This window comes from Salvelinus alpinus, chromosome 29, assembly GCF_045679555.1.
Source record: "Salvelinus alpinus chromosome 29, SLU_Salpinus.1, whole genome shotgun sequence".
Taxonomy (NCBI): Eukaryota; Metazoa; Chordata; class Actinopteri; order Salmoniformes; family Salmonidae; genus Salvelinus; species Salvelinus alpinus.
Window position 1 is genome coordinate 30,248,883 of NC_092114.1, and position 144,179 is coordinate 30,393,061.

At 43.9% G+C, this 144,179-nt stretch overlaps 2 protein-coding genes across 2 annotated transcripts in view; both read left to right on the plus strand.

Moving 5' to 3' along the window:
* Nucleotides 1-187, plus strand: part of LOC139558414 (nuclear inhibitor of protein phosphatase 1-like) — a 4,405-nt gene extending 4,218 nt beyond the window's left edge. The window contains exon 7 of the mRNA XM_071373526.1: nucleotides 1-187. This exon is cut by the window's left edge and continues 909 nt beyond it. The gene's annotated coding sequence lies outside the window, so the exon portion shown is untranslated.
* Nucleotides 188-13,194: 13,007 nt separating this feature from the next.
* On the plus strand, nucleotides 13,195-95,094 carry LOC139558415 (forkhead box protein O3-like). The gene is made up of 2 exons (XM_071373527.1): nucleotides 13,195-13,946; nucleotides 91,161-95,094. The coding sequence occupies exons 1-2, from the start codon at nucleotides 13,428-13,430 to the stop codon at nucleotides 93,009-93,011; spliced, it is 2,370 nt and encodes a 789-aa protein (XP_071229628.1). The 5' UTR covers nucleotides 13,195-13,427; the 3' UTR covers nucleotides 93,012-95,094.
* The last annotated feature ends 49,085 nt before the right edge of the window (nucleotides 95,095-144,179 follow it).

Genomic DNA, 144,179 nt, shown 5'->3' on the forward strand with positions numbered 1-144,179 from the left:
TGCTATTCACTCTGAATTTGTGGATATTTTAAGTGCCGTTGGTTTCACTGAAAACCATGTTACTGTCAAGACAGAGGGTAACGTTAACCAGACAAAGACCGCTAGACATTTTAGTAAACCACTCCGACAAGGCTATGAACTGAGGGTCCAAATTGGCTTTAAAGAAATTAGGAAGAAACAAACCAGTTTGTGTGTGAGACAGTCGTTATGTTTTTGCTATTTTTATACAATTATTCGGCAGTTGGTAGAAAAGGAACCCATTATTGGCAGATGTGTATGAAATTCAGTTAAGAAGAATGCATTAAAAAAAAAATTAAACAGTGACATGATGGTAATTACAATTAATATCTTTGTTTGATATTTGTATAATAAACAGTAATAATCCATACTCCTCTCTTTGCTGTGTGAGATGAGATGATGGTGGGAAAGGAGGATTAGTTTAGTCCCTAGAGAAATCTCCCGCTGGGTCTCTGCTGTGTTGCTTTCATGTCCCCAGTTTTACCTTTTTACTTTACACGACGCCATCTACTGAGAAAGCTCCTGGGATGGCTAATTAAGGGATTTTTCTGCTAATTCATGGATTTTTTAGCTAACTGAATGTGATTGTCTGTTCTGGGAACACGTAAAATGTGTCAGTTACTCTCCCAAGGTGATGACTTTTACTCATGTCTCTTTTTGTTTCTGATTATTACTTGTGGGTTTGTTAAATCAAAAACAATTTGAAAAAGCAATCTGTCCTCAAAACCGATCTGTAGTTTTATGGGAGTAAGAAGTAGCAATCACTGCTACTTCATACATGATAAAGGGTGTTTGTCCTTCACAATATCCATTTGATGCGCAAACTGTCGACAGTGTCGAATTCTATCTACAATGTGGCTCATTTTTATTACTTGTATTTCCATGGTCAATGCAGTGTTGGATTCTACTAGATTCTGTCAACATGTCGCTCATTTTGAATGTTGTGTTCTTATAATTGTTGATCTCTTTTCCACCAGAGGGCAACATGTGTACTGTGATCTGCTCTCTTTTGTTGAATCTAGAAACAACCCGATGTCATCCTACCTCAATGGATTACTATCAACTCATGCCAGTTGTTTCACAAATGTTCTCCATCTAGGAAGGAAAATTAAACCATTATTAGGTAGATGCATCCATTTAGGAAATATATATTTGTTAGTGTTCTGTACCAATGAATAGATGGTAGCAGACATTGGGTTCATAATATAGTCAAAGATTCATATTGTGAATTGAACTGATCATTGTTGATTTTAAAAGGACAGTGATGAAGGCCAATCAAAGACCCACATCCTGTGCCTTTGTTTCCAATTTTGAGGGTCAGTAGCAAAGCTATCAGTTTTTTGCCTTTTGGCTGGTATTATATATTTTAGTAACATCTTAATGCTTGTGATAGTCTGTTGTAAAGGAATGTTGGCAATACCATAGTCATGCTCTGCTCCATGAGGTGATCTTATTTAGAGAAACTCTGGAATGGGTTTAGTAAGAGAACTTGCAGCTACACCATCTCGCCTGTAGGGGTCTCTGGGGTTCTTCGCTGGCCCTGCTATGCTGCCTCTGGTTTTATGCCAAATGGCACTTTATTCCCTATATAGTGCACTTAATGTGAACAGGGCCCTGGTTAAAAGTAGTTCACTACATAGGCAATAGGCTGGCATTTGGAACGCCATCTCTGTCTCACCAGTGCAGATAAACAACCAGCAACTCCTTAATCAAATTTGCATGAGCGCGCTCAGGTTGCCATGGCAATAATTATCAGCACTGCCTAATTAACTTTCTCAATTGCTTAATGAGATACGACCCTCTGAACTCTATTTTTTTCTTTCTAATCCAAGTATTATTTTTGTTATTCTCTCTATCTTCCATTCTCACTCTCCTCTGTGTTAACCTGTGACCACTGAGATAATAGAAATTACAGAGAAAATAAATCCTGCCTCACATGATTTAACACAGGAATGTATAGGCTGAGACAAGTATATTTCCTGGTAGTTTCACACATGAAATGCAAAATGGAGACTAAAAGATACTACCTGTAATACTTGTATATAATACATCAGTATCTATTAGTATATTGAGTATGCAACTCACATGTTGTGATGTAGCGGACCCTGAAGGCTTCAGGGGCCACAGGTGACCTGCTGAGACAGCTGAGTGAAGGAGGGGTGGCGAGACCGCACCGGCCCTGATCACCTCAATCGCCTGTCGCATGCAGTGAAGCGGGACTCTCAAGAATTTTTAGAGATAGGGGAGACAGGGAGGAAAGCACCCGGTGATGTCCCTCACAAAGCCGCCTACCCCTCTCCCACCTTGTCACACCCAATGTTCTATACCTCTACATCCCTACCAGGCCCCTCAGTCGTTCTGATCCAATTCTCTTCTCGCCTGGAGTGTGCATTTGATCACTTCCCCTCATTGAATTGGTATAGGCATGTGCTAGAGGTAGAATCCAACATATTTCCACCAGTCCATTTGTGAGATCACATTGAGGGGTAGTGAACGAGTGCTCTCTTCTGCAGACTGTAGGCAGCCTCTCTCTCATGAGTAGTTGTGCCTTGAACCCTGGGAATGACTTCATTATGCAGTAACTGAAACTGTTTTCTACTCCACCCTGTGGACTGAGCTGTGGTGGTCAGTCAGCCAGCTCAAGGACTTTCCTCCAGTGTACAGTAAACTAGGCAGGCCAGCCAGGTCCATTATGGGATCACTGCTAGGGCAGCAGACCACAGTGGTCAGACCACTTCATGGGAACTCCTGCTACATTTTTCAAAGGAGGGATATTTAAATGTATACAGCCGGGTTGGAGACAGTTCAGTTTCATGAACGTAAATGATTCATTAATAAATTGCTGTTTAATATGAGGAATTGTTTTGATTCATGAATTGACTGAATTGGACCCCTGGTCCACAGGACTGGGTCATTTCAATTACACATTTACTATGTATTTATATTACACATAATAGTTGCTTTGCCTGTTTTTATCTCGTGGTTGCATCCAGTTATGTATTTGTATTTATTATGGATCAAAACAGAACGTTGTCTTAATGCAATATCTCATTCTTGAACTCTAACTTGTTGCTTATATTTTGTTCATTTTTATGTGAATTAGTTTACCTGCAATCATACTGGGAAAGATTCTTAAATTATACTTTTCTTAAAATGTTATTTGCACGATTAAACTGTGCTCTAAGGTTAGCAATAGTGTTGTATAGGCTCACTTTAAAAAAATAAGATTTGTATAATCTTAAGTATTCCAAGTATCAAATGTTTTATTTTTAAGAACTAACTTGATGGTTTATTGAATTGGTGGTTGGTGCCCTTTGAAATCCTGGAATGTCCAAGTAATTTTTGTTGAAATGTGCTTTGCCAAGGCAGCAGCTACTCTTCCTGGGGTCCAGCAAAATTAAGGCGGTTATACATTTTAAAAGCATTACAATACATTCATAAGAGATTTCACAACGTATTGTGTGTGCCCTCAGGCCCCGACTCTACTACCACATATCTATAACGCGTGTGTATATAGTGCGTATGTTATCGTGAGTTTGTATACATGTCTGTTTGTGTTTCTTAACAGTCCCCGCTGTTCCAGAAGGTGTATTTTAATCTGTTTTTTAAATCAAATTTTACATCAGTTACCTGATGTGGAGAAGAGTTCCATGTAACCATGGCTCTATTTAGTACTGTGCACCTCCATAGTCTGTTCTGGACTTGGGGCCTGTGAAGAAACCTCTGGTGGCATGTCTTGTGGGGTATGCATGGGTGTCTGAGCTGTATGCCAGTGGTTCAAACAGACAGCATGGTGCATTCAACATGTCAATACCGCTCACAAATACAAGTAGGGATGAAGTCAATATCTCCTCCACTTTGAGCCAGGAAAGATTGACATGCATATTATTATTGTTAGCTTTCTGTGTACATCCACGCGCCAGCCGTGCTGCCCTGTTCTGAGCCAGTTGAAAACTGACAACACAACTGAACAGTAGTCTAGGTGTGACAAAACTAGGGCCTGTAGAACCTGCCTTGTTGATAGTGCTCTCCCCATCGTAGCTACTGTTCTATCAATATGTTTTGACCATGATAGTTTACAATCCAGGGTTACTCCAAGCAGTTTAGTCTCAACTTGGTCAATTTTGACATTATTCATTACAAGATTTAGTTGAGGTTTAGGGTTTAGTGAATGATTTGTCCCAAATACAATGCTTTTAGTTTTTGAAATATTTAGGACTAACTTATTCCTTGCCACCCAATCTGAAACTAACTGCAGCTCTTTGTTGCTGTCATTTCAGTCGATGTAGTAGCTGACGTGTATAGTGTTAAGTCATCCGCATACATAGACACACTGGCTTTACTCAAAGCCATGTCGTTAGTAAAGATTGTAAAAAGCAAGGGACGTAGACAGCTGCCCTGGGGAATTTCTGATTCTACCTGGATTTTGTTGGAGAGGCTTGCATTAAAGAACACCCTCTGTGTTCTGTTAGACAGGTAACTCTTTATGCACAATATAGCAGGGGGTGTAAAGCCATAACACATACGTGTTTCCAGCAACAGACTATGATTGATAATGTCAAAAGCCGCACTGAAGTTTAACAAAACAGTCCCCACAATATTTGTTATCATCAATTTCTCTCAGCCAATCATCAATCATTTGTGTAAGTGCTGTGCTTGTTGAATGTCCTTCACTATAAATGTGCTGAAAGTCTGTTGTAAATTTGTTTACTGTAAAATAGCATTGTATCTGGTCAAACAATTTTTCCCCAGAAGTATAGCAAGGGTTGGTAACAGGCTCATTAGTCGGATATTTGAGCCAGTTAAGGGGGCTTTACTATTCTTAGGTAGAGGAATAACGTTTGCTTCCCTCCAGGCCTGAGGGTACACACTTTCTAGTAGGCTTAAATTGAAGATATGGCAAATAGAAGTGCCATTTATCGTCCGCTATTATCCTCAGTAATTTTCCATCCAAGCTGTCAGATCCCGGTGACTTGTCATTGTTGATAGACAATCATTTTTTCACCTCTTCCATACTTAATTTACAGAATTCAAAATTACAATGCTTGTTTTTCATAATTTGGTCAGATATACTTGAATGTGTAGTGTCAGCATTTGTTGCTGGCATGTCATGCCTAAGTTTACTAATCTTGCCAATGAAAAGATCCTTAAACTAATTGGCAATATCAGTGGTTTTTGTGATGAATGAGCCATCTGATTCAATGAATGGTGGAGCGGAGTTTGCCTTTTTGCCCAAAATTTCATTTAAGCGGCTACAAAGCGTTTTACTATCATTCTTTGTCATATATCTTTGTTTCATAGTGTAGTTTCTTCTTTTTAATCAGTTTAGTCACATGATTTCTCAATTTGCAGTACGTTTGCCAATCGGTTGTACAGCCAGACCTATTTCTCATTTATTTTCTCTCATCCCTCTCAACCATACAATATGGCTCTGGTTGCATCCATCTGACTGCTGTAATTCTTTAGTTGTGAAATTTCCTTTCTGTTTCCTTAAAACCAGAGGACGAAAGTGACGGGGAAGATTATCTTTGTAACACCTCTGCCTGCGCTGCATCACTGTGTATTTTCTCTCCCTGTGTGAGTGGATTTCATGGATGGTGGGTGCAATCTGAAAGAGGATTAGCGCTAGGTGTCGGATAGCGTTAGCTAAATCTCTCTTAGGCAGGTGTGGCAGAGGGAAGACTGTCTGTCTGCCACACACACACAGGGCTCACTGATCACGGAACACTGTGTGCTGAAGGGGAATTCTTAAAGTGGGAATCAGCAGTTGAAACAACAACAAAGCGTACTCCCACCCCTGTTTTGGTAAAAAGCTGAGGGATGGGCCTGGAGAAATGTAACCACTCTCAAATTCATAGACACAACTATGGCTGCAAGGACTGACCATCCTTGATATCAAAATGATTGTTTTAACCATGTTTGAGGCTATATAGTGTTTGTCTACATTTACTTTGTTTACAAACATTGGAGTAAAACAACCTTATACAGTAGGAAGTAGGAAGTTTACATACACCTTAGCCAAATACATTTAAACTCAGTTTTTCATAATTCCTGACATTTAATCCCAGTAAAGATTCCCTGTTTTAGGTCAGTTAGGATCACCACTTTATTTTAAGAATGTGAAATGTCAGAATAATAGTAGAGAAAATGATTTATTTAATCTTTTATTTCTTTCATCACATTCCCAGTCGGTCAGAAGTTTACATACACTCAATTAGTATTTGGTAGCATTGCCTTTAAATTGTTTATCTTGGGTCAAATGTTTTGAGTAGCCTTCCACAAGCTTCACACAAGAAGTTGGGTGAATTTTGGCCCATTCCTCCTGACAGACCTGGTGTAACTACATTTACATTTACATTTAAGTCATTTAGCAGACGCTCTTATCCAGAGCGACTTACAAATTGGTGCATTCACCTTATGATATCCAGTGGAACAACCACTTTACAATAGTGCATCTAACTCTTTTAAGGGGGGGGGGGGGGTTAGAAGGATTACTTTATCCTATCCTAGGTATTCCTTAAAGAGGTGGGGTTTCAGGTGTCTCCGGAAGGTGGTGATTGACTCCGCTGACCTGGCGTCGTGAGGGAGTTTGTTCCACCATTGGGGTGCCAGAGCAGCGAACAGTTTTGACTGGGCTGAGCGGGAACTGTACTTCCTCAGAGGTAGGGAGGCGAGCAGGCCAGAGGTGGATGAACGCAGTGCCCTTGTTTGGGTGTAGGGCCTGATCAGAGCCTGAAGGTACGGAGGTGCCGTTCCCCTCACAGCTCCGTAGGCAAGCACCATGGTCTTGTAGCGGATGCGAGCTTCAACTGGAAGCCAGTGGAGAGAGCGGGGTGACGTGAGAGAACTTGGGAAAGTTGAACACCAGACGGGCTGCGGCGTTCTGGATGAGTTGTAGGGGTTTAATGGCACAGGCAGGGAGCCCAGCCAACAGCGAGTTGCAGTAATCCAGACGGGAGATGACAAGTGCCTGGATTAGGACCTGCGCCGCTTCCTGCGTGAGGCAGGGTCGTACTCTGCGAATGTTGTAGAGCATGAACCTACAGGAACGGGTCACCGCCTTGATGTTAGTTGAGAACGACAGGGTGTTGTCCAGGATCACGCCAAGGTTCTTAGCACTCTGGGAGGAGGACACAATGGAGTTGTCAACCGTGATGGCGAGATCATGGAACGGGCAGTCCTTCCCCGGGAGGAAGAGCAGCTCCGTCTTGCCGAGGTTCAGCTTGAGGTGGTGATCCGTCATCCACACTGATATGTCTGCCAGACATGCAGAGATGCGATTCACCACCTGGTTATCAGAGGGGGGAAAGGAGAAGATTAATTGTGTGTCGTCTGCATAGCAATGATAGGAGAGACCATGTGAGGATATGACAGAGCCAAGTGACTTGGTGTATAGCGAGAATAGGAGAGGGCCTAGAACAGAGCCCTGGGGGACACCAGTGGTGAGAGCACGTGGTGCGGAGACAGATTCTCGCCACGCCACCTGGTAGGAGCGACCTGTCAGGTAGGACGCAATCCAAGCGTGGGCCGCGCCGGAGATGCCCAGCTCGGAGAGGGTGGAGAGGAGGATCTGATGGTTCACAGTATCAAAGGCAGCCGATAGGTCTAGAAGGATGAGAGCAGAGGAGAGAGAGTTAGCTTTAGCAGTGCGGAGCGCCTCCGTGACACAGAGAAGAGCAGTCTCAGTTGAATGACTAGTCTTGAAACCTGACTAACTGAGTCAGGGTTGTAGGTCTCCTTGCTCGCACACGCTTTTTCAGTTCTGCCCATAAATTTTCTATGGGATTGAGGTCAGGGCTTTGTGATGGCCACTCCAATACATTGACTTTGTTGGCCTTAAGCCATTTTGCCACAACTTTGTAAGTATGCTTGGGGTCATTGTCCATTTGGAAGACCCATTTGCGACCAAGCTTTAACTTCCTGACTGATGTCTTGAGAGGTTGCTTCAATATATCCACATAATTTTCCTACCTCATGATGCCATCTATTTTGTGAAGTGCACCAGTCCCTCCTGCAGCAAAGCACTCCCACAACATGATGCTGCCACCCTCGTGCTTCACGAAGGTGTTCTTCGGCTTGCAAGCCTCCCCCTATTTCCTCCAAACATAATGACAGTTCTATTTTTGTTTCATCAGACCAGTGGACATTTTTCCAAAAAGTACAATCTTTGTCCCCATGTGCAGTTGCAAACTAGTCTGGCTTTTTTATGGCAGTTTTGGAGCAGTGGCTTCTTCCTTGCTGAGCGGCCTTTCAGGTTATGTCGATTATAGGACTCGATTTACTGTGGATATCGACACTTTTGTACCTGTTTCCTCCAGCATCTTCACAAGGTCCTTTGCTGCTGTTCTGGGATTGATTTGCACTTTCGCACCAAAGTACGTTCATCTCTAGGAGACAGAGCGCGTCTCCTTACTGAGCTGTATGATGGCTGCGTGGTCCCATGGTATTTATAGTTGCGTACTATTGTTTGTACAGATGAAAGTGGTACCTTCAGGCATTTGGAATTGCTCCCAAGGATGATCCAGACTTGTGGAGATCTACAATTAGTTTTCTGAGGTCTTGGCTGATTTCTTTTGATTTTCCCATGATGTCAAGCAAAGAGGCACTGAGTTTGAAATTATGTCAATTAGCCTATCAGAAGCTTCTAAAGTCATGACATAATTTTCTAGAATTTTCCAAGCTGTTTAAAGGCACAGTCAACTTAGTGTATGTAAACTTCTGACCCACTGGAATTGTGATACATTGAATTATAAGTGAAATAATCTGTCTGTAAACAATTGTTGTGAAAATGACTTGTGTCATGCACAAAGTAGATGTCCTAACCGACTTGCCAAAACTGTAGTTTGTTAACAAGAAATTTGTGGAGTGGTTGAAAAACGAGTTTTAATGACTCCAACCTAAGTGTATGTAAACTCCTGACTTCAACTGTATTTTGGGTTCTGATGGGGTACGACAGTTGAACTAAGCTCATGAGGCATTTTTAAGTTGGATTCTTCAAGAATCAATGGGTACACATAAGTCCAAAAATTAATGTAGATGCAGATTGCTCCTTTAAAATATTACTAATACCACATCGGTAATACCACACCTTCATCAAAGGGCCAATTTTGCATTGTGGTTTGCTTTCCACCTAATAAAAGGTAGGAATTGCTAGTCAAACCAACACACTACCGCCAGTGGCAATACTTGGGAGTAAAATAAAACACTGCCTTTTTGTCTTTGGGAAAGTACTAAAAAGTGAGAGAAGTAGAGTTGAGTAGCCTGGTCCCAGATCTATTCATGCAAACCAACTGCTATGGTCATTGTCACATCAAATGACACAAACAGACGTGGGACCAGGCTAGGAGCTGAGGAGAGTGGAGTGTTTCTCCATGGTTCTGTCACATTGAGAAGCCACATGGTTGGCTGCAGCCCAGGCCTCCAGGCAGCCCAGGCCCAAGGAGGAGACATATTCCTGGGATGACCATGGGCTGTGTACTGGCTGCAGACAACCAGACTTCCTTTCCCGCTGTTTCCACACACACACACACGCGCGCACGCACACCACACACACACCACACATACACCACACACACAACCCCCAAGTCGCACCACAAAACAACACCCACAGCTCTCCTTATGTAACAGCAGTGGGTTGTAGAGGAAGGAGGGCTAGAGGGAGGGAACATCATTGATGAGCAGAAAGATTGAGAGGGAGGGAGATGAAGTAATGTTAAAGGGTCTTAGAGCTAAGATTGGGCTCACAGTTGAGTACCTGAACAGTACAGCGCAAGAATGCAGTCTGGCTCTCAAAGTCAAGTTCAGAAGGGTTTTTAAAAGGATACATTTTGTTCAGTGGACATGCCTCACATGTTGTACATGTGAGAGTCTACTCTTCTGACATGCCTAACTGGAGCTATAGTCAGTCAGTCCGTCGTTGTTTCTCAACACAAGGGTGGGAGTGACATCATCATCCCATCGAAGTGAACACATCAGTAGTAATCCTGGTATGGTACACTGTAAAAAACATGTTTTTATGGTACTGGCAGGCCAGTTACCTGTACGTTACTGTAAAAAAGATTTAGTATGTTACCTTAAATTCCTATTTTAAATATTTTTATAGTAATTTACACGTAACTAGCTGCCAGTAAGTTACCATTAAAACAACAGTATATATTTTTTTTTACAGTGTAGTTAGCTAGAGGTTGATTGGTTTAAAGATCTTCCCTCACTGATTTTTCTCCTGTTGTTGTTGCTGTTGTTTGAGTTTGGAGCATCCATGGTTGTTTGTCAGTGCCAATGCCCAAAAGCTTAGCTTGCTACGGGCTATAATAGATCACTACACACATCCGCTCAGCTCCACTCAACTCAGCTGGCAGTGGTTCAGTGTTTGCATTCCATAGAATAGGAGTCACACCGCATTCCAGTTACAACTTCACTGTGGTGCATAAAAATCTCCTCTCCAGACCGCAGGGCAGGGGCCATGTGTTTTGAATTACCCCTCGGTTTCTCATTTATGGCATCTCTCCCTCATTTTCCCTCTCTCTCACCCTCTACTCCTCCCCTCCTGTTTTTGTTCCCCCCTCTCCTTCACTCTTTCACACTCTACTCTTCCTTCTCTTCTCACCCTCCCCTTCTCTCACACACATCATCTCCCAACCCTCCCCCTCTCCCCCTCCTTGTATTGCCCCCCCCCACTCTCTCTCTCTTTCCCTCTTTCCCTGTCACTCTCACCCTCTCCTTCCCTCCTCTTGTCCCCCACTCTTTCTCTTTCACATCTCATGTTGTGATAGACCTGTTTAGTCACCATGAAAGCATTCCACTTTACCAGCATTTGAGGATATGGTTGCCCCTGACAACCAAGCTGTCAATAGTGCAGGGGATTTTCCATTGAAAACAGGATAATGGGGTTATAGAATAGAATATATTATAGAATATACACTGTTTACAAAACATTAAGAACACCTGCTCTTTCCATGACCATGACCAGGTGAATCCAGGTGAAAGCTATGATCCCTTATTGATGTCACCTGTTAAATCTACTTCAATCAATGTAGATGAAGGGGAGGAGATTGGTTAATTAATGATTTTAAAGCCTTGAGACAATTGAGACATGGATTGTGTATGTGTGCCATTCAGAGGATGAATGGGCAAGACAAAAGATTTAAGTGCCTTTGAACGGGGTATGGTAGTATGGGCTAGGGGCAACAATTTGTGTCAAGAACTGCAACGCTGCTGGGTTTTTCACGCTCAACAGTTTCCCATGTGTATCAAGAATGGTCCACCACCCAAAGGACCTCCAGCCAACTTGACACAACTGTGGGAAGCATTGGAGTCAGCATGGGTCAGCATCCCTCTGGAAGGCTTGACACCTTGTAGAGTCCATGCCCCGATGAAATTAGGCTGTTCCGAGGGCAAAAGGGGGTGCAACTCAATATTAGGGAAGTGTTCATAATGTTTTGTACCCTTAGTGTATTATAGAATATAGTAGAATATAATTAAATGAAGTAGAATAGAATATAGTCGAATATAATAACTTTATATCAAACTAAATGTGCATAACAGACAAAACCCCCTTCATTTTATAGAATAACAGCCAATGCATAAAGTGATAAGTAGAGAGACACTTGAGTTGGAATGAGTTCAGTATGGATACCCCACAACTTGAACCCAATGAGGGGTCATGCAAGGCAGTGCTACTGGATCGCTGCGCAGGCAGAATCCCCCCTATAGACGTGGGCATGGTTGCAGTCCGCGGGCGCCAATTGAGTGTGACATTCACAACTCGCTCCCGTCCCCCTCTCTCTCTGCTGGGAGAAAACACCCGTGCAGAGAAAGCATGGTATGAAATGAAACCGCGAGCCAATTATTATTTCACAGGATATGTAATTTCGGCTTTACTGATTTTCTTGTCTCAGACATAGGGAATATGCATAGGGAATCTGGCAGACGCTCATGCTTAAATGAAGAAATATTTATTTGGTAGCATTAATGAACGCGGTCATAATTTTATATTAAATATTTGTTCAATAATAAATATATATTATAATTATTCAATACAGTGTTGGCAGTTGATGTAACTGACCTGGCGTGCACAATAAGACATTCTAGGTTTATAGATGCCGCACTCTTGAGGTGAACATTTCATGCTCATCCCAGTCCCTCTCAGCAACAGGTATACATTTGATTGACGATCATATGCAGGACATGGAAGATCATCACAATTTCGATAGCTAAAGCACAATATTTCGTTCCCCATCAATTGGTATTTATTTAGGCCTTGTTATTTATTCCCAAATCAATAAACATAAAACAATAAAATCGAATTTCCCAAGGGATTTTAAGAATTGTGAATAAAAACGTGGAATAGCAATGTGAAACGATGCTGTATACAGAATAGTATAGATATTTCCTTTCACTTAACCTGTTATACAGGGAGTGCCTTGTTCCAAGCCTTGTCTAAGTATGTGTAAGCGGCACTTATTCAACGCTACAATTTAGTCGCTGGATGCTCAAGCCTCACTGACTGATACACACCGGTGTACCAATGTGGAAGGAATAGGGTATGGTAATAATCCAAAAATCTTACGAAATAAGGGAGGTTATTAAAGACATGTAATGCATTTACGACAGGGCGTCTTCGTGGCGTGAGAGAAGGAAGACACTAACAGAGCATGCTCCACGAGCCGCCTGCGAGGCTTTTTCCGTCTGGAATTCTACGGGTTTATAAATGATTCATAGAGTGATCCTATTTTTAAGCGGAGTAATTGCGCGCAGTTCGCAGTCAGCCAGTGTGTTACTACCAGCTATGAGTGCGTGTTCTGTTTTCGCGTGAGCGCTTGCGTGTGAGTGAAAGCCGGTCACTAATCTGCAGAGGAGACGGAGAGGAGATTCCAGACGACAGAAACAGTGAGCGTGTGGAAACTTCGTGAGAGACAGTCACATTTTATTGGCTTTAATTCTGGGGTTTGATCGAATATATCGTCCAAGCCTGCCAGCCAGTATAGCCGTTGGACAAGGGAATCAACTGTTGCTGCAGCAGACCGTTTTTAAAGGGACATTAGGCTAGTCACAATTCATCAAGTCTGTGTTGCTGAATCTATACATGAGTTTGAGAATGGAGTTTTAACCATCACCGGGACCTGGTTAATTTATTGTGCTGCGCGCTGGATGCATGTTGTTTATGGTCTGTTCTGTACTGTTCTGATACTGCATAGAGAATACATGCTCTTCCAGAATGATCCCACTCCACGCCTCTCCTGGCTTTTTGATATTGTTTTATCATATTTTTGTATCAGACAGTAGCAGTTGCTTGTAGGCAAGAAGGCACATTTGGGCTATTTGAACCATTCCAAAGGCATTTGGAGGATTATAGTGGATTGTTTCTGTCTTTGTGACCTTGCCTCTCCGGCGTTAATCCAGACGGATAGATGCTGATGATGGAGAAGAACGGCATGGACGCGCATCAGGTTGGAATCAATCTGGAATACGAGCTGGAGGGCCGGCCTCGGTCATGCACCTGGCCGCTGCCGCCGTGTCCTGAGGATTTCCCACGGGGAGTGGATGAAGCAAATCGAGGTCTGCCCCTGGCATCTATCAAACTGGAGCAGCTTCAGTACAACGTGCCGGCATGCCGCGGCGGAGCAGCGGAGGGAAGAGGTGGCGCACCCGTAGAGCTCAAACATCCAGCCGGCGCCCCGGTCCCTATCGCACCCGGCGCTCCTACATGCATGTCCGGGGCTTCCCTCGACGTGACCGGCCAGCTGCGCAAAGCCAAGTCGTCCCGGAGGAACGCGTGGGGAAACCAGTCGTACGCGGACCTCATCACGCGTGCCATTGAGAGTGTCCCGGAGAAGAGACTCACTCTGTCGCAGGTTTACGATTGGATGGTGCGCTTTGTCCCTTATTTCAAGGATAAAGGCGACAGCAATAGTTCCGCTGGATGGAAGGTACAGTAACATAGCCTATTGAAATGCATAGTAATTAGCCTCTATGTTGATGGTGTGTTGATAGGGGGTAACCTATAGGCCTATGCCACTGTCTTTCCATAAGCTGTTCAGTCTCCAGCCATAATAATTGATGGCTCTCAACTGATGGTTAAAGTAAATGATTGTTTCTAACGAGTTCAGGCTTTCGCATTTCCCCACATTTACCACTGTAATCTCCACGGTGCAGTCAGTCATGACCACGTTTACATGCACACAGAATTCCGGATAGTTGCTCATATCCGGCTTAATGGTCTTATTCGGGATAAACTGGTTACATGCACCTTTGATATCCCGCTCACAAGGTTCTATTTATCCAGTTCATATGGGTTAAATGGAATAGTAACTGAAATATAGACACTAACTGTAGGCCTTTAACCTCTCACATGTATAGCATCAACTCCTGCAGAATTATGATTTTTTTTGCTGGAAAATTATAATACAAATGTACATTTTATCTTAGGAACAGGAGTGGAGAAATATGAGTTATTTATTTCAGCATATCTTAAGAAAATGCAAATGCGAATGTATTGTGTTATCTTTGACACTTAACTTTTTCTCAACTTTTCATTTCCATAAAACCTGTCAAACTGATCACATTTGGACATTTTGCACAATACCAATCTTTACATAGTTTTGGAGTTATTGCGTTTTCTCTCCGGTCCCTAAACGAAACAGACAATTTTACCGGTGTTAACGAGATTACTTATGCATTCTTTCTGTCGATTTAAGACATTCTGGTGAAATACTTTGTTTAGTCTTCTGTGTCAACAAGTTATGACAGAAGAGAAGCTGCATGTAGGCCTATCTAACTACAGTTGACAAACAAATGGCCTACCAAATGTCGGAAATTATAAGCAGAACGTTGTATATATTAGGGGTGAATGTAGCCAGTAGGCTATACGGTCCAGTACAGAGTATCAGCAAAATAAATTATTGTGGAATTTTGGTGAATCGAACTGTGCAAGTAGCCTGCTTCTTGAAGTGATTTGTTTGACAATCAGATGAAAACATCACATAACCCCCAAGGTAAAAATCTGTCATTCTGCCCCTGAGCAAGGCAGTTCACGTACTGTTCCCCGGGCGCCGAAGACGTGGATGTCGATTAAGGCAGCCCCCCGCACATCTCTGATTCAGAGGGGCTGGGTTAAATGTGGAAGACACATTTCAGCTGAACAACTGAATAGGTATCCCCCTTTCCCCTTTCGATGGTATGGGAAACTGAGCCTGCGCAGACCACGAAAAACAACAGTAAACAGGATAAGATGTTTACATGCCACATTATCCCATCTAACATCAGCATATCCCAGGCATTTTATCCGGATTTCTCGTAACCGGGATTCAAGCTTTTTCAGGTTATTGTAAACGGGATATGATGTTTATATGCGTCAATTCAAAACAGAATACTTGAGTATCCCGAATAATAACGGGATATTGGTGTGCATGTAAACGTGGTGTGTAGAAAGGGGCGGTGAGTTGAGACTGAAAGGGAGGCGGAGAGGGTTACTGGGTTCATCCTGTTTGGGTTTACAGCCTATAGGCTATATAGAGCAGAGCCAATCAGTACCAATATAAACGTCTTGTTTGTGCTATGGAGGAAAATAGTGTCTGCGAGCTGTGCTGTGATGCATCCGTGTCATGATTGTATTACAAGGAGAATATCTGATTGTAGAAGTGACTGAGTGACAACATGTGCAGTTCGAACTCAACCTTGTTTCATTACCCGCGTTGTATTCACGCACTGGCTACGTAATTTGATGCTTTTTTTAACAGTTAGAAAAAAGGCACAATAACGGGAGATGATGACATGAAGTCACTCCACGAAAATAGAAATGATCCTTTAAATTCAAATTCATATGGGTTTAATCTAATAGAGGAGTGTTTGTGTAATCTACTTTAGTTTTGTGTGAGGATTATATTGACACAGTTGTTGGGGAGAGGATTCTTTGTTCTATAGGGCCTATTTGTTCAAATCATATAGGCCTAGTCCTACCTCTCCAAGCCCTACTACCATCTAATGGTTGAAAGACAGATTTGAATATTTGATAATTTTTTCCAAAGGTTTAACAAGAGGATCAATTCTACACAGATTGCACTCACCTATGTTATCAGGGCCTTAGACCTTAGGTCGTATAGTTTAGCTCTGGTTTTCTTTAGGGCTTGTTTTGAGTCATACACAGAGGATGCATTGTTTAATACACCCTTCATCTTCCTGTCACTTTGTTACAGTTTTGTGGTAAACACACGCACGCACGCACACACACACACACACACACACACACACACACACACACACACACACACACACACACACACACACACACACACACACACACACACACACACACACACACACACACACACACACACACACACACACACACACACACACACACACTCTTAAATGTCCCTTATCTGGCATCTCGACACTCTCAAACAATATACAACAATCATAACATTCTGAGAAAGAAAGCAGTGTTAATAGAAATAATTAATCTCAATGAAATCAACATTTCATTTAGGTCTAAGTAAGTGCAGGGGACAGGAGTACTCCAATCTTTATGGTTAGGTTTTAAATTGGATTTAAGGGGCTTAGTTCTCCAGGCCCTGTGTGTGCGTGCGTGCTTCCCAGGGATGCCTAACTGTATGCCAGCTCAGATTCTGCCACGGATTTGTGTGTAACGAGGGCTTTGATTGGCTGGTTTGGCAGCGATCTGATAGGCTGAGAGGGTGAAAACAACTCGATTCAATCATAATCAATCATAATAACAGTGTTAAAAACAGGCACACATGCACGCACATATTGTGCTGCTGTAACAGTGGGCAATGGGTTTAATAACATTTTAAGCACAGAACAACACACACATGTACATCCCATTTCCCCTTACATGTGAATGGACACACACACACACACACACACACACACACACACACACACACACACACACACACACACACACACACACACACACACACACACACACACACACACACACACACACACATCAGTAAGTTGTTGATGAGATCAGTAGGAGAAGATACGTAGATGGATCAATAAGCGGGGGGATGATCAAATCAAATACAGTGTCAGCTGCCGGTTATTAAAAGCAGTCTTTAATAGCTGTTGTGAACTGGGTCGTTCCACCAATTCGGTGCCTTTTGAGAAGTGTAGCTTGGTCCAAAAAATGTTGGATTTCACCTAATTTTAACATTCTGTCATGAAGAGCACATGTTCACGTTTTCCCATCTCAAGAGGTTAAATAAAATAATTACTATAGTAAGTGCCTATTAAGTGCCAAATAAAGTAACAGGGTTGACGATTCCATCTTAAATCAGCCATAAAGACTCTTGTGACAGGGGGAATGGAATCTTGTTGTGTGCAACAAGGAGTGGCAATTGAATGTCAGCTTGTCAAATAAAAAATAAAAGCTTTTTCTAGCCTGTCAAGACATGTTACACTCGACCCTTGTAGTTTTCCACCACAAAACACTAGAAAATGACCAAAAGAGTAGAACTAGCTCACCTGCTTTTACACTAGCATTTGTCTTGGAGATGTTCAACGTTTCTTTTTTTTCTTTTTTATATTTAAAATGGAATAGTTTCAGGTGAGGTGTTATATAGCATACCCATACTGGCCTATGAGTGTGTGCTGTTCCCATAGAAGAACCCTTTTTGGTTCCATGCAGAACCTTTTTAGGTTTCATGTAGAACCTTTTGTGGAAAGGGTTGTACATGGAACCCAAAGCAGTTCTATCTGGAACCAAAAAGGGTTCTTCAAAGGGTTCTCATATGGGGACAGCCGAAGAACCCTTTTAGGTTCTAGATAGCACTGTTTTGTCTCGGAGTGTAGGAGGTTGAACCTTCTGGGTGGCTGTGTGTGGCGGTTTATCAGTCACTTTCCTGTGAGGGGGACCTGCTGGTGTACTGTATACTATATTGTTATGTACTTGACACTGGTTTCATACAGAAAGTGGGCCTGTGTGTGTGTGTGTGTGTGCAAGCCGACAATTGTCTGACGAGGCAGGCAACACAGACACTGCCAGCCAGGCAGAAATCTAATGTTCTCTTCTGAAGTGATGACTTAGTTACTTTTGACATGTTGAAAGGTACACAGAGCAGACACAGGGGCAAATGGCTCAGCTCTGCTGCCATTCTAAGCAGGAAACAGAGAGGGAGAGAGAGACACACACAGAGATGGAGAGAGCCAAAGAGGGAGAGACAGAGAGAAAAAGATGGAGAGAGAGATGAAGAGAGAAACAGAGAGAAGAATCTTCAGAGTGGAAGAGAAAGTGGTGGTGGCCCCAGTCCCAGCTGCTGAACACATTGATCGTTAGAAGACTTAACGCCTGACTGTGATGCTCTAGCCCCTAGCAGAACAGTATCGAGGAGAGGCAGACTATTTGTGGTTAGCTCGCTAGGGAGATGCTGAAACCTACGGTACAGGCTTAAGCCTGATTCACACTATAGGGGCTAACCGAGCCAAGTCAAACCAAGCTGTACTGGCCTGGTTACACATCCCCCATAGTGGCTGGAACCATGTTGTAAAAAGGACAATGTGAAAAAGAAAATATCACAGCCAGCACATTACAGTGTTGATCTAATGGGTTAGGCAGTGTGGATGAGGCATTCAAGAGGTTCCCTGTGCTGTGCCAGCCAGGCTGGTTGGCGTGGGCTCAACAGAAAGCCCTCTGCATGCCTACTCCGTTATTGTGATTATCACAAAGGCACAGCAAAGGGAGAGAGAGCTCTCGAGTTGGCGGGCTTGGCACAGAGTCCACGGCGGGGGATGGAGGGATGAATGGAGAGATAGATGGTGGGGGGTTGTTGTCTAAGAGCGGGACTCTAGAGGTCTATCCTACAGTAAAGCACCATTTCATCAGTCTTTTGAATGGAGGGAAATGGATGGAGGGAAAAAAGAGGTGTGTGTGGGCGTGTGTTTGTGTGTGTGCGTGCGTGTGTGTGGATTGCCACTAGTCGTAGACAGTACAGGATTTCATCCTGATGATCCCTTTGTCCCCTCAGTTGATTAAGAGTTGAACTAAAAGCTTCAGGACAGTTGGAGTTGAATAGAGGAAGAATAACAGTTGGGAGTTTAATCTGAACTCTCTGAGCCTTTAGAGATGGAATGATTGATTTCCAGAGACTATTGATTGATTGAGAACTCAATATTTTGATAACATATGGCAAATAAACCTGAAACCTGAAATTTGAACTTGGCTGTGATCCCTGCTGGAATTGAACCCACAACCTTGACATTGTTAGCACCACGCCCTTACCAACTGAGCCAGAAGGTATCAGTCTGGGGGTTAGTTCAGGTCAACAGTTCTCTACAGCATTGGTTCTCAACTGGTTTTGACTCAGCCACAACCCAATATTTGCATTTGTTTTGCCAAAATGCAAACTGTAAAACTATTTTTAATGCTATATTGATAGTAAAGATGACAAGTTATATGACAAGGGAACAACATTCCCACATTTTTCATTGTAAATAATTGCATTTTGCCCATATTCGTGATGAAGAATGATGATAAGCTTACTGGTTTGAGACCACAAAACCAACCAATATTTTGATACCCACATTGAAGAAAAATAGTTCAGAGATATAATTTATTGAATCACTTTCTACCTGGTTTTAGTAGTTTAACTTCAGGCTAAGAATCCCTGCTCAACAATGAGTCCTCTGTATAGAACTGGTTTGTGCTCTCGATGATCTCAGCGATCTCACTCCTCCCAGATTGAATAAGATGCTGGGTGCCACGAAGAGGATGTTCAGCAAGCCACAGAACCATGGAACGGAAACTCCACGCACGCACACACACAAACACGCAGTGTGTCGTAAAATGTGCTGGGTCCATGCAGCACACACACAGCCTGCCTCTACGTGATGTTCTCTCAGGGTACAGTTGTTTTTTCCTCAGAAATGATTGCTTATGGGTACCTTCATGTGTGTGTAAAATATTAATGTTATACATTTTTTTATTCATAGATTTTTTTGCAAAACGCTATACACTAAGTGTACAAAACATTACGAACACCTACCTAATATTGAGTTACACCCCTTTTGCCCTCAGAACAGCCTCAATTCGTGGGGGCATGGATTCTACAAGGTGTCGAAAGCGTTCCACAGGGATGCTGGCCCATGTTGACTCTTGCTTCCCACAGTTGTGTCAAGTCGTCAAGTAGGCTGGATGTCCTTTGGGTGGTGGACCATTCTTGATACACACGGGAAACTGTTGAGCGTGAAAAACCCAGCAGCGTTGCAGTTCTTGACACACTCAAACCGGTGTGCCTGGCACCTACTACTATACCCCACTAAAAGGCACTTCAATCTTTTCTCTAGCCCATTCACCTGTTGAATGGCACATATACACAATCCATGTCTCAATTGTCTCAAGGCTTAAAAATCATTCTTCAACCTGTCTCCTCCCCTTCATCTACACTGATTGAAGTAGATTTAACAGGTGACATCAATAAGGGATCATAGCTTTCACCTGGAATTCACCTGGTCAGTCTGTCATGGAGAGAGCAGGTGCTCCTAATGTTTTGTACACTCAGTGTATATCCATTGGTTAGCTGGAATGGAATTTTCGTATCCTGTATATTTGACTGTGATATGTGTTTGTCTCACCTAGCTATCTGAAAATGAATGCACTAATTGTATATGGCCCTGGATAAGAACATCTGTTAAATGCCTAAAAATGTCAAATGTTCATGTTTTACATACAGATCTCATATTACTATATTTTTTAAATTAATACATTTTTTATATATTGAGGTCACAAATGTATAATTTGTACGGTTCTTTAGTAAAAACGTGGTCATTTGTTACATTTGAGTGTGTAAAACCTAGCGGTCCTACTTATATATCTGAGTGTGGTGGATATATAGCATTTTTGCAAAACAAACTGGATTATTTGTCTCTCTGAAATGAAACCATCAAGTAATAGATTTTAAACAAATACATGTTTGTCATTAAACAACCCCATTCCATGATTAAATTATGAAAAAACACAAATTTCTTTGACAATTTCTTTAGACAATAAAAGCTAATTTACCAACATTCCGTTGTTCCAGTGCCTTGTATGGCTGATCTGGGTTGGTGAGAATGGTAGGCCAGTCAAACCTGCATCATGGACAACTAGAGAACTCCTTCATTCTGTTACTGTTTAGAAAAGAGTCTGTGTTTTGCTAATTGTTTTGCACTGCGGTGTGTTTCAAGGGTCTTTCAGGACTTGCTTATGTGTTTCTGTGAATGCATGTAAGTGTAAATCAACAACTTCCTCCATACATCTCAATCTATCTCTCTAAACCCTCCCCTCATCTCAGCAGAGCAGATTCAGGTATTTGAGAAGAGACTAATCTTAGTGTTAGCAGGTGAACAACCTATTCCCGGTGTGGGAGATGAAGTACCACTAGAAAGCCTGTGGGTATTAGAGCATATCGACTGCAAGGCTGAGGCATGTGCTTATAGGTACTTACATTGTTAATCAGATCTTCATGAGGACTTTCTCCCTTCGGAGTGCCTGGCTAACTAAGACTGATGGGAGGGAAGCAGTAGAGGACAGCAACACTGTGTGTGTCTGTGTGTGTCTGTGTGTGTGCACTTGTATTTGTATGATTAATGCTGTTAGCTAGAGGGAGGTTGGAGGGCTCAGCTCTCCTGGGTGTTGCAGCTGGACTGCACAGAGGCATTCTCTCTAGCTACTACAGTACCTTCTGGCTATTAAACCTCTGTCCTGGGGCCACCGTACCGTACTAACCACTTAACTGACCAAGGAGCGGTTTGACCTCTCTGACCCTATTCACATTAGGAGCCATTTCTTCCTGCTCTCTAACGACTCTTTACCTGCTCCCTACCAAGTCATATGATTTAGAACATCTGATGGGTTGTACATCTGGTTTGCCCTTAGTGTGAACAGGGTCGCTGTAAGCAGATACTGTGGTCAGAATAGAGGAATCACAACGCATTTTATTCAACGCTCTGTTGACTGTTTGTTGACATATTTCATAGCTAAGTGCTACCCAGATGACAAATACAATGTTGTGAGAGCAAAATAATGGTGGGATTGCCGAGAAGAAAAACGGACCTCATTATCAGAACACTCAACTCTTTTATGCCATTATCAGTCACTCATCATGCTAATTATTCTCAATGAAGTATCCTCATGTTCAAGTGATGTTCTGCATCAGTCAGGATACTCGCTGTTGTTGTCAGAGTCTACTGTTCATCCTCTCATTGACTCATTTCAGGGTTTTAATTCCACTTTGATTAACAGTGACGGGATAAAAAAACTCAATTGTTTAAATAAATGATGTGCTTGTGTTAAATAGAGAGAAATGAGTTTGAACCCAGCCGATGTCACCATGATTACATTTGTTGAATGTATTTGACAAAATAAAAATATATACATATATAGCCAAGAACAGGCAGTACTACATCCAAGTACATGCAGTACACACTTTAAAATGTAGTACCATGCTAACATGATGACAGGTGAGGACAGGACATAGCTCTCCACCTAGCTTAGCCTGAGCTACTGTATGCAGTTGGTACATCAGACTCCCTTTGCTGATCACTGCAGATCGGAATGAAAGACCCATGTTAGCATGTTGGCATACATACTTGTTGTGATGACTGCCAAATATCTAATAATACCTAGTCACGACTCACCAACCCTATTAAAACAAACCAACATACAGATAGATGGCTGTTACACAATTAAATAGACTATGTATAATATTAAGTACAGTATTTAACATATGAATATTCATAATTTACAGTTTGGATGATTGTTGAATCCACCACAAATTAATGCAAATTAAGTAATTCAAGGCGCTATCTCTCATTTATCATTTAATCGTTTTCGGTTTGGCTGAACAGATTAACATTAATAACAATTAATTAATTAATATCAACATGAATATATTAAAACACTGTATGTAGAGTTTTGAATGAGTGTGTTCTTTGTGAGGCTGAAAAGGCATGGGGCACAATGCAGACAGAGGTTATGAGCGCAAGACAGCAGCTCAAAGTGGATTTTTGTGTCAGTTTGAGTAAAATAGGTCAGGAATCTTAGCTCTCAGAGCGTTTATCATTCTGCACATGTGATGGCTGATGACCGGGGAAAGACGACTGATAGCCTTGAATGAACCCAGACTCTCTTGGTCTTTCTCCCTCTGTCTCCCTCTGTCTCTCTCTCTGTCTCTCTCTCTCTCTCTCTCTCTCTCTCTCTCTCTCTCTCTCTCTCTCTCTCTCTCTCTCTCTCTCTCTCTCTCTCTCTCTCTCTCTCTCTCTCTCTCTCTCTCTCTCTCTCTCTCTCTCTCTCTCTCTCTCTCTCTGTCTCTCCCTCTGTCTCTCCCTCTGTCTCTCCCTCTGTCTCTCTCTCTGTCTCTCTCTCTCTCTCTCTCTCTCTCTCTCTCTCTCTCTCTCTCTCTCCCTCTCTCTCTCTCTCTCTCTCTCTCTCTCTCTCTCTCTCTCTCTCTCTCTCTCTCTCTCTCTCTCTCTCTCTCTCTCTCTCTCTCTCTCTCTCTCTCTCTCTCTCTCTCTCTCTCTCTCTCTCTCTCTCTCTCTCTCTCTCAATTCAATTCAATTCAAGGGGCTTTATTGGCATGGGAAACATGTGTTAACATTGCCAAAGCAAGTGAGGTAGGTAATATACAAAAGTCAAATAAACAATAAAAATGAACAGTAAACATTACACATACAGAAGTTTCAAAACAATAAAGACATTACAAATGTCATATTATATATATGCAGTGTTGTAACAATGTACAAATGGTTAAAGCACACAAGTTAAAATAAATAAACATAAATATGGGTTGTATTTACAGTGGTGTTTGTTCTTCACTGGTTGCCCTTTTCTTGTGGCAACAGGTCACAAATCTTGCTGCTGTGATGGCACACTGTGGAATTTCACCCAGTAGATATGGGAGTTTATCAAAATTGGATTTGTTTTCGAATTCTTTGTGGATCTGTGTAATCTGAGGGAAATATGTCTCTCTAATATGGTCATACATTGGGCAGGAGGTTAGGAAGTGCAGCTCAGTTTCCACCTCATTTTGTGGGCAGTGTGCACATAGCCTGTCTTCTCTTGAGAGCCATGTCTGCCTACGGCGGCCTTTCTCAATAGCAAGGCTATGCTCACTGAGTCTGTACATAGTCAAAGCTTTCCTTAAGTTTGGGTCAGTCACAGTGGTCAGGTATTCTGCCACTGTGTACTCTCTGTTTAGGGCCAAATAGCATTCTAGTTTGCTCTGTTTTTTTGTTAATTCTTTCCAATGTGTCAAGTAATTATCTTTTTGTTTTCTCATGATTTGGTTGGGTCTAATTGTGCTGTTGTCCTGGGGCTCTGTGGGGTGTGTTTGTGTTTGTGAACAGAGCCCTAGGACCAGCTTGCTTAGGGGACTCTTCTCCAGGTTCATCTCTCTGTAGGTGATGGCTTTGTTATGGAAGGTTTGGGAATCGCTTCCTTTTAGGTGGTTGTAGAATTTAACGGCTCTTTTCTGGATTTTGATAATTAGTGGGTATCGGCCTAATTCTGCTCTGCATGCATTATTTGGTGTTCTACGTTGTACACGGAGGATATTTTTGCAGAATTCTGCATGCAGAGTCTCAATTTGGTGTTTGTCCCATTTTGTGAAATCTTGGTTGGTGAGCGGACCCCAGACCTCACAACCATAAAGGGCAATGGGCTCTATGACTGATTCAAGTATTTTTAGCCAGATCCTAATTGGTATGTTGAAATTTATGTTCCTTTTGATGGCATAGAAGGCCCTTCTTGCCTTGTCTCTCAGATCGTTCACAGCTTTGTGGAAGTTACCTGTGGTGCTGATGTTTAGGCCGAGGTATGTATAGTTTTTTGTGTGCTCTAGGGCAACGGTGTCTAGATGGAATTTGTGGTCCTGGTGACTGGACCTTTTTTGGAACACCATTATTTTGGTCTTACTGAGATTTACTGTCAGGGCCCAGGTCTGACAGAATCTGTGCAGAAGATCTAGGTGCTGCTGTAGGCCCTCCTTGGTTGGTGACAGAAGCACCAGATCATCAGCAAACAGTAGACATTTGACTTCGGATTCTAGTAGGGTGAGACCGGGTGCTGCAGACTGTTCTAGTGCCCGCGCCAATTCGTTGATATATATGTTGAAGAGGGTGGGGCTTAAGCTGCATCCCTGTCTCACCCCACGACCCTGTGTGAAGAAATGTGTGTGTTTTTTGCCAATTTTAACCGCACACTTGTTGTTTGTGTACATGGATTTTATAATGTCTCTCTCTCTCTCTGTCTGTCTCTCTCTCTCTCTGTCTCTCTCTCTCTCTCTCTGTCTCTCTCTCTGTCTCTCTCTCTCTCTCTGTCTCTCTCTCTCTCTCTCTCTCTCTGTCTCTCCCTCTGTATCTCCCTCTGTCTCTCTCTCTGTCTCTCTCTCTCTCTCTCTCTCTCTCTCTCTCTCTCTCTCTCTCTCTCTCTCTCTCTCTCTCTCTCTCTCTCTCTCTCTGTGTCTCTCTCTCTCTCTCTCTGTGTCTCTCTCTCTGTCTCTCTCTCTCTCTCTCTCTCTCTCTCTCTCTCTCTCTATCTCTCTCTCTCTCTCTCTCTCTCTCTCTCTCTCTCTCTCTCTCTCTCTCTCTCTCTCTCTCTCTCTCTCTCTCTCTCTCTCTCTCTCTCTCTCTCTCTCTCTCTCTCTCTCTCTCTCTCTCTCTGTCTCTCTCTCTCTCTCTCTCTCTCTGTCTCTCTGTCTCTCTCTCTCTCTCTCTCTCTCTCTCTCTCCTCTCTCTCTCTCTCTCTCCCCCCCCTCTCTCTCTCTCTCTCTCTCTCTCTCTCTCTCTTTTGCTCCCACTCTCTCTCACTCAATCTTTCCCCCTCTCTTTCCCCCCTCTCTCTCTCTCCTCTATCTGTCTTTCTCCCTCTGTCTCTCTCACTCGCTCTTTCCCTCTCTCTTTCTTTCTGGACTGCCCCTTCTCACTCTACTTCTGTAGCCGGAAGGCTCTGAAAATAAGTTAGAATGTCAGTTTTCCAGTTCCCTCACTAAATTGCTCATTAATACAAAGTGGAAATATGGTTATATAAACCTGTATGTCTGTGAAACAAGCCCATAAAGATGCATTCTAATCTACATATCTCCTCTATCTCCCTCCACTCATCTCTCTTCTCTATTTCTCTTCTCTGTCTTCTCCTTCTCTCCTCTCCACCTCTCCTCCAATGTGATAGTTTCTGACTGATTTATGAGCCCATCTTAAGTCTGACTTCATTAAATCCTTGATACCGTTAGTCTCTGATGACGGCCGTGGTGGTCGAACTGTGGATTTAATGGACGCATTCATCTCTCTCTTTAATGGTGTTGCTGAGTGGAAGGTGGCCACCATAAGACGACACACTAAAAGATGAGTTACAACAACAAAGGGATGGAATGAGAGAATGGCAAAATGTAAAGGAGGGAGCTAGGACGCCGAGGAGGAGAGTAACATTTAAAGAGGAAGGGGAGAAAGAGGAAAAGCCTATTCTAGTATGCTGGTGGCAAGATATGAAAAAGTAATTAAAAGCATTTTTCATATATATTTTAAGTTGTTAAGAGGAATGCATAGAGTATTTTATTTGTCAAATGCGTCGAATACAACATAGACCTTACGGTGAAATGCTTACTTACAAGCCCATAACCAACAATGCTTTAAGAAGTTAAGAAAAAAAATACAAATAAGTGTTTAGTAAAAAAACAGATAAGTAAAAAATAGAAAATAAAAGTAACAAGTAATTCAACAGTAGCAGTAAAATAACAAGCGAGGCTATATACAGGGGGTACTAGTACAGAGTCAATGTGCGGGGGCACCGGTTAGTTGAGGTAATTGAGGTAATATATACATGTACAGTTGAAGTCGGAAGTTTACATACACCTTAGCCAAATACATTTAAACTCAGTTTTTCACAATTCCTGAAATTTAATCCTAGTAAAAATTCCCTGTTTTAGGTCAGTTAGGATCTTTATTTTAAGAATGTGAAATGTCAGAATAATAGTAGAGAGAATGATTTATTTCAGCTTTTATTTCTTTCATCACATTCCCAGTCGGTCAGAAGTTTACATACACTCAATTAGTATTTGGTAGCATTGCCTTTAAATTGTTTAACTTGGGTCAAACGTTTCGGGTAGCCTTCCACAAGCTTCCCACAAGAAGTTGGGTGAATTTTGGCCAGTCCTCCTGACAGAGCTGGTGTAACAGAGTCAGGTTTGTAGGCCTCCTTGCTCGCACACGCTTTTCCAGTTCTGCACACAAATCTTCTATGTGATTGAGGTCAGGGCTTTGTGATGGCCACTCCAATACCTTGACTTTGTTGTCCTTAAGCCATTTTGCCACAACTTTGTAAGTATGCTTGGGGTCATTGTCCATTTGGAAGACCCATTTGCGACCAAGCTTTAACTTCCTGACTGATGTCTTGAGATGTTGCTTCAATATATCCACATAATTTTTCTACCTCATGATGCCATCTATTTTGTGAAGTGCACCAGTCCCTCCTGCAGCAAAGAACCCCACAACATGATGCTGCCACCTCTGTGCTTCACGGTTGGGATGCTGTTCTTCGGCTTGCAAGTCTCCCCCTTTTTCCTCCAAACATAACGATGATCATTATGGCCAAACAGTTCTATTTTTGTTTCATCAGACCAGAGGACATTTCTCCAAAAAGTACAATCTTTGTCCTCATGTGCAGTTGCAAACCGTAGTCTGGATTTTTTATGGCGGTTTTGGAGAAGTGGCTTCTTTCATGCTGAGCGGCCTTTCAGGTTATGTTGATAAAGGACTTGTTTTACTGTGGATATAGATACTTTTGTACCTGTTTCCTCCAGCATCTTCACAAGGTCCTTTGCTGTTGTTCTGGGATTGATTTGCACTTTTCGCACCAAAGTACGTTCATCTCCAGGAGACAGAACACTCTCCTTCCTTCCTTCTATGATGGCTGCGTGGTCCCATGGGGTTTATACTTGCACACTATTGTTTGTACAAATGAACGTGGTACCTTCAGGTGTTTGGAAATTTCTCCCAAGGATGAACCAGACCTGTGGAGGTCTTGGCTGAAATCTTGGCTGATTTCTTTTGATTTTCCCATGATGTCAAGCAAAGAGGCACTGAGTTTGAAGGTAGGCCTTGAAATACATCCACAGGTACACCTCCAATTGACTCAGATGATGTCAATTATCCTATCAGAAGCTTCTAAAGCCATGACATCATTTTCTGGAATTTTCCAAGCTGTTTAAAGGCACAGTCAACTTAGGGTATGTAAACTTCTGACCCACTGGAATTGTGATACAGTGAATTATAAGTGAAATAATCTGTCTGTAAACAATTGTTGGAAAAATGACTTGTGTCATGCACAAAGTAGATGTCCTAACCGACTTGCCAAAACTATAGATTGTTAACAAGACATTTATGGAGTGGTTGAAAAACGAGTTTTAATGACTCCAACCTAAGTGTATGTAAACTTCCGACTTCAACTGGTAGAGTTAAAGTGACTATGCATAGATTTCAAACAGAGAGTAACAGCAGTGTAAAAGAGGGGTCTGGGTTGCCCTTTGATTAGCTGTTCAGGAGTCTTATGGCTTGGGGGTAGAAGCTTCTAAGAAGACTTTTGGACCTCGACTTGGCGCTCCGGTACCGCTTGCCGTGCGGTAGCAGAAAGAACAGTCTATGACTTGGGTGGCTGGAGTCTTTGACAGTTTTTAGGGCCTTCCTCTGATACCACCTGTTAAAGAGGTCCTGGATGGCAGGAAACTTGGCCCCAGTGATGTACTTGGCCGTATGCACTACCCTCTGTAGTGCCTTGTGGTCAGAGGCCGAGCAGTTGCCATACCAGGCAGTGTTGCAACCAGTCAGGATGCTCTCGATGGTGCAGCTGGAGAACCTTTTGAGGATCTGAGGACCCATGCCAAATCTTTTCAGTCTCCTGAGGGGGAATAGGCTTTGTCGTGCCCTCTTCACAACTGTCTTAGTGTGTTTGTTGGTGATGTGGACACCAAGGAACTTGAAGCTCTCAACCTGCTCCTCTACAGCCCCGTCGATGAGAATGGGGACATGCTCGGTCCTCCTTTTCCTGTAGCCCACAATCATCTGCTTAGTCTTGGTTACGTTGAGGGATAGGTTGTTATTCTGGCACCACACGACCACGTCTCTGACCTCCTCCCCATTGGCTGTCTCATCGTTGTCGGTGATCAGGCCTACCTACCACTGTTGTGTCATCGGCAAACTTGATGATGGTGATGATGGAGTCATGCCTGACCATGCAGTCATGAGTGAAAATGTCAGTGAAGACACCTGGCATTTGGTCAGTGCATGCTTGGAGTACATGTCCTGGTAATCCGTCTGGCCCTGTGGCCTTGTGAATGTTGACCTGTTTAAAGATCTTACTCACGTCAGCTACAGAGAGCGTGATCACACAGTCGTCCGGAACAGCTGGTGCTCTCATGCATGTTTCAATGTTACTTGCCTCAAAGTGAGCATAGAAGTAATTTAGCTCGTCTGGTAGGTTTGTGTCAATGGGCAGCTCGTGGCTGTGCTTCCCTTTGTAGTCTATAATAGTTTGCAAGCCCTGCCACATCCAAGGAGCGTTGGAGCCGGTGTAGCACGATTCGATCTTAGTCCTGTATTGACACTTTGCCTGTTTGATGGTTTGTCGGAGGGCATAGCGGGATTTCTTATAAGCTTCCGGGTTAGAGTCCTGCTCCTTGAAAGCGGCAGCTCTAGCCTTTAGCTCAGTGCGGATGTTGCCTGTAATCCATGGCTTCTGGTTGGGACATGTACGTACAGTCACTGTGGGGACGATGTCATCGATGCACTTATTGATGAAGCCAGTGACTGATGTGGTGTACTCCTCAATGCCATCGGAAGAATCCCGGAACATATTCCAGTCTGTGCTAGCAAAACAGTCCTGTAGCCTAGCATCTGCTTCATCTGATCACTTACTTATTGACCGAGTCACTGGTGCTTCCTGCTTTAGTTTTTGCTTGTAAGCAGGAATTAGGTGGATAGAATTATGGTCAGATTTGCCAAATGGAGTGCGAGGGAGAGCTTTGTACGCGTCTCTGTGTGTGGAGTAAAGGTGGTCTAGAGTTTTTTTCCCTGGCTGCACATTTAACATGCTGATAGAAATGAGGTAAACCTGATTTGAGTTTCCCTGCATTAAAGTCCCCGCTCACTAGGAGCGCCGCCTCTGGATGAGCGTTTTCCTGTTTGCTTATGGCCGTATACAGCTCATTGAGTGCGGTTTTAGTGCCAGCATCGGTCTACGGTGATATATAGACAGCTATGAAAAATATGGATGTAAACTCTCTTGGTAAGTAGTGTGGTCTACAGCTTATCATGAGATACTCTACCTCAGGCGAGCAAAACCTCGAGACTTCCTTAGATTTTGTGCACCAGCTGTTGTTTACAAATATGCATAGGCCGCCTCCCCGTTTCTTACCAGAGGCCACTGTTCTATCCTGCAGAAAAAGCTTAAAACCCACCAGCTGTATGTTATTCATGTCATTGTTCATCCACGACTCGGTGAAACATAAGATATTACAGTTTTTAAATGTCCCGTTTGTAGGATGTACGTGCTCGTAGTTCGTCTATTTTATTATCGATTGATTGTACGTTGGCTAATAGGACTGATGGTAAAGGTAGATTACCCTCTCGGTGACGGATCCTTACAAGGCACCTGAACCGTCATCCACGATACCTCTGTCTTTTCCTCCTGCAAATGACGGGGATGAGGGCCTTGCCCGCTGTCTGGAGTAAAACCTTCCCGTCCGACTCGTTGAAGAAGAAGAATTCCTCCAGTACGGGGTGAGTAATCACTGCCCTGATATCAAGAGGCTCTTTGTGGTCATAAGACACGGTGGCAGAAACATTATGTGCAAACAGTTACAAATAACGTGAAAAATCAGGCACAATTGGTTACGGATATCTTGAAACTCTCCTTCGGTGCCATTATTATAGTATATAGTGAGATGGAGGACAGAACCATAGAGTATATAGTGAGATGGAGGACAGAACCATAGAGTATGTAGTGAGATGGAGGACAGAACCATAGAGTATATAGTGAGATGGAGGACAGAACCATAGAGTATGTAGTGAGATGGAGGACAGAACCATAGAGTATGTAGTGAGATGGAGGACAGAACCATAGAGTATATAGTGAGATGGAGGACAGAACCATAGAGTATGTAGTGAGATGGAGGACAGAACCATAGATTATATAGTGAGATGGAGGACAGAACCATAGAGTATATAGTGAGATGGAGGACAGAACCATAGAGTATGTAGTGAGATGGAGGACAGAACCATAGAGTATGTAGTGAGATGGAGGACAGAACCATAGAGTATGTAGTGAGATGGAGGACGGAACCATATAGTATATAGTGAGATGGAGGACAGAACCATAGAGTATGTAGTGAGATGGAGGACAGAACCATAGAGTATGTAGTGAGATGGAGGACAGAATCCTAGAGTATGTAGTGAGATGGAGGACAGAACCATAGAGTATGTAGTGAGATGGAGGACAGAACCATAGAGTATATAGTGAGATGGAGGACAGAACCATAGAGTATGTAGTGAGATGGAGGACAGAATCCTAGAGTATGTAGTGAGATGGAAGACAGAACCATAGAGTATATAGTGAGATGGAGGACAGAACCATAGAGTATATAGTGAGATGGAGGACAGAACCATAGAGTATATAGTGAGATGGAGGACAGAACCATAGAGTATGTAGTGAGATGGAGGACAGAACCATATAGTATATAGTGAGATGGAGGACAGAACCATAGAGTATATAGTGAGATGGAGGACAGAACCATAGAGTATGTAGTGAGATGGAGGACAGAACCATAGAGTATATAGTGAGATGGAGGACAGAACCATAGAGTATGTAGTGAGATGGAGGACAGAACCATAGAGTATGTAGTGAGATGGAGGACAGAACCATAGAGTATGTAGTGAGATGGAGGACAGAACCATAGAGTATGTAGTGAGATGGAGGACAGAACCATAGAGTATGTAGTGAGATGGAGGACAGAACCATAGAGTATATAGTGAGATGGAGGACAGAACCATAGAGTATGTAGTGAGATGGAGGACAGAACCATAGAGTATGTAGTGAGATGGAGGACAGAACCATAGAGTATGTAGTGAGATGGAGGACAGAACCATAGAGTATGTAGTGAGATGGAGGACAGAACCATAGAGTATATAGTGAGATGGAGGACAGAACCATAGAGTATATAGTGAGATGGAGGACAGAACCATAGAGTATATAGTGAGATGGAGGACAGAACCATAGAGTATGTAGTGAGATGGAGGACAGAACCATAGAGTATGTAATGAGATGGAGGACAGAACCATAGAGTATATAGTGAGATGGAGGACAGAACCATAGAGTATGTAGTGAGATGGAGGACAGAACCATAGAGTATGTAGTGAGATGGAGGACAGAACCATAGAGTATGTAATGAGATGGAGGACAGAACCATAGAGTATGTAGTGAGATGGAGGACAGAACCATAGAGTATGTAGTGAGATGGAGGACAGAACCATAGAGTATATAGTGAGATGGAGGACAGAACCATAGAGTATGTAGTGAGATGGAGGACAGAACCATAGAGTATGTAGTGAGATGGAGGACAGAACCATAGAGTATATAGTGAGATGGAGGACAGAACCATAGAGTATGTAGTGAGATGGAGGACAGAACCATAGAGTATGTAGTGAGATGGAGGACAGAACCATAGAGTATATAGTGAGATGGAGGACAGAACCATAGAGTATGTAGTGAGATGGAGGACAGAACCATAGAGTATATAGTGAGATGGAGGACAGAACCATAGAGTATATAGTGAGATGGAGGACAGAACCATAGAGTATGTAGTGAGATGGAGGACAGAACCATAGAGTATATAGTGAGATGGAGGACAGAACCATAGAGTATATAGTGAGATGGAGGACAGAACCATAGACTATATAGTGAGATGGAGGACAGAACCATAGAGTATATAGTGAGATGGAGGACAGAACCATAGAGTATGTAGTGAGATGGAGGACAGAACCATAGAGTATATAGTGAGATGGAGGACAGAACCATAGAGTATGTAGTGAGATGGAGGACAGAACCATAGAGTATATAGTGAGATGGAGGACAGAACCATAGAGTATATAGTGAGATGGAGGACAGAACCATAGAGTATGTAGTGAGATGGAGGACAGAACCATAGAGTATATAGTGAGATGGAGGACAGAACCATAGAGTATGTAGTGAGATGGAGGACAGAACCATAGAGTATGTAATGAGATGGAGGACAGAACCATAGAGTATATAGTGAGATGGAGGACAGAACCATAGAGTATATAGTGAGATGGAGGACAGAACCATAGAGTATATAGTGAGATGGAGGACAGAACCATATAGTATATAGTGAGATGGAGGACAGAACCATAGAGTATATAGTGAGATGGAGGACAGAACCATAGAGTATGTAGTGAGATGGAGGATAGAACCATAGAGTATGTAATGAGATGGAGGACAGAACCATAGAGTATATAGTGAGATGGAGGACAGAACCATAGAGTATATAGTGAGATGGAGGACAGAACCATAGAGTATGTAATGAGATGGAGGACAGAACCATAGAGTATATAGTGAGATGGAGGACAGAACCATAGAGTATGTAGTGAGATGGAGGACAGAACCATAGAGTATATAGTGAGATGGAGGACAGAACCATAGAGTATATAGTGAGATGGAGGACAGAACCATAGAGTATGTAGTGAGATGGATGACAGAACCATAGAGTATGTAGTGAGATGGAGGACAGAACCATAGAGTATATAGTGAGATGGAGGACAGAACCATAGCGTATATAGTGAGATGGAGGACAGAACCATAGAGTATGTAGTGAGATGGAGGACAGAACCATAGAGTATGTAGTGAGATGGAGGACAGAACCATAGAGTATGTAGTGAGATGGAGGACGGAACCATATAGTATATAGTGAGATGGAGGACAGAACCATAGAGTATGTAGTGAGATGGAGGACAGAACCATAGAGTATGTAGTGAGATGGAGGACAGAATCCTAGAGTATGTAGTGAGATGGAGGACAGAACCATAGAGTATGTAGTGAGATGGAGGACAGAACCATAGAGTATATAGTGAGATGGAGGACAGAACCATAGAGTATGTAGTGAGATGGAGGACAGAATCCTAGAGTATGTAGTGAGATGGAAGACAGAACCATAGAGTATATAGTGAGATGGAGGACAGAACCATAGAGTATATAGTGAGATGGAAGACAGAACCATAGAGTATGTAGTGAGATGGAGGACAGAACCATAGAGTATATAGTGAGATGGAGGACAGAACCATAGAGTATGTGGTGAGATGGAGGACAGAACCATAGAGTATATAGTGAGATGGAGGACAGAACCATAGAGTATATAGTGAGATGGAGGACAGAACCATAGAGTATGTAGTGAGATGGAGGACAGAACCATAGAGTATATAGTGAGATGGAGGACAGAACCATAGAGTATGTAGTGAGATGGAGGACAGAACCATAGAGTATGTAATGAGATGGAGGACAGAACCATAGAGTATATAGTGAGATGGAGGACAGAACCATAGAGTATATAGTGAGATGGAGGACAGAACCATAGAGTATATAGTGAGATGGAGGACAGAACCATATAGTATATAGTGAGATGGAGGACAGAACCATAGAGTATATAGTGAGATGGAGGACAGAACCATAGAGTATGTAGTGAGATGGAGGACAGAACCATAGAGTATATAGTGAGATGGAGGACAGAACCATAGAGTATATAGTGAGATGGATGACAGAACCATAGAGTATGTAGTGAGATGGAGGACAGAACCATAGAGTATATAGTGAGATGGAGGACAGAACCATAGAGTATATAGTGAGATGGAGGACAGAACCATAGAGTATGTAGTGAGATGGAGGACAGAACCATAGAGTATGTAGTGAGATGGAGGACAGAACCATAGAGTATGTAGTGAGATGGAGGACGGAACCATATAGTATATAGTGAGATGGAGGACAGAACCATAGAGTATGTAGTGAGATGGAGGACAGAACCATAGAGTATGTAGTGAGATGGAGGACAGAACCATAGAGTATGTAGTGAGATGGAGGACAGAACCATAGAGTATATAGTGAGATGGAGGACAGAACCATAGAGTATGTAGTGAGATGGAGGACAGAACCATAGAGTATGTAGTGAGATGGAGGACAGAACCATAGAGTATGTAGTGAGATGGAGGACAGAACCATAGAGTATGTAGTGAGATGGAGGACAGAACCATAGAGTATATAGTGAGATGGAGGACAGAACCATAGAGTATATAGTGAGATGGAGGACAGAACCATAGAGTATATAGTGAGATGGAGGACAGAACCATAGAGTATGTAGTGAGATGGAGGACAGAACCATAGAGTATGTAATGAGATGGAGGACAGAACCATAGAGTATATAGTGAGATGGAGGACAGAACCATAGAGTATGTAGTGAGATGGAGGACAGAACCATAGAGTATGTAGTGAGATGGAGGACAGAACCATAGAGTATGTAATGAGATGGAGGACAGAACCATAGAGTATGTAGTGAGATGGAGGACAGAACCATAGAGTATGTAGTGAGATGGAGGACAGAACCATAGAGTATATAGTGAGATGGAGGACAGAACCATAGAGTATGTAGTGAGATGGAGGACAGAACCATAGAGTATGTAGTGAGATGGAGGACAGAACCATAGAGTATATAGTGAGATGGAGGACAGAACCATAGAGTATGTAGTGAGATGGAGGACAGAACCATAGAGTATGTAGTGAGATGGAGGACAGAACCATAGAGTATATAGTGAGATGGAGGACAGAACCATAGAGTATGTAGTGAGATGGAGGACAGAACCATAGAGTATATAGTGAGATGGAGGACAGAACCATAGAGTATATAGTGAGATGGAGGACAGAACCATAGAGTATGTAGTGAGATGGAGGACAGAACCATAGAGTATATAGTGAGATGGAGGACAGAACCATAGAGTATATAGTGAGATGGAGGACAGAACCATAGACTATATAGTGAGATGGAGGACAGAACCATAGAGTATATAGTGAGATGGAGGACAGAACCATAGAGTATGTAGTGAGATGGAGGACAGAACCATAGAGTATATAGTGAGATGGAGGACAGAACCATAGAGTATGTAGTGAGATGGAGGACAGAACCATAGAGTATATAGTGAGATGGAGGACAGAACCATAGAGTATATAGTGAGATGGAGGACAGAACCATAGAGTATGTAGTGAGATGGAGGACAGAACCATAGAGTATATAGTGAGATGGAGGACAGACCCATAGAGTATGTAGTGAGATGGAGGACAGAACCATAGAGTATGTAATGAGATGGAGGACAGAACCATAGAGTATATAGTGAGATGGAGGACAGAACCATAGAGTATATAGTGAGATGGAGGACAGAACCATAGAGTATATAGTGAGATGGAGGACAGAACCATAGAGTATGTAGTGAGATGGAGGACAGAACCATAGAGTATATAGTGAGATGGAGGACAGAACCATAGAGTATGTAGTGAGATGGAGGACAGAACCATAGAGTATGTAGTGAGATGGAGGACAGAACCATAGAGTATATAGTGAGATGGAGGACAGAACCATAGAGTATGTAGTGAGATGGAGGACAGAACCATAGAGTATATAGTGAGATGGAGGACAGAACCATAGAGTATATAGTGAGATGGAGGACAGAACCATAGAGTATGTAGTGAGATGGAGGACAGAACCATAGAGTATATAGTGAGATGGAGGACAGAACCATAGAGTATATAGTGAGATGGAGGACAGAACCATAGACTATATAGTGAGATGGAGGACAGAACCATAGAGTATATAGTGAGATGGAGGACAGAACCATAGAGTATGTAGTGAGATGGAGGACAGAACCATAGAGTATATAGTGAGATGGAGGACAGAACCATAGAGTATGTAGTGAGATGGAGGACAGAACCATAGAGTATGTAGTGAGATGGAGGACAGAACCATAGACTATATAGTGAGATGGAGGACAGAACCATAGAGTATGTAGTGAGATGGAGGACAGAACCATAGAGTATATAGTGAGATGGAGGACAGAACCATAGAGTATGTAGTGAGATGGAGGACAGAACCATAGAGTATGTAATGAGATGGAGGACAGAACCATAGAGTATATAGTGAGATGGAGGACAGAACCATAGAGTATATAGTGAGATGGAGGACAGAACCATAGAGTATATAGTGAGATGGAGGACAGAACCATAGAGTATATAGTGAGATGGAGGACAGAACCATATAGTATATAGTGAGATGGAGGACAGAACCATAGAGTATATAGTGAGATGGAGGACAGAACCATAGAGTATGTAGTGAGATGGAGGACAGAACCATAGAGTATGTAATGAGATGGAGGACAGAACCATAGAGTATATAGTGAGATGGAGGACAGAACCATAGAGTATGTAGTGAGATGGAGGACAGAACCATAGAGTATGTAATGAGATGGAGGACAGAACCATAGAGTATATAGTGAGATGGAGGACAGAACCATAGAGTATGTAGTGAGATGGAGGACAGAACCATAGAGTATATAGTGAGATGGAGGACAGAACCATAGAGTATATAGTGAGATGGAGGACAGAACCATAGAGTATGTAGTGAGATGGATGACAGAACCATAGAGTATGTAGTGAGATGGAGGACAGAACCATAGAGTATATAGTGAGATGGAGGACAGAACCATAGAGTATATAGTGAGATGGAGGACAGAACCATAGAGTATGTAGTGAGATGGAGGACAGAACCATAGAGTATGTAGTGAGATGGAGGACAGAACCATAGAGTATGTAGTGAGATGGAGGACGGAACCATATAGTATATAGTGAGATGGAGGACAGAACCATAGAGTATGTAGTGAGATGGAGGACAGAACCATAGAGTATGTAGTGAGATGGAGGACAGAATCCTAGAGTATGTAGTGAGATGGAGGACAGAACCATAGAGTATGTAGTGAGATGGAGGACAGAACCATAGAGTATATAGTGAGATGGAGGACAGAACCATAGAGTATGTAGTGAGATGGAGGACAGAATCCTAGAGTATGTAGTGAGATGGAAGACAGAACCATAGAGTATATAGTGAGATGGAGGACAGAACCATAGAGTATATAGTGAGATGGAGGACAGAACCATAGAGTATATAGTGAGATGGAGGACAGAACCATAGAGTATGTAGTGAGATGGAGGACAGAACCATAGAGTATATAGTGAGATGGAGGACAGAACCATAGAGTATATAGTGAGATGGAGGACAGAACCATAGAGTATGTAGTGAGATGGAGGAAAGAACCATAGAGTATATAGTGAGATGGAGGACAGAACCATAGAGTATGTAGTGAGATGGAGGACAGAACCATAGAGTATGTAGTGAGATGGAGGACAGAACCATAGAGTATATAGTGAGATGGAGGACAGAACCATAGAGTATGTAGTGAGATGGAGGACAGAACCATAGAGTATGTAGTGAGATGGAGGACAGAACCATAGAGTATATAGTGAGATGGAGGACAGAACCATAGAGTATGTAGTGAGATGGAGGACAGAACCATAGAGTATGTAGTGAGATGGAGGACAGAACCATAGAGTATGTAGTGAGATGGAGGACAGAACCATAGAGTATATAGTGAGATGGAGGACAGAACCATAGAGTATATAGTGAGATGGAGGACAGAACCATAGAGTATATAGTGAGATGGAGGACAGAACCATAGAGTATGTAGTGAGATGGAGGACAGAACCATAGAGTATGTAATGAGATGGAGGACAGAACCATAGAGTATATAGTGAGATGGAGGACAGAACCATAGAGTATATAGTGAGATGGAGGACAGAACCATAGAATATGTAGTGAGATGGAGGACAGAACCATAGAGTATATAGTGAGATGGAGGACAGAACCATAGAGTATGTAGTGAGATGGAGGACAGAACCATAGAGTATGTAATGAGATGGAGGACAGAACCATAGAGTATATAGTGAGATGGAGGACAGAACCATAGAGTATATAGTGAGATGGAGGACAGAACCATAGAGTATATAGTGAGATGGAGGACAGAACCATAGAGTATGTAGTGAGATGGAGGACAGAACCATAGAGTATGTAGTGAGATGGAGGACAGAACCATAGAGTATGTAATGAGATGGAGGACAGAACCATAGAGTATGTAGTGAGATGGAGGACAGAGCCATAGAGTATGTAGTGAGATGGAGGACAGAACCATAGAGTATATAGTGAGATGGAGGACAGAACCATAGAGTATGTAGTGAGATGGAGGACAGAACCATAGAGTATGTAGTGAGATGTAGGACAGAACCATAGAGTATATAGTGAGATGGAGGACAGAACCATAGAGTATGTAGTGAGATGGAGGACAGAACCATAGAGTATATAGTGAGATGGAGGACAGAACCATAGAGTATGTAGTGAGATGGAGGACAGAACCATAGAGTATATAGTGAGATGGAGGACAGAACCATAGAGTATATAGTGAGATGGAGGACAGAACCATAGAATATGTAGTGAGATGGAGGACAGAACCATAGAGTATATAGTGAGATGGAGGACAGAACCATAGAGTATGTAGTGAGATGGAGGACAGAACCATAGAGTATGTAATGAGATGGAGGACAGAACCATAGAGTATATAGTGAGATGGAGGACAGAACCATAGAGTATATAGTGAGATGGAGGACAGAACCATAGAGTATATAGTGAGATGGAGGACAGAACCATAGAGTATGTAGTGAGATGGAGGACAGAACCATAGAGTATATAGTGAGATGGAGGACAGAACCATAGAGTATGTAGTGAGATGGAGGACAGAACCATAGAGTATGTAATGAGATGGAGGACAGAACCATAGAGTATGTAGTGAGATGGAGGACAGAACCATAGAGTATGTAGTGAGATGGAGGACAGAACCATAGAGTATGTAATGAGATGGAGGACAGAACCATAGAGTATGTAGTGAGATGGAGGACAGAACCATAGAGTATGTAGTGAGATGGAGGACAGAACCATAGAGTATATAGTGAGATGGAGGACAGAACCATATAGTATATAGTGAGATGGAGGACAGAACCATATAGTATATAGTGAGATGGAGGACAGAACCATAGAGTATATAGTGAGATGGAGGACAGAACCATATAGTATATAGTGAGATGGAGGACAGAACCATATAGTATATAGTGAGATGGAGGACAGAACCATAGAGTATATAGTGAGATGGAGGACAGAACCATAGAGTATGTAGTGAGATGGAGGACATAACCATAGAGTATGTAATGAGATGGAGGACAGAACCATAGAGTATATAGTGAGATGGAGGACAGAACCATAGAGTATGTAGTGAGATGGAGGACAGAACCATAGAGTATGTAATGAGATGGAGGACAGAACCATAGAGTATATAGTGAGATGGAGGACAGAACCATAGAGTATGTAGTGAGATGGAGGACAGAACCATAGAGTATATAGTGAGATGGAGGACAGAACCATAGAGTATATAGTGAGATGGAGGACAGAACCATAGAGTATGTAGTGAGATGGATGACAGAACCATAGAGTATGTAATGAGATGGAGGACAGAACCATAGAGTATGTAGTGAGATGGAGGACAGAACCATATAGTATATAGTGAGATGGAGGACAGAACCATAGAGTATATAGTGAGATGGAGGACAGAACCATAGAGTATATAGTGAGATGGAGGACAGAACCATAGAGTATATAGTGAGATGGAGGACAGAACCATATAGTATATAGTGAGATGGAGGACAGAACCATAGAGTATATAGTGAGATGGAGGACAGAAACATAGAGTATATAGTGAGATGGAGGACAGAACCATAGAGTATATAGTGAGATGGAGGACAGAACCATAGAGTATATAGTGAGATGGAGGACAGAACCATAGAGTATATAGTGAGATGGATGACAGAACCATAGAGTATATAGTGAGATGGAGGACAGAACCATAGAGTATATAGTGAGATGGAGGACAGAACCATAGAGTATATAGTGAGATGGAGGACAGAACCATAGAGTATGTAGTGAGATGGAGGACAGAACCATAGAGTATATAGTGAGATGGAGGACAAAAACATAGAGTATGTAGTGAGATGGAGGACAGAACCATAGAGTATATAGTGAGATGGAGGACAGAACCATAGAGTATATAGTGAGATGGAGGACAGAACCATAGAGTATGTAGTGAGATGGAGGACAGAACCATAGAGTATATAGTGAGATGGAGGACAAAAACATAGAGTATGTAGTGAGATGGAGGACAGAACCATAGAGTATGTAGTGAGATGGAGGACAGAACCATATAGTATGTAGTGAGATGGAGGACAGAACCATAGAGTATGTAATGAGATGGAGGACAGAACCATATAGTATATAATGAGATGGAGGACAGAACCATAGAGTATATAGTGAGATGGAGGACAAAAACATAGAGTATGTAGTGAGATGGAGGACAGAACCATAGAGTATGTAGTGAGATGGAGGACAGAACCATATAGTATGTAGTGAGATGGAGGACAGAACCATAGAGTATGTAATGAGATGGAGGACAGAACCATATAGTATATAATGAGATGGAGGACAGAACCATAGAGTATGTAGTGAGATGGAGGACAGAACCATAGAGTATGTAGTGAGATGGAGGACAGAACCATAGAGTATATAGTGAGATGGAGGACAGAACCATAGAGTATGTAGTGAGATGGAGGACAGAACCATAGAGTATGTAATGAGATGGAGGACAGAACCATAGAGTATGTAGTGAGATGGAGGACAGAACCATAGAGTATGTAGTGAGATGGAGGACAGAACCATAGAGTATGTAATGAGATGGAGGACAGAACCATAGAGTATGTAGTGAGATGGAGGACAGAACCATAGAGTATGTAGTGAGATGGAGGACAGAACCATAGAGTATATAGTGAGATGGAGGACAGAACCATATAGTATATAGTGAGATGGAGGACAGAACCATATAGTATATAGTGAGATGGAGGACAGAACCATAGAGTATATAGTGAGATGGAGGACAGAACCATATAGTATATAGTGAGATGGAGGACAGAACCATATAGTATATAGTGAGATGGAGGACAGAACCATAGAGTATATAGTGAGATGGAGGACAGAACCATAGAGTATGTAGTGAGATGGAGGACAGAACCATAGAGTATGTAATGAGATGGAGGACAGAACCATAGAGTATATAGTGAGATGGAGGACAGAACCATAGAGTATGTAGTGAGATGGAGGACAGAACCATAGAGTATGTAATGAGATGGAGGACAGAACCATAGAGTATATAGTGAGATGGAGGACAGAACCATAGAGTATGTAGTGAGATGGAGGACAGAACCATAGAGTATATAGTGAGATGGAGGACAGAACCATAGAGTATATAGTGAGATGGAGGACAGAACCATAGAGTATGTAGTGAGATGGATGACAGAACCATAGAGTATGTAATGAGATGGAGGACAGAACCATAGAGTATGTAGTGAGATGGAGGACAGAACCATATAGTATATAGTGAGATGGAGGACAGAACCATAGAGTATATAGTGAGATGGAGGACAGAACCATAGAGTATATAGTGAGATGGAGGACAGAACCATAGAGTATATAGTGAGATGGAGGACAGAACCATATAGTATATAGTGAGATGGAGGACAGAACCATAGAGTATATAGTGAGATGGAGGACAGAAACATAGAGTATATAGTGAGATGGAGGACAGAACCATAGAGTATATAGTGAGATGGAGGACAGAACCATAGAGTATATAGTGAGATGGAGGACAGAACCATAGAGTATATAGTGAGATGGATGACAGAACCATAGAGTATATAGTGAGATGGAGGACAGAACCATAGAGTATATAGTGAGATGGAGGACAGAACCATAGAGTATATAGTGAGATGGAGGACAGAACCATAGAGTATGTAGTGAGATGGAGGACAGAACCATAGAGTATATAGTGAGATGGAGGACAAAAACATAGAGTATGTAGTGAGATGGAGGACAGAACCATAGAGTATATAGTGAGATGGAGGACAGAACCATAGAGTATATAGTGAGATGGAGGACAGAACCATAGAGTATGTAGTGAGATGGAGGACAGAACCATAGAGTATATAGTGAGATGGAGGACAAAAACATAGAGTATGTAGTGAGATGGAGGACAGAACCATAGAGTATGTAGTGAGATGGAGGACAGAACCATATAGTATGTAGTGAGATGGAGGACAGAACCATAGAGTATGTAATGAGATGGAGGACAGAACCATATAGTATATAATGAGATGGAGGACAAAACCATAGAGTATGTAGTGAGATGGAGGACAGAACCATAGAGTATGTAGTGAGATGGAGGACAGAACCATAGAGTATATAGTGAGATGGAGGACAGAACCATATAGTATGTAGTGAGATGGAGGACAGAACCATTTAGTATGTAGTGAGATGGAGGACAGAACCATAGAGTATGTAGTGAGATGGAGGACAGAACCATAGAGTATATAGTGAGATGGAGGACAGAACCATAGAGTATATAGTGAGATGGAGGACAGAACCATATAGTATGTAGTGAGATGGAGGAAAGAACCATATAGTATATAGTGAGATGGAGGACAGAACCATAGAGTATATAGTGAGATGGAGGACAGAACCATAGAGTATATAGTGAGATGGAGGACAGAACCATAGACATGTAGTGAGATGGAGGACAGAACCATAGAGTATGTAGTGAGATGGAGGACAGAACCATAGAGTATATAGTGAGATGGAGGACAGAACCATAGAGTATATAGTGAGATGGAGGACAGAACCATAGAGGATGTAGTGAGATGGAGGACAGAACCATAGAGTATATAGTGAGATGGAGGACAGAACCATAGAGTATATAGTGAGATGGAGGACAGAACCATATAGTATATAGTGAGATGGAGGACAGAACCATAGAGTATGTAGTGAGATGGAGGACAGAATCATAGAGTATATAGTGAGATGGAGGACAGAACCATAGAGTATATAGTGAGATGGAGGACAGAACCATAGAGTATATAGTGAGATGGAGGACAGAACCATAGAGTATGTAATGAGATGGAGGACAGAACCATAGAGTATGTAGTGAGATGGAGGACAGAACCATAGAGTATGTAGTGAGATGGAGGACAGAACCATAGAGTATGTAGTGAGATGGAGGACAGAACCATAGAGTATATAGTGAGATGGAGGACAGAACCATAGAGTATGTAGTGAGATGGAGGACAGATCCATAGAGTATGTAGTGAGATGGAGGACAGAACCATAGAGTATATAGTGAGATGGAGGACAGAACCATAGAGTATGTAGTGAGATGGAGGACAGAACCATAGAGTATGTAGTGAGATGGAGGACAGAACCATAGAGTATGTAATGAGATGGAGGACAGAACCATAGAGTATATAGTCAGATGGAGGACAGAACCATAGAGTATGTCGTGAGATGGAGGACAGAACCATAGAGTATATAGTGAGATGGAGGACAGAACCATAGAGTATATAGTGAGATGGAGGACAGAACCATAGAGTATGTAATGAGATGGAGGACAGAACCATATAGTATATAGTGAGATGGAGGACAGAACCATAGAGTATGTAGTGAGATGGAGGACAGAACCATAGAGTATGTAATGAGATGGAGGACAGAACCATATAGTATATAGTGAGATGGAGGACAGAACCATAGAGTATGTAGTGAGATGGAGGACAGAACCATAGAGTATGTAGTGAGATGGAGGACAGAACCATAGAGTATATAGTGAGATGGAGGACAGAACCATAGACTATATAGTGAGATGGAGGACAGAACCATAGAGTATATAGTGAGATGGAGGACAGAACCATAGAGTATGTAATGAGATGGAGGACAGAACCATATAGTATATAGTGAGATGGAGGACAGAACCATAGAGTATGTAGTGAGATGGAGGACAGAACCATAGAGTATGTAATGAGATGGAGGACAGAACCATAGAGTATGTAGTGAGATGGAGGACAGAACCATAGAGTATATAGTGAGATGGAGGACAGAACCATATAGTATATAGTGAGATGGAGGACAGAACGATAGAGTATATAGTGAGATGGAGGACAGAACCATAGACTATATAGTGAGATGGAGGACAGAACCATAGAGTATATAGTGAGATGGAGGACAGAACCATAGAGTATATAGTGAGATGGAGGACAGAACCATAGAGTATGTCGTGAGATGGAGGACAGAACCATAGAGTATATAGTGAGATGGAGGACAGAACCATAGAGTATATAGTGAGATGGAGGACAGAACCATAGAGTATATAGTGAGATGGATGACAGAACCATATAGTATATAGTGAGATGGAGGACAGAACCATAGAGTATATAGTGAGATGGATGACAGAACCATATAGTATATAGTGAGATGGAGGACAGAACCATATAGTATATAGTGAGATGGAGGACAGAACCATAGAGTATATAGTGAGATGGAGGACAGAACCATATAGTATATAGTGAGATGGAGGACAGAACCATAGAGTATGTAGTGAGATGGAGGACAGAACCATATAGTATGTTGTGAGATGGAGAACAGAACCATAGAGTATGTAGTGAGATGGAGGACAGAACCATAGAGTATGTAATGAGATGGAGGACAGAACCATAGAGTATGTAGTGAGATGGAGGACAGAACCATAGAGTATATAGTGAGATGGAGGACAGAGCCATATAGTATGTAGTGAGATGGAGGACAGAACCATAGAGTATATAGTGAGATGGAGGACAGAACCATAGAGTATGTAGTGAGATGGAGGACAGAATCATAGAGTATATAGTGAGATGGAGGACAGAACCATAGAGTATATAGTGAGATGGAGGACAGAACCATAGAGTATATAGTGAGATGGAGGACAGAACCATATAGTATGTAGTGAGATGGAGGACAGAACCATAGAGTATGTAGTGAGATGGAGGACAGAACCATATAGTATATAGTGAGATGGAGGACAGAACCATAGAGTATATAGTGAGATGGAGGACAGAACCATAGAGTATATAGTGAGATGGAGGACAGAACCATAGAGTATGTAGTGAGATGGAGGACAGAATCATAGAGTATATAGTGAGATGGAGGACAGAACCATATAGTATATAGTGAGATGGAGGACAGAACCATAGACATGTAGTGAGATGGAGGACAGAACCATATAGTATATAGTGAGATGGAGGACAGAACCATAGAGTATATAGTGAGATGGAGGACAGAACCATGGAGTATGTAATGAGATGGAGGACAGAACCATATAGTATATAGTGAAATGGAGGACAGAACCATAGAGTATATAATGAGATGGAGGACAGAACCATAGAGTATGTAGTGAGATGGAGGACAGAACCATAGAGTATGTAGTGAGATGGAGGACCGAACCATAGAGTATGTAGTGAGATGGAGGACAGAACCATATAGTATATAGTGAGATGGAGGACAGAACCATAGAGTATGTAGTGAGATGGAGGACAGAACCATAGAGTATATAGTGAGATGGAGGACAGAACCATAGAGTATGTAGTGAGATGGAGGACAGAACCATAGAGTATATAGTGAGATGGAGGACAGAACCATAGAGTATGTAGTGAGATGGAGGACAGAACCATATAGTATATAGTGAGATGGAGGACAGAACCATATAGTATATAGTGAGATGGAGGACAGAACCATATAGTATATAGTGAGATGGAGGACAGAACCATATAGTATATAGTGAGATGGAGGACAGAACCATAGAGTATGTAGTGAGATGGAGGACAGAACCATAGAGTATATAGTGAGATGGAGGACAGAACCATAGAGTATATAGTGAGATGGAGGACAGAACCATAGAGTATGTAATGAGATGGAGGACAGAACCATAGAGTATATAGTGAGATGGAGGACAGAACCATAGAGTATATAGTGAGATGGAGGACAGAATCATAGAGTATGTAATGAGATGGAGGACAGAAACATATAGTATATAGTGAGATGGAGGACAGAACCATAGAGTATGTAGTGAGATGGAGGACAGAACCATAGAGTATGTAATGAGATGGAGGACAGAACCATAGAGTATGTAGTGAGATGGAGGACAGAACCATAGAGTATATAGTGAGATGGAGGACAGAACCATATAGTATATAGTGAGATGGAGGACAGAACCATAGAGTATATAGTGAGATGGAGGACAGAACCATAGACTATATAGTGAGATGGAGGACAGAACCATATAGTATATAGTGAGATGGAGGACAGAACCATAGAGTATATAGTGAGATGGAGGACAGAACCATAGAGTATGTAGTGAGATGGAGGACAGAACCATATAGTATATAGTGAGATGGAGGACAGAACCATAGAGTATATAGTGAGATGGAGGACAGAACCATAGAGTATATAGTGAGATGGATGACAGAACCATATAGTATATAGTGAGATGGAGGACAGAACCATAGAGTATATAGTGAGATGGATGACAGAACCATATAGTATATAGTGAGATGGAGGACAGAACCATATAGTATATAGTGAGATGGAGGACAGAACCATAGAGTATATAGTGAGATGGAGGACAGAACCATATAGTATATAGTGAGATGGAGGACAGAACCATAGAGTATATAGTGAGATGGAGGACAGAACCATAGAGTATGTAGTGAGATGGAGGACAGAATCATAGAGTATATAGTGAGATGGAGGACAGAACCATAGAGTATATAGTGAGATGGAGGACAGAACCATAGAGTATATAGTGAGATGGAGGACAGAACCATATAGTATGTAGTGAGATGGAGGACAGAACCATAGAGTATGTAGTGAGATGGAGGACAGAACCATATAGTATATAGTGAGATGGAGGACAGAACCATAGAGTATATAGTGAGATGGAGGACAGAACCATAGAGTATATAGTGAGATGGAGGACAGATCCATAGAGTATGTAGTGAGATGGAGGACAGAATCATAGAGTATATAGTGAGATGGAGGACAGAACCATATAGTATATAGTGAGATGGAGGACAGAACCATAGAGTATATAGTGAGATGGAGGACAGAACCATGGAGTATGTAATGAGATGGAGGACAGAACCATATAGTATATAGTGAGATGGAGGACAGAACCATAGAGTATGTAATGAGATGGAGGACAGAACCATAGAGTATGTAGTGAGATGGAGGACAGAACCATAGAGTATGTAGTGAGATGGAGGACCGAACCATAGAGTATGTAGTGAGATGGAGGACAGAACCATATAGTATATAGTGAGATGGAGGACAGAACCATAGAGTATGTAGTGAGATGGAGGACAGAACCATAGAGTATATAGTGAGATGGAGGACAGAACCATAGAGTATGTAGTGAGATGGAGGACAGAACCATAGAGTATATAGTGAGATGGAGGACAGAACCATAGAGTATGTAGTGAGATGGAGGACAGAACCATATAGTATATAGTGAGATGGAGGACAGAACCATATAGTATATAGTGAGATGGAGGACAGAACCATATAGTATATAGTGAGATGGAGGACAGAACCATATAGTATATAGTGAGATGGAGGACAGAACCATAGAGTATGTAGTGAGATGGAGGACAGAACCATAGAGTATATAGTGAGATGGAGGACAGAACCATAGAGTATATAGTGAGATGGAGGACAGAACCATAGAGTATGTAATGAGATGGAGGACAGAACCATAGAGTATATAGTGAGATGGAGGACAGAACCATAGAGTATATAGTGAGATGGAGGACAGAATCATAGAGTATGTAATGAGATGGAGGACAGAACCATATAGTATATAGTGAGATGGAGGACAGAACCATAGAGTATGTAGTGAGATGGAGGACAGAACCATAGAGTATGTAATGAGATGGAGGACAGAACCATAGAGTATGTAGTGAGATGGAGGACAGAACCATAGAGTATATAGTGAGATGGAGGACAGAACCATATAGTATATAGTGAGATGGAGGACAGAACCATAGAGTATATAGTGAGATGGAGGACAGAACCATAGACTATATAGTGAGATGGAGGACAGAACCATATAGTATATAGTGAGATGGAGGACAGAACCATAGAGTATATAGTGAGATGGAGGACAGAACCATAGAGTATGTAGTGAGATGGAGGACAGAACCATATAGTATATAGTGAGATGGAGGACAGAACCATAGAGTATATAGTGAGATGGAGGACAGAACCATAGAGTATATAGTGAGATGGATGACAGAACCATATAGTATATAGTGAGATGGAGGACAGAACCATAGAGTATATAGTGAGATGGATGACAGAACCATATAGTATATAGTGAGATGGAGGACAGAACCATATAGTATATAGTGAGATGGAGGACAGAACCATAGAGTATATAGTGAGATGGAGGACAGAACCATATAGTATATAGTGAGATGGAGGACAGAACCATAGAGTATGTAGTGAGATGGAGGACAGAACCATATAGTATGTTGTGAGATGGAGAACAGAACCATAGAGTATGTAGTGAGATGGAGGACAGAACCATAGAGTATGTAATGAGATGGAGGACAGAACCATAGAGTATGTAGTGAGATGGAGGACAGAACCATAGAGTATATAGTGAGATGGAGGACAGAACCATATAGTATGTAGTGAGATGGAGGACAGAACCATAGAGTATATAGTGAGATGGAGGACAGAACCATAGAGTATGTAGTGAGATGGAGGACAGAATCATAGAGTATATAGTGAGATGGAGGACAGAACCATAGAGTATATAGTGAGATGGAGGACAGAACCATAGAGTATATAGTGAGATGGAGGACAGAACCATAGAGTATATAGTGAGATGGAGGACAGAACCATAGAGTATGTAGTGAGATGGAGGACAGAATCATAGAGTATATAGTGAGATGGAGGACAGAACCATATAGTATATAGTGAGATGGAGGACAGAACCATAGACATGTAGTGAGATGGAGGACAGAACCATATAGTATATAGTGAGATGGAGGACAGAACCATAGAGTATATAGTGAGATGGAGGACAGAACCATAGAGTATGTAATGAGATGGAGGACAGAACCATATAGTATATAGTGAGATGGAGGACAGAACCATAGAGTATGTAATGAGATGGAGGACAGAACCATAGAGTATGTAGTGAGATGGAGGACAGAACCATAGAGTATGTAGTGAGATGGAGGACAGAACCATAGAGTATGTAGTGAGATGGAGGACAGAACCATATAGTATATAGTGAGATGGAGGACAGAACCATAGAGTATGTAGTGAGATGGAGGACAGAACCATAGAGTATATAGTGAGATGGAGGACAGAACCATAGAGTATGTAGTGAGATGGAGGACAGAACCATAGAGTATATAGTGAGATGGAGGACAGAACCATAGAGTATGTAGTGAGATGGAGGACAGAACCATATAGTATATAGTGAGATGGAGGACAGAACCATATAGTATATAGTGAGATGGAGGACAGAACCATAGAGTATGTAAGGAGATGGAGGACAGAACCATATAGTATATAGTGAGATGGAGGACAGAACCATATAGTATATAGTGAGATGGAGGACAGAACCATAGAGTATGTAGTGAGATGGAGGACAGAACCATATAGTATATAGTGAGATGGAGGACAGAACCATAGAGTATGTAGTGAGATGGAGGACAGAACCATATAGTATGTAGTGAGATGGAGGACAGAACCATATAGTATGTAGTGAGATGGAGGACAGAACCATATAGTATATAGTGAGATGGAGGACAGAACCATATAGTATGTAGTGAGATGGAGGACAGAACCATATAGTATATAGTGAGATGGAGGACAGAACCATAGAGTATATAGTGAGATGGAGGACAGAACCATAGAGTATGTAATGAGATGGAGGACAGAACCATAGAGTATATAGTGAGATGGAGGACAGATCCATATAGTATATAGTGAGATGGAGGACAGAACCATAGAGTATATAGTGAGATGGAGGACAGAACCATATAGTATATAGTGAGATGGAGGACAGAACCATAGAGTATGTAGTGAGATGGAGGACAGAACCATAGAGTATGTAATGAGATGGAGGACAGAACCATATAGTATATAGTGAGATGGAGGACAGAACCATAGAGTATATAGTGAGATGGAGGACAGAACCATATAGTATATAGTGAGATGGAGGACAGAACCATATAGTATATAGTGAGATGGAGGACAGAACCATAGAGTATATAGTGAGATGGAGGACAGATCCATATAGTATATAGTGAGATGGAGGACATAATCATAGAGTATGTAGTGAGATGGAGGACAGAACCATATAGTATATAGTGAGATGGAGGACAGAACCATAGAGTATATAGTGAGATGGAGGACAGAAACATAGAGTATATAGTGAGATGGAGGACAGAACCATAGAGTATGTAGTGAGATGGAGGACAGAACCATAGAGTATATAGTGAGATGGAGGACAGAACCATAGAGTATATAGTGAGAAGGAGGACAGAACCATAGAGTATATAGTGAGATGGAGGACAGAACCATAGAGTATGTAGTGAGATGGAGGACAGAACCATAGAGTATATAGTGAGATGGAGGACAGAACCATAGAGTATGTAGTGAGATGGAGGACAGAACCATAGAGTATATAGTGAGATGGAGGACAGAACCATAGAGTATGTAGTGAGATGGAGGACAGAACCATAGAGTATATAGTGAGATGGAGGACAGAACCATAGAGTATGTAGTGAGATGGAGGACAGAATCCTAGAGTATATAGTGAGATGGAGGACAGAACCATAGAGTATATAGTGAGATGGAGGACAGAACCATAGAGTATATAGTGAGATGGAGGACAGAACCATAGAGTATATAGTGAGATGGAGGACAGAACCATAGAGTATGTAGTGAGATAGAGGACAGAACCATAGAGTATATAGTGAGATGGAGGACAGAACCATAGAGTATATAGTGAGATGGAGGACAGAACCATAGAGTATGTAGTGAGATGGAGGACAGAACCATAGAGTATATAGTGAGATGGAGGACAGAACCATAGAGTATGTAGTGAGATGGAGGACAGAACCATAGAGTATATAGTGAGATGGAGGACAGAACCATAGAGTATGTAGTGAGATGGAGGACAGAACCATAGAGTATATAGTGAGATGGAGGACAGAACCATAGAGTATGTAGTGAGATGGAGGACAGAACCATAGAGTATATAGTGAGATGGAGGACAGAATCCTAGAGTATATAGTGAGATGGAGGACAGAACCATAGAGTATATAGTGAGATGGAGGACAGAACCATAGAGTATATAGTGAGATGGAGGACAGAACCATAGAGTATATAGTGAGATGGAGGACAGAACCATAGAGTATGTAGTGAGATGGAGGACAGAACCATAGAGTATGTAGTGAGATGGAGGACAGAACCATAGAGTATATAGTGAGATGGAGGACAGAACCATAGAGTATGTAGTGAGATGGAGGACAGAACCATAGAGTATATAGTGAGATGGAGGACAGAACCATAGAGTATATAGTGAGATGGAGTACAGAACCATAGAGTATATAGTGAGATGGAGGACAGAACCATAGAGTATATAGTGAGATGGAGGACAGAACCATAGAGTATATAGTGAGATGGAGTACAGAACCATAGAGTATGTAGTGAGATGGAGGACAGAACCATAGAGTATATAGTGAGATGGAGGACAGAACCACAGAGTATGTAGTGAGATGGAGGACAGAACCATAGAGTATGTAGTGAGATGGAGGACAGAACCATAGAGTATGTAGTGAGATGGTGGACAGAACCATAGAGTATGTAGTGAGATGGAGGACAGAACCATAGAGTATATAGTGAGATGGAGGACAGAACCATAGAGTATGTAGTGAGATGGAGGACAGAACCATAGAGTATGTAGTGAGATGGAGGACAGAACCATAGAGTATATAGTGAGATGGAGGACAGAACCATAGAGTATATAGTGAGATGGAGGACAGAACCATAGAGTATGTAGTGAGATGGAGGACAGAACCATAGAGTATATAGTGAGATGGAGGACAGAATCCTAGAGTTTTATAAATTTATAAACTTGATCTCCACTATAAAAAGTATCACGGCATTATCTCACATTTCTTTTAGACTAACATTTAGTTTTCAACAGTGGAGATTTGTTTAAACCTTGCTGTCTGTCTCTCCGACATTTGCAACATTGTTTCAATATTCAAATTCGATCTCCAGCTGTCCCATAGTAATGAAAGTGTTGGGGGTCGGGACGAGACAGACAGGCAGAGTTTCTCAGTCAGTTGAAAACATGAATCAGCTGGCATAGTTTTTATGGATATACAGTATACAAAGAAATGTCAATTGAAAAAAGGTAAAACGAAGCAAAGTGCAGCTAGTTTGCAGTCTTTCCAGCTTCGTTTGAAGTGATTGTTTTAGCTGTGTTGGCTAGCTCCTCTGAACAACAATGTCCTAATGACAGAGCACATTTTCTATGCGCCTCATTAGCTCATTGTTATGGATGTATCCAAATAAATGTCACTAGAAAACAGCTTAAACAAATGCAAATGCAGCTACTTTGCTGTTATTCTGGCTGCACTGTTTGACGTGACTGTAAATTAACCGTAGTTGGCTATCAAGCAAGGGATAAGAACATTGCCAGCCAGTATGGCAATGGAACATTTAGAACAACTGAGTCGCGTCCATAAATACAGAGCAAACAGACTGAATGACTGGGTTGCGTTTCTGACAACCGAACCAATAGAACGAACGACCAGCCGGCTTGGGTAGCAACCCTAGATTTGTGTTGGGACTATATTTTGTGGAAGGATGAAACAGTATGAATAAATAAATAAAAATAACTTTTTTAATGAAATATGTCAATCGTTATTTGAATATGTTGGTAAACCATAGAGTATATAGTGAGATGGTGGACAGAACCATAGAGTATGTAATGAGATGGAGGACAGAACCATAGAGTATGTAGTGAGATGGAGGACAGAACCATAGAGTATGTAGTGAGATGGTGGACAGAACCATAGAGTATGTAATGAGATGGAGGACAGAACCATAGAGTATGTAGTGAGATGGAGGACAGAACCATAGAGTATGTAGTGAGATGGAGGACAGTATCCTCAGTAAATAAAGAAGGGATAGTGGACGAAAAAGAGAAAGGAAGCAGCGAGATAGAGGATGTAGGGATTGCAACATTGCTTGACGGAGCTTAGTGCAGGGCTGTCTGTGTAATGCTCTCAAGACGTATAGAAAGAGGCGCTGCGCCTCTCCCTTAGCCCTCTGCTCTGTCACCGCACTCACTCGCTCTTCCCTCTCTCTTCTCTGATTCCTTCGTTCTGTTTTTCCCTGCGATCCTTCTATATCTCTCTCTCTCTCTCTCTCTCTCTCTCTACTAACGATGTGTTCTGCCTGCCTCTGCCTGGCTGACTAATGCCCACTGACAGCCCCACTCAAGCAGAAAGTCTATGGCCGCCCCTACACACGCACATGCATACGCACAGACACACAAACATACACGTTTATCCTACATATTTACATTCATGTGATGCACACAAATAGTCACGTACCGAGTGCATGCAAACTCGCTTCAACAACCATGCATTTGGGATTTTGGGATTTTATTAGGACCCCATTAGCTGTTGCAAAAGCCGCAGCTACTCTTCCTGGGGTCCAAACAAAACATGAAACATAATACAGAACATCATTAGACAAGAACAGCTCAAGGGCAGAACTATCAGTGCATTGGCACTGATAGAGCTACAATAGACAAATCACACCCAATCTTTCACGTCACATGTACAGAGATGTATACGACAGATGACACATGCACACATATACTGTATGTTTTCACATACATGGTATCACTGGCCTAAAGGTTAAATAAACATAATATAGAGCTTGTCTCTCTGTAGAACACCTCATAGCTTTTAGTTAGAACTGTCTGGTTACTCACACACACACACACACACACACACACACACACACACACACACACACACACACACACACACACACACACACACACACACACACACACACACACACACACACACACACACACACACACACACACACACACACACACACACACACACACACACACACACACACACACACACACACACACACACACGCGCGCGCGCCCAGTCCCGCGTGTCTCACCAGTGTCTCGGTGTCGTCTCACCAGGGGAAGAGAGGCTAGGAATGAGGTCAGTGAGCAAGTGTCTCACACAGGGCTACGCCTCTGGGTCCCCCCCCGGTCCCAGTACACACCACACACACACACACGGTCCCAGGCCGCTCACGGCTTCACGCTCCCCCAGCTGATGGTTCCAGCCCACCCATTAGTCAGTGTTAAGCAAGACCTCTGTGGCCTCTCTCTGCTCTGGCACACATTTCACTGTGACTGGGTCTCTCTTTCTGTCTCTATAACTCTGTCTCTCTGTCTCTCTCTATATATATATACATGTCTCTCGCTCTCTCTCTCTCTGTTTCTCTTTCTGTCTCTATATCTCTATCTCTGTCTCTCTGTCTCTCTCTCTCTCTGTGTCTCTTTCTCTTTCTGTCTCTATATATCTCTCTCTATATATATCTGTCTCTCTCTCTCTCTCTCTCTCTCTCTCTGTGTCTCTATATATCTCTCTCTATATATATCTGCTTCTCTCTCTCTCTCTCTGTCTCTCTCTCTTTCTGTCTCTACATCTCTGTCTCTCGCCCTCTCGGGTACTGTACTGCTCTGTATCTGTGGAAGTAGAACAACTGTTTGTAGACTTTGTGGGCAGTATTTGTGATGTATATTCAAATGGGAATGAAGCTGGAACTGATTGTATAACAGTATAACTAGATTCGTTTTTGTTGAAACAGAAACTATTTTGTTTTGGAAATGGATGATATATTTCCATGTTGTATAAATCTTTGGAAGTCTATCAGTGATACGACAGATAAAGGATCATCATTTGATCACCCTGTTGTTGCAGGGAATGCAAACGTGTAGTGTATTCAAGGTTTAAAAAATGCCTTCTGAAGTTTGTAATTTACAATTTAAAATTTTAGACTTGGTTTGCCCTAACAAAAAATGTATCAACCCCAACACAAATGTCCATTAATTATAATCCACACAATAATTAACATATCCTTCAGGATTATTTTCCTGTGGTGAGAAATAGGTTGAATTAAGATCCTACACCTGAATGCCGTTTATATTCCTTTCATTGATATTCTAAGGAATAGGATTATGAGGGATATAACTTCTATAGCCTTTAATGAAGTTTCTTGTCTAGTCTGAAAAGACTTGAACATTCTGCTATACACCACCCCTCTGTTACCAATGACACCCCTTCACGCACACACACGCACACACACATTCCAGCGTCTCCATTAGCAATTCATGAGGCTGGTCTCATTATAAGTTCAGTTTTAGCATGGGCCTCTGAAGTGTGTGTGTGTGTGTGTGTGTGTGTGTGTGTGTGTGTGTGTGTGTGTGTGTGAGTGTGAGTGAGTGTGTGATTCTCTGAAGTATATGGCTGGAGCAACTTATTCATATTTCATAGTCTCCCATTGAGGAGCTAAAAACTAGTCGACCCTCTTCCGCTACTAAGTGCTCCTATTCTTCTCGTCTTCTTCTTCTTCTTTCACATTTCCCCCTCTTTTCTCGTTAGATTCTCTCCTCCAGTTCCCTCTCTCGCGTTCGCTCTCTTCAGTTCTCTCTCTCTCCGTTTCTGTCTCCTCAGCTACCCCCCTCTCTTGCACGGTGCCGCCACTCAGACCCTAACTCAAACTGACTTAATTGGGATGTCTTTGTTCCAGGAACTGTGGGCATCCCTTACCCTTCCCCTTCTCCCTGTATCCTAACCAGAGAGAGATTGACAGAGAGAGAGAGGAGGAATGGGTAGAGGTAGAGACCGAGGGGAGGAGGAGGAGGAGAGAGAGGGAGTGATCCCAAGTGAACCTCTCCCAGTGCCATGCTGAGGCGCGGGGTTGTGGTGGGGGTTGGGGGGGCTGTGTGTGTGTGTGTGTATAGGGGTGGGGGACCCGGGGTGAAGGGAGGGGGATGCCTGATTGTCAGCCTGGCAGACAGAAGCTCTGCCCCTGAAACAAACCCATGCATGAATAAGTCATTAAATGCAGTATGTGTGTCTGAACGAGTGGAATGAACAGAGGACCATCAGATCAGACAAGGGAGGAGAGGAGGATGAGAGAAGGGGACCATGGGAGGAGGGGAGAGTCTGTGAAAACGAGACAGACGTCACATTCCCTGGCAATGAGAACCAGAGAGAGAAAGAGCGGGAGAAAGAGAGGGAGATCATTTGATTGGTTTGGTACAGGGTGTGAGCATGTGTGTTTGTATTGTGTGCGTGTGTTTGTGTGTGTCTGCGTGTGCGTGTGTGCATGTGTGAGAGTGTGCGTGTATGTGTTTGTGCGTGCATGTTTGTGTATGGGTGGTGATGGTGGTGTTAGGATGATGAGAAGACTAGAGTTGGCCTATTGTAGTCTTTATTGTAGTCTCTATTGTAGTCTATTGTAGTCTCTATCCTCTCCTTATTGTCGTCTGCAGGAATGCATGTTATAAGATTTGAGCGTGTGCATTTTACATACCAAAACACATTGTCTGCCTCCTGTTGTGAGTATACAAGTGATAAGCAGTGAGAAGAATAATTTCATGAGAGACAGTGAAGGAAGAGAGAGAGAGAGGATGGGAACAATTATGTTTTCTTTCAGGCCAATAAGGCTAATTTGAATGTTGAGACGTAGGTGAGGAGTTCTCGCTCTCTCTTCTTCGAATTACATGACCCTCTTCATGTAACCCTCCAACTGCCCCCCCATTCCTTTCCAATCAGTTTAATAATCTTCTCCCTCTCTTCATCCCCCCTATCTCTTTCCCTTGCTCTTCTGCCTCTCATATTCCTTTGTTTATTACACCACTCAGACTCTACAAGTTTTCCATGACGGATGTGTTCTGTCTTCTGATTTGTGTGAGTCCCCGTCCAAAGCTCTGTCAGATCTAGCGCACATATTGTGAACTGAGGGTTTCAAGTTCACTCCAGGACATGTCTATATATATATATAGATATATATATATAGATATATATATATATATATATATACACTGCTCAAAAAAATAAAGGGAACACTTAAACAACACAATGTAACTCCAAGTCAATCACACTTCTGTGAAATCAAACTGTCCACTTAGGAAGCAACACTGATTGACAATAAATTTCACATGCTGTTGTGCAAATGGAATAGACAAAAGGTGGAAATTATAGGCAATTAGCAAGACACCCCCAATAAAGGAGTGGTTCTGCAGGTGGTGACCACAGACCACTTCTCAGTTCCTATGCTTCCTGGCTGATGTTTTGGTCACTTTTGAATGCTGGCGGTGCTTTCACTCTAGTGGTAGCATGAGACGGAGTCTACAACCCACACAAGTGGCTCAGGTAGTGCAGCTCATCCAGGATGGCACATCAATGCGAGCTGTGGCAAGAAGGTTTGCTGTGTCTGTCAGCGTAGTGTCCAGAGCATGGAGGCGCTACCAGGAGACAGGCCAGTACATCAGGAGACGTGGAAGAGGCCGTAGGAGGGCAACAACCCAGCAGCAGGACCGCTACCTCCGCCTTTGTGCAAGGAGGAGCACTGCCAGAGCCCTGCAAAATGACCTCCAGCAGGCCACAAATGTGCATGTGTCTGCTCAAACGGTCAGAAACAGACTCCATGAGGGTGGTATGAGGGCCCGACGTCCACAGGTGGGGGTTGTGCTTACAGCCCAACACCGTGCAGGACGTTTGGCATTTGCCAGAGAACACCAAGATTGGCAAATTCGCCACTGGCGCCCTGTGCTCTTTACAGATGAAAGCAGGTTCACACGCACATGTGACAGACGTGACAGAGTCTGGAGACGCCGTGGAGAACGTTCTGCTGCCTGCCATATCCTCCAGCATGACCGGTTTGGCGGTGGGTCAGTCATGGTGTGGGGTGGCATTTCTTTGTGGGGCCGCACAGCCCTCCATGTGCTCGCCAGAGGTAGCCTGACTGCCATTAGGTACCGAGATGAGATCCTCAGACCCCTTGTGAGACCATATGCTGAAACATGCACATTTGTGACCTATATATATATATGTGTGTGTGTGTGTGAGAGTGTGTGTGTGTGTGGTTGTGTGTATGTGTGTGTGTGGTTGTGGTGTTGTCTTGAGTGCCTGGAACTGGTTGTGGTGGACTCGGCAGCCATGTTGTTCACCAGCTGACAGAGGAACACAACACTTGCTCTTTCAAAATGATTTTTCTTTCAGTGTCTCCTTCTTTTCCTCATTTCTCCCCCTTCTTTTTCACTTCGGCTTTATTTATTTCAGCCTCGCTTTCCTTCTCCTTTTTTTTGTTCTCCCCCTGAAAACCAACTGTTTCTCTTTCAGCATCTTAAACCATAACCCCCCCTCCAGCCTCTCTCGCTCTCTCTCTCTCTCTCTCTCTCTCTCTCTCTCTCTCTCTCGCTCTCTCTCTCTCTCTCATGGGGAAGAGAGTTGGCAAGAAGCAGGCTTGCTACCATGGCAACAGGAACCCTCCCTCTCCCACAGGTCTCCTTAGCAACTGGTAGCTTGGCATTGTAGTAATGAGCAGACCCAGCGTGCCAGGCTAACAGAGCACGAGAGGAGTGTGTGTGTACAGTGCCTTCAGAAAGTATTCATACCCCTTGACTTATTCCACATTTTGTTGTGTTACAGACATAATTCTAAATTGATTAAATTGAGATGTTTGGTCATTCTCACCCATCTACACACAATACCCTATAATGACAAAGTGAAAACATGTTTTTGAATGTTAAGCAAATTGATTGAAAATATAATACAGAAATATCTTATTTACATAAGAATTCACAACCCTGAATCAATGTTAGATTCACCTTTGGCAGTGATTACAGCTGTGATTCATTTTGGGTAAGTCTCTAAGAGCTGTGCACACCTGGATTGAATAATATTTGCACATTATTATTTTTTAAATTCTTCATGCTCTGTCAAGTTGGTTGTTGATCATTGCTAGACAAACCTTTTCAAGTCTTGCCATAGATGTTCAAGCAGATTTAAGAAAACATTTTAACTAGGCAACTCAGGGACATTCAATGTCATCTTGGTAAGCAACTCCATTGTATATTTGCCTTTGTGTTTTAGGTTATTGTCCTGCTGAAAGGTGAATTTGTCTCCTAGTGTCTGTTGGAAAGCAGACTGAACCAGGTTTTACTCTAGGATTTTGCCTGTGCATAGCTCTACTCCATGTATTTTTATCTAGAAAAAACTCCCTAGTCCTTGCAGATGACAAGTATACCCATAACATGATGCAGCCAACAACATTCTTGAAAATATGAAGAGTGGTACTCAGTGATGTGTTTGATTTGCCACAAAATGAATGCTTTGTATTCATTTTGTGTTAATTTCATGCTACATTTATTGCAGTTTTATTGCAAACAGGAAGGATGTTTTAGAATATTGGTTATCTGTACAGGCTTCCTTCTTTTCACTCTGTCATTTAGGTTAGTATTGTAGAGTAACTACAATGTTGTTGGTCCATCTTCAGTTTTCTCCTATCACAGCCATTAAAATCAATAACTGTTTTAAGTCACCATTGGCCTCATGGTGAAATCCCCGAGGGGTTTCCTTCCTTTCCGGCAACTGAGTTAGTGAGGATGCCTGTATCTTTGTAGTGACTGGGTGTATTGATACCACCATCCAAAGTCTAACTAATAACTTCTCCATTCTCAAAGGGATATTCAATGTCTGCTTTTTTAAAACCCATCTACCAATAGGTGCCCTTCTTAGTGAAGCATTGGAAAACCTCCCTGGTCTTTGTGGTTGAATCTGTGTTTGAAATTCACCACTCAACTGAGGGAACTTACAAATAATTGTATGTATGTGGTACAGAGATGAGGTAGTCATTAAAAAAAGGATGTGTATAGAAGTTTTCTATATATATGTGTGTGTGTGTTTGTTTGTGTGTGTGTGTGTGTGTGTTTCTGCTAGCTTTTTAACAGTGTATGACTAACAAAAGCAGCGTGAGAAATACCAAATAACTGAGCCTCTCCAAGGTATGAGTGTGAATTTTCCATTTGCAAACCATTTTCAAGAAAGATCAAATTGTTGACACATTTGAATGCATTGGATTGAGTTGACAGTCTGAAGAAGAACACTACGTTTGAACCATTTAGTGTTGAGGCAGAGCAGTATTTGTATGTGCTGAAATAACATAGTTCTTTCTTTCTGTGGGTGGAGTTATCATGTTTGAGTTTATGAAGCAGTGTCTTTGTGTTGTGCTTCGTTGTAGAGATCAGGTTTCTCCTCTCAGAGACACGGGGAACAATTAGCATGCGACATGGTTGATGATTGATTGTGTACACAACACCCACCCAGGATTCAGAGGGAGAGTAAAATTATATGACAATAATATGATATTCTATGGGCGTAATGTTTTACCAAAGCCTATTGGAAGATATAGCCTTCTATCAATGGATTTCTTTCTATTTAAATGGCAACCATTACTAAGATACCGTATAAAATGAGGGACTCCTGGAAAGGGGAAAGCGGTCTGGAGCTGTCCATTTGGTATTTTGTTACTTTGATATTTTGGAGTCATCTGATTCTGAAACATGTTAGCCTCAGTATGAACATAGATCTGATGGTGTAGAGTAGTGAAGTGATGGTCTCTCCAGAGACACAGTGCCAGGTGTCTCTGTCTTTAGGTGTGATGACAAGGCCTGTTTCTCAGCTCTCTCTCTCAGGTGTTATGGAGCCTGGAGCTCCCGAAGGTGTCTCCTCGCTTCACCTGGACTCAGCTCTCTCTGACGGATCCATGAGCTCCCACTGGGGACAGAGGTGTGAGCTACCAAAGGTGTCTCCTCTCCTCGTTCCACCTGGCATGGTGTGAAAGCTCAGGGAGGCACTTCGCTGTTCTCCAGGTGTGATTGCCTACAGGTAGATATTAGGAGTAGTAGTAGTGGTTGGGAAGAGGCCTGGCTCTAAAGCCATTATTGTCACTCAGAGCCCAGAGCTGGCCGCGATGCCCTGACGACTGAGCAACACAGTAACAGCACAGCACTACAGTAACTGGCACGCAGGGAGGATTTTCAGATCCCCTGCCCCGCTTTCAGATGCTCCTTAATCTGCCCAGCTCTATTTTTATCTTCCCTCATCCTCCTCTCCCTCCCACCCCTGTGCTCTCCCTCTATATGTTCGCTCCTTTCCTCCCTGTCCATCCCTCCATCCGTCCCTCCTTTCTCAGAGCAGTTTTCAGGCCAGTAGCTCCAATTAGCAGAGGGTCTGGTGGGGATTGGGCTCGCTGTTTGCCCCTAAGGCCTTCAGGCTCCCTTCCAGCTTACCTCTCCCAGATCTCTCTCAGGTTAGCGTCTCAGTTCCCTCCCAACTCTTCTCCCTCCTCCCCAGAGCAAAGCAGGGGGAGTGAAAGGCCTGCTGTCGCCTGAGGGGCTGAGGAGCGTAGGCCTGAGGTATGGCTCCAGTCCCTCTGCTGCTTGCAACACTGAGGAGGACAAGATTATTGGTACTGTACTTCTCTCAGAGGCTAGAACCTAAACACTTCTGAAACAGTTACTACTTCTACTGCTGCTATTATTACCACTAACACCAGACTATTACTATTGATACCTGTACCACTACTACTGCTACCACCACCACTACTACTACTACCTCTACCACTAGGGTTGAATATTTACCCGGTTATTTTACAAATGTTCCATCCCGAGAATAAATCACTTTTCTCCAGGGTAACCCGGTATTTCCCGCCAAAACCGAAAGTGTCATTCAAAAGCATATAAATGTATGGATTTGATTTTTCACATGCGCCACATACAACAGGTGTAAACCTTACTGTGAAATGCTTACTTACAAGCCCTTAACCAACAATGCAGTCCAGAGAGTTAAGAAAATATTTACTAAAATAAACAAAAATAAATTAAATCAAAAAGTAACACAAGAAAATTACATAACAGTAATGAGGCTATATACAGGGGGTCCCGGTACCGAGTCAATGTGCAGGGGTACAGGTTAGTCAAAGTAATTTGTAAAGTGACTATGCATAGAAAAGAAACAGCGAGTAGCAGCAGTGTAAAAACAGAGTGGGGGGGGGGGTCAATGTAAGTAGCCTGGGTAGCCATTTGATTAATTGTTCAGCAGTCTTATAGCTTGTGGATAGAAGCTTATTGCTTAGAAGTTTACATACAATAAGTTGACTGTGCCTTTAAACAGCTTGGAAAATTCCAGAAAATTATGTCATGGATTTAGAAGCTTCTGATTGGCCAATTGACATCATTTGAGTCAATTGGAGGTGTACCTGTGGATTTATTTCAAGGCCTACCTTCAAACTCAGTGCCTCTTTGCTTGACATCATGGGAAAATCAAAAGAAATCAGCCAAGACCCCAGAAAAACAATTGTAGACCTCCACAAGTCTGGTTCATCCCTCCATACTGCTCAGGAAGGAGACACGTTCTGTCTCCTAGAGATGAACATACATAAACATACATACATGAACATAAAAGTGCAAATCAATCCCAGAACAACAGCAGAGGACCTTGTGAAGATGCTGGAGGAAACAGGCACAAAAGTATCTATATCCACAGTAAAACGAGTCCTATATTGACATAACCTGAAAGGCCGCTCAGCAAGGAAGAAGCCACTTCTCCAAAACCGCCATAAAACAGCCAGACTATGGTTTGAAACTGCACATGGGGACAAAGATTGTACTTTTTGGAGAAATGTCCTCTGGTCTAATGAAACAAAAATAGAACTGTTTGGCCATAATGAGCATCGTTATGTTTGGAGGAAAAATGGGGAGGCTTGCAAGCCAAAGAACACCATCCCAACAGTGAAGCACGGGGGTGGCAGCATCATGTTGTGGGGGTGCTTTGCTGCAGGAGGGACTGGTGCACTTCACAAAATAGATGGCATCATGAGGTAGAAAAATGATGTGGATATATTGAAGCAACATCTCAAGACATCAGTCAGGAAGTTAAAGCTTGGTCACAAATGGGTCTTCCAAATGGACAATGACCCCAAGCATACTTCCAAAGTTGTGGCAAAATGGCTTGTGACAACATGGCCAAGGTATTGGCGTGGCCATCACAAAGCCCTGACCTCAATCCTATAGAAAATTTGTCGGCATAACTGGAAAAGCGTGTGCGAGCAAGGAGGCCTTACAAACCTGACTCAGTTCCACCAGCTGTGTCAGAAGGAATGGGACAAAAATTCACCCAACTTCTTGTGGGAAGCTTGTGGAGGGCTACTCGAAACGTTTGACCCAAGTTAAACAATTTAAAGGCAATGCTACCAAATACTAATTGAGTGTATGTAAACTTCTGACCCACTGGGAATGTGATGAAAGAAATAAAAACTGAAATAAATTATTCTCTCTACTATTATTCTGACATTTCACATTCTTAAAATAAAGTGGTGATCCTAACTGACCGACAACAGGGATTTTTTTACTAGGATTAATTGTCAGGAATTGTGAAAAACTGAGTTTAAATGTATTTGTCTAAGGTGTATGTAAACTTCTGACTTCAACTTTAGGTCCTGGATGTCAGGAAGCTTGGTCCCAGTGTTGTACTGGACCGTATGCACTACCCTCTGTAGCGCCTTACAGTCAGATTAGAGCTTTGATCAGCATGAAAATTCTAACCTGATACTACCTGAGCTTGATGAGCCATATATTAAATACATTTTATGAGCCGTACATTAATGACTTTTAATGAGCTCAAGCCCCAAAAAGCCCAAATGATTGTGCTGTTGTCCAATAGGCTACATACAGTGCCTCCGGAAAGTATTCAGACCCCGTAACGTTGTTCGTTGCAACCTTATTATAAAATGTATTAAATCCATTTTTTCCTCATCAGTCTACACAAAATACCCCATAATGACAAAGCAAAAACAGATTTAGACATTTTTGCAAATGTATTAAAACAGAAATATCACATTTAAATAAGTATTCAGACCCTTTGCTTTGAGACTCGAAATTGAGCTCAGGTGCATCCTGTTTCCATTGATCATCCTTGAGATGTTTCTACAACTTAATTGGAGTCCACCTGTGGTAAATTCAATGGATTGGACATGCTTTGCTAAGACACACACCTGTCTATATAAGGTCCCACAGTTGACAGTGCATGTCAGGGCAAAAACCAAGCCACGCCTCGCCAGTAGGCTAATATTTTTGAGTGTGAACTGAATTACCGTACTGTATTGTATTATACTGTATTATATGGACTGGAATTACGCACCTCATTTAAACCATGATAAAGCAGAAGAGAACATACGGTTCTGGTGCAGACCATGTGACCTACAAAGTCACAAATATGATTTCCATTTTGAAATATCATAGGTCCTATTTCTATAATTAGTAGGCTGATGCACATATACCTTTCATAATATTTCAGCGAATGTTATTAGCCTACCTCCTCTTTCTCTCTCGTTGCTTCATTCCTCCCTCGCGTTCAACAGTTAAATGAAATACGTTTTGTTGTCTTTATCGTCATCATTCTAATGACATCCTTAAATAATATAGGACTAGAATTAGATGCAGAAGGCTTTCACTTCTCTTCACGAAGATTGAATGCTTATGGGCCTGAATAAATAACTTTTATAGCTTTCCTCCATCGCGAGTTTGCTTTTCTTTCTTACCCATGTGTTCTATTGGCTGCTGTATTTAACATTCAGCAAAAAAAGAGCTTGCGTCCCTCTTCGAATAGTCTATTGCTATAAGAAAGGCTAAGAAAATAATTCCAGTAAGCTATTCTAGTCTAGCTTATCCTGCATGGGACTCCAAGAGCTAAGGAGAGTTTTTTAAGGAGAGGCTAGCGGAGCACAGGTGCTTGCATATTGCACAAGAGACAGAGGCTATAAGTTAGAAGCTTACTATGCATAACCCATCATTATTTAGCTAAATATAAGGCTAATACTGCATTGAATGTCTTACTTGAAAGAGCTAGGCTAGGACGTCTATGTATAGGGTTTTATATATCAATCTAGAACAAAATAGTCTATTTTGGATGCAATTTGAATGGATTTGGAGAGAGAGAAAGACCATATTCAATTAATAGGCTGTTTTAAAACTCTGCAGCTGCAAAAAAATAAAATATCTTTACAATTAAAAAACAAGTTGACCCCGAAAGCCCGATGCAGATGGGTAGACTATTCTGCAGCAAATGTAGGCCTGCCTGTCACAAGAAAAAAAGTTACCATGATGAGATGATAGGTCTACATGCATTGTGAACTGCGCTCCATACTGAGAGGCTCTGTCCCCACCCTGATCGTTGATTCATCATGCAAAGGCCGTAGAGAAGCCCGATTTAGACATCACATATAATTTAACAGTTCCATTTCAAGCCATGCTGTTCATAAAGCTAATTTATTATAATTAACCGGTTTCTCGCAGTTATTTATCCCGGAAAAGGGAGTGGTCTTTGGCAGTAAATCTCAGTAAATCTAGGTAACCAGGTTCCCGCCATTCAACCCTAACTACTACTACTACTACCTCTACTATGATAGCACCACTACAGCTGTCACATACTATTGTTCCCACTACAGCAAGTACAACAGAGTACCACAACTGGTAATAGCATTACTGTAGCACTCCCACTCCCACTCCCACCATAACCCATATATCTTTAGAACAACCTTGTATACTGCTGCTTGTGTTGACCTATTATTATTTCCCTTCAATCCATCAGAGCATTGTATCTCTCTCTTCTCCACTCCCCCAGCTACACCTTCCCCTTCTCTTCCCCCTCTTCCATTAATCCGTGAGCCTCCCAGTCCTTTATTTCCTTTCAAAGAGACAAGCACTGCCCGTGACATCAGTCACAGGAAGTGAATCTTTAGCGTCGACTCATTTCCATCGATCGCCTTCAGACAGGCTTAGCAGAATAGAGGCAGGCGAGAGGAAAGCCATTCCCGCACAGCCCACTCTGGCTCCTGCTCTCTCTCGCTCTCTCTCTGCATACAGAAAGAAAGCCTCTCTCTCCACAATGAACGCATGCAGTCGTCAGCAGCTATTATCTTCTCCCTCCACTCCTCCACTGCTGCTTATGATCAAATAAATGCTACGGCACGGAGTGTAGACTACCCATTGACAGCACCGACCGTGTGTAATGACACACACACACACACACACACACAGTTTTGTATTGCTATCCTTGTGGGGACCAAAGAATTGATTCCCATCCAAAATCTTATTTTCCCTAACTCTAAATCTAATCCTAACCGTAACCTTAACCCTTAACCTAACCATTACCCTAACCTTAACCATAACCTTAACCCCAAACCCGTAACCCTAAAATGATACCTAACTCTAATTGTAACCCTAACCCCTATGTTATGCTGGTGAATGAGGACCCAAAAGCGACGTAATAGTAACAGAGTCTTTATTCCAGTATTAAACAAATAATGATTCTCCTGGATATAATCAATAGTAAATCCAAAACAGGAAACTGAAATCCTCTCGTCAATAGAGAGGAACGACTGGAGACGCGACCACAGACTGCAGGTCGCTTCGGGAACGCACTGGCCGTAGCTGACATAGACACCTGCTCACACGCAGCATCTGAAGAAGGCAAAGAACACGACAGGGCGAAACAAGGACACAGGAACAGCAAACATCAAACAAGAATCCGACAAGGACAGGAGCGGAAAACAGAGGGAGAAATAGGGACTCTAATCAGAGGGCAAAATAGGGGACAGGTGTGAAAGAGTAAATGAGGTCGTAGGGAGAATGAGAAACAGCTGGGAGCAGGAACGGAACGATAGAGAGAGAGAAAGAGAAAGAACCTAATAAGACCAGCAGAGGGAAGCACAGGGACAAGACATGATCAAAGACAAAACATGACAGTACCCCCCCACTCACCGAGCGCCTCCTGGCGCACTCGAGGAGGAACCCTGGCGGCAACGAAGGAAATCATCAATCAACGAACGGTCCAGCACGTCCCGAGATGGAACCCAACTCCTCTCCTCAGGACCGTAACCCTCCCAATCCACTAAGTACTGGTGACCACGTCCCCGAGAACGCATGTCCATGATCTTCCGTACCTTGTAAATAGGAGCGCCCTCGACAAGGACGGGGGGGGGGGAGGGAAGACGAACGGGGGCGCGAAGAAAAGGCTTGACACAGGAGACATGGAAGACAGGGTGGACGCGACGAAGATGTTGCGGAAGAAGCAGTCGCACAGCGACAGGATTGACGACCTGAGAGACACGGAACGGACCAATGAACCGCGGAGTCAACTTGCGAGAAGCTGTCGTAAGGGGAAGGTTACGAGTGGAAAGCCACACTCTCTGACCGCGACAATACCTAGGACTCTTAATCCTACGTTTATTGGCGGCTCTCACAGTCTGCGCCCTGTAACGGCAAAGTGCAGACCTGACCCTCCTCCAGGTGCGCTCACAACGTTGGACAAAAGCCTGAGCGGAGGGAACGCTGGACTCGGCGAGCTGGGACGAAAACAGAGGAGGCTGGTAGCCAAGACTACTCTGAAACGGGGACAGCCCGGTAGCAGACGAAGGAAGCGAGTTGTGAGCGTACTCAGCCCAGGGGAGCTGTTCTGCCCAAGACGCAGGGTTTCGAAACGAAAGGCTGCGTAATATGCGACCAATCGACTGATTGGCCCTTTCTGCTTGACCGTTAGACTGGGGATGAAACCCGGAAGAGAGACTGACGGAAGCACCAATCAAACGACAGAACTCCCTCCAAAACTGTGACGTGAATTGCGGACCTCTGTCTGAAACGGCGTCTAACGGGAGGCCATGAATTCTGAACACATTCTCAATGATGATTTGTGCCGTCTCCTTAGCGGAAGGAAGCTTAGCGAGGGGAATGAAATGTGCCGCCTTAGAGAACCTATCGATAACCGTAAGAATCACAGTCTTCCCCGCAGACGAAGGCAGACCGGTAATAAAGTCTAAGGCGATGTGAGACCATGGTCGAGAAGGAATGGGAAGCGGTCTGAGACGACCGGCAGGAGGAGAGTTACCTGACTTAGTCTGCGCGCAGTCCGAACAAGCAGCCACGAAACGACGCGTGTCCCGCTCCTGAGTAGGCCACCAAAACCGCTGGCGAATAGAAGCAAGCGTACCCCGAACGCCGGGGTGGCCAGCTAACTTGGCAGAGTGAGCCCACTGAAGAACAGCCAGACGAGTAGAGACAGGAACGAACAGAAGGTTACTAGGACAAGCGCGCGGCGACGCAGTGTGAGTGAGTGCTTGCTTTACCTGTCTCTCAATTCCCCAGACAGTCAACCCGACAACACGCCCTTCAGGGAGAATCCCCTCGGGGTCGGTAGAAGCCACAGAAGAACTAAAGAGACGGGATAAGGCATCAGGCTTGGTGTTCTTATTTCCCGGACGATAGGAAATCACGAACTCGAAACGAGCGAAAAACAACGCCCAACGAGCTTGACGTGCATTAAGTCGTTTGGCCGAACGGATGTACTCAAGGTTCTTATGGTCAGTCCAAACGACAAAAGGGACGGTCGCCCCCTCCAACCACTGTCGCCATTCGCCTATGGCTAAGCGGATGGCGAGCAGTTCGCGGTTACCCACATCATAGTTGCGTTCCGATGGCGACAGGCGATGAGAAAAGTAAGCGCAAGGATGGACCTTATCGTCAGACTGGAAGCGCTGAGACAGAATGGCTCCCACGCCCACCTCTGAAGCGTCAACCTCGACAATGAATTGTTTAGTGACGTCAGGAGTAACAAGGATAGGGGCGGATGTAAAACGCTTCTTGAGGAGATCAAAAGCTCCCTGGGCGGAACCGGACCACTTAAAGCAAGTCTTGACAGAAGTCAGAGCTGTGAGAGGGGCAGCCACTTGACCGAAATTACGAATGAAACGCCGATAGAAATTAGCGAAACCGAGAAAGCGCTGCAACTCGACACGTGACTTAGGGACGGGCCAATCGCTGACAGCCTGGACCTTAGCGGGATCCATCTGAATGCCTTCAGCGGAAATAACAGAACCGAGAAAAGTGACAGAGGAGACATGAAAGGCGCACTTCTCAGCCTTCACGTAGAGACAATTCTCAAAAAGGCGCTGGAGTACACGTCGAACGTGCTGAACATGAATCTCGAGTGACGGTGAAAAAATCAGGATATCGTCAAGGTAAACGAAAACAAAAATGTTCAGCATGTCTCTCAGTACATCATTAACTAATGCCTGAAAGACAGCTGGAGCATTAGCGAGACCGAACGGCAGAACCCGGTATTCAAAATGCCCTAACGGAGTGTTAAACGCCGTTTTCCACTCGTCCCCCTCTCTGATGCGTACGAGATGGTAAGCGTTACGAAGGTCCAACTTAGTAAAGCACCTGGCTCCCTGCAAAATCTCGAAGGCTGACGACATAAGGGGAAGCGGATAACGATTCTTAACCGTTATGTCATTCAGCCCTCGATAATCCACGCAGGGGCGCAGAGTACCGTCCTTCTTCTTAACAAAGAAAAATCCTGCTCCGGCGGGAGAGGAAGAAGGCACCACGGTACCGGCGTCGAGAGAAACAGACAGATAATCCTCGAGAGCCTTACGTTCGGGAGCCGACAGAGAGTATAGTCTACCCCGAGGGGGAGTGGTCCCCGGAAGGAGATCAATACAACAATCATACGACCGGTGAGGAGGAAGGGAGCTGGCTCTGGACCGACTGAAGACCGTGCGCAGATCATGATATTCCTCCGGCACTCCTGTCAAATCACCAGGTTCCTCCTGAGTAGAGGGGACAGAAGACACAGGAGGGATAGCAGACATTAAACACTTCACATGACAAGAAACGTTCCAAGATAGGATAGAATTACTAGACCAATTAATAGAAGGATTATGACATACTAGCCAGGGATGACCCAAAACAACAGGTGTAAAAGGTGAACGAAAAATCAAAAAGGAAATGGTCTCACTGTGGTTACCAGATACTGTGAGGGTTAAAGGTAGTGTCTCACATCTGATACTGGGGAGAAGACTACCATCTAAGGCGAACATGGGCGTGGGCTTCCCTAACTGTCTGAGAGGAATGTCATGTTTCCGAGCCCATGCTTCGTCCATAAAACAACCCTCAGCCCCTGAGTCTATCAAGGCACTGCAGGAAGCAGCCGAACCGGTCCAGCGTAGATGGACCGACAAGGTAGTACAGGATCTTGATGGAGAGACCTGAGTAGTAGCGCTCACCAGTAGCCCTCCGCTCACTGATGAGCTCTGGCCCTTTACGGGACATGACATGACAAAATGTCCAGCAGAACCGCAATAGAGGCAAAGGCGGTTGGTGATTCTCCGTTCCCTCTCCTTAGTCGAGATGCGAATACCTCCCAGCTGCATGGGCTCAGTCTCTGAGCCGGTGGGAGGAGATGGTTGAGATGCGGAGAGGGGAAACACCGTTAACGCGAGCTCTCTTTCACGAGCTCGGTGACGAAGATCTACCCGTCGTTCTATGCGGATGGCGAGTGCAATCAAAGAGTCCACGCTGGAAGGAACCTCCCGGGAGAGAATCTCATCCTTAACCTCAGCGTGGAGTCCCTCCAGAAAACGAGCGAGCAACGCCGGCTCGTTCCAGTCACTGGATGCAGCCAGAGTGCGAAACTCTATAGAGTAATCCGTTATGGATCGATCACCTTGACATAGGGAAGCCAGGGCCCTGGAAGCCTCCTTCCCAAAAACTGAACGATCAAAAACCCGTATCATCTCCTCTTTAAAGTTCTGATAAACGTTAGAACACTCAGCCCTAGCCTCCCAGATAGCTGTGCCCCACTCCCGAGCCCGACCAGTAAGGAGTGATATGACGTAAGCGATCCGAGCTCTCTCTCTTGAGTATGTGTTGGGCTGGAGAGAGAACACAATATCACACTGGGTGAGAAAGGAGCGACACTCAGTGGGCTGCCCAGAGTAACATGGTGGGTTATTAACCCTAGGTTCCGGAGACTCGGAAGACCAGGAAGTAGCTGGTGGCACGAGACGAAGACTCTGAAACTGTCCTGACAGGTCGGAGACCTGAGTGGCCAGGGTCTCAACGGCATGACGAGCAGCAGACAATTCCTGCTCGTGTCTGCCGAGCATTGCTCCCTGGAACTTGACGGCAGTGTTGAGAGAATCCGTAGTCGCTGGGTCCATCTTGGTCGGATTCTTCTGTTATGCTGGTGAATGAGGACCCAAAAGCGACGTAATAGTAACAGAGTCTTTATTCCAGTATTAAACAAATAATGATTCTCCTGGATATAATCAATAGTAAATCCAAAACAGGAAACTGAAATCCTCTCGTCAATAGAGAGGAACGACTGGAGACGCGACCACAGACTGCAGGTCGCTTCGGGAACGCACTGGCCGTAGCTGACATAGACACCTGCTCACACGCAGCATCTGAAGAAGGCAAAGAACACGACAGGGCGAAACAAGGACACAGGAACAGCAAACATCAAACAAGAATCCGACAAGGACAGGAGCGGAAAACAGAGGGAGAAATAGGGACTCTAATCAGAGGGCAAAATAGGGGACAGGTGTGAAAGAGTAAATGAGGTCGTAGGGAGAATGAGAAACAGCTGGGAGCAGGAACGGAACGATAGAGAGAGAGAAAGAGAAAGAACCTAATAAGACCAGCAGAGGGAAGCACAGGGACAAGACATGATCAAAGACAAAACATGACACCCTAAGCCTAAAATACATATTTTCCTTGTGGGGGACCAGCAATATGTCCCCACTTGTCCGAATTTTCCTTGTTTTGCTATCTTTGTGAGCACTTCTGGTACCCACAAGGATAGTTAAACAAAAACACACACACACATTGACAGGGCCGACCGTGCATAATGACGGTTAGCTGTGTGAAATTGATGAATAAATAATGGTTGGAGCACGGTGGAAAATCAACTGCTTTTCTCTAGTGTCTAGTCCTACTATAAAGCTCTGAAGAAGGCTCCTTAGAACATTCCCCTAGAACACTCAGGGTTAGTATGGACAGTCCATATTCCGTCTTAATCACCTCTATTCACATGCACAGTATGTAAAACAGAACGCTCTGAATTCTACAACGCTCTGGAATGTGTAGTGTTAAAATGTGAAAGCAACACAAAAAACGGAATACAATTCATTACCTGATGTTCCAGTGAATTCTCTAAAGAACCTCCCCATTCCATAGAGTTCTCCACTGAGGATAGTGGTAAAAGCTAGAATATAAAAACGTCCAGTCGGTGAGATGCAGAGGAAAGGGGAGCAGAGGCAACAACCTGTTCCACTCTTGGACGTTTACAGACCTGTGGCAGGGAGAGTAAATCAACATGGCTTTCTTGTGGTTTTCAGCTCAGCCTACAGTACAGTACTCTCGGATGAGCAGCTGGTTCCTCCGTGTCAAATGTTTATAGCTAGTATCAAAATCAAGCGAATGCAGGATATGTAGAATATCATGAATAAACCAAGGAGAACCAGTCAACTAGATGCTCCCAGACGTTTAAAGAAGTGCCCATAGACAGTGGTCCAAATTATGCTTGATTAAAAATGGATTCCCTGTATATCAACAGCTCTTCAAAACACAATATACTGTACAAGCTGTCTTTCTTGTACCTAATGAGCTGAGAGTGATGTACAGTGCATTCGGAAAGTATTCAGACGCCTTGACTTTTTCCACATTTTGTTACATTACAGCCTTATTCTAAAATGGATTAAATTATATTTGTTCTTCATCAATCTACACACAATAACACATAATGAAAAAGCAAAAAAAGTTTTTTTATACATTTTAGCAAATGTATTAAAGATAAAAAAACAGAAATACCTTATTTACATTAGTATTCAGAAGACCCTTTGCGATGAGACTCGAAATTGAGCTCAGGTGAATCCTGTTTCCATTGATCATCCTTGAGATGTTTCTACAACGTGATTGGAATCCACCTATGGTACATTCAATTGATATGACATGATTTGGAAGGGCACACACCTGTCTATATAAGGTCCCACATTTGACAGTGCATGTCAGAGCAAAAACCAAGCCATGAGGTCGAATGAATTGTCTGTAAAGCTCTGAGACAGGATTGTGTCAAGGTACAGATCTGGGCAAGGGTACCAAAAAATGTCTGCAGCATTGAAGGTCCCCAAGAACACAGTGGCCTCCATCATTCTTAAATGGAAGAAGGTTGGAATGACTGAGACTCTTCCTAGAGCTGGCCGCCCGGCCAAACTGAGCAATCGGGTGAGAAGGGCCTCTGTGAGCTCCAGAGTTCCTCTGTGGAGATGGGAGAAACTTCCAGAAGGAAAACTATCTCTGCAGCACTCCACCAAACAGTCATTTATGGCAGAGACAGACGGAAGCTACTCCTCAGTAAATGGCACATGACAGCCTGCTTGGAGTTTGCCAAAAAGCACCTAAAGGACTCAGACCATGAGAAACAAGATTCTCTGGTCTGATGAAACCAAGATTGAACTCTTTGGCCTGAATGCCAAGCATCATGTCTGGAGGAAACCTGGCACCATCCCTATGGTAAAGCATGGTGGTGGGAGCATCATGCTATGAGGATGTTTTTCAGTGGCAGGGACTGGGAGACTAGTCAGGATCAAAGAGCAAAGTAAGGAGAGATCCTTGATGAAAACCTGCTCCAGAGCGTTCAGGACCTCAGACTGGGGCAAAGGTTCACCTTCCAAAAGTAAAACGACCCTAAGCACACAGTCGAGACAAAGCAAGAGTGGCTTCGGGACAAGTCTCTGAATGTCCTTGAGCGGCTCAGCCAGAGCCCGGACTTGAACACAATCGGACATCTCTGGAGAGACCTGAAAATAGCTGTGCAGCGACGCTCCCCATCCTACCCGACAGAGCTTGAGAAGATCTGCAGAGAAGAATTGGAGAAACTCCCCAAATACAGGTGTGCCAAGCTTGTAGCGTCATACCCAAGAAGACTCGAGGCTGTAATCGCTGCCAAAGGTGCTTCAACGAAGTACTGAGTAAAGGGTCTGAATACTTATGTAAATGTGATATCTTATTTTTATTTTTAATAAATTTGCAAACATTTCTAAAAACCTGTTTATGCTTCGTCATTATGGGGTATTGTGTGTAGATGGATGAGGAAAATAAATGATTTAATCCATTATAGAATAAGGCTGTAACGTAACAAAATGTGGAAAAGTTAAGGGGTCTGAATACTTTCCGAATGCACTGTACGTCCCAATCAAATCTTGTTATTGGAAGGTACTGTCCGTGTGCCAAAGGGACTATCTGTCTGATTGGGATCAGTTTGTCTGAGGTGAAAGCCTCCTAGATCCGGCATTAAGGAGACTCTTCATCAAGGCTTTTTAAGACCTTATTGTGGCATCAGGATCAATGTCCAATAAATAGGATTGAGCTGATTGGCCAGATATCACTGGTGTCTCACAGCATTGCATTCTCTTCACAAACAACTGTAGTCTGGTCAGTGACCATACAGTAAAAGTTGGCAAGACAGCACAAACAGATCTGGGACCAGGCTAGAACAACTGTTATATGTTTCTTTAGTTGATTCCCCACCAGGATCAGGACTGATAACATAGAGATATGGTACATCTGTTAAGAGATGGCCGTATACTGATTCGAAACTGGCAGTTGTGTACTGCTGAACGCTAGCAGTGAAAAACATGTTTTCCTCAGAGAATATCAACAGGGACTTTGTGACGTGGACAGGTCAAGCTGTCCATATGTCCAGCCAGGCCGGTCAAGCAACCTGCGCTTGTTTTTTTTCCTTCCCACCATTTTTGTCACATATCATCGTCATAGTCACCGTTTCCACTCAAAATCGTCATGATCCTACTGATCGACCAATCCGTGTCCTGTCGCTGCGGTGTCGGGGTGAGCCCCAGCTAAGGAGTAGCCGAGATTTAAGCAGGATTAGCCTGGGATTGTCCTGGATTACCCAGGCTGGAGAGGGATTAGGTATGTAGTGTGTGTATTGAGAGAGAGTGTGTGTGTAGAGCGATAGAAAGAAAGAGGGAGGGAAAGAGCAAGAGAGAGAGAGACAGCCGGCCGAGCGTGGTGAGTCTGGGTCAAACTCAGTTTCTATTTATACTCCAGACTACACATGAGCTGCAGCAGTGCTAGCCTGGAAACACACACACCAACCAGCTCTCACAGTCTCACGTCAGAATTACACGTTCATCCATGTTTCTCAAATGTAACATTTCGAAGTTGTTGCAAATTAAACATGTTGAAGTGTTTAAGTTTAGGCATTAACTCCACGTTTTTAAGGTTAGGCTGAAGTTTAGGCATTAACTCATAAATCTTAAGGTTAAGCATTAACTCCAAATGGTTAAAGTAAGGCGTAAAACAAAAATCTCAAAAACAGCTTTCTATTGCTGGATTCAAAAATGTGACCTTTGGCACAAGAAGCAGATGCTTACGCACATCCGCCATCCTTGTCCACAACGTCCTAGCAAATCCGAAACCTACTTGAAGGTAACAGCGCTCACGGTTGCCCCCTAGTGGACAGTTTCCACGTCATTTTCAGATGTCCTCAGACATGGATGTACGTCGAATACTGACTTGTATCACGGTCGACCTGGCGGAACACACAGCAGCAGTGCTAGCCTGTTACACAACTCACCCTGCAGGAGTAGAACTGTAGAGACCTGAAGACGAGGTCACTCACCGTGCTATCAGTCACACTCAATCTCTCCCAGTGTGTGTGTACGTGTGTACGTGTGCTTGTGTCACACTCAATCTCGCCCAGCCTCAGGCAAGGCCTCTCAGCTTCATGATAGAATATCTTTGTGACAAGTTAATATAGAGACTACTGTTAATACAGTATGGCAGTGAGATATGACATGGTGGTTGAACGCCCCTAAACTTGCTCATTTGTATCCTGGTTGTGCAGAACAGTGTTAACCACAATGGACAACTCCAATGTTTTTTATGGATGTGAAAATCAAACCTCCTTTTAAGTAAAATATAATTTATATTTTATTCTTATAGGTTCCCTATAGGTCCCAGTAGCCTCTTGCGAACTTACATAAATGATTCACGTAGTGGTCATCAGTCTGGTAATACAAGGCTAAGGTCCCGTACTCCTAGTAGGGTAGTAACAGTGATAGTGGTGGTAGTATGTTTTACCACACTTGACTTGCTAATCAGTGGGGCTGACTGTTCCACATAGGTAGCGATAGTTCGCTAGGTAGTGAAGAGTGGTGACTGCTGCTGATTCAGGCTCCCTGGTGGATAGGAACACAAATCTGTCAGACTCAGATAAAAGTCTATTTGGAGTAGCTGCCTTCTCTGCCTGCAGCATCATCAAACAGCATCTGACTGCCATGCACACGCACACACACACATTACACGTACACGCACACATACACACTTCATCTCTCTCTGTCTCTCTCTACTCCCTCTCTCGTTTGGTTTACTCTGTTGCCATCGTTACGCCCAGCTGGAGCCCACCGTCATGTGAGGAACCTGTCAGGGCGTCTCTCTCAGATCACCTGATGTGGGTCGATCTCACGTTGGCCTAGCTCACTATGCCATCATTCAATTTGCCTTTGATTAAGTCTGTTAGTATACTCGCTGCATGTGGTGTATACCACCGCTGCATCTCTACTGCTGTGTCGTGGGTCGGTGTGTGAGTGGAAGTGCATCTGGCTATTGCATCAACTTGTGCTCATAACTGCTCATGTAATTTGTCAGCTTTGCATTTTCTGCTGAGGACCCCTCGTAGGGCGGAAAGGACATAAATACATCTCTTATCCGATTTCCACTCCGCTGTAAAAAGACTGGAGTCAAAGCAGCATGTTGTCAGTGGTGGATTGGTGGATGGGGTACATTTGCCAGTTAGAAGTCACTGTGGGGGGGGCTCTGGGAGATAGGAAATTGTAGGTAGGACCCAGGATTGATTTGCAACCCACTTAGCTGCTGCATTTTCCTGGAGATGTTTTGTGAGGATCGACAGGACACTATATCTTTTGTTCAGGTGTTTTGCTTTCAACACAATACCAACCAACAAAGAGACGTAGCTAATCTATTTACTCGGGAGGGAGTCCAATTTCCACTGGTAGGGCCCATAGTTTAGGGTTAGGAGGGGAACATATACACTGACAGACACTATATTGATTCCACAGGGAGGTGGGTGGTTAGGAGACTCTTGAATATAGATTTGTATCTCCCATTTCATTTGTTTCTGGGTATTTGGTTGCTTTTCCATGTGAATGGGGGGAGTGGAAATTGTGTCACCAGAGGTGACTAGAAAATAGATAGGTGGATGGATAGATGGGTGGAGAGAAGGAGAGAATGAGAGATGGCGTGATTAGGAGATGCGGAGTGCCACAGAGAGAAAGATGAATGGTAGAGGAGAGCAGCAAAATTGGACAGGAGGCAGAGGAGAGAATGATGGAGAGAATGAGAGAATGAAGATAGAGAACGGGATGAGATGAGGAGACCTGTGAGCTACATGTGATGGGGGAATAAAACCAGGTGGGGAAATATACTATAGACGCGACAATAGTAACCTTAGTAACCTTAATATTGTAACATTAGCTCACTTGTATGGCCAGTTCATGCACCACAATAGATCATACTTTCTTACACAAAACATAACTAGCTAGTTACGTTAAGTTTAAAACCACCAAACTCATGTTAATTTGCATTGCACAGACCAAGCTAAATACGGTAAAATGAGGTAGCCAGATTTCAAACAGTTAGTTACGCTACATTTCCTCGAAGAACAACCAAGACCACACAAACCATAGCCAAGAAAACACATTGTTTTGTTAAAAGACAGAAAGATAGTTAAGAACCGCATATAGTCGAACCCCAAAAACACATGTAAACAGAACCTCAGTTGTGCACGCTAGCATCAACTTACCAGACTGACAGCATCACTGTTTCAAATACATAGGCCTTCTCCAGCTAGCTTGTCATTCTTCTAATCCAAATTTGTGCTGAATGATCATCACAGTGTTAAGTTACTTTTCAGTGTGTTCACAGAAAATCTAAAGTCACCACGCACAAGTAAAAAGTAGTCAGGGGGCTGCACACGGTGCACCAGGGGAAAACATCAAAATCACTGCATGTGTGACATGCTGTGTTGCAGCCTGGTCTGATAGACTAGACGTAGCATAGTACATGTAAATCCAGGACAATGAAATTAGTATGATATGTTATGTTTGGTATGGTTTCACAAGACATAGGGTTACATATGGCAAAAACGAGGGTGGTTGGTCGGGGTGGAAGGATGGGTGTATAACACAAAGGTCTAGCAACCCAAAGGTTGAGTGTTCCAACCTCTTCATGGACAACTTTAGCATTTAAGCTAATTACCAACTTTGCTACTACTTACTAGTTTCTAGCTACTTTGCAACTACTTAGCATGTTAGCTAAACCTTCCCCTAACCCCAACCTTAATCCTTTAACATAACTCCTAACATTAACCTTAACCCTAACCTAGCTAACATTAATGTTAGCCACAACAATTTGGAATTCGTAACATATCATATGTATTGCAAAATCGTAACATGTCATACGAATTGTAATTCATAACATATCATGCGAAATGGATGATGGACATTCACAAATGAATACATACCATACAAAATGTAACATACCAAACTAAATGGAGTGTCTCGGATTTATGTAGATAACAATAAGAAATGCTATGAGATCAGGTTGCAGCCAGCCAGCAGTGTGCAGTCAAAAGAAAAGGAAATGATAACTTGGTTAACTTTATTAAATGAATCTGTTTTCAACAAATTAACTGTTTTTAGACTACTATATTTTAACCAAGCAAGATAAATAAACGTGTAATCACTACTGAGTGAATTAACAAAATAATTTTGGACTGAACGCATCCACACATTTAAAAGGTCTGTCGAAGTCAAAGTTCCCGGGCAAATTGAGCAATCAGGGGAGAAGGGCCTTGGTCAGGGAGGTGACCAAGAATCCGATGGTTACTCTGACAGAGCTCCAGAGTTCCTCTGTGGAGATGGGAGGACCTTCCAGAAGGACAACCATCTCTGCAGCACTCCACCAATCAGGCCTTTATGGTACAGTGGCCAGATGGAGGCCACATGAAAGCACACGAAAGCCTGCTTGGAGTTTGCCAAAAGGCACCTAAAGACTCTCAGACCATGAGAAACAAGATTTAACTCTGTGACCTGAATGCAAACGTCACGTCTGGAAGAAACCTGGCACCCTCCCTATGGTGAAGCATGGTGATGGCAGCATCATGCTGTGGGGATGTTTTTCAGCGGCAGGGTCAGGATCAAGGGAAAAATCAACGGAGCAAAGTACAGAGAGATCCTTGATGACTGGGGTGAAGTTTCACCCTCCAACAGGATAACAACCCTAAGCACACAGCCAAGACAATGCAGTAGTGGCTTTCGGGACAAGTCTCTGAATGTCCTTGAGTGGCCGAGCCAGTGCCCGGACTTGAACCCGATCGAACATCTCTGGAGAGATGAAAATAGCTGTGCAGCTCCCCATCCAACCTGACAGAGCTTGAGAGGATGTGCAGAGAAGAATGGGAGAAACTCCCAAAATACAGATGTGCCAAGCTTGTAGCCTCATACCCAAGAAGACTTGAGGCTGTAATCGCTGCCAAAGGTGCTTCAACAGAGTACTGAGTATAGGATCTGAATACTTATGTGAATGTGATATTTCCATTTTTTTTTTTTTATACATTTGCAAACATTCCTAAAAACCTGTTTTTGCTTTATCATTATGGGTTATTGTGCATAGATTGATGAGGGGGAAAAATGATTTAATCCATTTTAGAATAAGGCTGTAACGTAACAAAATGTGGAAAAAGTCAAGGGGTCTGAATACTTTCCGAATGCACTGTATGTTGGTATTGTACATCAAACTATGTTTGCTCAGGTTGCTTAGGATTCAAACATTCTCAAATAGCCTAATTCATACTCTTCAATATATACTGTATGTAATTTATCTGTATGTATTTTTAGATATAGGTCTATTGTAAATGTGTACAACTACAAACATAACTCTAACCTTTTCACATGTACCAACAAACGGGTGTGATCATTCTACAGTGGTCTCTGCAGCCTATGCTCAAACCGGTGTGATTAGATCGCTTATTTAGAATGTCAGTTTCGATTGACACAACAGTCAGTGTTTGAGCTGGCCACACTGTTTTTTCACTGTCACGCCCTGGCCTTAGTATTCTTTGTTTTCTTTATTATTTTAGTTAGGTCAGGGTGTGTTACGGGAAGTGCTTGGGGAATGTTTGTGTTTTGGGTGGTTATATGGTAAAGGGGGTGTTGGATTTAGTGTATGCACTTAGTCAAACACAGTCCTTATGAAGTTATGTCCTGAATGTGACCAATTTGTTTTTGGATGCAATGTTCAGAAATTTACAGAAGAAGCGACATTATTACACAATCCTCCAAACCGGAAAATGTAGGCTACATTTGTCCTAGCTCGAACTGAGGAAAGATTGACGTAACACAAGCAGTCATATTTAGGTAACTCTCGGCTGACAGAAACCACAATATGAATTAGGTAATAGCAATTACTATTTATAATTCATCACATCACGAGTGAGCTCACCATTGATAAAACACTTTTTAGTAATCCGACGATGTTTGTGTATGCTGCCATGTTTGTTTTTTTGCTTCAACCAAAGATAATAAGAGGAGACAAGATGAATTTGGTCTGTTTGCAGTATGCACGTTGAAGGGGGTGTGTCGTCTACGATCATTCAATGCCCTTCATTCACTTCCGTAATTTTACTCGAAAGATGAGAGAACCATTCCTTCACCTCGGTATAACATCTTTGGTCTGACAGATGTATCTATGACACCCAGAATGCATTGTATACATGTCAACATGTCAACAAACATGGCGCCAGACATAGCTGGCAAATAGCTTAGCATTAGCTCATTATAATCAGTACAACCTTCAAAAAATGTATTTTACACACATCATAGGTGTCCATTACAATCTATGCAACAATCGTAATGCATTAGTTGTCACCAGTACTTGAAAACATGAATAAAACTGTACATGCCAGCCAGAAAATGTGCCAGTTCGTGCAGGACTGTGCTTGATCTGCAGAAACAATAGGGAAGTGCTTGGGTTCTCCTAGAGAAGTTTGTCCGGCTCAGTAAAGTCTCAAACATAAATTGTCCGCAATACTGAAATGGGCTACTTTTATGTGAATCAATGAGGAGGTGGACCACACCTCAATTCAAACTGTTGTTAAGAAAATAAAACATGTTAGAAAATAATTTGAATTTGACAAGTTGAAACATAGCCTATAGATAATTAGCATGCAGCGCGTGTTAACTGTCCTGTTGCGTAATAATCACATTTTGGAACAGTGAGTGCATACTGACAACAACTCATGCTGAGACGACCGTTAGAGATATTTCGAAAAGGTTAAGCTGCATATTATTTTGACAGAGGTAATGAACTGTCCATTGATCAGCAAAGCAATTGATAAAACAAGACCATGTTTGAAACACAAGTGGTTCTGAGCTTATGTTAATATTACACAGGTAAGCTAACAGTTACAGAAATCAGGATTGCAGACAGGCTCTATCTATCTGAGCTACTGTACTGTTGTTATGCAGGGCTCCTACTGACCAAAAAAGGATGTTAATATGATAATTTTTTTCAATACATATTTTGCTAAAAAAGAGGTTTAAAGAAATACAGGCATTCACCACATTACTAGAAGACAAAACAGCTCAATCAAGCCTGATGGTTTTGTAAGTATTAAAGACAAGCTTGCATTCATTTAATTTTAAAAAAGCATGAAAAGGTGGTGTAATGGGATAACGTCTTACCGTACTGTGTAAAGAATACAATACTTGACCTTGTATGCGGTACAAATCACATGATTGTGGAAGCACCTCCTCAAAGAGTATGAATTAGACTGTTTGAGAAGTTTGAATCCTAAGCAACCTGCCTACACATACAGTTGAAGTCGGGAGTTTACATACACTTAGGTTGGAGTCATTAAAACTCGTTTTTCAACCACTCCACAAATGTCTTGTTAACAAACTATAGTTTTGGCAAGTCGGTTAGGACATCGACTTTGTGCATGACACAATTCATTTTTACAACAATTGTTTACAGACAGATTATTGCACTTATAATTCATTGTATCACAATTCCTGTGGGTCAGAAGTTTACATGCAATAAGTTGACGGTGTCTTTAAACAGCTTGGAAAATTCCAGAAAATGTCATGACTTTAGAAGCTTCTGATAGGCTAATTGACATCATTTGAGTCAATTGGAGGTATACCTGTGGATGTATTTCAAGGCCTACCTTCAAACTCAGTGCCTCCTTGCTTGACATCATGGGAAAATCAAAAGAAATCAGCCAAGACCTCAGAAAAAAAATTGTAGATCTCCACAAGCCTGGATCATCCTTGAGAGCAATTTCCAAATGCCTGAAGGTACCATGTTCATCTGTATAAACAATAGTTCACAAGTATAAACACCATGGGACCACGCAGCCGTCATACCGCTCAGGAAGGAGATGCGTTCTGTCTCCTAGAGATGAATGTACTTTGGTGCAAAAAGTGCAAATTATTCCCAGAACAACAGCAAAGGACCTGGTGAAGATGCTGGAGGAAACAGGTACAAAAGTATCTATATCCACAGTAAAATTAGTCCTATATCACATAACCTGAAAGGCCGCTCAGCAAGGAAGAAGCCACTTCTCCAAAACTGCCATAAAAAATCCAGACTACGGTTTGCAACTGCACATGAGGACAAAGATCGCACTTTTTGGAGAAATGTCCTCTGGTCTGATGAAACAAAAGTAGAACTGTTTGGCCATAATGATCATCGTTATGTTTGGAGGAAAAAGGGGGAGACTTGCAAGCCGAAGAACAGCATCCCAACCGTGAGGCACAGGGGTGGCAGCATCATGTTGTGGGGTTCTTTGCTGCAGGAGGGACTGGTGCACTTCACAAAATAGATGGTATGATGAGGTAGGAAAATTATGTGGATATATTGAAGCAACATCTCAAGACATCAGTCAGGAAGTTAAAGTTTGGTCGCAAATGGGTCTTCCAAATGAACAGTGACCCCAAGCATACTTCCAAAGTTGTAGCAAAATGGCTTAAGGACAACAAAGTCAAGGTATTGGAGTGGCCATCACAAAGCCCTGACCTCAATCCCACAGAAAATGTATGGCAGAACTGAAAAAGCGTGTGCGAGCAAGGAGGCCTACAAACCTGACTCAGTTACACCAGGTCTGTCAGGGGGAATGGGCCAATATTCACCCAACTTATTGTGGGAAGCTTGTGGAATGCTACCCGAAACATTTGACCCAAGTTCAACAATTTAAAGGCAATGCTACCAAATACTAATTGAGTGTATGCAAACTTCTGACCCACTGGGAATGTGATGAAAGAGATAAAAGCTGAAATAAATCATTCTCTCTACTATTGTTCTGACATTTCACATTCTTAAAATAAAGTGGTGATCCTAACTGACCTAAGACAGGGAATTGTTACGAGGATTAAATGTCAGGAATTGTGAAAAACTGAGTTTAAATGTATTTGTCTAAGGTGTATGTAAACTTTCGACTTCAACTGTAGTTTGAAGTGCAGTACCAGCTACTGTAGTAGGTCAAAGCTGTGTGCTGGAACACCTTTGTAGAGTATGGGTGGAGTAGACATTGTGGCACTTCAGACCAATGCCTATTCTCACTTAAAACATTGTTTTTTTGTTTTTCATAGATTGATAGAAGAGAGGAGAAAAGATACGGACAAATGTAGTAGGGGAAAGTTGAAAATTAGATGAGATCGAAAAAGGGATACGGAAGGAAAATGGAAGAGTATGGTAATGATAAAGGCTACTTTACTTGGCTATAGCTGAAGAACATGCTTGGCCACAGATACAGTAGAGTACTTAGCTTGACTAGCTCGGACGATCTCTATCCCTGCTAAGCTTCTCCTGCAGGCTGGTTTAGATCTCATCAGAGCCCATATTGTTAAAGTGACTCAGAGTAGGAGTACTGCTGATATCCAGGTTGGCGTCGACTTCAAATACTGCTATAGAGCTGTAGATTAGCTACATAGCAGACACTCAGACGAAACCCAGGGCTTAAGACATACAGGGCCTGTTCCAATATGCACACTATTATGCCACTTGAGTTATGAAGTGAGTAGTAAGTAGTGTGTTAGTATGCATATTAGAACACAGCCATAGGGAAGCATCATGTTTTACTTCACATACTGTATCTCTTCCTAGTAGACCTAGCCCCCTAAATAAGGTTAACCAGAGGCAGCCATAATATCCACACAGCTACAGCTATTATCACAGCCCATGCTACTGGTTATTGACTCCTCTCTCTCTCTCTCTCTCTCTCTCTCTCTCTCTCTCTCTCTCTCTCTCTCTCTCTCTCTCTCTCTCTCTCTCTCTCTCTCTCTCTCTCTCTCTCTCTCTCTCTCTCTCAATTCAATTCAATGGGCTTTATTGGCATGGGAAACATGTGTTAACATTGCCAAAGCAAGTGAGGTAGATAATATACAAAAGTGAAATAAACAAGAAAAATTAACAGTAAACATTACACATACAGAAGTTTCAAAACAATAAAGACATGACAAATGTCATATTATATATATACAGTGTTGTAACAATGTACAAATGGTTAAAGCACACAAGTTAAAATAAATAAACATAAATATGGGTTGTATTTACAATGGTGTTTGTTCTTCACTGGTTGCCCTTTTCTTGTGGCAACAGGTCACAAATCTTGCTGCTGTGATGGCACACTGTGGAATTTCACCCAGTAGATATGGGAGTTTATCAAAATTGGATTTGTTTTCGAATTCTTTGTGGATCTGTGTAATCTGAGGGAAATATGTCTCTCTAATATGGTCATACATTGGGCAGGAGGTTAGGAAGTGCAGCTCAGTTTCCACCTCATTTTGTGGGCAGTGAGCACATAGCCTGTCTTCTCTTGAGAGCCATGTCTGCCTACGGCGGCCTTTCTCAATAGCAAGGCTATGCTCACTGAGTCTGTACATAGTCAAAGCTTTCCTTAAGTTTGGGTCAGTCACAGTGGTCAGGTATTCTGCCACTGTATACTCTCTGTTTAGGGCCAAATAGCATTCTAGTTTGCTCTGTTTTTTTGTTAATTCTTTCCAATGTGTCAAGTAATTATCTTTTTGTTTTCTCATGATTTGGTTGGGTCTAATTGTGCTGTTGTCCTGGGGCTCTGTGGGGTGTGTTTGTGTTTGTGAACAGAGCCCTAGGACCAGCTTGCTTAGGGGACTCTTCTCCAGGTTCATCTCTCTGTAGGTGATGGCTTTGTTATGGAAGGTTTGGGAATCGCTTCCTTTTAGGTGGTTGTAGAATTTAACGGCTCTTTTCTGGATTTTGATAATTAGTGGGTATCGGCCTAATTCTGCTCTGCATGCATTATTTGGTGTTCTACGTTGTACACGGAGGATATTTTTGCAGAATTCTGCATGCAGAGTCTCAATTTGGTGTTTGTCCCATTTTGTGAAATCTTGGTTGGTGAGCGGACCCCAGACCTCACAACCATAAAGGGCAATGGGCTCTATGACTGATTCAAGTATTTTTAGCCAGATCCTAATTGGTATGTTGAAATTTATGTTCCTTTTGATGGCATAGAATGCCCTTCTTGCCTTGTCTCTCAGATCGTTCACAGCTCTGTGGAAGCTACCTGTGGTGCTGATGTTTAGGCCGAGGTATGTATAGTTTTTTGTGTGCTCTAGGGCAACGGTGTCTAGATGGAATTTGTGGTCCTGGCGACTGGACCTTTTTTGGAACACCATTATTTTGGTCTTACTGAGATTTACTGTCAGGGCCCAGGTCTGACAGAATCTGTGCAGAAGATCTAGGTGCTGCTGTAGGCCCTCCTTGGTTGGTGACAGAAGCACCAGATCATCAGCAAACAGTAGACATTTGACTTCGGATTCTAGTAGGGTGAGACCGGGTGCTGCAGACTGTTCTAGTGCCCGCGCCAATTCGTTGATATATATGTTGAAGAGGGTGGGGCTTAAGCTGCATCCCTGTCTCACCCCACGACCCTGTGTGAAGAAATGTGTGTGTTTTTTGCCAATTTTAACCGCACACTTGTTGTTTGTGTACATGGATTTTATGATGTCGTATGTTTTACCCCCAACACCACTTTCCATCAATTTGTATAGCAGACCCTCATGCCAAATTGAGTCAAAGGCTTTTTTGAAATCAACAAAGCATGAGAAGACTTTGCCTTTGTTTTGGTTTGTTTGGTTGTCAATTAGGGTGTGTAGGGTGAATACATGGTCTGTTGTACGGTAATTTGGTAAAAAGCCAATTTGACATTTGCTCAGTAGATTGTTTTCATTGAGGAAATGTACGAGTCTGCTGTTAATGATAATGCAGAGTATTTTCCCAAGGTTACTGTTGACGCATATTCCACGGTAGTTATTGGGGTCAAATTTGTCTCCACTTTTGTGGATTGGGGTGATCAGTCCTTGGTTCCAAATATTGGGGAAGATGCCAGAGCTAAGGACGATGTTAAAGAGTTTTAATATAGCCAATTGGAATTTGTTGTCTGTATATTTGATCATTTCATTAAGGATACCATCAACACCACAGGCCTTTTTGGGTTGGAGGGTTTTTATTTTGTCCTGTAACTCATTCAAGGTAATTGGAGAATCCAGTGGGTTCTGGTAGTCTTTAATGGTTGATTCTAGGATTTGTATTTGATCATGTATATGTTTTTGCTCTTTATTCTTTGTTATAGAGCCAAAAAGATTGGAGAAGTGGTTTACCCATACATCTCCATTTTGGATAGATAATTCTTCGTGTTGTTGTTTGTTTAGTGTTTTCCAATTTTCCCAGAATTGGTTAGAGTCTATGGATTCTTCAATTACATTGAGCTGATTTCTGACGTGCTGTTCCTTCTTTTTCCGTAGTGTATTTCTGTATTGTTTTAGTGATTCACCATAGTGAAGGCGTAGACTCAGGTTTTCCGGGTCTCTATGTTTTTGGTTGGACAGGTTTCTCAATTTATTTCTTAGATTTTTGCATTCTTTATCAAACCATTTGTCATTGTTGTTCAGTTTCTTCGGTTTTCTATTTGAGATTTTTAGATTTGATAGGGAAGCTGAGAGGTCAAATATACTGTTAAGATTTTCTACTGCCAAGTTTACACCTTCACTATTGCAGTGGAACGTTTTACCCAGGAAGTTGTCTAAAAGGGATTGAATTTGCTGTTGCCTAATTGTTTTTTGGTAGGTTTCCAAACTGCATTCCTTCCATCTATAGCATTTCTTAATGTTACTCAGTTCCTTTGGCTTTGATGCCTCATGATTGAGTATTGCTCTGTTCAAGTAGACTGTGATTTTGCTGTGGTCTGATAGGGGTGTCAGTGGGCTGACTGTGAACGCTCTGAGAGACTCTGGGTTGAGGTCAGTGATAAAGTAGTCTACAGTGCTACTGCCAAGAGATGAGCTATAGGTGTACCTACCATAGGAGTCCCCTCGAAGCCTACCATTGACTATGTACATACCCAGCGTGCGACAGAGCTGCAGGAGTTGTGACCCGTTTTTGTTGGTTATGTTGTCATAGTTGTGCCTAGGTGGGCATATGGGGGAGGGAATGCTGTCACCTCCAGGTAGGTGTTTGTCCCCCTGTGTGCTGAGGGTGTCAGGTTCCTGTCCAGTTCTGGCATTTAGGTCGCCACAGACTAATACATGTCCCTGGGCCTGGAAATGATTGATTTCCCCCTCCAGGATGGAGAAGCTGTCTTCATTAAAGTATGGGGATTCTAGTGGGGGGATATAGGTAGCACACAGGAGGACATTTTTCTCTGTTAAGATCATTTCCTTTTGAATTTCTAGCCAAATGTAAAATGTTCCTGTTTTGATTAATTTAATGGAGTGAGTTAGGTCTGCTCTATACCAAATTAGCATTCCCCCTGAGTCCCTTCCCTGTTTCACACCTGGTAGTTTGGTGGATGGGACTACCAGCTCTCTGTAACCTAGAGGGCAACCAGTGGGTCCGTCTCCTCTATACCATGTTTCTTGCAGGATGACAATGTCTGCATTACCGATTTCTTTGGTGAAGTCCGGGTTCCTGCTCTTTAGGCCAAAGGCAGATGACCTCAGACCTTGGATATTCCAGGATGATATAGTGAAGGCTTTTTGTTCCATAAAGTGTCCAATGTTGTTGGTCGGGGTTTGGCCTCAGGCCAGTAAGTGTGAGCAGAGCCTGCTGAGCATCTGGTACATGCCGTTGGCTTGGGCGAGTGTAAGAGTGGGGGTTGGGCCTGTTTGCCCGCTCACTACCTGGGCGTATGTGTGACTTCCATGTTGATGCCCTCTTTGCGGGGGTGGGGTGCATGGGGTGGGCAGGAGTGGCATGGGTCTGATCTGAGGGGGCCTAAATTGGGTGTGGGCATGGTTGATGTGGGGGGGGTGTGTGGGTCCAGGGGGGGGTCCTGGAGGTCTTGGAGGGTGTCTCGCTGGTCTGGGTGGGGTGTCTATTGATCTGTTGCTCCTGTGTGAAGTGTTGGGGCTTCGTTTGAGAGCGATGTCCTTTAGAGTCCGGGCAAAGGTGGGCACTGCTGCCTTGTAGAGGTGGACCTGGTCATAGAGGCTGTTCAAGTCCAGGGTGGAGTGGTGGGCCAGAAAAACATTTGGTTTTGAGGCACAGTCACGGGAAATGCTTGCGTTTACCCGCTGTATTGTAGCAGGGTGGAAGTCTTTTCGTGGTAGCAGGGTGGAGATAACCACTTGTGCGTTGGGGAAAGTAGAAGAAGCTTTTTCAATCACTCCCTTCAGTGCTGTGGCCACCCTTTCCTGCTGTGCTCTCAGGTCGTTTGTGCCTGTGTGTATTATTATGTGGCTAGGTGAGCCTAGTTTGTCCTCAGACAGAAGGTCTAGGGCGCGCTGGGTGTTTGGACACCAGAGTTTAGACACTCTCTCTCTCTCTCTCTCTCTCTCTCTCTCTCTCTCTCTCTCTCTCTCTCTCCCTCCCCCTCCATCTCCCCCTCTTTCTCTCTCGCTCTCCATCTCCCTCTCTCTTTATCATAATATCCAAACAGCTATAATCACTGCCCCTGGTACTATTTATAGGGTCATGGTTTATACAGAGGTTAAATAGACTTCACCTCTCTCTCTTTTGCTCTCTCTCTTGCTCTCTCTCTCTCTCTCTCTATCTCTCTCTCTCTCTCTCTCTCTCTCTCTCTCTCTCTCTCTCTCTCTCTCTCTCTCTCTCTCTCTCTCTCTCTCTCTCTCTCTCTCTCTCTCTCTCTCTCTCTCTCTCCCCCCTTTTCTGGCACTCTTCCAGATCTTCATTCTCTCGGCCAAATTACACACCCCTCTCCCCTCTCCCTCTCTCTCATTCAGCATCCTGGCTAGATCTCAGGGTTTCATATTTGGAGGCCTTGCGATCGATACAGTGTGTCTGTGATTGGGTTGCCACGCGTGATTAATTTCTGTAACCTTGGTGATAGTTTGATGTGGAGTCTCTGGCTGAAACCCTATGTATTATGTGTGAGTGTGTGCAGACAGGAGTGAGTGTGTGCAGACAGGAAAGGAAAGAAAAGGAGAGGAAGGGAAAGGCAAGGAGATGGGTGGAGAGGAGTGGAGAGGAGTCGAGAAGAGAGGAGAGTAGGGGAGAGGAGAGGAGAAGAAGGGAAAGGAGTGGAGAGGAGAAGAAGGGAGAGAAGAGGAGAAGAGGGGAGAGGTATCGATTGGCTGTAGCTCTGAGGCGCTGAGGCGCTGCTCTGAGGCGCTTCGCCCTCCTTAGTCTCTCCTCCATCTTTCTCTTTTTATCTCTCCCTCTCTCAGGTAAAATAGTTTGGTGTTGATTTCAAATGATTGTGTGTTTAAAAAAAGTGATTATTTGACCCTAAATGTTCTCTTGGGTGTTTCTGTTTATCTCTCTTTTTCCCTCTCTCCCTATCTCTCCCTCTCTCTCCCTCTCTCTCCCTCTCTCTCCCTTTCTCTCCTTCCCATCTATCTCTGCTCTAGAACTCCATCCGCCACAACCTGTCCCTCCACACTCGGTTCATCCGTGTCCAGAATGAGGGGACGGGGAAGAGTTCCTGGTGGATGCTGAACCCAGAGGGAGGGAAGATGGGGAAGGGACCCCGACGACGCGCCGCCACAATCGACTGTCCCAACGGCACCAAGTACCTGAAGAGTAAAGGACGGGCCAGGGGTAAGAGGCCTGGAGCCGGAGCTGGCAGTGGAGCTGTTGGTCGGGGCAGGCGGCAGGGTTACGGCCTGGGTCAGGGGGCTCGACCGGGGATGCATCAGGGGTCTCCGGAGCACGGTAGTCCTGCAGGGAAGGGCGGAGTAGGGGTGGGAGGAGAGGAGTATGATGCCTGGACGGATCTCCACTCCCGGACCTCCTCTTCGGCTTCGACACTTAGTGGCTGCCTTTCTCCCATCCTGGCCGAGGCTGAGCCAGATGAGCCAGAGGAGGGAGGCCTTTCCTGCTCCACCTCCCCCCGCCTCTATCCTAGCCCTACCGCAACTCGCTCCCCTGCCCTGGGCACTGGGGGGCACTGCCCTGGAACCTCCTTGGAGCTGCCCCAACTCACTGACCTGACTGGGGCTATCAGCCTGGAAGAGGGCTACCCCCACCCCCAGAACCACCCACAAACCCAGCCTCGTAATGGCTACCCCAGCCCCTACGGCACCGGCCCCAAGGGGGAAGGCTCCTACTGCGGCCCTGTCTACGGGCAGCCGTCCCTGGGCATGCTGCAGCTCCATGCCCCCATACCCATGCAGACCATTCAGGAGAACAAGCGAGCCAGCTTCCAGCGCCCCCTGAGGGCCTACTCAGAGAACAATGCCCTGCAGAGCCTGCTGACCGGAGGGCCTGGAGGTCCTCAGTACTGCAGTAAGGACATGGTCACACTGGGAGGGCAAGGAGGGGAGTCACACACGCTGCTGACCCAGGTAACCAACGGGGTTCACAGCCACAATCAGAGTCGCAGCAGCCACAATCATAGCCATAGCAACCATAATCATAATAACCATGAGCATGGACACAATTCAGGCCCACACAATGGTCACGGCTCAGTTCATGACCAGAACCCCAGCGGTCATCATCAGAATGGCCTCCGCAATCATGGTCAACCCAACCTGGACTATAACCATAGCCACAAACAACACCTCAGCCCGGCCACTGACTACAACCAGAGTCACAACCACAAACTGAACACAAGCCATGACCACACTCACCAGTCCAACCAGGGTCACCTCCACGGTCACCTCCAGGGTGGACCCAGACCTCCAGCCCTCCAGGCTCTTTCTCCCAGAGTCAACACAGACATCCTGCAGCCCTACAGCCTCAAAACCTCCACCCCAACTCCTAGCCTCTATGGCCCCCTCACCCCCCACCTCCCCACCCCCAACCCCTCGTCCCTTCCCCCCAACCCCGCCTCTGTTCTTGACATACACCAGGACCCCTGCCTCCGCCTGGCCTCCGCCCCGGCACCTCACCCCCACCCTCGCCACCAGCCCTACCCCGGTACCACCTACCACCAGGGTATAACTATGACTGACTCCTGGCATGGCTACTACCACCACACCCTCCACCCCACCCAGAACTACCAGGGACACCCCCACCACAGCACTCACCACCCCAGCCGCATGGCTCCAGACCTGGAATGTAACATAGACATTCTCCCCAGCAGCCTAGACTGTGACGTGGAGTCCATCCACCTCAATGACTTCATGGACACAGAGGGGATGGGGATGGACTTCAACTTTGATGGATCCCTGTCTCAAGGAGTGGGCATGGGCATGAGCATAGCTGCTTTCGCCGGAGCGCCGCAGGGACATCACAGCCAGAACTGGGTGCCTGGGTGAAGGGGATTGATCAGGGTAGCCTAAGGACCAATCAGGACACAGCAGAAAGGCTTTTACCCACAAGGCCGAGCTGCAGAGGTCAGAGGTTAGGGATCAGGGTCGGAGCGTACCCTTGGACTGACTGATTGACTGTGATGCTTAATGCTCCAAGACAAAATAACTGAATGTGTCTTGTCATGTTGTTTCCTGAGGATCCCTTTAACTTTACAATCTATGTTCTCTCATTCTTTCTCTCCCTCTCTGTGTTCTCTTTCTCATTCCCTCTACACTCTAGTAGTGCCACAGCACCCTCCCAGCTTGTGCTATCCCCCTGGTTCATGTCTTTCAGTTTGTCTGCTCTACTTTATCAATAATTTCTTGGCCATCCATAAGCTCTCAAGCACTTTACATCCGTCGCTTTCAAAACAGATGCAGTATAACAAAGACCAGGGGAAAGTCAGTCTCTGTTGGCTTAAGTTGAATTTATGCAAACCCCTTTATTATCCATCTCTTCTTATAAAAACGAGAGAGGCGGTATCTTACTTGAGAACAGGATCAAACAACTGCATAAATAAATGGGTTCAGCGGGTTGAGATGCGGGTGCTTTTCAGAATGTTTTGCATACTGGTTGGAAAGTAGGGAGGTCGGGTGGATGGAAGGAGGGATGGATCCAGGGTAGGAAGAGGGGGTTGGCTGCACCAGGGTCAGTGCAAATTCTCCTTCTTCCTCAATGATGGAGGGATGAAAAGAGGCAGAGATGGAGGGATGGATTGAGGTTTGGGGTCAGGAGTTTTCCTTCTCCCTGGTGGTGTCACCCACCATAGATGGATGGAGGGATGGATTGAGGTTTGGGGTCAGGAGTTCTCCTTCTCCCTGGTGGTGTCACCCACCATAGAGGGATGGAGGAAAAGAGGATAAATAGAGGATAGATTGAGGATAAGGGTGGTTGGTTGTTGTGTGCCCCAGTGTGGTCCAGGAGGACAGCCATCCATCAGACAGCCTTTGTCACCAACTAGTTAAATGCACGATCTCCTCTTTAATCTGTGGATGTGCGATGTGCGATGGTGTGCGATGGTGATGCATCACTATTGCAAATTTAATGTGTTGCTCCCCCCTCCCATTCTCCTCCATCCGGACACGCACGCACGCACGCACGCACGCACGCACGCACGCACGCACGCACGCACGCACGCACGCACGCACGCACACACACACACACACACACACACACACACACACACACACACACACACACACACACACACACACACACACACACACACACACACACACACACACACACACACACACTCCATTCACCTCCGGACAGACTGTGTCAAGGCTGAATGTGTTTTGGCCAAAGTGATGATTAAAGTCACTGTGCACTAAATAGCGGAGGAGGGAGGGATGGGGAGGAAAGAAGAAATGATAATATTCCCTCTGTGCCTCTTCCTCTCCATTTGGTGGATTTATGTAGCTTTCCCCATAATGAAATAAGGAGTGATCAGGTCCCATCCTCCCTGCCTCCCTGCCTCCCTGCCTCCTATCATCCCTGCCTCCCTGCCTCCCATCCTCCCTGCCTCCCTGCCTGCTCTGCTTCCTGAAGAGGGTTCTCATTCAACCCCAGCCTGGCTGCTTCCTCCAGCTGACCAACCACACAACACAACAGCTTACTCAGTCTAGAGTATGTCCTAAATGGCGCCCTCCTAATTTTGGACCCTATTCCCTCTACACAGCACACATTTTGAACAGAGCCTCTAACGACATCAACTCAGTCATCGGTATTCAGTAACCATTAGTTAAATCTGAAGTGGTACAATATCTCCTACTGCACTAAAACCTAAGCCTCTGGCCAAAAGTAGTGCCCTAGGTTTGCCCTAGGTTACTGTTGATGGACTTGATGTCCTCAGTCCTTTGACCTCAGTGCAGCCCCCTTTGTCCCATCCTCCATTCCATCTCTCACACTGGAGTTTAGGAGTTTAAAGCCTGACATGTTTTACACTAGTGAATTGGCACACTGATTAACACAGTCAGCAAGATAACAATTATTTGGTGCTATCTTCCCTTCACAGGCCCTTTCCTCCTCTCTCTCTCTCTCTCTCTCTCTCTCTCTCTCTCTCTCTCTCTCTCTCTCTCTCTCTCTCTCTCTCTCTCTCTCTCTCTCTCTCTCTCTCTCTCTCTCTCTCTCTCTCTCTCTCTTTCTCTCTCTCTCTCTCTCTTTCTCTCTCATGTTTGCTCTCTGTCTTTCTGTCTCTTTGTCTCTCTCTCTCGCTCCCTCCGTCTCTCTTCTTCTATCACATCCTCTCATCCAGAGGTTAGATTGAGGGGAAACAACAATAATTAACCGGCTAAAGAGATCAATTAATTATCATTTTTATTTAATCCAAGTGGTGGTGTTTTCTCATCTCATCTTCATGGCACCAGGTCATAATTCTCTCCGTTCAGAAAGCACAAGGGAGGTTTTTTGAGTTTGAGGTTATGTGCGTCCATTGAGAGGGGAAAGAAACAGTGCTTGAACAACAAGGTCCTCCTCTAGTCTGGTCCCAGATCACATTGTGTTAAATGTACAAAGAGCACAGGAGTGGTTGGCTATAAACAAACAGATCTGGGATCAATCTAGTCCTTCCCCACTCCTCTCTTCAGATTTCTATCTGTTGCATCGGTCTGGCTTTACTTTGCTGTTGTCTGTTTTTTTGTGGTCGTTCTGTTCTGTGATCGTCAGTGAGGTCCTTTGTCTTGATAGGGTGCTTTTTGTTCGCAGCATTTTTATTCTAAAGGGGAGAGAGAGAGTCCTTGAGTCTTTTCATAGCACCTGCTATGAGAGAGAGAAAGGTTGAGAGGCAGAGAAGGAGAGATATTTTTAGGGTAGAGGCTAGAAGGGAGGTAGAGGGACAAGGAGAGAACGAGGCAGAGAAAGTTAGAGAGATGGGGGAGGCTAGAAGGGAGGTAGAGGGAAGGAGAGAGAGAGGAGTAAGAGAGAGAGAGAGAGAGGCAGACTGTGAGACAGTAATATTTTCCAGCCGAGTAGCTTCCTGTGGAACTGGCCATTTGAATCATGCCAAATGTCAAGTGCTACTCTGCTGGCACCAACACACTATGATCAGATAACCATGCTTCTGCTCTGATCAGATAACCATGCTTCTGCTCTGATCAGATAACCATGCTTTTGTTCTGATCAGATAACCATGCTTCTGTTCTGATCAGATAACCATGCTTCTGCTCTGATCAGATAACCATGCTTCTGTTCTGATCAGATAACCATGCTTCTGCTCTGATCAGATAACCATGCTTCTGTTCTGATCAGATAACCATGCTTCTGTTCTGATCAGATAACCATGCTTCTGTTCTGATCAGATAACCATGCTTCTGTTCTGATCAGATAACCATGCTTCTGCTCTGATCAGATAACCATGCTTCTGTTCTGATCAGATAACCATGCTTCTGCTCTCATCAGATAACCATGCTTCTGTTCTGATCAGATAACCATGCTTCTGTTCTGATCAGATAACCATGCTTCTGTTCTGATCAGATAACCATGCTTCTGCTCTGATCAGATAACCATGCTTCTGTTCTGATCAGATAACCATGCTTCTGCTCTGATCAGATAACCATGCTTCTGTTCTGATCAAAGAGGAACAAAGATGGGCATCTTCACAGGGTTTTCTCTTCCTTTCATTCGTCCTTTCTTTCTTTTTGACTTGAGATGGCCTATTGTAATATTGTAAACTCGACTGTAATTTCGTATCTGGCCCCAGCGTGTGCTTGCTTGTGTGTTGAGCTGTGTGTGTGTGTGTGTGAAGCACACATGATGATGTACAGAACTGATGATGGAAATCCATTGCCCTGTAATATCACTTGTCCTGGTCTCCTTCATGCCTGGTGAGGCCAAATGTCAAAAAGTTTTAAAACACCTACTCATTCAAGGGTTTTTCTTTATTTTTTACTATTTTCTACATTGTAGAATAATAGTGAAGTCATCAAAACTATGAAATAACACATATGGAATCATGTAGTAACCAAAAAGGGTTAAACAAATCAAAATATATTTTATATTTGAGATTCTTCAAATAGCCACCCTTTGCCTTGATGACAGCTTTGCACACTCTTGGCATTCTCTCAACCAGCTTCATCTGGAATGCTTTTCCCACAGTCTTGAAGGAGTTCCCACATATGCTGAGCACTTGTTGGCTTCACTCTGCGGTCCGGCTCATCCCAAACCATCTCAATTTGGTTGAGGTCAGGGGTTTGTTGAGGCCAGGTCATCTGATGCAGCACTTCATCACTCTCCTTCTTGGTCACGCCTGGAGGTGTGTTGGGTCATTGTCCTGTTGAAAAACAAATGATAGTCCCACTAAGCCAAAACCAGATTGGATGGCGTATCACTGTAGAATGCTGTGGTAGCCATGCTGGTTAAGTGTGCCTTGAACGGCGGTTGGAACCAAAAATCTCCAATTTGGAATCCAGACCAAAGGACACATTTTCACCAGTCTAATGTCCATTGCTCGTGTTTCTTGGCCCAAGCAAGTCTCTTCTTATTATTGGTGTCCTTTAGTAGTGGTTTCTTTGCAGCAATTCGACCATGAAGGCCTGATTCACACAGTCTCCTCTGAACAGTTGATGTTGAGATGTGTCTGTTACTTGAACTCTGTGAAGAATTTATTTGGGCTGCAATTTCTGGTAACTATAATGAACTCATCCTCTGCAGCAGAGGTAACTCTGGGTCTTCCATTCCTGTGGCGGACCTCATGAGAGCCAGTTTCATCATAGCGCTTTTATGGTTTTTGTGACTGCACGTGAAGAAACTTTCAAAGTTCTTTAAATGTTCCGCATTGACTGACCTTCGTGTCTTAAAGTAATGATGGCCTGTCGTTTCTCTTTGCTTATTTGAGCTGTTCTTGCGATAATATGGACTTGGTCTTATACCAAATAGGGCTATCTTCTGTATACCCCCCTACCTTGTCACAACACAACTGATTGGCTCAAATGCATTAAGAAGGAAAGAAATTCCACAAATTAACTTTTAACAAGGGCACATCTGTTAATTGAAATGCATTCCAGGTGACTACCTCATGAAGCTGGTTGAGAGAATGCCAAGAGTGTTCAAAGCTGTCATCAAGGCAAATGGTGGCTATTTGAAGAATCTCAAATATAAAATATATTTAGATTTGTTTAACACTTTTTTGGTTACTACATGATTCCATATGTGTTATTTCATAGTTTTGATGTCTTCACTATTATTCTACAATGTAGAAAATAGTAAAAGTAAAGAAAAACACTTGAATGAGGAGGCGTTCTAAAACCTTTGACCGGTAGTGTACTGTATACACACACACACACATACATACATACACCATATATACAGTTTATATTTATTGGTAGAGAAGATGGGTTCTGTGCTGTGGCCCTTTGGCCCCCCTCAGTCCCTCATCATCTTTATTATAGAGACATGATGATGCTTCTATTACAATCTCATTCTGTACATAATCTATATCGGAAAAAATTGTATTATAATTTTTTTTTGACAAGCAAAATACCAATTTCTTTTCTAAAACGATGTGTCTGATCATCTGTGACTATAAAATAATAAAACAAAGAGAACATAGAGTTGTTTTGTGCCTGTTTATTTGTGTGTGTGTGTGTGTGTGTGTGTGTGTGTGTGTGTGTGTGTGTGTGTGTGTGTGTGTGTGTGTGTGTGTGTGTGTGTGTGTGTGTGTGTGTGTGTGTGTGTGTGTGTGTGTGTGTGTGTGTGTGTGTGTGTGTGTGTGTGTGTGTGTGTGTGTGTAAGCCTGCTTGTGTGTCTGCGTGAGTGTGTATCTGCTCATTCATTAATTTGTGCGTGGGTTTGGGTGTGTTTTTTTGTGTGTGTTTGTGTGTTTGTGTTTCTGTGTGTCTGTGTATTTGTGTGTGTGTCTAGCTTCATAGACATACTGCTGTGCGTTAGATGTGCCAGCCAACCCTAGCAGTACACCCCCTGTCATTACAAGCATACTATAGCTGTAAATCTGGGACAGATCAGGAACACATCGCAGCAGTAGAGTAGGTTTCTTGGTGTGTTTGTGGGGGAGTGAGCCAGTAGGGAGTAAGAGAAATGGAGGGATATGTGAGAGCGTGGGAGTAAAATGGCTATTAGAGGTGACTTTCAGTGGGATAAACTCTCATAACATCCATAAACACACATGCACACAAGCATATTAGCTCACATACACAACAAAAAACGGACTAAACGAGATGTGTGTGTGGTTCAAGCCAGCAGGTGTGGTGTGTGTGTGTGTATCAGCCATTAAGAGGTGTGAAAGTGCTGATGCTCAGAGAGTCAGAGAGACATATTCTTGGAGCTGAGCGATCCCCTGCAGGTCTAGTAACCTTGAGCTTCACCCCCCAGCCAGGGTGAACACTGTCAGGCAGACCAGACAGACAGTGTGTCCCCGTCGACAGCCCCGTCCACACACAGACAGTACACACACAGCCCTTCCGGAGCCCAGCAGGGGGGCCCTAGCCTCTGGCCTGACTACAACCTGCCTGAGACCCCCCAGCGTGTGAGCGTGCTATTGGCCTAACCTGTCTACTGCGTGATGAGAGAGAGAGAGAGAGAGAGAGAGAGAGAGAGAGAGAGAGAGAGAAAGAAGGAGAGAGAGATCAGCCTTCACTCGCTGTATTCATCTATATTTCACAGCAATTTCAATTACTGTCAGTGTAGTTGGAAAAAGAGAGAGAGGCTGATAGAAATAGACAGAAAAGGAGACATGCCTCTGTGGGCTGTCTGCCCCAGGTCACCGTGTCCTAGTGATGCACTCTCTCTGTTCCCTTTCTACCCCAGCCCGTGGACTCCTGCCTGGGCAGATCTGAGGCCGGGAGGGGGTCCTACTAACAGAGAGGGCAGTCCTATACCTGGACCACAATGCTGTCTGGGTAGGGCTAGGGGGATGAAAGGAAGGAGACTGGGGGAAGATAAAGGGAGAGCAGACACACGGAGGAGACTGGGGGAGGATAGAGAGAGAGCAGAGACATGGAGGAGACTGGGGGAGGATAGAGGGAGAGCAGAGACACGGAGGAGACTGGGGGAGGATAAAGGGAGAGCAGAGACACGGAGGAGACTGGGGGAGGATAGAGAGAGAGCAGAGACATGGAGGAGACTGGGGGAGGATAGAGGTAGAGCAGAGACAGGGAGGAGACTGGGGGAGGATAGAGGGAGAGCAGAGACATGGAGGAGACTGGGGGAAGATAAAGGGAGAGCAGAGACACGGAGGAGACTGGGGGAGGATAGAGAGAGAGCAGAGACATGGAGGAGACTGGGGGAGGATAGAGGGAGAGCAGAGACATGGAGGAGACTGGGGGAGGGTAGAGGGAGAGCAGAGACATGGAGGAGACTGTGGGAGGATAGAGGGAGAGCAGAGACATGGAGGAGACTGGGGGAGGATAGAGAGAGAGCAGAGACATGGAGGAGACTGGGGGAGCATAGAGAGAGAGCAGAGACATGGAGGAGACTGGGGGAGGATAGAGGGAGAGCAGAGACATGGAGGAGACTGGGGGAGTATAGAGGGAGAGCAGAGACAGGGAGGAGACTGGGGGAGGATAGAGGTAGAGCAGAGACATGGAGGAGACTGTGGGAGGATAGAGGGAGAGCGGAGACATGGAGGAGACTGGGGGAGGATAGAGGTAGAGCAGAGACAGGGAGGAGACTGGGGGAGGATAGAGGTAGAGCAGAGACATGGAGGAGACTGGGGGAGGATAGAGGTAGAGCAGAGACATGGAGGAGACTGGGGGGGGATAGAGGTAGAGCAGAGACATGGAGGAGACTGGGGGAGGATAGAGGTAGAGCAGAGACATGGAGGAGACTGGGGGAGGATAGAGGGAGAGCAGAGACATGGAGGAGACTGGGGGAGGATAGAGGGAGAGCAGAGACATGGAGGAGACTGGGGGAGGATAGAGAGAGAGCAGAGACTGGGGGAGGATAGAGGGAGAGCAGAGACATGGAGGAGACTGGGGGAGGATAGAGGGAGAGCAGAGACATGGAGGAGACTGGGGGAGGATAGAGGTAGAGTAGAGACAGGGAGGAGACTGGGGGAGGATAGAGGGAGAGCAGAGACATGGAGGAGACTGGGGGAGGATAGAGGGAGAGCAGAGACATGGAGGAGACTGGGGGAGGATAGAGGGAGAGCAGAGACATGGAGGAGACTGGGGGAGGATAGAGGGAGAGCAGAGACATGGAGGAGACTGGGGGAGGATAGAGGGAGAGCAGAGACATGGAGGAGACTGGGGGAGGATAGAGAGAGAGCAGAGACATGGAGGAGACTGGGGGAGGATAGAGGTAGAGCAGAGACATGGAGGAGACTGGGGGAGGATAGAGGTAGAGCAGAGACATGGAGGAGACTGGGGGAGGATAGAGGTAGAGCAGAGACATGGAGGAGACTGGGGGAGGATAGAGGTAGAGCAGAGACAGGGAGGAGACTGGGGGAGGATAGAGAGAGAGCAGAGACATGGAGGAGACTGGGGGAGGATAGAGGTAGAGCAGAGACATGGAGGAGACTGGGGGAGGATAGAGGTAGAGCAGAGACAGGGAGGAGACTGGGGGAGGATAGAGAGAGAGCAGAGACTGGGGGAGGATAGAGGGAGAGCAGAGACATGGAGGAGACTGGGGGAGGATAGAGGGAGAGCAGAGACATGGAGGAGACTGGGGGAGGATAGAGGTAGAGCAGAGACATGGAGGAGACTGGGGGAGGATAGAGGTAGAGCAGAGACAGGGAGGAGACTGGGGGAGGATAGTGGGAGAGCAGAGACATGGAGGAGACTGTGGGAGGATAGAGGTAGAGCAGAGACATGGAGGAGACTGGGGGAGGATAGAGGGAGAGCAGAGACATGGAGGAGACTGGGGGAGGATACAGAGAGAGCAGAGACATGGAGGAGACTGTGGGAGGATAGAGGGAGAGCAGAGACATGGAGGAGACTGTGGGAGGATAGAGGGAGAGCAGAGACATGGAGGAGACTGGGGGAGGATAGCGGGAGAGCAGAGACATGGAGGAGACTGGGGGAGGATAGAGGGAGAGCAGAGACATGGAGGAGACTGGGGGAGGATAGAGAGAGAGCAGAGACATGGAGGAGACTGTGGGAGGATAGAGGGAGAGCAGAGACATGGAGGAGACTGTGGGAGGATAGAGGGAGAGCAGAGACATGGAGGAGACTGTGGGAGGATAGAGGTAGAGCAGAGACAGGGAGGAGACTGTGGGAGGATAGCGGGAGAGCAGAGACAGGCCACATTACCCACAGTTGTCTAGGTAGAGCTAGGGTGAACACGAAGGAGGAGAGAGGGGGTATCTGACAATAGAGGATAGAGGATATAAAGAGAATAGTGGTAAGGAGGGGGCTCTACTAGGGGACTAGAGAGGAAAGAGGAGGGAACTCCTGCAGCTCGGAGCAGCTGTGATCTGCAGTCACCTGGTTCTCCAGGGGACCCAGTCTGCAGAGAGGAGACATGAGGCCCCAGGCAAAATCACAGGCTATTCACAGCAGCCATATGCCCAGCTAGGGAGGAGTACAGACTATGGATGAGGCCCTATGTTACCGTATGACTGTGAATCAATGGCTGGAGTGTTGAGAGGAGACAGAGACCAGAGAGGGACTGAGTAGTGTTGTGTTATGGGCTTAGGGTTAAAGGAAGCTGAGAGGGACTGAGTAGTGTTGTGTTATGGGGTTAGGGTTAAAGGAAGCCGAGAGGGACTGAGTAGTGTTGTGTTATGGGGTTAGGGTTAAAGGAAGCCGAGAGGGAATGAGGAGGCTACTGTTGTGTTGTAGGGGATAGCTCAGCCAAAACCAGCCCAGACCAGGTCAAACCGAGGCTGACTACCAAGACAGACAACTATGATGTTAAACATCTCCATGGTCTGATAGAACAGACCGTACATGAAAGCACAACCAAAGGGTGCCCAGCACTATAACTACTATAACTGCAGGGGAAGCGAAGTGACGGGTAGAGTAGGAAATTAATTAATGTTCTGAAGCAGAGCTGCACCTGCCTCTTGGAGAAGGAAGGAGAGAAGGGAGGAGAGTGGCTCTCTGCTCTCTGAATCATTGAAGTTTTGTGTCTGCCTCTCCGTGACCAGCCAGCCAGCCAGGCGGGCGGTGGACCCGCGGCGGTTAGTTGCATATGAAAGTGTAATGAGATGTCTACTGCCTCGCATAGAATCATCGTCTCTCTCTTCCAGGCGAGCTGGACCAGGATAGTAGAGTGTGATAGCACTGACTCCTGGGGAATGACAGAGCAGAGTGGTCTGGTGAACAATACAGAGCCGGAGGACGAGCAGTAGGTGTGTGTGTGTGTGTGTGTGTGTGTGTGTGTGTGTGTGTGTGTGTGTGTGTGTGTGTGTGTGTGTGTGTGTGTGTGTGTGTGTGTGTGTGTGTGTGTGTGTGTGTGTGTGTGTGTGTGTGTGTGTGTGTGTGTGTGTGTGTGCGTGCGTGCGTGCGTGCGTGCGTGCGTGCGTGCGTGCGTGCGTGTGTGTCAGAGCACACATGGGACGACGACGTTTATGCTACGCACTGACTTTGCTGTGATGGATGCAATGTGCCAGTGGGGCCTATCTAGCCATACCTACTTTCTCTCTCCCTGCCTCAGATTCTGCCTGGTTGTGCATATTCCATGTAGTTTGGATAATAATGTCGGAAATGGATTTGTCTGTATTTATTTTCATTTTTATGGCCTTCAAAATAGAAGGAACACCTCACTGCTATATGTTAGTAAAGGTGTAGGCAGACTGGTCATATGTTTACTACTTCATCTGTGATTGTTTTCAGTTGCACTCTTCTTCATATCCACAACATTCTATTCTCTGGTATACCTCAGTGTGTTTCCTGCGACTATCTGCCCCAGGGACTCAGAAAAACATCCCTTTATTACAACGCCCACCTCTACCATCTAAGCTGGGATAACTGCTTGTTTGATTACACATCTGTTGTGGTCTGAGACAAGCTGATTCAGTTAGCTGAGATAGATTGTCGTACAGGACCGAAGGGAACTGTAGATCTGGATAGTGATGTGAAGTACTGTTGTGGGCCTAAGTCAATACGTCAGGTTAAGACGGAATGATAGAAAAATACTAATGAACCCTACACTTAAGGGCAATGACAATGGATGATTTCACTAAGATGCGTTGTGCAGAGCTCACTACCCTCTGGAGAGCCTTGTGGTTGAGTGGAGATGTTGTTTCCTACCTTCCCCACCTGGGAGCTGCCCATCAGAAAGTCCAGGACCCAGTTGCACAGGGCGGGGTCGAGAACCAGGGTCTCAAGCGTAATGATGAGTTTGGAGGGTACTATGGTGTTGAATGCTGAGCTGTAGTCAATCTCCAATGCAGCAGGGGCGGCAGGTAGCCTAGTGGTTAGAGCATTGAGCCAGTAACCGAAAGGTTGCTAGATTGAGTCCCTGAGCTGACAAGGTAAAAATCTGTCGTTCTGTCCCTGAGCAAGGCACTGTTCCAAGGCAGTCATTGTAAATAAGAATTTGTTCTTAACTGAATTGCCTAGTAAAATAAAAATGCACTTCCTAAGGAACTCACTCACCAAGTCAGTGTATACATTATTGTCTGAGGCTACCCGGAACATGTCCATGTGATCGAAGCGTATTAATCCGATTGGTCAGACCATCAGTTGGATAGACCTAAGCACGGGCGCTTCCTGTTTTAGTTTTTGCCTATAGGAGGGGAGCAACAAGATGGAGTCATGGTCAGATTTGCCGAAGGGAGAACCTTGTACGCATCACGGAAGTTAGAGTAGCAGTGGTCCAGTGTTTTGCTCGTCATTACAGTAGTCATACAGTACAGTTACGCTAGGCATTACAGTCATCATACACTACAGTTACACTCGGCATTACAGTAGTCAAACACTACAGTTACACTCGGCATTACAGTAGTCAAACACTACAGTTACACTAGGCATTACAGTCATCATACACTACAGTTACACTCGGCATTACAGTAGTCAAACACTACAGTTACACTCGGCATTACAGTAGTCAAACACTACAGTTACACTCGGCATTACAGTCATCATACACTACAGTTACACTCGGCATTACAGTAGTCAAACACTACAGTTACACTCGGCATTACAGTAGTCATACACTACAGTTACACTCGGCATTACAGTCATCATACAGTACAGTTACACTCGGCATTACAGTAGTCAAACACTACAGTTACACTCGGCATTACAGTAGTCAAACACTACAGTTACACTCGGCATTACAGTAGTCAAACACTACAGTTACACTCGGCATTACAGTCATCATACACTACAGTTACACTCGGCATTACAGTAGTCAAACACTACAGTTACGCTAGGCATTACAGTCATCATACACTACAGTTACACTCGGCATTACAGTCATCATACACTACAGTTACACTCGGCATTACAGTAGTCAAACACTACAGTTACACTCGGCATTACAGTAGTCAAACACTACAGTTACACATGAACACGTATTAGTGTTTCACCCATACTGTAGATGTACTGTATGTACTCGCTCTCTTTTTCTCGCTCCTCCTCCTCTTCTTCTTCTTCTTCCTGATTGGTAATAACTATTTACACATCAGACTGTTAGGTTCTTATTTTTCAGAGTAAATAACTCATGGACACTAGAGAAGCTTAACCAAGTTGAATTCTTCCCAAAGGGTCAACACAGCTGTATTCAGACATCACATTTGACACAAGCCCTGATATTTAACCCTTCCTCCTAGGCTGAGTCTCCTCCTCCATATCTGAACAGCCAATGCATCTCTGTTGCTAGACAGAACCATACTTACATCTGTTCTTCCTCACTTCATCTTACCTGACCTCGACCCCAAAGTGATCACTCCTCCCCAACTCAAGACTGTCATGGTTATTGATACCAGACTGTGTCTCTTCTCCTCCCAGAGGATTCCTGATGGCTAACAATAACATATCCTGTATAATGTAAATGTTATACATCACCCTCTCTCCCTCAGTGACATTGTTATGTTCTAAGATCTCCACCCGTCTCCCCTACACATTCCAAACCCATCTGACTCCTACAGATAACCATTAACTTCTGATGTAAAAACCATTCTCTATCATCCCTCAGATACCATACTTCTGATCTATCACATCTCTAGTATAGCAATGTTCAAAGTTTACCCAGAATCCAACAAGACATACTAATCTGTCTCCATCATGTAGACACTCTGCCTTTCTGGTTTGTCATAAACACTAATTAGTCTTTAAGATTATCAGTCAGTAGCTAGCGGTGGTGTTGTGTGTGTGTGTGAGTGTGTGTGAGTGAGTGTGTGTGTGTGTGGTGGCATAGTCTTCCATCACATGGTGTACTGGGGAATGAGATGTTTAATCTATTGCTAGATCAGAGCTCAGACTAGGATGATGGGGATGGGGAAAGAGCAGGGTAGGGAGGCAGGGAGGGATGGAGTGGGCTGGGAAGAGAAGGAGGAGGTGGTTATGAGAGGCCGGGAGGGTGTGTTGGATTGAGGGATGGAGGGAGGGATAGACCGAGAGAGGGAAGAGAGGGAGGGGGTGGATAAAAGAGGGAATTTGGGCATTTTAACAATGTCTTAATTAAGTTCCTTCTTCTCGGCTGGTGGCAGGCATAAATGGAGATCCTCAGGGATCCAATGATCCACTTTCTGATCTCCACCACAACTTACTGGCACACACTCACGGAAACACACACACACACACACACACACACACACACACACACACACACACACACACACACACACACACACACACACACACACACACACACACACACACACACACACACACACACACACACACACACACACACACACACACACACACACACACACACACACACACACACACACACACACACACACACACACACACACATAGCTCAGCAGCTGATCAAAAAGAAAGAGCAATGCGGAGCGGCCTAGATGATTGAAACACTTGGGACTTTCTCCAGTGTGGGGTTGCTGTGGTTTTCATTGAAACCAACGGAAGTTAGAATTGTTGCAAAGAAAAAACAACAGAAGCTCACTTACTTCAAAAGTAGAGAGAACAAGAGGGGGAGAGCGAGAGAGAGAAAGAGAGAGCGAGAACTATCTCATCCTGGAATATACAAGGTCAGAGGTTATCTACCTTTGGCCTAAAGAGCAGGAACTTAGACTTGGAAATACAGACATTGTCATCCTACAAGAAACATGGTATAAAGGAGTCAGACCCACTGGTTGCCCTCTAGGTTACAGAGAGCTGGTAATCCCATCCACCAAACTACCAGATGTGAAACAAGGAAGAGACTCAGGTGGTATGCTAATTTGGTATAGAGCAGACATAGTTCATTCTATTAAATTAGTCAAAACAGGAACATTTTACATCTGGCTAGAAATTAATAAGGAAATGATCTCAACAGAGAAAAATGTCCTCATGTGTACTACCTATATCCCTCCAATAGAATCCCCATACTTTAACGATGACAGCTTCTCCATCCTAGAAGGGGAGATCAACCATTTCCAGGCCCAAGGACATGTACTAGTCTGTGGCAACCTAAATGCCAGAACTGGACAAGAACCTGACACCCTCAGAACACAGGGGGACAAACACCTACCTGGAGGTGACAGCATTCCCTCCCCCATATGCCCCCCTAGACACAACTACGACAACATAACCAACAAAAATGGGTCACAACTCCTGCAACTCCTGCAGCTCTGTCGGACACTGGGTATGTACATAGTCAGTGGTAGGCTTCGAGGGGACTTCATCTCTTGACAGTAGTACTGACCTCAACCCAGTGTCTCTTAGAGCGTTCACAGTCAGTCCACTGACACCCCTATCAGATCACAGCAAAATCATACCCTACTTGAACAGAGCTTTGCTCAATCATGAGGCATCAAAGCCAAATGAACTAAATAATATTAAGAAATGCTATAAATGGAAGGAAAGTAGTGTGGAAATCTACCAAAAAACAATTAGGCAACAAGAAATTCCCTCCCTTCTTGACAATTTCCTGGACAAAATGTTTAACTGTAATAGTGAAGGTGTAAACTTGGCAGTAGAAAACCTAAACAGTATATTTGACTTCTCAGCTTCCCTATACAATCTAAACATTTCAAGCAGACAATCTATGAAAATTAACAACAATGACAAATGGTTTGATGAAGAATGCAAAAACCTAAGAAAGAAATTGAGAAACCTATCCAAACAAAAACAGAGACCCAGAAAACCTGAGGCTATGCCTTCACTATGGTGACTCACTAAAACAATACAGAAATACACTATGGAAAAAGAAGGAACAGCGTGTCAGAAATCAGCTCAATGTAATTGAAGAATCCATAGAATCTAACCACTTCTGGGAAAATTTGAAAACTCTCAACAAACAACAACACGAAGAGTTATCTATCCAAAATGGAGATGTATGAATAAACCAGTTCTCCAATCTGTTTGGCTCTATAACAAAGAACAAACAGCAAAAACATTTATGTAATCAAATACAAATCTTAGAATCAACTATTAAAGACTACCAGAACCCACTGGATTCTGCAATTATATTGAATGAACTACAGGACAAAATACAAACTCTCCAACCCAAAAAGGCCTCTGGGGTTGACGGTATCCTAAATGAAATTTTACAGACCACAAATTCCAATTGGCTATACTTAAACTCTTTAACATCATCCTCAGTTCTGGCATATTCCCCAAGGACTGATCACCCCAATCCACAAAAGTGGAGACAAATTTGACTCCAATAACTGCCGTGGGATGTGCATCAACCTTGGGAATATCCTCTCTATTATCATTAACAGCAGACTCGTATATTTCCTCAGCGAAAACAATGTACTGAGCAAATGTCAAATTGTCTTTTTACCAAATTACCGTACGACAGACCACATATTCACCCTGCACACCCTAATTGACAAACAAACCAAAACAAAGGCAAAGTCTTCTCATGCTTTGTCGATTTCAAAAAGCTTTCAACTTGGCACGAGGGCCTGCTATACAAATTGTTGGAAAGTGGTGTTAGGGGAAAAACATACGACATTATAAAATCCATGGACACAAATAACAAGAGTGAGGTTAAAATTGGCAAAGGACACACACACACATTTCTTTCCATAGGGCCGGGGGGTGAGACAGGGACGCAGCTTAAGGTCCAATATCTTCAACAAATATATCAACAAATTGGTGAGGGCACTAGAACAGTCTGCAGTACTCGGCCTCACCCTACTAGAATCTGAAATGTCTACTGTTTGCTGATGATCTGGTGCTTCTGTCCCCATCCAAGGAGGGCCAACAGCAGCACCTAGATCTTCTGCACAGATTCTGTCAGACCTTGTCCCTGACAGTAAATCTCAGTAAGACAAAAATAATGTTCCAAAACAATTTCCAGGACCACAAATACAAATTCCATCTAGACGCCATTGACCTAGAGCACACCAAAAAATATACATACCTCGGTCTAAACATCAGCGCCACAGGTAAATTCCACAAAGCTGTGAACGGTCTGAGAGACAAGACAAGAAGGGCCTTCTATGCCATCAAAAGGAACATAAAAAGCAATATACCAATTAGGATCTGGCTAAAACTACTTGAATCACTTAAAGAACCCATTGTCCTTTATGGTTGTGAGGTCTGGAGTCCGCTCATCAACCAAGAATTCACAAAATGGGACAAACACCAAATTGAGACTCTGCATGGAGAATTCTGCAAAAATATCCACCGTGTGCAACGTAAAACACCAAATAATGCTTGCAGAGCAGAATTAAGCAGATACCCGCTAATTAGTGAAGGCCAAACACCATTGTAAATACAATATACTTATGTTTATTTATTTTCCCTTTTGTACTTTAACTATTTGCACATCATTTAGAGAGAGCGCGAGAGAGAAATAATTTAATTGAATTGAATTGAAAGAGAGAGAAAGAGAGAGAGGGAGTGAGAGCGAGAGAGAGAGAGAAATAGAGAGGAGTGAGAAAGAGAAAAGGGAGTGTGAGAGTGAGAGAGAGAAAAGGAGTGAGAGCGAGATAGAGAGAGAAAGAGAGAGAGAGACATAATTTAATTGAATTGAAAGAGAGAGAGAGAAAGGGAGTGTGAGAGCGAAATAATTGAATTGAAAGAGAGAGAGAGAGAAAGAGAGGGAGACAGAGAGAGAGAGAGAGAGAGAGAGAGAGAGAGAGAGAGAGAGAGAGAGAGAGAGAGAGAGAGAGAGAGAGAGAGAGAGAGAGAGAGAGAGAGAGAGAGAAAGAGAGCGAGGTGGGAGTGTGAGAGAGAGCGAGAGAGAGAGAGAGAGAGAGAGAGAGAGAGAGAGAACTTTGAACAGTATCATGAATAGATAATTATTCACTCCATGCTAGCGCTAGCTGAAGGCATTTGTCCCACATATATGAAGCAGCATCCATCTAAGTTGACCTCCACGGCGCACACAAACACACACCGTTCGCCCACGTTCACACTGTTATAAAACAACGAGAGGCTGCTTTGATGTTGGAGAAACACCATCATCTCTGTCCCAGGGGACCGACACTACACACCACGACCCACGACCATGCCAACGTCCCATAATGCACTGCTCAGAGGAAGTCATGCTGTTCACAGCCAAGCAAACATACAGTGTTATCACTGTCTCTCAGTAGCCAATCACAAGAGACCTGTATGGGGCCTCGTGGTCACAACAATGGTCGTCATGATAAGTGTGTCCACATGTTAATGGAATCTGTGGCAACTGTATTTCTCTCTGGATAAGACCTGTCTGCTCAAATCGAACATCAAATACACAGATGTATACACACGTATACAGTTGAAGTCGGAAGTTTACATACACCTTAGCCAAATGCATTTAAACTCAGTTTTCACAATTCCTGACATTTAATCCAAGTAAAAATTCCCTGTTTTAGGTCAGTTAGGATCACCACTTTATTTTAAGAATGTGAAATGTCAGAATAATAGTAGAGAGAATTATTTATTTCATCTTTAATTTCTTTCATCACTTTCCCAGTGGGTCAGAAGTTTACATACACTCAATTAGTATTTAGTAGCAATGCCTTTAAATTGTTGAACTTGGGTCAAATGTTTCGGGTAGCCTTCCACAAGCTTCCCACAATAAATTGGGTGAATATTGGCCCATTCCTCCTGACAGATGGTGTAACTAAATCGGGTTTGTAGGCCTCCTTGCTCCCACACGCTTTTCTGCCCAGAGATATTCTATAGAATTGAGGTCAGGGCTTTGTGATGGCCACTCCAATACCTTGACTTTGTTGTCCTTAAGCCATTTTGCCACAACTTTGGAAGTATGCTTGGAGTCATTGTCCATTTGGAAGACCCATTTGCGACCAAGCTTTAACTTCCTGACCTTTGTCTTGAGATGTTGCTTCAATATATCCACATAATTTTCCTACCTCATGATGCCATCCATTTTGTGAAGTGCACCAGTCCCTCCTGCAGCAAAGCACCCCCACAACATGATGCTGCCACCCCCGTGCTTCACGGTTGGGAAGGTGTTCTTCAGCTTGCAAGCCTCCCCCTTTTCCTCCAAACATAACGATGATCATTATGGCCAAACAGTTCTACTTTTTGTTTCATCAGACCAGAGGACATTTCTCAAAATCTTTGTCCCCATGTGCAGTTGCAAACCGTAGTCTGGCTTTTTTATGGAGGTTTTGGAGCAGTGGCTTCTTCCTTGCTGAGCGGCCTTTGTCGATATAGGACTCGTTTTACTGTGGACATGGATATCTTTGTACCTGTTTCCTCCAGCATCTTCACAAGGTCCTTTGCTGTTGTTCTGGGAGTGATTTGCGCTTTTCGCACCAAAGTACGTTCATCTCTAGGAGACAGAACGCACCTCCTTCCTGAGCGGTATGACGGCTACGGCCTGAATTGATGTGCGCTTTCCATGTTCAATAGAATTAATAAAAATGAATAGATAAAACAATAATAGTGATTGGAGGAGGAGAAGTCAAGAGGTGAGGAAATATTGTGAGACGAAACAGCCGCCATCTTCCACCATCATCTGCATCGTGATCAGCCATCTTGTCAGGTGAAGAACAGACACTGTTTACTCTCTTTCTCTCTCCCTTTCTCTCTAACACACAGCGGTAGAGGTAAAGAGTGAATTAGGTGTGTTTATGTGTGTGTATAGCACAGTATGGCAGTGCAGATGCAGTGAGTCCCTCTGTGAGGATGGCTCCACTTGGACAGGCACACACACACACACACACGCACGCCCGCACGCACGCACGCCCGCACGCACGCCCGCCCGCCCGCCCGCCCGCCCGCACGCACGCACGCACGCACGCACGCACGCACGCACGCACACACACACACACACACACACACACACACACACACACACACACACACACACACTATAAGTCAATGATGTACCCTTGTGAAGAATGAGAATTTGGGTTGAATGAGAGTGAATCAGACAGTGACTGTAAAGCGGTTCACTTTCAATCTGCATCTGAATGGCAGGTTGGGACAGTGAGACAGTGTGCATGTTGAGATGTGCTGTCTACAGGTTAATCCAGCCCTGAGGCCAAGAATCAGACTTTCACATCAGAGAATCAATAATGCACACACAGGCTTGTCAGCCTTTATCACGGTACGGAGACACACACTCATACATACAAACACGAGACACACACACGAGGCACACACGAGACACACAGACAGACAGACAGACAGACAGACAGACAGACAGACAGACAGACAGACAGACAGACAGACAGACAGACAGACAGACAGACAGACAGACAGACAGACAGACAGACAGACAGACAGACAGACAGACAGACAGACAGACAGACAGACACACACACACACACACACACACACACACACACACACACACACACACACACACACACACACACACACACACACACACACACACACACACACACACACACACACACACACACACACACACACACACACACACACACACAGAGACATACCCCCCACCACCACAACAGACACACCACAGCGTTCCATTCAGCCAGACAGACATTCACTGTAGATTGCAGATGACTTAGGCCTCATCTCCCAGAAAGACTTATAAGGGGACTTGCTGCCTTTGTAGTCTCTCTCTCTTCACTTGTCCTCCTGACCTCTGGATGTCTGTTATGTGGCTGGGAGAGGAGGCTACTGTGTATGGAGGAGTACAGGCTACTGTCTGTAACTGTCTACCCGGACAAAGACAGAACCACATGGGGTTTTTATGTGTGGGGTTATGAGTTGGCCACAGGGCTCTCCTTTATTCCCCATCCATGTATGCCTCTGTTCTCTTCCATCCCTCACTCTTTCTCTCATCTCTCATCCTCTCCCTCTTCCCTAAAGGCGTCAGCGAGCTTCAGTTCGGCTGGCGCCTAGCCAGACTCGGCTAGCCAAACTGTGTGCTCGCATACTACTTTAAAAGTCCTTCTCTTGAAAAACCAGACAAAAGAGGCGATAGTACTGTTTGTCCATTTTGAGATGCCATAGCCAGTATACACTTTTCAAAAATAGTCCGAATGAATCTAAGATAACTCAAGAAATCTGTCATTAAAGTTTGACGTTTTTGCCGAAGAGATCTTAGTCGCGCAATTTTATATCTAACTAAGATGTTTGGTGCAGTATATTTATATGAAAAAATGTGCATGAAAACGAGTCGTCTCTTATTGAATGAGATCAAAGACTTCATTGAAGAATCCCTACTATTGACCAATCACCGACGAAGGTGCGTAGACTTCGGCTTCGAACATCGACTTGCCTCCAGAAAAAATGTGTGCCCGAAAAAACCCTCACCGAAGTCCAAAATGAACAAAAACGTCACAAAATATCCTCATAATAGATGCACCATCTTTACTGAACTGTTTCGTCTGGGAAGCATGCGGACGCCTTTGGTGTCTCCCACTTTCTCTCTTCCCACTCTCTCTCCTCGATTCCTCTCTCCTCTCTTTGTGAGTCCCAGCAGAGGTGTCTCCTCTGTCCTCTCTCCTCCATCCCTACATCTCTCCATCCCCCTCTCCCTCTATCCCTCTCTCTCTCTCTGTCACCCAGCTGACGTGAGTGTCCTCTGTCCTCTCTCCTCCATCCCTCCATTTCGCCATCCCTCCATCTCTCCATCCCTCCCTCCATCCGTTTCTCTCTCTCGCGCTCTCTGTCACCCAGCTGAGGTGTCTCCTCTGTCTGCTGATTCATGATATGACTTTTAATATTATTAACTCAGACACGAGTATGCATCTCAAATTAAAATCCTCCAGGCGGAGTGTGTGTGTGTGTTTGTATGTGTGTGTGTGAATGCCAGTGTGTGTGTGCGTGCATGTGTGTAGACATTGCATTGGGAAAGTATTCCGACTCCTTTCCCTTTTTCCACATTTCGCTACGCAACAGCCTTATTTTTTAAATTGATTACATCATTATTTTTCCTCATCAATCTACACACATCACCCCATAATGAGAAAGCGAAAACAGGTGTTGATACACTTTTGATAAATTCAAAATTAAAAACAGAAATACCTTATTTACGTAAGTATTCAGACCATTTGCGATGAGACTCGAAATTGAGCTCAGGTGCATCCTGTTTCCATTGATCATCCTTGAGATGTTTCTACAACTTGATTGGTCTCCACCTGTGGTAAATTCAATTAATTGGACATGATTTGGAAAGGCACACACCTGAAGTGGTGGAAAAGTACCCAATTGTCATACTTGAGTAAAAGTAAAGATACCTTCATAGAAAATGACTCAAGTAAAAGTGAAAGTCACCCAGTGAAATCCTACTTGAGTAAACGTCTAAAAGTATTTGGTTTTAAATATACTTAAGTATCAAAAGTAAATGTAATTGCTAAAATATACTTAAGTATCAAAAGTAAAAGTAAAAGTATAAATCATTTCAAAATCCTTATATTAAGCAAGTCAGATGGCACCATGTTCTTGTTTTACATATTAAAAGGATAGCCAGGGGCACACTACAACACTCAGACATAATTTACAAACGAAGCATGTGTTTGGTGAGTCAGATCAGAGGTAGTAGGTATGACCAGGGATGTTCTCTTGATAAGTGTGTGAATTAGACTATTTTCTTGTCCTGCTAAGTATAAAAAAATGTAACAAGTCATTTTGGGTGTCAGGGAAAATGTATGGAGTAAAAAGTACAATTTTCTTTAGGAATGTAGTGAAGTAAAAGTAAAAGTTGTCAAAAATATAAATAGTAAAGTATAGTACAAATACCCCCAAAATTACTTAAGTAATACTTTCAAGTATTTTTACTTAAGTACTTTACACCTGTCTATATAAGGTCCCACAGTTGACTGCATGTCAGAGCAAAAACCAAGCCATGAGGTTGAAGAAATTGTCCTTAAAGCTCCGAGACAGGATTGTGTCGAGGCACAGATCTGGGGAAGGGTACCAAAAAATGTCTGAAGCATTGAAGGTCCCCAAGAAAACAGTGGCCTCCATCATTCTTAAATGGAAGAAATTTGGAATAACCAAGACTCTTCCTAGAGCTGGCAGCCCGGCCAAACTGAGCAATCGGGGGAGAAGGGCCTTGATGGTCACTCTGACAGAGCCGCAGAGTTCCTCTTTGGAGATGGGAGAAACTACCAGAAGGAAAACCTTCTCTGCAGCACTCCACCAATCAGGCCTTTATGGTAGAGTGGCTAGACGGACGCCACTCCTCAGTAAAAGCACATGACAGCCCGCTTGGAGTTTGCCAAAAGGCACTTAAAGGACTTTCAGACCATGAGAAACAAGAGTCTCTGGTCTGATGAAACCAAGATTGAACTCTTTGGCCTGGTTGCCAAGTATCACGTCTGGAGGAAACCTGGCACCATCCCTACGGTGAAGCATGGAGGTGGCAGCATCATGCTGTGGGGTCGTTTTTCAGTGGCAGGGACTGGAAGACCATTCAAGAACAAGGGAAAGATGAACGGAGCAAAGTAAGGAGAGATCCTTGATGAAAACCTGATCCAGAGTGCTCAGAACATCAGAAGGTTCACCTTCCAGCAGGACAACGACCCTAAGCACACAGCCAAGACAACACAGGAGTGGATTCAGGACAAGTCTCTGAATGTCCTTGAGTCGCCCAGCCAGAGCCCGGACTTGAATCCGATCTAACATCTCTGGAGAGACCTGAAAATAGCTGTGCAGCGACGCTCCCCATCCAACCTGACAGACCTTGAGAGGATCTGCAGAGCATAATGGGAGAAACTCCCCAAATACAGGTGTGCCAAGCTTCTAGCGTCATACCCAAGAAGATTCGAGTCTGTGATCACTGCCAAAGGTGCTTCAACAAAGTACTGATTAATGGGTCTGAATACTTATGTAAATGTGATGTTGCAAAAATGACTAAAGAAAGTTTTTACTTTGTCATTGTGGGGTGTTGTGTGTAGATTGACGAGGGAAAAAAACTTATAATAAGGTTGTAACGTAACAAAATGTGGAAAAAGTCAAGGAGTCTGAACACTTTCCGAATGCACTGTATGTATGTGTCTGTTTATGTGTGCCTGCATGCATGTGCTTGTGTGTGTGTCCGTGTGTGTTTATTTTGTGTGCGTGTTGACATGCTTGCTTCCTTGTGTCTTTTTTGTTGTTGTAAACTTAAACAGCTAAAACAAGATATCAAGTATGTAGAAAATAACAGTGCCTTCAGTAAGTATTCACACACCTTGACTTTTTCCTAATTTAGTTGTGTTACAGCCTGAATTTAACATGGATTACATTTAGATTGACCCCATAATGTCAAAGGGGAATTATGTTTTTTTAAATGTTTACAAATTAATAAAAAATGAATAGTTGAAATGTCTTGATATAAGGGTACAAGGCGAGACCCAAAGGCAGACACAGGAGGCAGATGGTAGAGCTCCAATATTTATTATAACAAAGGGAGTAGGCAAAGGCAGGTCTGGGACAGGCGAGAGTTCATAAACCAGGTCAGAGTCCAAACAGTACCAGACGATAGTCAGTCTCGAGGTCAGGCCAGGCAGGGGTTAGAAACCAGATCCGAGTACAAAAACAGTACAAGGGCATAGGCAGGCTGGTAGTCAGAACAGGCAGAGTGGTCCTGCAGGTGGGTTCGGAGTCAGGACAGGCAAGGGTCGAAACCAGGCGGACTAGAAACAAACAGAGACTGGAAAAAATAGGAGCAAGGAAAACCGCTGGTTGACTTAGCAAACAAGACAAACAGAGAGACAGGAAACACAGGGATATATACACCGAGGATAATATGTGTCGTGGTAATTTCCTGTATTACTAAATGAGTTGAGTTTACAAACCACACACAAGTCAGAGTTATATTTTAAAGTCCATCTTTAATTATATGAGCTTCACCATAGCCCTTTGACTCTCAGATCAATTCAGTGTCTATAAATGAATTCTCTGAGAGTCCTTACAAAATAATTCTTAGTATCTTTTATAGCCAAGATACACCCCTCTCAACTCACATGACGAACCACAGATCTTAGAAACTTCACAAAGGGCCTTTTACTTGAAAGAGGAGTATCCCATAGCCAGATAGCATTAGCTATAAATGATCTTTCAGTTTGGTCTCTTAGACGAGGTTCTACTTCTCGTTCTTGGTACTTCCTATTACCAAAACATTACCTCATCCAATGGCATATATCAATTGTCAATTCTAGATACTCCCATCTCAAATACACCCCCTCTTCTCCCCACTCCTGGAGAAGCTCACTAAGGGTAGTGAACCTCTAGGTCATATACTATGAAAGATAAGTTCAACATCAGAGGGGTGGTATAATGGTTCCAGACACTGCCATACTCCTCCCCCCAATGGGATCTCAGGGAATGACTGGAGTACAGACATAGTGGAGCCCTTCACATGGTTTCACAGATATATTCACCTATGAAAGACAATGTTCAAACCTGACTTCTCCCTTTCTGATATTCTGCATATTACCAGATATGTAAAAGACAAGCCTGACCTCTCTCCTCTCTGGGCCCCAAGTGACTTTTCCCTAGAGGAGAAAGGAAAATGCAACTGCCAACAGTATAGTCCAAAAGAAGACATTCTAATGACAAGTATAAAATAAATAAAACATCTTATTTATCTATGTTACCTAACTAATTCTGATTCAGCTACGACATATGCGACACCTGAAGGGGGTGGAGACAATCACAAGGACAGGTGAACTGTCACGTTCTGACTATAGTTCTTTTGTATTTTCTTTGTTTTAGTGTGGTCAGGGCGTGAGTTGGGTGGGTAATCTATGTTTTCTATTTCTGTGTTGGTTTTCTGTGTTTGGCCTGATATGGTTCTCAATCAGAGGCAGCTGTCAATCGTTGTCCCTGATTGGGAACCATATTTAGGTAGCCTGTTTTCTGTTGGGTTTTGTGGGTGGTTGTTTTCAGTCTTTGTGTGTCTGCACCAGATAGAACTGTTTCGGTTTTTACTTTGTTGTTTTTGTATTTTGAGTTGTTCACTTCCATTAAATAAGATGAACAATTACCACGATGCGCATTGGTCCTCTGATCCTTCAAACTTCTCCTCCTCAGACGAGGAGGAAGACGACAGCCGTTACATGAACCAGATCAGGGTGTGACACTTGAGTAATTAATTATTTAACCATTTTGTTATGGCACGCCTAAATAAGTTCAGGAGTAAAAATGTGCTTATTGAGTCACATAATAAGTTGCATGGACGCACTCTGTGTGCAATAATAGTGTTAAACATGATTTTTGAACGGCTACCTCATCTCTGTACAATTATCGAGCAGTCGAGCAGTGAAATTGAAAAACCGATTCAACCACAAAGACCAGGGAGGTTTTCCGATGCCTCACAAAAAAGAAGGGCACCCATTGGTAGATGGTTAAAAAAAATAAAGCAGACATTGAATATCTCTTTGAGCATGGTGAAATTATTAATTACACTTTGGATGGTGTATCAATACACCTAGTCCCTACAAAGATACAGGCGTCCTTCCCGGTGGTGATTTTAGCATGTAAATCTTGGTTGGGCAAAGAAATAAAAAGAGAGATGCATGCCAGCAAAGCCATGACACAACACAACACTAAACAATACATTAATTGCACTATAACGGTGACAAACAGTGCCCATAAACTGTTAGGGCCTACATAAAGCTGTCCCAACAGCAGAGTCCCAACATCTTACCACTGCTACACCTGGCTATCAGCGGAGCCTTGTCTGACAGCGAAACAGTTCATTCAGCCTCATTTACTGCCTTTAAAAAAAACATAGCTGACATGGCTGACTTGCTGAAACAAATGCGGTTTCAAATGACAGTTCAGATGTGCAAACTATGGCATAAGGGGATGACAAGCGGATAAGAGGCAATCCGCAATTTCGATTAAGACAATGAGCTAGCTACGACAGACGTAACGTTAGTCAATATAACTATTTGTTTAGCACTTTTGAAATGTACAGCAACAGAATTCAGAACATGGGCCGTTCTTACAGTGTTCTCCCTGTACACCAAGTTAGAATCGTAGGACAAATAAAGGGGGCATATAAGCAGACAATGAAAGCTCTTACAATATTCAATGATTACATTTCTCTAAAACAGGTTATAGGCTACAGTAGAACAATAGGCAAAATTAAGAAGGGTATATAGACCAAATTATTAGGGTGATGCACATGGGCTACTAACATCTTACTAAATCAAATCAAATCAAATGTTATTTGTCACATGCGCCGAATACAACAGGTGTAGACCTTACAGTGAAATGCTTACTTACAAGCCCTTAACCAACAATGCAGTTTTAAGAAAATAGACCAAAAAAAGTAAGAGATAAAAGGAACAAATAATTAAAGGGCAGCAGTAAATAACAATAGCGGGGCTATATACAGGGGGTACTGGTACAGAGTCAATGTGCAGGGGCACCGGTGTTGAGGTAAGTGAGGTAATATGTACATGTAGGTAGAGTTATTAATGTGACTATGCATAGATAATAACAGAGAATAGCAGCAGCGTAGAAGAGGGTGGGGGGGGGGGGCAATGCAAATAGTCTGGGTTGCCATTTGATTAGCTGTTCAGGAGTCTTATGGCTTGGGGGTAGAAGCTGGATAGAAGCCTCTTGTACCTAGACTTGGCACTCCGGTACCGCTAGCCGTGCGGTAGCAGAGAGAGCAGTCTATGACTAATGTGGCTGGAGTCTTGACAATTTTTAGGGCCTTCCTCTGACACTGCCTGATATAGAGGTCCTGGATGGCAGGAAGCGTGGCCCCGGTGATATACTGGACCGTACGCACTACCCTCTGTAGTGCCTTGCGGTCGGAGGCCGAGCAGTTGCCATACCAGGCAGTGATGCAACCAGTCAGGATGCTCTCGATGGTGCAGCTGTAAAACCTTTTGAGGATCTGAGGAACCATGCCAAATCTTTTCACTACACAACATACACTTAGTATTACTTTCTTAGCTACAGTATACATATCTCCCTGGCATATTACATTATTTATGAAGCAGCATACAATACATTTTTGGACTCACATTGTTGTGCTCGGCTCACTAAGAGAGAGGTGGTGCGGCGGTCCTCCGAGTTAACAGTTGTTTTGAGTGTGGCACAAATCATGCTTCATTGACAGCATAGCCAATGATTAATGTTTATCATTTTAAACTTGGAAAAGAGACACTTAATCCCAGATTTGGGACCACACAGCCACTGTTACTGATTCCTTCCAAATCACTCATTGAATTTGCGGTTTCCAACTTTTTGTGTAATGTTTATGTCCAATGGCCGATGAGCACAGATATGTTTTATCTATAATTTCTCTTCATTATTTCTCTTCATATGACAATGATTAAAAAGGATTTGCCAGTAGATTGTCGACTTGATTCATGATGATGACTGCTAGCTAAGATTCTGAAAGTATGACGTTGACATGATCAGTCCAATCAAAGCTACTGTACATATAATGTGATTTGACAACATTCTATCTGTGGCCAATGACCTTGAGCCTTCTTGGATGGGCACTTATATGGCAGTAGCTGAAGGGCTGGCATTTTCAAGGTCTGCTCTTACACTTGGCAGTGATGTAAAGTCCCCATGAGTGACAGAACGCTGAGCCAATCAATGCGCAGCGCTCCGTATTTTCTGCTAGCTTGCCCCACCACCACAGAAAGCACTGAGCTAAGCTAAAACACCTGCATTTTGGAGCTACCATACTCAAAAAAACGAAAAATAGACCATGTTTGTATGCGGCTTTATTAACTCAATGATATATATTATTTTTTTTACATTGTTTGCAAACTGATATGTGACATGTATTAATGCCAAATAACATGCAAAACAGGCAAGCCCCCCCCCTCCCAAAACAGGTGGGGCAGAGGCCTGAAAGACGGGTCGCCACTGGTCCTTCCTAACTCAGTTGCCGGAAAGGAAGGAAACCACTCAGCGATTTCACCATGAGGCCAACGGTGACTTTAAAACAGTTACAGAGTTTAATGGCTAGTGATAGGAGAAAACTGAGGGTGGATCAACAACATTGCAATAACTCCACAATACTAACCTAAATGACAGAGTAAAAACAAGGAAGCGTGTACAGAATAAAAATATTCCATGCATCCTGTTTGCAATAAGGCACTAAAGTAAAACTGCAAAAAATATGGCAAAGAAATGAACTTCAAGTTCTGAATACAAAGCGTTATGTTTGGGGCTAATTCAACACAACACATTACTAAGCACCACTCTTCAAGCATGGTGATGGCTTGTCATTGGCAAAGATTAGGGAGTTTAAAAAAATAAACGTAATAGAGCTAAGGACAGGCAAAATCCTGGAGGAAAACCTGGTTCAGTCTCCAACAGACACTGGAGACAAATTCAGCTTTCAGCAGGATAAAAACCTAAAACAAAAGGCCAAATATAAACCTGAATTGCTTACCAAGATGACATTGAATGTTCCTTAGTGGCCTAGTTACAGTTTTGACTAACATTGGCTTTAAAATCTATGGCAAGACTTGAAAATGGCTGTCTAGCAATGATCAACAACCAACTTGACAGAGCTTGAAGAATTTTTTAATAATCATGTGCAAATATTATACAATCCAGGTGTGCAAAGCTCTTAGAGAATTGTATTGACTTTGTGGTATGAATTTTTATGTAAATAAGATATTTCTGTATTTCATTTGAAATACATTTACAAAAACTTCTGAACACATGTTTTCACCTTGTCATTATGGGGTATTGTGTGTAGATGGGTGGGGAAGAATATATTTAATCCACTTTGAATTCAGTCTGTAACACAAGGAAATGTTGAATACGTCAAGGGGTATGAATACTTTCTGGAGGCAGTGTATACTTTTGCTATACATCCTCATTTCGATGTCAAACCCACCACTGGTGTGCGTCGCTAAACAGCTCTATTCCCCCCCCCCCCCCCCTGTTAAACAAAATGTCTCTATCTGAGCAGTTATATTAGTATAACATTATATAATTTCTAGATTTTTTGGAGCATACAGATCAGCTCAGTATTTGAGTCAATAATTTCAGACCCCTCTGAATAAACTACACTTGAATAAGTACCTACAAACATACAGCTATGATAATGATTTTATATAGAGAGAAAAAGAAGAGTGTGTGTGTTCCCTGTCAGTGTTTGTACGGCTCTGTGTGTGTGTCTGCATCTCAACAATTAGTGAGGTGTAATTGACTGAGGCAGGTGATTGTCACCGATTACTGCGACGATGGATAGGCGTGTCACTCAAGAGTGTGTGGGTGTGTGACTGAGTGTGTGTACCGCTGCTTGTGTTTTACTGTAATGGCTGCTCAGCTTTGATGGTGCATTGGTGATGAGCGTATGTCAACACATGTGGGTGGATAGTTGTGTTTTGAAGTAGCTTTTTCTGCTTAAACGTGTGGGTGGAGTTTTGTATTTGTTTATCTGTATACTGTATTTGTGATTCTGATGATTCAGAGAAAGAGGGATAGAGAAAGAGTGGGGGGGTGAAAGAGCGAGAGAGAGGGGAGGAAGAGAGAGTGAGAGAGAGGGTAGAAGGAGGGGACCTGTGAAGGAGCGATGTCCCAATATATACCAATATATACCAAATAATTGCTATCTTGCTGACTGTGTTAATCAGTGTGCCAACTCACTAGTGTAAAACATGCCAAGCTTTAATGTTATGAAGATTGACAACATTTTTATCCTTTCGACAGGTGTGGATTTTTCTTTTGTTGAACTTTATTGCAACAAATGATGATGGAAACTGTGTTTTTCTAATAAATGATGATTGCCAGAGAGGAAGAGGCGAAGCAAGAGGTTTTACTCTCCTCCTCCTGAGGTTGAAGAGGCGCTGTTGCGCCTTCTTCACCACGCTGTCTGTGTGGGTGGACTTTCCAATTTGTCCGTGATATGTACGCCGAGGAACTTAAAACTTTCCTTCTTCTCCACTACTGTCCCGTCGATGTGGATAGGGGGCTGCTCCCTCTGCTGTTTCCTGAAGTCCACGATCATCTCCTTTGTTTTGTTGACGTTGAGTGTGAGGTTGTTTTCCTGACACCACACTCCGAGGGCCCTCACCTCCTCCCTGTAGGCTGTCTCGTCGTTGTTGGTGATCAAGCCTACTACTGTAGTGTCGTCTGCAAACTTGATGATTGAGTTGGAGGCATGCATGGCCACGCAGTCATGGGTGAACAGGGAGTACAGGAGAGGGCTGAGAACGCACCCTTGTGGGGCCACAGTGTTGAGGATCAGCGGGGTGGAGATGTTGTTTCCTAACTTCACCACCTGGCGGCGGCCCGTCAGAAAGTCCAGAACCCAGTTGCACAGGGCGGGGTCGAGACCCAGGGTCTCGAGCTTAATGACGAGTTTGGAGGGGACTATGGTGTTAAATGTAATCGATGAACAGCATTCTTACATAGGTATTCCTCTTGTCCAGATGGGTTAGGGCAGTGTGCAGTGTGATTGCGATTGCATCGTCTATGGACCTATTGGGGTGGTAAGCAAATTGGAGTGGGTCTAGGGTGTCAGGTAGGGTGGAGGTGATATGGTCCTTGACTAGTCTCTCAAAGCACTTCATGATGACGGAAGGGAGATAGTCGTTTAGTTCAGTTACCTTCGCTTTCTTGGGAACAGGAACAATGGTGGCCCTCTTGAAGCATGTGGGAACAGCAGACTGGGATAGGGATTGATTGAATATGTCCGTAAACACACCAGTCAGCTGGTCTGCGCATGCTCTGAGGACGTGGCTAGGGATGCCGTCTGGGCCGGCAGCCTTGCGAGGGTTAACACGTTTATATGTTTTCCACACGTTGACTGCGGTGAAGGAGAGGCCGCAGGTTTTGGTAGCGGGCCGTGTCAGTGGCACTGTATTGTCCTCAAAGCGGGCAAAGAAGTTGTTTAGTTTGTCTGGGAGCAAGATGTCGGTGTCCGCGACGTGACTGGTTTTCTTTTTGTAATCCGTGATTGACTGTAGACCCTGCAACATACGACTCCTGTATGAGTTGTTGAATTGCGACTCTACTCTGTCTCTATACAGACGCTTAGCTTGTTTGATTGCCTTGCGGAGGGTATAGCTACACTGTTTGTATTCAGTCATGTTTCCGGTCGCCTTGCCATGACTAAAAGCAGTGGTTCGCACTTTCAGTTTTGTGCGAATGCTGCCAACAATCCACGGTTTCTGGTTGGGGAAGGTTTTAATAGTCACCGTGGGTACAACATCACCGATGCACTTGCTAATGAACTCGCTCACCGAATCAGCATATACAACAATGTTGATGTCTGAGGCTATCCGGAACATATCCCAGTCCATATGATCGAAGCAATCTTGACGCGTGGAATCAGATTCGTCGGACCAGCATTGAACAAACCTGAGCACGGGGATTTCCTGTTTTAGTTTCTGTCTATAGGCTGGGAGCAACAAAATGTCATGTTCATATTTGCCAAAAGGAGGGTGAGGGAGGGCTTTGTATGCGTTGCGGAGGTTAGAGTAGCAATGATCCAGAATTTTGCCAGCCTGGGTCGTACATTCGATATGCTGATAAAATTTAGGGAGCCTTGTTTTCAGATTAGCCTTGTTAAAATCCCCAGCTACAATAAATGCAGCCTCAGGATATGTGGTTTCCAGTTTACATAGAGTCCTATGAAGTTCTTTCAGGGCCATCGAGGTGTCTGCTTGGGGGTGATATACACGTCTGTGATTATAATCGAAGAGAATTCTCTTGGTAGATAATGCGGTCGGCATTTGATTGTAAGGAATTCTAGGTCAGGTGAACAAAAGGACTTGAGTTGCTGTATGTTGTTATGATCACACCACGACTCGTTAACTTCTTAGTGATCCCTTCGCGCGCCAATCCCATTAACGGGATTGATTTGACAACACCCAGTGAAATAGCAGCGCGCCAAATTCAAAAACAGAAATACTCATAATAATAATTCATAAATAATACAAGTGTTATACATCGGTTTAAAGATGAACTTCTTGTTAATCCAGCCACAGTGTCAGATTTCAAAAAGGCTTTATGGTGAAAGCAAACCATGCTATTATCTGAGAACAGCCCCCCCATCAAACATACACATGAAAATCATAATTCAACCCGCCAGGCGCGACACAAAAGTCAGAAATAACATATAATTCATGCCTTACCTTTGAAGATCTTCTTCTGTTGGCACTCCAATATGTCCATTAAACATCACAAATGGTCCTTTTGTTCGATAAATTCTGTCGTTATATCTCCAAAATGTCCATTTATTTGGCGAGTTTGACTCAGAAAAACACCGGTTCCAACTCGCGCAACATGACTACAAAATATCTAATAAGTTACCTGTAAACTTGATCCAAACATTTCAAACAACTTTCCTAATACAACTTTAGGTATTTTTAAACGTAAATAATCGATCAAATTTAAGACGGAGTAAACTGTGTTCAATACCGGACGAAAACAAAGTGGAGCGAGCTTTCAGGTCGTGCGCCCCAACCACAACAGTACACTAGACTCGACCCTCGTTCTGAACAGCCCTACTTCTTCATTTCTCAAAGGAAAAACATCAACCAATTTCTAAAGACTGTTGACATCCAGTGGAAGCGATAGGAATGGCAAGCAAGTGCCTTAGAAATCTAGATCCACATAGAAACCCCATTGAAAACACTGTCACCTCAACAACAAAAAAACTGGATGGTTTGCCCTCGGGGTTTTGCCTGCCAAATAAGTTCTGTTATACTCACAGATGTTATGTTATATGCATATCCTAGCTTCTGGGCCTGAGTAGCAGGCAGTTTAATTTGGGCACGCTTTTCATCGGACGTGAAAATACCGCCCCCTAGCCGGAAGAGGTTTTAACACCAAGCAAGATGGGCCCTGTTCTTTACAAGATTTGACTTCACGCTGAACTATCGCCCAGGTTCAAAAAACACCAAAGCCGATGCCCTGCCCCATCTCTACAATTCGGGAGAGGGTCCTGTCCAGAATGCAACCATAATTCCGTCCTCTCGAGTCGTAGCCCCTGTGGTCTGGGACATAGATGTGGACATCCGCCAGGCTCTAGAGAGGGAGCCTGCAACCACTGCCTGTCGTCCTGAGTGCATCTACGTTCCCACAGGGATAAGGGATCGGCTGCTGACCTGGGCGCTGACAGCTGTCGTCGCTGGACATCCAGGTATTTCTCGCATTACCTAATCTTTCTCCGAGAAGTATTGGTGGTTTACCTTGGCACAGGACGTTAGTCGCTACGTCAACTCCTGTTCCATATGTGCTCAAACCAAGTCCCCCCGTTATGCTCCTGCATGCTCCTTCCCCTTCCCGTGCCTCAGCGTCCCTGGTCTGATCTATCCATTGACTTTGTCACTGATCTCCCCCCCTCTGATGGTTTCACCACCATTTTGGTGGTTGTGAATAGATTTTCTAAATCCTGTTTCCTTCCTCTCTCTGGTCTCCCCATTGCTCTCCAGGTCGCTGAGGCACTATTCCAGCAGGTCTCCTGGCATTATGGCCTTCTGGAGGACATTGTCTCCGACCGTAGGCCCCAATTCACATCACGGGTATGGAGAGCCTTTATGGAGAAGCTCGGGGTCACGGTCAGCCTCACTTCCAGGTATAGGCCTCAGTCAAAGAGCAGGTGCAGAGGATGAACCAGGAGCTAGGGAGGTTCCTGAGGAGTCCCTGCCAGGATCGGCAGGGAGAGTGGGCCCGATTCCTTCCATGGGCAGAGTATGCCCAGAACTCATTACGTCAGTCCTCCACTGGGCTGACTCCCTTCCAGTGTGTTCTGGGATTTCAGCCGGCTCTGGCTCCATGGACCCCGGGCCAGACCGAAGCTCCTGCGGTTGATGAGTAGTTCAGGTGTTAGCAGAAGAAGTGTGGAGCAGGGCTCACGTGAGACTCCAGCGCGCCGTCCACCATCAGAAGGAGCAGGCAGACCGCCACCGCCGTGAGACTCCCATGTTCCATCCTGGGGATCGCATCTGGCTCTCTACCAGGAACCTCCCACTCCACCTGCCCTGCAAGAAGCGGAGCCCCCGGTTTGTGGGTCCGTTCAAGGTTCTCCAGACGGTCAACGAGGTGACGTATAAGTTGCAGCTTCCCAGTGACTACCGGATCTCACCATCTTTTCACGTCTCCCTTCTCAGGCCAGTGGTTCCTTGTCCCCTGGCTGATGCTGTCCCCCACGACACCCCTCCCTCCCCCCTGGACATCGAGGGAGCTCCCGCCTATGCCGTCAAATCCCCACTGAACTCCAGACATCGTGGGGGTTGGCTCCCATACCTGGTGCACGGCCCAGAGGAGCATTGTTGTGTTCCGGTGGAGGACATTCTGGATCCAAACATCATCCGTGATTTCCATTTTTGCCGCTTGGACTGATCCGTTCCTCATCCTCGGGCCGTCCCTCTGGTCGGCATCATCCTGCGGCTGGAGCCGCGTGTCGGGGGGGTACTGTCATGTCTACTCCCGCCGGTTTACTAACCACCGGTCCTGGGAAACATAATTACGCACACCTGGCTTTTATTATTACGCGCACCTGCGCTTCATCATTAAGCACACCTGGACTCCATTACCTCACTCAGTACCTCCCCTTTATCTGGCACTCCCTTAGATTCCTCCCCCAGGCAGTATTGTTTCTGTTTGTTCATGTCTAGATGCTACTCCTACATAGTATCGATCCATGTTATTTGTTATATTAAACTTACCTCCTGCTTCTCGACTCCCAATGTCTACGTTATAGAGATGTAAGAGAGTGTAATCCAGCTGTGTTTCTGCAATGTAATGCATTGGAGCGGGCTGTCCTTGCCCCCCAGCTGGGAATGAAATGGAATGTTTGAAATCGAACGAAATATGACGTTATTGATAACCTATAGATTTGTGAGGTTGCGTCTGCATGAGGACAGAGGAGGGCGAGGCGTTGTCTCCTCGACGCCGCTGTGTGTTTTTGATGTTGAGAACTCGATTGGATCGTGGCTTCTTAATGTTATGCAACTTTGAAGATGGAGTTGTTTGAAGTTCTGCATAAGTTGGGTGGCGTCCCAAAATCGCACCATATTCCCTATTAAGTGCACTACTTTTGACCAAGACCCGTAGGGCTCTGGTCAAAAGTAGTGCACTATGTACTGAATAGGTTGCCATGTGGGACGCAGCCCTAGACTCCTTTCCAGCTTCTTCCTCTTCTTCCTTCTTCCGCTTTTCTCTTTTAGAGGCTGTTTCTTTCAGAATTTAGTAGTGTGGTTGATGTGTAGGAATGTTTCAACGGTGTATCTTCCAAAGCAAAGTACCCTTTGTGGTAATAATGGTCTTCAGTAGCTGGGATCATGGCTTAATTGTGTCTCAAAACAGATTTCTTTCCTTTCTTTCCTTCTCCGGCTGTGTGCTGGGTCTCTCTCTGTCTGTCTGTCTGAACCTCATTTTGACTTCTGTCCCTCTCTTTCTGTCTGTCTGAACCTCATTTTTACTTATTTCTGTCTCTCCATACTCATAAATAATGTTTGAAGTTCTGGTCTCAAGCCTTTGTTAAAAGGTGATGAGTATCCATTATTTGGACAATAGTCCATCAGCTCCACAGTATTTAAGTATGTAAGATAAAGTATTTCAGATAAAGCTTTATCGTTCTAGCAGACAATACCATTAGACCATTGAAGTCTAAAGTTATAGCAGGCCGAGGAGGAGTAGGGATGACTCCAAAATGCCACCTACAGTATTCCCTATATAGTGCACTACTTTTCACCAGGTCTGTGGTCAAAAGTAGTGCACTATATAGGGAATAGAGTGCCATTTCAGACACATCCTGTGTTTGGATGTGGATCTCTGTGATGTTCAACTTTTAATGAGCTCCATTAAATCAAGTGGCAGTTCAGTTAAGTTCTTAGTTCCTCATTTCCTCTCAAGAAGGAAAAGTTGGTGGTTAGTTGGCGTTTAATAGTTTCACCACAAGCTTACATAAGGCCCTTTAATTCTCCGCAGCACTGTGCTCCACAGGGCAAAGCTTTCCGGGCAGCTAGCTAGCGCCGTTGGAGAAAGAGAAGACTCTCTCCCTCCATCCCTCCCTCCATCCCTCGCTCCTCTCCTCCGCCGAGAGGCACGCTACGGCAATTAGCCCTTCCTCTGGAGTCTTAATTAGCAGACACGTCGACCTGCAGTGTGTGTGTGTGTGAAGAGGGCTGCACGTCAGTCTTTCAACAGCCAAACAAAAAATAGATTTAACTTTAGAAGTAAAGTAGGGCCTTCTCCAATTAATTAACGATGGACTCCAAACGAGCATCGCGGTAGCGGGCGAGACGAGGGGAGGAGAGGAAAAGCGAGGCGGAGATGATGGTGAGATGGCGTTCAAACTCTCTGCCTCCACACCTCCCCATTGCATATCTTTACGTACGTTATGTAGCAAACGACTACCCCTTGGGGGTCTCGAACCAGTGCCTCCCAGCCTGTAGGCAACTTGCTAACCACTGCTCCCATTGGCAAAACTGGGCAAAGGTGGTTACAGTATGTAGAACACATGTCCACAGGCTGAACCCAAACCAGAGACAACGAGGAGGAAATGCCCATCAGCCATCAAGGCCCTCAGGGCAGACATGGAGATCTGTGATCTGTGTCTGAAGTGGATGTTCATTAATATGTTCCTTAATTAGATAGCTAACTGTAACCTTAGATCACTATTTGCTGTTACAGGTCTTTGTCATGAACATGCATCTGTATGCAAACTGTCTCTGTATGCTTCAGCCTCTGTCCTCCTGTAACCATCTGTGTGTGTTGCACTACTAGATGTGGCCATGGTGTTGACAAAAAACTACGGTGAGACAAATTATGAAAGCACTGGCAATAGGGAGTGAAATCCGTGTCGTTAGGAATCATAGTGACGATGAAAGCCTTAATACTGGCAGTGACATTATACATAGTGATGTCTACAGTGATTGCAATAGTGATGTCTACAGTGATGACGGCAGGGCTATACACTGACCTTTTCCGGGACATGTGCCCCCCCCAAAAAAGGCCACCCCAAAATGATTTTCTCGCAGCCGCGATCACAGACACGTTGAGCAATTATTAGTTTGATTATTTTGTAGAAGTATTGAGGAGCAGGGAGGTTGAAGTCAGTGGCATGTATTAATGGATTCCCCAAAAAATGTACCAGGAAAACATACTAAATAATGTATATTTCCTCTCTCTGTGTTTCATAAATGTCTTTAAATTGGCAAGAGGCTGAATGAATCTTACCGGAGAAAGCATCCGAGCGAACAAAACAGCGCCCCTCTGTATGTGTAGCCCATCTATATGATGCTGTCTGGTCAAAAAGAGTATAACATTGTTGTCGACTGTAGCATTGAATGCAAGGGAAGCCAGTGAGCATTTGGCCTGTTTTGATAAAAAGTATATAATAATAGCCAATCAGCTTTTAGCTAAACTGAGTGGGCTCAGCTTAGAATGGTCCTGGAGTACCAAAAAAAAGTGTCAAGGGAAGACAGTTTGGATTTGGCTTCTTACCAATCACATTACATCAGAAGCCAAAGTTCATTGACAGAATAAAAATGTCAGTGAAGACACCTGCCAGTTGGTCAGCACATGCCTGGAGCACACGTCCTGGTAATCCGTCTGGCACCGCAGCCTTGTGAATGTTGACCTGTTTAACTTCTTACGGGCAGGTGGGATGGTAGCGTCCCACCTGGCCAACATCCGGTGAAATTGCAGAGCGCGAAATTCTAATTACAGAAATATAAATATATAACATTCATGAAAATACAAGTATTATACATCAAAATAAATCTTAACTTCTTGTTAATCCAGCCGCTGTGTCAGATTTCAAAACGGCGTTACGGCGAAAGCACACCATGCGATTATCTGAGGACAGCGCCCCGCATACAAAAGCATGACATTTTTTTTCAACCAGGCAGGTGCGACACGAAAGTCAGAAATAGCAATATAATAAATGCCTTATGTCTTCTTCTGTTGGCACTCCAAAAGGTCCCAGTTCCATCACAAATGGTCCTTTTGTTCGATTAAGTCCTTCTTTATATCCATAAAAACTAAGTTTAGCTGGCACGCTTCAGTCAATAATCCACCGGTTTACCTCCTTCAAAATGCATACAAAATGAATCCCAAACGTTACCAATAAACTTATCCAAACAAGTCAAACAACGTTTCTAATCAAACCTCAGCTACCCTAATACGTAAATAAACGATCAAATTTAAGACGGAGAATAATATGTTGGTTACCGGAGATAAATAACAAAGAACGTGCTTTCATCCACGCGCATGGAAACACTACAGCCAAAATGGGAGCCACCTAGAAAACTACAACTTCTAGCTCATTTTTACAAAAACCAGCCTGAAACTCTTTCTAAAGACTGTTGACATCTAGTGGAAGCCCTAGGAACTAGAATCTGGGAGGACTTCGCCTCATAATAAACATGAAAGCCATTGGAAACAGTGGTAGGCTGAATTTTTTTGGGGGGGATGGTTTGTCCTCGGGGCTTTGCCTGCCATATCAGTTCTGTTATACTCACAGACATTATTTTAACAGTTTCAGAAACTTTAGAGTGTTTTCTATCCAAATCTACCAATTATATGCATATCCTAGCTTCTGGGCCTGAGTAACAGGCAGTTTGCTTTGGGCATGCTTTTCATCCGGATGTGAGAATACTGCCCCCTACCCAAGAGAGGTTAAAGGTCTTACTCATGTCGGCTACGGAGAGCGTGATCACACAGTCGTCCGGAACAGCTGGTGCTCTCATGCATGCCTCAGTGTTGCTTGCCTCGAAGCGAGCATAGAAGTTATTTAGCTCTTCTGGTAGGCTCGTGTCACTGGGCAGCTCACGGCTGTGCTTCCCTTTGTAGTCTGTAATAGTTTGCAAGCCCTGCCACATAAGACGAGCGTCGGAGCCGGTGTATTTTACCTGATATCCAAAAGCTATTTTTGCCGTAAGATACGGTTGCAGAAACGTTATGTACAAAATAAGTTACAAATAACGCAAAAAAAACCACATAATAGCACAATTGGCTGGGCGCCCGTAAACCTGCTGCCATTTTTCAGGCGCCATTTTGGTTCAACATGTAGCTAGATGTAGTAGATTAATGTTAACTAGCTGGCTCATCATTGCCCAAGAAAGGAAGTTAGGCTAGCGAGCAATCATTTTGGCCAGGTAGGCTAGAACAACAAAAACTAAAAGTGTGTACACATAGATGTAAAATCTCTTTTTTTTTTACTGGCCTGGCTTCCCCGGTGATTTTACCCTTTTACCGCAACTGGTTGCTCTACACTATCCCTAAATAAGCCAGTGATGAGTGCAAATTAACAGAATATTGTGAGAAATAATCTAGCCGACAATTACAATACCCTTTGTTACTTTACTGTATGTAGCCTACCATTCCCTTAATAAGCCAGTGAATTTAACGACGACTTGTGGGCAGTGGGTTCAGAACAACAACAAAAATATTATTCCACCACCCTGAAGGACAAAGGGGCATGTGCTCTGTATGACGGTGAAGATGAGAGCGATGTCTGACGGAGGTGAGTTCTCCTTCTCAGACTGTAAACTGTGGCATCAGATTACTGTAGTAGAAAGACAGACAGACAGACAGACAAACAGACAGACAGACAGACAGACAGACAGACAGACAGACAGACAGACAGACAGACAGACAGACAGACAGACAGACAGACAGACAGACAGGGAGACAGGGAGACAGGGAGACAGGGAGACAGGGAGACAGGGAGACAGGGAGACGACTGTAGACAGGCTAGAAGACAGGAGCAGAGCTCTTGTTAGTGATAATGAGATAAAGAGGAGCTCTTTGTCTGGGGATTTCTCTCTACTCTGTGTGAGTGTGTGTGTGCATGCATGCTTGTATTACGTGTGTGTGTGTTCTGTCCGTGTGGTTCCTTTGAAGGGTGGAATGCTGTCTTACCATGACCACAATAACCTCACAAACACACAACACAGGCTAATGTAATCTACAACTACAGCATGTCAAAAGATGTACATATTTTAACCACTGTTTCTGTATCCATGTAATCGCTTTGATTTCAGTGTATATACAATCAGCACTGCACCATTTATACTGTATACTGTTCTAGCTTTAACAGACCTTGACGGCTGGCTGACATTACAGTGTGTGTGTGTGTGTGTGTGTGTGTGTGTGTGTGTGTGTGTGTGTGTGTGTGTGTGTGTGTGTGTGTGTGTGTGTGTGTGTGTGTGTGTGTGTGTGTGTGTGTGTGTGTGTGTGTGTGTGTGTGTGTGTGTGTGTATTTGTGTGTGTAGCTGGGCATGTTGCCAACCTCTAAATGACAGCACCCCCTCTCGTTGGCGCATCTCTGTCTGAAAGACTAATGGCACGGAGAGAATCAATTACCCACCAGAGTTGGTGATACGCCAGGCCTGTTAGGAAGGTGTGTGTTTGTGTGTGTGTTGGTTGTCAGGGCGAGTAAGAGGGGCTGGAGTGATGGTGAGTGGATTAACCCTCCCGATGCCAGGGAGGCACCCATCCCATGAGATCTCTCATTCTGCACTTTTCTGGTTATCCCTGGTTGACTTTGGTTCCCCCGATCAATTCCACACATTTGGTCAATTTCAGCTCTGGCACACCTGATTCAACTAATCATCAATCATCTAAGTAATCATCAAGCCCTTGAAGGAGCTGAATCTGGTGAGCTAGTACTGGAATATGTAGAACAGACTCCAAAGGGAGGGCTGAGAAACTTTACTTCCTCCATTTAGCCAGACAGTGACGTGTCCATCCTCTTCCCGCTCCTCTCCGTCATCAAGCCCTGTGGAACACCACGAGGAGAGGAGGACCATTCCAGACGCTCCCGGGAAGCCACAGCCCAGCCTCAACCCATCATCAGCCAGGCGACCAGGGATTTCACAGCCCAGTTCTAGCGAGGGAAGGAAGGCGGGGAACCCTGTGGAGGATAGGGGTGGAAACTCTGGAGAGGTGGTGAGCAATGAAGGGTGGGAACCCTGTGGAGGATAGGGGTGGAAACTCTGGAGAGGTGGTGAGCAGTGAAGGGTGGGAACCCTGTGGCTTGGGGCTGTGTGTGAATATGGTAACTGACTGGTTAGTTTTCTGATGGTTCAGACATTACAGTGACCAAACTAGCATATCACTTAGTAATAAGCCATGCATTCTAAATAGTATACTAGTGAGTATGTGTGGCAGATACTTACATTACTGTGAGAAACAGTCTGCATCTGGTGTGTGATGTGTGGAATTCAGTGGAGGCTCCTCAGAGGAGGAAGGGGAGAACCATCCTACTCAGTCAATTTCATCAAAATAAGTATCCTTTTTATCCTTTTTAGATAAAACTATCATAAATATATTAATGTCACCAAATAATGTATTAAAACACACTGTTTTGCAAAGAAGGTCTACAGTAGCCTCAACAGTACTCTGTAGGGTAACACCATGGTGTAGACAGAGGACAGCTAGCTTCTGTCCTCCTCTGGGTACAATGACTTCAATACAAAACCTAGGAGGCTCATGGTTCTGACCCCTTCCATAGACTTACACAGTAAATATGACAACTTCCGGAGGACGTCCTCCAACTTATCAGAGCTCTTGTAGCATGAACTGACATGTTGTCCACCCAATCAAAGGATCGGAGAATGAATCTAGTACTGAAAGCTACTGCAGTGCATAAAATGTGGTGAGTAGTTGACTCAAAGAGAAAGAAAGACAATAGTTGAACAGTTTTGAACAAATTAATTTATTCCAAAATGAAGGACAACCAAGAGAGAGAGAGAGAGAGACAGAGAGAGAGAGAGACAGAGAGAGAGAGCTAGCTATATTTCGTAGTATATTTTTTTCACTTTCAGCTAGTTTAGCCTACTCAAACACACGGCTCAAACAGAGAGGGATGCTATGTTAGCTAGCTGGCTATGGCTATCCAACACTGGAACTCTTCCAAGTCAAGGTAAGCTTTTGGTTTTACTAAATTTATTGCCACTAGGGCCCGCCTGTGTAACTGCTAAACTGCTTGCTATTGACTGTATACTGTACTGCATGATTGTAGCGGGTTTTCTAATGCGTTAGTTCTAGTAGCTATATTGACTATGACATGACCACGATGTAGGCTATGTATGTAGCGGTTAGCGGTCATGATATGAAGGTTTGGCTTGGAAAGGTTTTTCCCCCTGGTCACAGACAGCTGATGTGTTGTGCACTGAAGTCCACAAGTGAAAGGTTAAGGTGAGAGGAGGAGAGCGCGTAGATATATACGATAAATAATTATATATACAACACGATTTTTGTATGTGGCTGCTATGAAAGTTAACTGTGTTTGCATGTGATCAGGGGTGTATTCATTGCACAGATTCTGTTGAAAAACTTTTCTTAAACAGAAGCAAATGGAACGAAACAGTGATAAACATACCTGAATTTTTCCAATACAAAACTCTCATTTGTAACTATTGGACTAATGATTACACCCTAGATCAGCTAGATGCAGGCAAGAGTGTGCAAGGCGGTATTGAATGTGTCACTGTCTGTCAACTTGCTTACCCAAAATTCTCTCGACCTGTGCACCAATATTGTAAACTTTCATTCATAGGCTAGTTTGTAGCAACCTCATGATGGGTATAAGGAAATTATTAGTATCATGTAGTAGCCTGAACCTATCAATGTTACATTGAGCTGGGTGAATGGAATATGAATGACAGTCATCCAATATGATGTAATAGAAATAAGGCATTGCTCCTCAATGGTACCGACCGCCACTGGTGTGGATATGTCTATATCTTCAGAGAGTGAAGGGGTTTAAGGCCAACTACTGTCCTGTACAGAACTGGGCCCTGATGGGTCATGTGAAAATCTAATTCCGAATGTATATTTCAGAAGGGACAATGAAGTGCTACACTATTCTATTCTACTCTGCACCATATCGTGAGAGAAGAGGAAGCTGTGTATAAGAAATTATATGGACTTAGCCCTCCCTCAGGATCCGCCTGCAACCACAACTGTCAGATGTTCAGATTCTGTACAGTGTTGACTATAGCTGTTGATAGGGGGGTGTTCAAGTCCTAACAACACAACACAACAACAACACTGTGTTTCGAATGCCTTGGCTAAGAGAGGGTGAGTGTGCATTCCAAATGGGACCTTATTCCCTATATAGTGCACTACTTTTGAGCAGAGCTCTATGAGCTATAAAGGGAACTATGAAGGGAATAGGGTGCCGCCATTTGGGACGTAGCCTGAGTCTTTTCTACAGGCCGGCTATCAGACGTGAGAGACGACGCCCTGCGTCTGGGCCTTGATCTCTGAGGCTCTGAGTTTAGAAATTATCCATAAAAAAATATCAGACTCTCTGGCTCCACTGGGAGCGAGGGAGGGAGAGATGGAGAGAGAATGCCGAATTCATCTGCAACGTAGAAGAGCTATACCATAATAGGTTGTAGGAAAACAAGAAGAGACGTAGCCATGTAATATGCAATACATGTTGCTTCTCTTTTCCTCCATCAGTGTGTTTTATATAGTCTGTCATTGTTAAAACAGAAGGGCTTAGAAACTCTAGTCTAGACATGGTTAACTGTGCCGCGTGTGAAGTCTTGCCAATTGACGGCATAATATTCAAAGGATACCACTCCATCTCTCTCCTCCTCTCTTTCTTTCTCAGTGAGGCTGTCCTTCTTCGTCCCCAAGAGCACCTGTTTTTAGGCTGAAGACTTAGAAGACTTTGTATTTCTGTATAGCCAAGACATAGTGTATATTCTGACGCTATATATCTGTATAACCAAGACATACTGTATATTATTGCTATGTACTTCTGTATAGTCAACACATACTGTATATTATTACTAATATTTCTGTGTAGCCTTCCACTTGACATTGTTTGTTGGATGTCTTTGGACTACTGCCCCACTTGGATTCACTTTTTTTTTTAAACTTCCGTGGCCAGGTGTGGTGCTTGCCTCCCTCCCAGCTTCCACAGGCTTGTACTGGAAACTACCTTCCCTCCAAGGTGCTTCTCTCCTGGCTATCATACTTGTAACACGGTCTCCGTTGCGTTGCTGTTTTGATAGGGCCTAGAATTTCATTGTATTGAGTAAGTCACCGCTCTCTCCTTGCTGTTGTTAAGCTGGCGGGTTTTGTGCCTAGGTAGTGTTTACCCTCGGTCCTAGTGCTCGCTGCTTTCTAGTCAGTGGTTGGTTCTGGCTTGCTGCCTATAACTGTGTGATTCAATCGAACTAACTATCACACTATGTGGATTGACAGACTTTTAGCTGATTCCTCGCCAACCTATTTTATTTGTGTGGATTCTAGTCCCCCCAGATTTTTCCAGATTTGCGGCTACACCTTCAGAGACTACGGTAATTGTTTCATCCCATATAGGAGCTGCTCCTGTTTTGCACAGTTCCAGGATAATATTGACAGGACAAATTTCCAATGTGGAAACTGTCAGCTTATTGAGGAATATACAGTACCAGTCAAAAGTTTGGACACACCTACTCATTCAAGGGTTTTTCTTTATTTTTTACTATTTTCTACATTGTAGAATACGAGTGAAGACATCAAAACTATGAAATAACACATATGGAATCATGTAGTAACCAAAAAAGTGAGATTCTTCAAAGTAGCCACCCTTTGCCTCGATGACAGCTTTGCACACTCTTGGCATTCTCTCAACCAGCTTCATGAGGTTGTCACCTGGAATGCGTTTCGATTAAAATCAAATCAAATTAGATTTTAATTTGCTAAGGAGTAGAACATGTGTGCCTTGTTATAAGTTAATTTGTGGAATAAATGTTCTTAATACGTTTGAGTCAATCAGTTGTGTTGTGACAAGGTAGGGGTTGTATACAGAAGATAGCCCTATTTGATAAAAGACCAAGTCCATATTATGGCAAGAAAAAATAAGCAAAGGGAAACGACAGTCCATCATTACTTTAAGACATGAAGGTCAGTCAATGCAGAACATTTCAGGAGCATTGAAAGTTTCTTCAAGTACAGTCGCAAAAACCATCAAGCACAATGATGAAACTGGCTCTCATGAGGACCGCCATAGGAAAGGAAGACCCAGAGTTACCTTTGCTGCAGAGGATAAGTTCATTAGAGTTACCAGCCTCAGAAGTTGCAGCCCAAATAAATGCTTCACAGCTTTCCAGTAACAGACACATCTCAACATCAACTGTTCAGAGGAGACTGCGGGAATCAGGCCTTCATAGTCGGATTTCTGCAAAGAAACCACTACTAAAGCACACAAATAAGAAGAATAGGCTTGCTTGGGCCGAGAAACACGAGAAATGGATATTAGACCAGTGGAAATCTGTCCTTTGGTCTGATGGGTCCAAATGTGAGATTTTTGCTTCCAACCGCAGTGTCTTTGTGAGACGCACAGTAGGTGAATGGATGATCTCTACATGTGTTGTTCCCACGGTGAAGCATGGAGGAGGAGGTGTAATGGTGTGGGAGTGCTTTTCTGGTGACACTGTCTGTGATTTATTTAGAATTTAAGACATACTTAACTAGCATGGCTACCACAGCGTTCTGCAGCGATACACAATCCCATCTGGTTTGCGCTTAGTAGGACTATCATTTGTTTTTCAACAGAACAATGACCCAAGACACACCTCCAGGCTGTGTAAGGACTATTTGACCAAGAAGGAGCGTGATGGAGTGCTACATCAGATGACCTGGCCTCCACAATCACCCGAACCTCAACCCAATTGAGATGGTTTGGGATGAGTTGGACCGCAGAGTGAAGGAAAAGCAGCCAACAAGTGCTCAGCCAATGTGCAAACTCCTTCAAGACTGTTGGAAAAGCATTTCAGGTGAAGTTGGTTGAGAGAATGCCAAGAGTGTGCAAAGCTGTCATCAAGGCAAAGGGTGGCTACTTTGAAGAATCTAAAATCTACAATATATTTTGATTTGTTTAACACTTTTTTGAATACTACATTATTTCATATGTGTTATTTCATAGTTTAGATGTCTTCAATATTATTCTACAATGTAGAAAATAGTAAAAATAAAGAAAAACCCTTGAATGAATAGGTGTGTCCAAACTTTTGACTGAGTAAACAAATTGAGACATTGCAGCGTATCCTGTATCGGTCCCACACTAAGACATTGCAGCATATCCTCATATTTTTAAGGTTAGGGTTAGTTTAGGCATTCATTCCGAAATCTTAACGTCAGGCCTTACCTCCGAATGGTTAAGGTAAGGATTAAGGTTTGGGATAGACTTAAAACCTCAAAAACAACTCTATCGCTGGATTTGAACTCACGACATTCCCACATCTGGCTCCCTCGCTTTGGCGACTTTGGAATCAGAGGCTTACGCCCATCCGCCTTTCCTGTCCACAACACCCTAGCAAAAATGAAACATGCTTGAACGTAAAAGGGCTCACTGTTGCCCCTAGTGGCTGGTTTCCATGTCATCTCCCGACATCATCAGACATGGATGGACGTCGAATACTGACGTATCACTAGTGACCTGGCTGAACAAACCACTGTTCATGATTCTATTCCTTAGCAAAGAGGCAGGCGTGATCAGAACTCAGTCAGATCAAGAAGATAAGCATTCTGAGCTTTGAGCAACGCTGGGAGCAATATTTAGATGTTGACCCATAATTGATTTTCTTTATTGTGTACAAAATATAAATATAAATATTTTTGTTTTTCTTAGAATAAAATTACAGACTGTGTCCTCATATGTAGTTACGGAAAAGGTCTTAGACTGGGACCGATCCAGAATATGCTGCAATGTTTTAGTGTGGGACCTATCCAGAGGATGCGCTGCAATGTCTTAGACTGGGACCGATCCAGAATATGCTGCAATGTTTTAGTGTGGGACCTATCCAGAGGATGCGCTGCAATGTCTTAGACTGGGACCGATCCAGAATATGCTGCAATGTCTTAGTGTGGGACCTATCCAGAGGATGTGCTGCAATGTCTTAGTGTGGGACCTATCCAGAGGATGTGCTGCAATGTCTTAGTGTGGGACCTATCCAGAGGATGTGCTGCAATGTCTTAGTGTGGGACCTATCCAGAGGATGTGCTGCAATGTCTTAGTGTGGGACCTATCCAGAGGATGTGCTGCAATGTCTTAGTGTGGGACCTATCCAGAATATGCTGCAATGTCTTAGTGTGGGACCTAACCAGGATATAAAATATGGAGTTAATTCCTAAACTTAAACACTTTGAAATTTGACATTTGCAACTTCTAAATGTTGCGTTTGAGAAACATGGAAGAACATCTAATTATGACTAGAGACTGTTTGTTCATTATGTTCACCTGTGTCTCCCGAAATTAGCAGCACATTAACCACCATCCCGTAACCTCAGCCTGCCTCTCCGAGAAGGAGTGCATAACTGGCAGGAAATAGTTGCTTAAAGATATGTCAGTCAAGTGACTAGCTGCCTGCAGAGACTTTTAATCACGTAACATTGAAGGGCTCTAGCTAGTATTACTTAGCCAGCTAGAAGGATAAAGTAGGAAGCTAACGTTAAATGGAGCATTCTCATAATAACTTTGCTTTACAGAGAGTAGGCTACTGTGTAGGCTACAGTGATGTGGCGCTCAGTGTTGAGGCTGAAGCAGGCTGCAATGCATGCAGGAAGAAGCAGAGGAGAGAGAGAGAGGTCAGTGGTTCACAAACATGGGGTCGGGCCCCGTGTGAGGTTCCGTGATAAAATCTGCGCTAGTTTTATGAAGGGAACTTTAAAAATATATATGTTTCAATATGAACATCTCCACATGGCTTATCTTCCCGATAGGCCTACATTAAAATGCAATCAAAATGCAAACAATACTGTTCTAAAAATGTATAATTTCTCATATTTCCCCCAATACAATTGTATAGCTAATAGGCTATGTGTTTGTAGGTGATGTTTGCTTGTTTTTGCTGTTCTCCAAATAGCATTTAAAATATGTATAATTGTATAGAAACGCAGTAAATTTGCAATTTTCTGTTTATCCTTCCGGACCTCACTAAAACTCACAGTCTGGATTCGGCCCTGATGATGAGGTGGATGAGGAGTGCTGAGTCACTAGACCTCAGGGTGTTATGATCGCGTTTGGGACTGGTCTGTTTGGACTCATCAGATGTATTTTAAGGTGTGGGTTCTGACCGTAATGCTCCAGAGATGCTCCAGAGATTCCAATGGTGTGAGATGTCATGTACTCATCGTATGAGAAGCCATTGCGGTACAAACAGGAGGACTGTTGTCACGCAGAACGGAGCACACACACACACACACACACACACACACACACACACACACACACACACACACACACACACACACACACACACACACACACACACACACACACACACACACACACACACACACACAAACACACACACACACAGACACAGCCTCTCCTCTCGATGACCCAGCCCTAATGACAGGCTCAGTGTACCACAGATGATGGCAGGGGATAGACAGACAGACAAGGACAGTCAACTCACCACAGTTCTGGAGAGAAAAGGGATAGTTATGTCTATTTTTTCTTTATACATTACATGGCCAAAAGTAGGTGGACACCCCTTCAAATTAGTGGATTCGGATATTTAAGCCACACCCGCTGCTGACAGGTGTATCAAATCGAGCACACAGCCATGCAATCTCCATAGACAAACATTTGCAGTAGAATGGCCCGTACTGAAAAGCTCAGTGACTTTCAACGTGGCACCGTCATAGGATGCCACCTTTCCAACAAGTCAGTTCATCAAATTTCTGCCCTGCTAGAGCTGCCTCGGTCAACTGTAAGTGCTGTTATTGTGAAGTGGAAACGTCTAGGTCACACAAGTTCACCGAACGGGACCGCCGAGTGCTGAAGCGCGTAGCGTTTAAAAATCGTCTGTCCTCGGTTGCAACACTCACTACCGAGTTCCAAACTGCTTCTGGAAGCAACGTTAGCACAAGAACTGTTCGTCAGGAGCTTCATTGAAATGGGTTTCCATGGCTGAACAGCCTCACCATGTGCAATGCCAAGCGTCGACTGGAGTGGTGTAAAGCTTGCCACCGTTCTCTGAAGTGATGATTCATGCTTCACCATCTGGCAGTCCGACAGATGAATCTGGGTTTGGCGGATGCCAGGAGAACGCTACCTGCCCGAATGTATAATGCCAACTGTAAAGTTTGGTGAAGGAGGAATAATGGTCTGGGGCTGTTTTTCATGTTTTGGGCTAGGCCCCTTTGTTCCAGTGAATTCTGTCCTTCCAACTTTGTGGCAACAGTTTGGGGAAGGACCTTTCCTGTTTCAGCATGACAATGCCCCCTTGCACAAAGCAAGGTCCATACAGAAATGGTTTGTCGAAATCGGTGTGGAGGATCTTGACTGGCCTGCAAAGAGTCCGGACTTCAACACCATCGAAGACCTTTGGGATGAATCGGAAAGATTACTGCGAGCAAGGCCTAATCACCCAACATCCATGCCCGACCTCACTAATGCTCTTGTAGCTGAATGAAAGCAATGTTCCAACATCTAGTGGTAAGCCTTCCCAGAAGAGTGGAGGCTGTCATAGCAGCAAAGGGAAATTAATGCCCATGATTTTGGAATGAAATGCTCGACGAGCATGTTGGTCATGTAGTGTATTAAAAAGTTCAAGGATATGTACAGTACCAGTCATAAGTTTGGACTTACCTACTCATTCAAGGGAAGGGTTTTTCTTTATTTTTACAGGTCCTTTACATAGTGGCGGGGGGGGGGGGGCGATGCAAATAGTCTGGGAAGCCATTTGATTAGCTGTTCAGGAGTGTTATGGCTTGGGGGTAGAAGCTGCTTAGAAGCCTCTTGGACCTAGACTTGGCGCTCCGGTACCGCTTGCTATGCGGTAGCAGAGAGAACAGTCTATGACTAGTGTGGCTGGAGTCTTTGACAATTTTTAGGGCCTTCCTCTCACACCGCCTGGTATAGAGGTCCTGGATGGCAGGAAGCTTGGCCCCAGTGATGTACTGGGCCTTGCGGTCGGAGGCCCATGCCAAATCTTTTCAGTCTCCTTTGGGGGAATAGGTTGTTGTTTCCTCTTTACGACTGTCTTGGTGTGCTTGGACCATGTTAGTTTGTTGGTGATGTGGACGCCAAGCAACTTGAAGCTCTCAACCTGCTCCACTACAGCCCAGACGATGAGAATAGAGGCGTGCTCGGTCCTCATTTCCTTGGAGTTGTGCCTGGCCGTGCAGTCATGAGTGAACAGGGAATACAGGAGGGAAAGAGCACGCACCCCTGAGGGGCCCCCGTGTTGAGGATCAGCATGGCGGATGTGTTGTTATCTACCCTTACCACCTGGGGGCGGCCCGTCAGGAAGTCCAGGAAGTCCAGGATCCAGTTGCAGAGGGAAGTTTAGTCCCAGGGTCCTTAGCTTAGTGATGAGCTTTGAGGGAACTATGGTGTTGAACGCTGAGCTGTCGTCAATGAATAGCATTCTCACATAGGTGTTCCTTTTGTCCAGGTGGGAAAGGGCAGTGTTGAGTGCAATAGAGATTGCAAATTGGAGTGGGTCTAGGGTTTCTGGGATAATGGTGTTGATGTGAGCCATGACCAGCCTTTCAAAGCATTTCATTAGCTACAGACGTGAGTGCTACGGGTCGGTAGTCATTTAGGCAGGTTACATTAGTGTTCTTGGGCACAGGGACTATGGTGGCCTGTTTGAAACATGTTGGTATTACAGACTCAGACAGGGAGAGGTTGAAAATGTCAGTGAAGATACTTGCCAATTGGTCAGCGCATGCTCGGATTATACGTCCTGGTAATCCGTCTGGTCCAGCGGCCTTGTGAATGATGACCTGTTTAAATGTCTTACTCACATCGGCTGCGGATAGCGTGATCACACAGTCGTCCAGAACAGCTGATTCTCTCATGCATGTTTCCGTGGGAGACAGCGGGAATGG

Coding starts and splice junctions, on each gene's coding strand:
- LOC139558415 (XM_071373527.1), top strand. CDS start 13,428: ATGCTGATGATGGAGAAGAACGGCATGGACGCGCATCAGGTTGGAATC. Junction 13,947..91,160: donor ATAGTTCCGCTGGATGGAAG/GTACAGTAACAT, acceptor TCTCTGCTCTAG/AACTCCATCCGCCACAACCT.